Source organism: Dipodomys merriami, unplaced genomic scaffold, assembly GCF_024711535.1.
Source record: "Dipodomys merriami isolate MVZ:Mamm:240054 unplaced genomic scaffold, mDipMer1.0.p SCAF_72, whole genome shotgun sequence".
In the NCBI taxonomy this organism is placed as follows: Eukaryota; Metazoa; Chordata; class Mammalia; order Rodentia; family Heteromyidae; genus Dipodomys; species Dipodomys merriami.
The window spans coordinates 5,316,426-5,460,604 of record NW_027206313.1 but is presented as its reverse complement, the minus strand read 5'-3'; the positions used below and the strand labels follow the sequence as shown (position 1 = coordinate 5,460,604).

The 144,179-nt window shown below is 44.2% G+C and overlaps 1 protein-coding gene and 1 long non-coding RNA gene across 2 annotated transcripts; one reads left to right on the top strand and one right to left on the bottom strand.

Moving 5' to 3' along the window:
* Nucleotides 1–27,855: 27,855 nt before the first annotated feature.
* On the bottom strand, nt 27,856–28,962 carry LOC138818207 (uncharacterized). Its single transcript, XR_011369008.1, has 2 exons — nt 28,871–28,962; nt 27,856–28,243 (listed from the first exon to the last, which is right to left on the bottom strand). It is a non-coding gene; the product is annotated as an uncharacterized lncRNA (long non-coding RNA).
* Nucleotides 28,124–133,361, top strand: LOC138818206 (zinc finger protein 608-like). The gene is made up of 8 exons (XM_070009191.1): nt 28,124–29,053; nt 73,050–73,305; nt 123,726–123,813; nt 124,262–126,716; nt 128,547–128,964; nt 129,523–129,695; nt 130,783–130,936; nt 133,276–133,361. The coding sequence occupies exons 1-8, from the start codon at nt 28,124–28,126 to the stop codon at nt 133,359–133,361; spliced, it is 4,560 nt and encodes a 1,519-aa protein (XP_069865292.1).
* Nucleotides 133,362–144,179: the final 10,818 nt, after the last annotated feature.

Here is a 144,179-nt window from a genome sequence, read left to right as displayed (position 1 = left end):
TTTCTAAAGCAGATTCCAGTTGCATTTAATGTATTCACAAGGTTGCTCAACTACCATCTCTAATTGAAGAATGTTTGTATGACTCCAAAATAAAGCCTTACGTTTTCTCTTATATGTGGAGAATAGATATAACTGGACGCAATAACCTATACAGGACTATATACAGAACTTTAGGAACTCTAGGCAGTCAAATACAGTCAGACTAAAGGAGGATATCCTTAGGGGAGGAGTACAAAAGTAGAACTTCTCTGAACATTTAAAATACTAATTATCCAAACCATCTCCAGGAAATGGAAACATAGCTTTTGATTGTTGTTGTTGTTGGTGGTGGTGGTATTAGCTTTTGCTTTGGTTTTGTGTTGCTTCTTCCTTATAGGAGGGCTAGAAGGGCGTGCCAAAAGGAAGGGGGAAAGAATGAACAAATGCAATCCTGTACTCAGTATACCATACATAGAAAATGACCTACGCTACTTGGGGGCAGGGATGGTATAGAGAAGCCCAGGGAAAGTAAGGGAAGGGATAAGTACAAAAAAAGGTACTTGCTGCCTGACTTATGAAATAGTAACTCCTCTGTACAACACCTTAATAAGAACAATAAAATTATTTAAAAATGAATAAAAACAATAAAACCATATATCCATTAATTAGTCATGGCTATTCCCTCCTCTCCTCCCACCCCTCCCTAACCACGATGGTTCTGCTTTGTCTACCAATTTCCCTCTCCTAGATAGTTCACGTAAATGGAGGAGCTGGACTCTGACCTTTTGGGTCTGGCTTCTTCCATTTAGCACAACACTGTCAAGGTTCACTCACATCCCAGCAGGTATCAATCTTTAGTTCCTTATTATAGCTGAGCAATATTTCATTACAGGTGTATTCTGTAATTTGTTTAGCTATTCATGTGCTGATAGGCATTTGGGTCGATTCCAGCTTTGGAACTTAGTCACAGTCCCTTAGCTTTTTTACTCAAATCTAATACTCTACCACTTGAGCCAAACCTCCACTTTGGGTTTTTTGGTGGTTATGACATGGAGATAAGAAGCTCTAGGATTTGTCTGCCTTGGCTGGCTTTGAACCAGGATCCTCAGATCTGAGTCTTCTGCCTAGCTGGGATTACAGGTGTAAGCCCACAGCACCTGGCTAGGTTTCACTTTAACAGAGCACAAATTCTACCTTGGAATCTGGACTGTAGGCAGTGTGGAAAAGCTCATTCCCCTCTTGCCTCTTTCTGACTCTAGCATGGTTTCTCTGGCTCCAGATTGTTCATAGTGGCTGAGAAGAGATTTTCAAACGTATCTGCTTAATCACCCCAGAATTCTTCATTAAGTTGTTTACTCTGTGGATTCAAGCAGCAGGTTCTGAACTTAATAGGACTGGAGCCAGATCTGGGGGGTCGGTGAGAAGAGATGCAGATGAAAGATGGTGAGGAGAATTAAAATGATAACTTTTTAAAGATATACTCATTACAAAATAATCAATGGACTCATCCGGCGATGAACAGTTTTACTCAGAGGTGTGAGCAGCGTCCAGGGCTGAATGCATTAAGCATTTCCAGTCCCTTGGTGGTCTGTTCAGTGCTATCTTCAGTGTTAGAAAGTTTTAATCTGCAATTAGATATATATTAAGCCATTAAAATATCATTGCATTTTAATGATTTGAATCTATGAAAATATGTAAATTAGTAATGGCTTATTAAACTTTACAGTTTTGGGTTATTGTAAAAAAAATTGATCTGTACATATAAAATGTTCGAGGGGGGGAGGAAAAGCCTTTGTGTATTTTATTACGCCATTCTTCAATGAGGATAACAAGAATGAAAATGTTCCTGCAATTAATAATTTAAAAAAATAAGTATATTAGCTATTATGCACAGGGGCTATTTCTGTGAACACTGTGTGCAAACAGTTGTTAGGGTCTAAGCACTTTATCTCCATCTCTGGCACTCTATTTGGGCTCTGGAAAGCTCTATTCAATTCAGAACATAAATTTAGAAAAGGTTTCCTCCCTGAAACCCTCTGAAAGCCTGTAGTTATGGTGGTTACTTAAATATTATTTCCATAGCTACCCTGGCTTCCAGCCACAGCTGAAATGCATATCAACAAGCTTGGTGTGAAAATGGGAAGAGAGGAAAGGAGAGAGAGAAAAAAAAAACAGGAGACCAAGGACACTAATTTTCCCCCCTCCGAATAGGAGGTATAATGTCTTTATAAAGTAATAATTAAAAGAAAAACAATTACTGCCCCTTATCTGGGCCAAGCAGCTGCACCTCCCCCTTTTTGCATTAGCAGAGTTTCTAAGGTTATGACAAACCATGAAAATGGCATCTTTAGAGGAGTTTTATTCCTTTTCCTATGATTTGATTGAAATAGACAGCTACATTTTGTGTATATATAATTAGGCAGTAAAATAGGCTTTGAAGGCAGGTTTCCATTTAGTATGTGAGTCACACGTACAGCAGCTTTTCATTCAACAGCCAAAGACTGGTCTTTTTAGAGCCTCGCCTGGCTCTACATGTTTTCCAAATGCATGGGGGGGGGGGGGAGGGAAAGGGGGAAAAACAGCTTTTTAGCCCATAATTCTTTCTGGCTTTTTTTTCTTCCCTTTCTTCGCTCTCTCTCCCCCCCACCCCCGCCCCCTAGCTATTTCTTTCCAAAGGAAAAACAATCTGAAAGGCCAATATGGGAAGTCTTTGGTGATTTAACCCTACGACAAACTGATTTTTATCATCTTTTTTCCAGATTGTCGCTGGGGCACTGGTGAATGCTGGGCGGTTCTTGGCGTATCTAATCCTCCTCATAAAAGGCCATTGTGGCAGTAAAACTGAGACCAATGGCCTTTTCATTCTCCACCTCTCAGCGCTCCAGAGTAAAGGCACTGGGTCTCTTCATCGTGTTTTTCCTTTCAGATGCCTCGTTTCTCCCTTTAATGAGGTTTAAAAAAGAGGGAGAGGGACAGGGAGAGGTGGGGGAGGGGGTACAATCCTATTTTCTCATTGCTGTCTCCATATGTGGTACAAAGTGATCCCCCCCTCACCCCCAGCTTAAATTAGGAAGAGCTTCACCACGGTGCTGTTATTTGAGCTGCAATCTGTTTTCATGAAAGAGATTTTTGCTGAGATCGTGTGAGCACAAGGGAACGATTCTGGGTGTACTTTGTTATTGTAACAGAAGTCAGGCCTGTCCACTGAGCATCCTCATACCTTCCTTATCTGATTAAAAACCAGTCACCTATTAATCTCCATGCTTTCCGCCCACTGCAGCCCTCTCCGACAAGCCCAGAGATGGAGAGAAATAATATCAATCCACTTGGTGGATTTATGCAAACGATGGTTGATGTTTGTAGAATGCCTTTCAGCTAAAGACCTCAAAGGGCCTCAGGAACACTGCCACACTGGCAAGGCCCAACTCCAACGGGAAGGGTCCTGGAGAGCCAGAGGCATGTACATCTAAGTGTCTAGAGTGATTAGCACCCTGGTAACCAGGAAACGTGGGCTAGCTTCTCTAGTGGATGTGAAATTCGATGTTCATGCAAGAATTTCACTTTTCATTTCAGACCCATTCCTTGGGTAAACCACTCAGTATTCAATTTCCTTCCTGGGATGGTCCCCTGGGGAGCCTACACCCTGAGATGAGGGCTTTCATGACAGGCAGGTGTATATATTTCCTCAATTGGCCTAATCTAATAAAGCCGGACATGATTTATATGTGAAAAATGTTGCCATGCTAAATAATTCAGAATGCAACAGCTTCTCCTAGCTACACTACAAATAGATGTCAATCTACATTTGATGGGGCCTGTGTCCCGCAGGGACCTGGGATCAACCGAAAGAAAAACATACTCTTGCACTAGATCTAAGCCAGAGCACGAGGTGACAATTCACCTAACTGAAGCCTATGGATTGGGCTCAAACCACGAGACTTACAAAGCAGAACACCCTCCCTGTTTCCATTAGAAGAATAGGGTAGCCATCAGATTCTATTTAAATGATACAAAGACTTTCTCCTTGAGATAGGACTCTAGGTTCAGATAACTAGGTCGACCATCCAATAGTTCCATTGTTTTCCTGATATTCTCATTTATTTTCATTTCTCTACCTCTTCCTGTCTCCCCATATCTCTCCCCCGTCCCTATTCTTTGCTCCTAAATGACATATTTTTACGGACTTTGGTTCAAAAAAGTTCTATCTTTTCTCTTTTCTTTTTTGTGTTGGTACTAGGGCTTGAACTCAGACCTGAGCACTATTCCTTAGTTTTTTAAAGTAGGTCAGGATTGGTGCTCTACCACGTAAGCCACACCTGCAGCTTTGGCTTCTTGCTGGTTAGTTTTAGATAAGCATCTCACAGACTTTTCTTCCTGGGATGGTCTTGAACTGCCATCCTTCGATCTCAGCCTTTTGGGTAGCTAGTCGTACAGTCCTGAGTGACCAGCCACCAGCCCCTGCCTAACGGTCCTATCTTGAGCCAAACTTTTATCGTGGATTATCTCAAATACTGTCATAAGGTTTGTCTTCTACTTCCAAATGAAGAGTACAGAGTTATCTATCTCTGGAATCCACATTCTAAATCTGACTACCTACTGCCTGACTCATTGTCTTACTTTAGACTTGAAAAATGGTCCCAAAAGCCAGAATATTAAAATTATCTTGCCTCTGTCTTAGATGTATGGCCTTAGACAAAGTACATGCAAACTGAGTTTCCAAGTTTCCACTTACAAAATTAAAGGCGTTGGATCTGAATGTTCTCTAAAATAGAGGCTATGGGTATAGTATCTTCTGGCTAACTTTTCAAAGAACTTCTACTACAGTAATGCATTCAGCCCCCTTATTACTTTATTAAATGTGAGACTAAAGCTGAACCCTAGCGGTAACCTGTAACCCTAGCTACTCAAGAACAAGAAATCTGAAAATCATGGTTCAGAGCCAGCTCAAGCAGACAAGTCTGAGATTTTTATTTCCAGTTAACCAGCAAAAAGCTGGAAGTACAAATCTAATTCAAACAGTAGAGCACCAACCTTGAACAGCAAAAGCTAAAAGAGAGCATGAGGAACAGAGTTCAAGTCCCAGTACTGACACACATAAAACATTAGAATAATATGGATTATACTGAACATTTCTTATAAGTGTAAGTTTCTACTTTATTGCTTTCTAACATACAACTCAGCTCTTTACATACAACTATCTAACCCCTCCTATTTATGTAATTATAGTAAGTAAGATGTAATTTTGTCTACTGATAGGTTTATTACATAGTCTTACTAGATAACACAGCAAGTAAAAATAAGTTGAATTTGTGGATGGACTTGGGATTCAGAGAAAAATACCCTAACAAGAAACGTTTGGTAGTAAAATTTCTCTCTGATCAGATCCCACCCTCCAGTCTCTTGCCTTTCATTACCCCTGAAGGAAGCACATCACAGAGACTAGAACTTTTCTCTTCAAAACCAGCCATAAAACTTAGAAATAGGGTCTGGGTGCCTGCCTTGCATGCATGAGGCCCTGGGTTTGATTCCTCAGCACCACATAAACAAAAAAGCCGGAAGTGGCGCTGTGGCTCAAGTGGTAGAGCACTAGCCTTGAGCTGAAGAGCTGAGGGACAGCGCCCAGGCCCAGAGTTCAGGCCCCACAACTGACAAAAATAAAAAATAAATAAAATAAAATAAAAACTTAGAAAAACAATTCTAACCAGGTCTTGGTGATGAATGCCTGAAGTCCTAGCTACTCAGAGGGCTGAGATCTGAGGATTCTGACTCAAAGCCTACCCAGGCAGAAAAAAACCTTAGTCTCTCTAATTAACCAGTAAAAAGCCACAAGTAAAAGGAGGTGTGGCTCAAGGGGTAGAGTGCCCGCTTTGAGTGAAGAAGCCAGTCAGGAGCACTAGGTCCTAAGATCAAGCTCTAGTACCCGCACAAATTAATACATAAATAAATAACTCTGACCTGCTCCCACATTTCGGTGTCATAGGCCTTGCAGTTTCTTCACTCTATCTCTTACTAGTAAGCCATTCACTCACGATCCCATCACAGGTCCACATGTGGTTCACAAAACCTAAAAGCGTAATACAGATATCGCCATGTCTGGAAGCCCCATGTCCCATAAAACTATGAGTCAATAAATTGGTTGCCCATTCCTCTTGTCGACTTGTCTCTGTTTACAGGGATGTCAGCCATGACCTTTTGCATGAAAGATATCAGCTCTTTTTACCACAACAAGCTGTATGTATGAAAAGTACATTTGTACACCTTAACTCTTTTGACTCTCCAAACAAACTAATAAGGTAAGTAGGGCAGGCCTTATTGTCCTAATTTATACTGGAAGAACTAGGACACAGCAGAAACGTGAAGAGGCTTGTTGTGGGCACCAGAGGAGATTAGTGACAACTAGGCCAGAGAGCCAGGCTGCTAACGCAGAGACTCAGGTTGTTTCTAGGATGCCTGCCCCCTAATCTCAGGAGCAGACTCACCCCACTAGCTACCCACCACTGAATCTGTCAATGCGGTACGAGGTTCATTCATCTTTCTTACCCACTCACCACATGGCTTTCACTGGACACAAATGGTCAAAGAGCCAGTCTATAAAAGGAAAACTATGTATGCATGTGTATGCATGTTGCTGTGGATAGGTATTTGCAGTGGATGTTTGTGGATGTGATATGTTGCTGGAGATACACATCCTGGCCAGGCCTGGATTTGGTGCCCTGTTGCCTTTCTCCAACGTGTACCCTTGTAGCTAATTTGTAGAAATGACCCAATAACCAGCAAAAAGCAATAATAAGCTAGTGTAGAAAGAGTAGCATGTTTGTTTGGGGGAAGCGGTTAAAAATGGTCACCATTTGAACTGTGGAGTTCTTCCTGTTTATAACCCTGAATGAACCATTACATCAGATGTTTGCACTGGCTGCCTGGCACTCATCTTCCTGCTTTTATTTTTATATCATGAGCCTTGCTATCTATCTCCTTCAACAAGAACCCAGAGGAAGTGAAGATGTGGATCAAGTGGTAAAACACCAGACCTGAGTAAGACAGCACCCAGGCCTTGAATTCAAGTCTCACTGGTGCACACACACACACACACACACACACACACACACACACACACACACACACACACACACACACTTTTTTTTAAAAGCAAAATGCCTAGAGAATTTGAGCTTTTGTCCTTTCTTCAATATTGCCTCACAGATCTCTGTCTAGTGGATCTACATGTCATATGAGGTCTTTCCATTTTTTTATTTATATATTCTGGAATATCAGACAGAGTTCATCAGTGTATGACTCTGCTACATGTCTAAGCACAGCTTAAGACTGTGAAAGAAGCACAAATGAAATAGAAACAACCCTGTCTCCACAAGAAGTCTTGAAACACTGGGACATAGAAGAGAAGAAGGTGTATATTATGCATTAAATGTTTGTGTCCCTCTCCAAGAACAATCATACATTAAGGCTTCTAGTATACTTATATTTGGAAACATAGGCTCTTAGAGAGTAAATTAGGATGAAATGAGCCATAAGTTTGGAGTCCAATGACCAGAGATGTCTGTATGTCTATCTTCACTATATAAAAAGAGCCTTCTGATACCAATCATGCTAGGCCTTAATTTGGAGAGCTGTGAAAAAGTACACTTCTGTTGCTTGTACCAGCGAATCCATCGCAGGTTGTTACAGGAATCTGAGCTAATTGCTACAGAATTTAGAGAACAAATACATAACAGCTTATGGAAAACTAGATAGTGCAAAGTTACCCTAATGGGTTTAGGTTTACTTTTGAACCTTGAACGACTTGTGTGATTTGGATTATAGAAGCTAGCAAAAGGTATGTTGAATTGGCAGAGCCCTTGCTTCACATGCATAGGTCTTGAGTTCAATCCAGCACTAAAACGTGGAAAAGGATTGGTGAATTGGAGGAATAGCTACATGACGTTGGTTTTTTTTGGGGGGGGGAGGGACACAGAAATCACAAAGAAAAATAAGGAGATGGGTTCAAATCTGTTGTCTTTCTAGCCTACAGCAGTAGCTATCATTTAAATGCCTATTTTGTGCCAGATAATCTTATTAATAATTGGCATAATTTTGATCCTCCCAACACATTGTAGGAAACTCAAGAAATTGGTGTCAATTGATTGAGACTGTGACCACCTGAGAAAATGAAGTTAAGAGACAGTACATTGTGCATGACTAGTATCAAAAACTACAACTAAAATTTCAACAAAATCTATGCAATAAAAAGATTTAAATAAAGCTTTCTCAGAGTTCATGGACAGGTTAAGGTTTCACTACATTGTCTGGCACATAAAAAGTGCTTAAATAACGAAAGTATCTCACAAAGTATCTCAAAACAAAGTATCACACAGTGCAAGGTGACATGGGAGAATCGAAACAATGAGGAAAGTGATAGCATTTTTAGTTTTAGGTTTTCAATCACTTAAGGCAATGTGTTCAGAGTTGACAGAACTTCAAATGACCCCTGTAAAGCAAATATTTGATGTGATGTTTGCTTTCGTGTTCATCCATGGCCACTGTTAGTTAACTTTTACTGTCTCATAATTTTAATTCTAAACATGAGAGAAGTGCATACCTTTTCCCTGAATACTGTCCATTTTCCTTTTTCAATAGTGGTCTAATAATATTTTCTACTCTGATATAAGGTATGAGCTGATATTCTTGATTCATAGAATACCTTAATACCTCTCTGAGATGTTAATTGAATCTGAAGTCTTTTGGAGGCAACCTAAGTAGAACCTTGAACAGATATCTCTGAAATGAGAGTTTTTTTTTATAAGGAGACCATCAGAGACAGCACTCCTGTATTTATAAATGCTTGTAGAATTTGCCAGAATAGACAGTGATAAGTCTAGGGCATACCCCTAAGGGGAACACCCCCCAGTGGTAAGATGTCACTAATAATGAATAAATTAACACCATGAAAAACACTCAGAGTTCAAGAAGCTGAGCTAAACCCCAAGGGGAGAATTATAGATTTAAACCAAGAAAGCTTAATATTGTGAAAGGTTTGAGAAAGGATCATATATATTTTGACATGCCTGAGATGAGAAAGAAACAAGGGTTTCCAGAAGAAAAAAAATATGGTTCCTGAAATGAAAGCCCTCAGTAAATGGGAGAAGTAACATGACAGACATGCTTGTGATTCAATTAATGGACAGGAAATCCAGAGATCTGCTAGAATGCAGGGTAAAAGGTCAGTGTAGGGGGCTGAACTGTGCTCCACCCTAACCTCACCTCCATTCCTCAGAAGGTGAAGGGATCTGGAGATAGGTCAATAAAAAGGTAATTGGAGTTAAACAAGGCCACAAGAATGAGAATCTAATTGTATAGGCCAGATTGGCCCTAAACCAATCTGTCTAGTAGTCTTAAAACAAGAGGAAATTTAGACACACATGAAAGAAATACCTGGCTACTCCTATCTCTAATTAACCACCAAAAAGCCAGAGGTGGAGCTATGACTCAAGTGGTAGAGCACTAGCTTTGAGTAAAAATGCTCAGGGACAGCACCCACACCCCTGGGTTCAAGAGACAGACAGACAGACAAATAGACAAAAAGACCAGATGTGTATGCCCATAGAGGACCATCCATAGAAAAGCCAGAATGTGGCCATCCACAAACCATATTGAGAAGAGGAGGAGACCCACTAGAACGTAACCTTGATGAGGACTTCCAGACTCCAAAAAAGAAATACATTTCTGCTATTTAAGCCACCCAGCCTGCAGCATTTTATTATGACAGCCCTAGCAAAATAATGGAGACAAAAAAGCATGGGAAGTATGAGAAAATAGCTTAAGAAACAAAGAAGATAGGTTTAACAGAAATGCAGTAAGACTTCCAGAGATCATAAAAGAAAACATGTAAGCCAGGAAAGGAAAAGACAAAAGAATTTCCAAACTGGAAGATACACAAGGGTCTTCTGGGTCAGAGTTTCAGGTGTGCAAAGCAGAATGTATTTAAAACAACCTACCTTGGGTCAGGCCTGGAGCACACCAGTAGCAGGTTTCCCAGTGGACAGCAGCCCTGTATTCCATTCCAAGCACTGCAAACGCCATGTGGAATTGAATAAGGAATTCAGAATAGGAAATGTGAGGTTCTCTTTCAATATGATAATCTGGTGATATGATAGGAAAGCATTCAACCTACACATGCAGTGAACTTGTCACAGCCCAGGAATAGCTCTCAAGGCCTTTTTGGTCTCCCATTGACAGAATCAAAGTGTGAGAGCCGCATCAAAGTTTAGAAACTGATTACTACAGATCTCTCAAATAAAGAAATGGAGAGTCAGAGGAATTAGATGGTGTGTGTGTGTGTGTGTGTGTGTGTGTGTGTGTGTGTGTGTGTGTGTTAATCGCTTGGGTGTTCTTAAAAATATATATAGTTCCCAATTCTTTTGCACTCTTTCAAAGACCCACATCAAGATGGGGTCTAAGTTTGCCTCCCTTACCTCTGGGTGGGCCAATGCTTCAACTGACCCATACAACACTAGGGTGGCTGTCTGTCGGGGCTAGAAGGACGGGTCCCAGATTAGCACTACAAGTCTCCCATGAGTCCGCTTGGAAGTGGGCAACTCAGGATGGTAAGTCAGCAGAGAAGGGGCCTACCTGTGCCCCCCACACACACATTGGATTCCAAAGACCAGAGAGCTACTGCTTCCTCTATCGGTTGAGGCTCTCATCCTTGGGGCCTACTGACCCTTCAAAATACTAAATATGTAAAAAAAAAAAAAATCACCTGTTACTGTGATCTTCTAAGTGTGGCAGTTGCTTGCTCTCTAACCATAGAGAATTGGAACTGTGACTGGAATTAGCAAGATTCTCCAGTCCCCAGTTCTGGTTCCTTATTAATTTCTTTCTTTCTTTTTCAAAATTAATAGCTTCTGTGTGTGTGTGTGTGTGTGTGTGTGTGTGTGTGTGTGTGTGTGTGTGTGTGTGTGTGTGTGTGTGTGTGTGTGTGTACATATGTGCCAGTACTGGGGATTGAACTGGTTGACTTTTGAGTAGTTTATTGGAGATAAGAGTCTCATTGACTTTCCTGCCAGGGCTGGCTTCAAACTGTGGTCCTCAGATCTCAGCCTCCTGAGTAGCTAGGATTACAGGCGTGAGCCACCAGCACCTAGCAACATTTTTTCTTTTTTTGAATTAACTTTTTTCGAATTTAACTCAGGGTTTTGTGTTTGCTTCGCAAGTACCCTTGTACTTTAGCCACAGCCCCAGTCTTCTTGCTTTTCCGTTTTTGCTTTCCTTTTCCCGATAGTATAACCTGTTAGTATTGATTTGCTTGCACCACAATCCTCCTCCCGCTTCATCCCAAGTAGCTGGGTTTACAAACAATCAAAAGAAAATGAAAACGAAGTAGGATTTTGTTTTTTAATTTGGTTTTGTTTGGAAATACTGGGGTTTGAACTCAGGTTCCCTCACTTGGTACACAGGTGCTCTAATACTTGAGCTAAACCTAAACGCTTTTTAAAGGGGCTATGGCCTGGATGGCAAGGAACTCCTCATGGGCCCAGGTGAGGAGAATTTGAAAGAAATCTCTCCTGGCCCTGTGCTGATGGCTCTCACCTGCAATCCTAGCTACTCAGGAGGATGAGATAAGAGGACTTCAGTTCAAAGCCAGCCTGGGTGGACTTTGCAAGAATTGATCAATGTTTGTTTATGTCCACACTGGGGCTTAAACTCGGGGCCTTATATTCTCTCTCAATTGTTTTTCTCACAGCTGTGCTCTACCACTTGAGCCAGGCTTCCAGCCCCACACCCAAAGCCTTCCTTTGGATTGTCAACTCTCCCGTTTCTTGGAACAGAGTCAGTTTTCCATAAGTCCTGTATAAATGAATGAATAAAACAGTCCTACAAACTGTACTCTTGGATTTTCTTGGTGATATCTACTAATGTGGAACCACACTGTCCTGAGACAGTTTGACTCTGAAATCTAAGAAGGCCTCAAATTTGTGAACCTTTTACCTCAGCCTCCGATGTGCTGGGATTATAGACTGGACCACCCTCAGAGCGTTAGCTGCTCATTTTGTAAAGCATGCGCATATGTGGCTCAATGACAGAAATTAAATTTAAAATAGGCCCATGTGGGTGAGTCCCCACCTTGGTCTCTGGTGGCCGCCTGGGATGTTAGGTTGGAATGTGAGAAAAACAAAAGCTTCAAACACCCTACTTATTTTTGTCAAGTCTAGACCCTATTAAGAAACAGAAAAGCCAGGAACTGGTGCTCATACCTATAATTCTAGCTACTCAAGAAGCTGAGATCTGAGAATTGAGGTTAGGAGTTAGCCTGTCACTCTTATCTCTGATTAACCAGCAAAAAGCTTGAAATACTTCAAATGGTAGATCACCAACATGAACATAAAAGCCTAAGAAGATCATGAGGCCCTGAGTTCAAGCCTTAGTACTGGCAGACACACACACACACACACACACACACACACACACACACACACACACACACAATGTTTCTCAGTGTGAAACTGATGACTGATGCACATAGCATCTGTTCCCCTGGTGGTTTTCTTGTTTTTCATTTTTGATCCTATCTTCTGTTTGTTGACATTAATTTTGCTTTGCAAAACCGCTTTTAATCATAAGGAACTGCCAACAGGTTTTCATTCATGAAGTTCTCTGTTTTTCTGGTACTGGGCTTGAACTCAAATTGAGGTCTTGTTCTTTACTTTCTTGCTCACAGCTGCTATTCTACAACTTGAAGTATGACTCCAGTCCTGCTTTTTGCTAATTAATTGGAGATGGTGTCTCCATGACAATTCTGCTTGGATTGGCTCTGAACCGTGAGGTTTCATGACTCAGCCTCCAATATTCCCAATATACATTCTACCTACAACCCAGTGGTCATTCTATTCAAGACCCCCAGGGTCTTGCTTATCGTGTTAACAAGTTGTGCTAACACTACGGCTCTGTCATTTTTTTGCTGCCACATCCATGTTTATTTCCTCTGACCAAAGAGACCTTTTTCTATCCACATTCCAATGTGGCTCTCAATGTAATGTACTTCTTCCCTACAATCTACATTGATTGCTTAGAATTTAAACTTTTGATGAAAAGTTAGCTTTTCTTCTTCCACAGAGTTATACGTTTTGTAGTTATTGTCATTAATCAATTTCTTTTCACAGTTTGGCAAGTCCCTTATCTTACTAGGAAACTTGAATCCTCTCCAGCACTGAAACAATGTCTAATTCCTTGTTATGCCTTCTGTGAACTTTAAATAACAATAGAGGTTTGCTGAATTACTGAGTGAACATCTCAAACTAAATCACAGAAGATGAGTTAGTATTTAGAAAATATAGAAAGCATCTTGCTTTCTATAAACTAAGTGTTATTCAGGTGTTTGTTAAATAAAATGAAGGGTTGATAGGATATAACTTTGGATTTACGAGGCATATTGTTATTATAATTAATGAAAATGTGTCTATGATTTATTAATAAACTCAGATTCTTTTCTCTTTATCACTGGAGTTCTACTAATATGGAGCCATGAGTAGATACATTATTTTCTTCTTATAGTCTGTTCTTTTTTAATTACATATCATTTCTCTTGCAGTGAGAGTTAAATCTCATTATATTTAATGATTTATCCATTCTCTGCTATAACAGTTTTATCAGTGACTCCTTGTATTATAATCTCATTATTTCACAAAATTATATCCTATTTGTTAAGAATAGTAACTGTTACCATGATTTTATCTTTGGTACTCTTTTCAGTGGTAATGTCTTAGCCTGCTTTGTGAAAAGATTAAACATTTTTTTCGCTTCTCTTTAATTTAATTCTTTTCAGTATTGGTTATATAGATGTCTTTTACTGTATGTTATTATTTTATTTAAAGAAGTTAACTCTCTGTTTTATTTCCACAATTCTACTTCTTGGAATTAGACAGAAAATACATACTGAAGAAATTTAAATTACCAGATATTTTCCTTTATTCCAAAGTACAATATTCCTATAATGTAACACTGAATCTTTATTCCTTAATTTTTAGTGAATATACTTCCTTCTGGGCTTGACTTTTTATGGATTTTTTTAAAGTTTATTGAATTTTTTACTGAACTAAACAGGTTGTGCCAAGGGGTTACAGCTTTAATGTGTCCGTCTAAATGTTTAGTGTTTCCCATTCAGAATCATCCCTCCATCATTCTCCTCCATCTTTCTGTTCCCATCACACTCAATCTACATTTCCTACTTTCAATTTTTTTCTTTTTCGGGCGTGGGGCCTAAACTCTGGGCCTGGGCGCTGTCCCTCAGCTCTTCAGCTCAAGGCTAGCGCTCTACCATTTGAGCCACAACGCCACTCCTGGCTTTTTCTGCTTATATGGTGCTGAGGAATTGAACCTAGGGCCTCATACATGCAAGGCAAGCACTCAACCACTGAGCCACCTTCCCAGCCCTTTTGATTTTTCTTTCTTTTTTTTTAACTTGTTGATTGAAACACTTCATGCAACAAGTCACCAGTGTTTGAGTTTCCTAGGTGCCTGTTGGAAATATAGAAGTAGAACATGGCAGATGTTCATCTTAGAAGACCTTCCAAGTACGTTTGGCTTAAAACAACAACAACCAAGACAGACAGACCTATGTATACAACGGATTGACTACAGGTGTGATCTGCTGCTGGTGGTGCATCTCAGTGCATGTGACCATGTCATTTGAGTTGTTTTGCCCAACTGGGTTAATGTAAATAAAGGTTCCAAAGTCAAGGTTAAACGGTGTTTCTGAACATCTTTTCTTTCTCAAGACATGGTAGCTTTTCTTCCCTTCATTTTTCTTTTGTTTTGTGTGAGTACGCAAGTCCTAGGTCTTGAACGCTGGGCCTGGGCACTGTCCCTGGGCTCCTTTCACTCAAAGCTAGCACTCCACCACTGATCCACAGCTCCACTTTCAGCTTTTTCTGTGATTAATTGGAGATGGCTCTCACAGACTTTCCTGCCCAGGCTGACTTCAAACCTTGATCTTCAGATCTCAGCTTCCTGAGTAGCTGGGATAACACCTGCATCCAGTTTTCTTTTCTTTTTCTTTCTTTCTTTCTTCCTTCCTTTCTTCCTTTCTTCTTCCTCCCCCTCATCTTCCTCCTCCTCCACCTCATCCTTTTTGGGAGACAGGGATTGGAACTCTGTACCTGAAGCCTTGATCACTACGATCTGAGGCAAGCCTCTAACTCCTGACTTTTAATACAGAAATCTTCAAACAAAAACATATGTTACATAAATAATATAATCTCAACATACATATGACCAGCCCCAATAATGGCCAGACATGTGTTATCTTTTCCCTCACTCCAACACTAACTATAGTAATTTTTTACTTTTATCAGTTTCCTCAACTCATGTTAATGTGCTTAACTCATTAGGCTGCTGTGAAGATTGAACAAATTAATCCTCATGGAGAATTAAGAAGAATTTCTGCAACATGATAAATCATGTGTGTATTTCCTATTATCATTTACATGAGTTACAACCCTATTTCAAGCCCCCTTTCCCCTCAAAAAACTGTGTATCCTTAAGACACTTTTTGGAATAACTAAAATTTTAAATGATTATAAAAGTGTAGGTAAAATGCAAACTTTAGTTATGAAGAAAAAGACATCGCCTCCTGAGTTACCCCAATTGTTGTAGCCAAATACTGGTGTATACATGAGAACCCCATATGCCTTGTGCTGCCACCAAATACATGTCTCCAACCAATGTCACCTTTCTAGTTGATCACAGCAATATTAGGGAGTGATGGATGAAGTGTTTCTTTGAAAGAATGAACATGGTTTGATAAATTTACTATCCAGTATTAAATCCAAACATTTTTAACTTACTGTTTAAAAAAAAATCATGGAGAAGAATAAAAGAAGGGATGACATTGATTGAGATTCACTATCTTCATAAAGTGATATGTGGCATTGAACTACTTACATACAACTACGATAACAAAAATGATTACAAAATTTAAAAATTCAGTGAAGAAAAATTCTGTCAGAGTAGATCACGTTTTGAATTATAAAAAGTAAACTATAGTTTGAAATAATTTTTTTCATTAAATTTTGTGAGATTCCTCTAAACTGCAAAATATGAGATCCCAAATAAACAAACATTAAAACAGGTTTAGACAAAATTTACATTAAAATCTATTCTTAACGTTTCCCTAGTATGATCATTATCTTCTCAGGTTATCTTAACAATAACAAAATGTGCATTCGTGGCTGAAGAACAGGAAAGAGGAGAATGGAGGAGAAAATGTGATTAAAATTCTTGGAGAAAAAGGAAGTCCTTGGAACTGGTCGGCCTGCCTGTGTGTGCTGAGCAGTAGGAACCTGAACATCCAGGAACCAGCCAATCAGAAAGCTGAGAACTACATTTCCATAATGATGATTGGCTGGTGGGCTGGAGCTCCTCTGAGCTGTAAGAGCATGGAGAGAAAATACTCTGCTGAGAAAATGGCAAAACAACTTTCTGGCTTTCTGTTGTTTACTGCGTATTCTCCCAATGATTGTAGTGATTCATCCTTCAGAAAAGCTTGTTTTGAAAACAAAAGAGGCACAGTTTTTCACAACAAAAATGATACTCAAGAGCCAAAGAAGCTGAGTACAATAGAGCCCTTTTATTCTTCTCTTAAAGTTTAGCTTTCTGACTTCTTCTAGCCAAACCTATTAAGACTTCTTAGGAGATGCGTAAAGATTATAAATTATAAATCAGACAGGATTTACTGTTTCAGCTAAGCACTATTACTTTATTAATTTTCCATCTGCTTTATGATATGTGCAGAGTACAGTTCAGAAAGTGTGAAAAATCCTTAAGTTCTAGCACCAAAAATCTATCAGATACTTTCACAATTAAGGGAATTCTACCACCTTCCAAAGGAAGATATCACATTTGTATGACAGTTGGAGATTCAATGATCATTGTATTTGACATTATTCTCTTGGGGGGTAAGGAGTATGCCAATTCTGTTGTTGTTGTTGTTGTTTTGTGTGTTTGTTTTGTTTTGTTTTTCTTGCCAAGGCTACTGTTCTATCACTTGAGCCATAGCTCTACTTCTGGCTTTTATTTGGGGAGAGGGGGCAGTTTATTGGAGATAAGAGACTCATGGACTTTCTTGCAATCCTCAGATCTCACCCTTCTGAGTAGCTAGGATTACAAGCTCTGATAAAAATAATTCGAATTTAATTTTTTCTTATTGTTCATGATGGAAGAGGCAAAGAAAGCAAGGCAAAGAAGAAAGATGATGAGACTGGAGATGTGGTTTGGTAGTGCTGTAAGTTAGAGGCCCTGGGTTTCCAGAAGCACTAAAAAGAAAGGAAGAAAAAATGTAAGGGAGGGGAATGGGGAAGGAAAGGAGGGAGGGAAGGAGAAACAGAGGGATGGAAGAAGGGAGTGAGAAAGGAAGAAAGAAAGAAGGAAAGAAAGAAGGAAGGAGGAATTGATGGACAAAGAGAAGAGAGAGGAGGAAGTGAGGAAAACAAGGAGGGGGAAGAACAAAAATAAAGGGGGAGGATGGGAAGGGATGGGAAGGGGAAACAAGGAAGAGGCAACAATGCTTGATAAGAAATGTACTCATGGGGCTGGGAAGGTGGCTCAGTGGTAGAGCGCTTGCCTTGCATGCCTGAGGCCCTGGGTTCGATTCCTCAGCACCACATAAGCAAAAAGCCGGAAGTGGCGCTGTGGCTCAAGTGGTAGAGCACTCGCCTTGAGCTGAAGAGCTGAGGGACAGCGCCAGGCCCAGAGTTCAGGCCCCACGAACGGACCCCCCCCAAAAAAAATTAAAAGTAGCAGCATTTATGAATTACCATTAAAAAAAAAAGAAATGTACTCATTATCTTGCCCATGTAATTGTAATCCCTCTGTACAGTATTTTCACAATAAAAATTTTTTTAAAAATAAAAGGGAAAATGGAAGGGAGGAAAAAAGAGAGGGAGAGAGGGAGGGGGAAAAAGAGGGAAGAGGAAGGGGGAAGAGAGAGAGGAAGGGAGGGAGGGAGGAAAGGAGAGAGGAAGGAAGGAAGGAAGGAAGGAAGGAAGGAAGAAAGGAAGGAAGGAAAGGAGGGAAGGAGGGAAGGAGGGAGGGAAGGAGGGAGAGATGAGGAGAGGAGAGGAGATGAGGGGAAGGGAGGAGAAAGGCGGGAAGATAAAAGCAGGAGGGGAAGGGAAGGTCTGAAGAGAAAGGGAGGAATTAAGGGACAGAGAGACAGAGACAGAGAGACAGAGAGAGACAAAGACAGAAAGACAGACACTGAGATACAGAGAGAGAGAGAGAGAGAGAGAGAGAGAGAGAGAGAGAGAGGAAGAGAGGGAGGGAGAAGAGAAAGGGCAGGAGGGCCGTACACAAGAGGCACACAGTGTGTCCTGCTGTGTTTTGATCTTTTCCTAGTTAGTAATGTTATATTTTGTTACCATTGTTTTAAATTCAAAGAAAGCAGTAACAACATTCTCTCTGTAAGTTTTAAATTTGGCATTAGGAGCATTGCTTCCACAGGCCATCTTTCTGGAAATGAGAAGATGGCTGTAATGCAGATTAAGCAAAAGCATTTTGTCGTCTTTCCCAGTGACCAATTCCTTGGCTAGCTAACAGACCAGCCATTCAGAAGCAATTTTCTTCAGGCTGAAATTATGTGCTGACCGTAGCAGATCACTTCCCATAATAACCCTTCCCCCACCCAGCGCTAAATACAATCTGTCTCCTACTCACTGTAATAACGTGCAAATGACTGTAATTTTGCCGACAAGAAACAGCCCAAAGTGAAACGTGTCTAAACAGAGGTCGATTTGAAAAATCAGGGCTATTACCTAAATCTGTAAAATACATATTGTAATAAAACCAGCAACAGCAATCTCCAATAAGTACTTTTTAAAAAAAATGTAGCATGTGTTTTGATCTTCTTTATGCACCCAGTTTCCACAAGCATAAAAGAAAAATTCCTTTTCTAAAAATGATTTCATTACATGTGATGGACATTGCCTTCCTTTGCTCACTCATCTGCAGACCTTGTAGGGTACCCCTTCAGAGAGAGTAGTCGCCCTGTGCCTCAAGAGCCTGAGCCAAGCTAAGGAGTAATTTCAGACACTTAACAGTGACTTGTAGTGAAGTTCCCTCAATGGTATCTTGCAATATTTTGCTAGGTTCTTTAGAAGAGAAAGACAGAGTGGACAGTCAGCCTGCTTTTGCTTTTTTATTATTTTAAGGTGTAGGATTAGGAGAAGGAATTAGAAATTGTGTAACCATATGAGAGAAGTACTACTTTCTTCAGTTTTCCTCCTTCCTCCCTTCCTTCCTCCCTCCCTTCCCTCCCTCCCTCCCTTCCCTCCCTCCTTCCCTCCCTCCCTCCTTCCTTCCTTCTTTTCTTTATTTTTTGTTGTATAATGCTGGGCATCAAACCCATGCTAGATATTCATTCTACAGCTGAGCTGCATGCCCTCAGCCCTCTATTTCAGAACCATTAGATGAAAGCAGTGTTTGTGGTGTATCATTTCTCTTTGAGTTTTACGAATTTATTTCTGTGTTTGTTTATTTTTTGCCAGTGCTGGAGTTTGGACTCAGGGTATGGTGTTTCTTGGCTGCCTGGCTTACCTAGTTCTCTGACAATTGAGCCATGTCAGTCTTCCTAGTTAATTGGAGATGGGGTAGTGTAGATTTCTCTGCTCAGGCTGGCTATGAACTGGCTTCTCTGGATCTCACTCTCCAGAGTAGCTAGGATTACAAGCATGAACCTGTTTTTGTTTGTTTGTTTGTTTGTTTTAGGGTAGAAGATTGGGCTATGGAATTATGTGATTATATTAGGGAGAACTCTCATCTTTTTATTTCTTTCTTTTTAGATACTCATGTTCTTTCCCTCTCTCCACTTCCTTCCACCCTTTTTCTCTCTCTTTCAGTGGTGGTGATAGTGGTGAGCTCAACAGTGCTCATCTTTTTAAGAACATTGTTCAACTCTTTTCAATGATAATAATTCCAAAGTGGATAGGATTAAACTTGAATTCCATTGAGTACTCAATTTTATGGGGGCAGAGAGAGACTTTCCCTAGAAGCTCTTTAGTAAGTTAAAGTTAAGATACTACCTGTAAGGTCTAAAGAATGGAGACCTAGCATTGGTGTGGGTGTTTGATAGATCACCCAGTTTACATTCCCTAGAAACCCGCAGGTCACCTGGGGGAAGCCCTCAGGCAAAGCAACACCCAACAATCCCAGGCAGATAAGGATCTTTATCCTCTCGCTCGGCCTCCAGTAGTTTCTCCTTATCCCTAAAGTAAGTTCCTTTTGCTATAATTCAAGCCTATTTCCTCATAGGAGTTAATTTTCATAACCTTTACACAAGTGTTTTCCTTTGATCTTGAGCACGTCTCAAGAGTTGCTGCTGGCCTACATAGAAAAAGCCAGGCCCAGGTACAGACGTGCTTCCAAATACACACAACTTAAGAAATCATTTCTGCTCAGCATGGGACCCTCTAATGGCGGGAGGTGAGGATAGGGAGGGTCTTCATTTGAGGCCAGCCAGGAGTATACAGCAAGACCCTGTCTCAATCACCTCTCCCCCAAAGATTTTAATTGCTTATTAATATATTCCAAATCAGAAGAAACAGTCACAAAAGTTACTGCCTGGAATCATAAGTTGCTACTTGAAGTTCTTGTTTTGATCAACCTTGTATTCTGCTCTTAAAAAGGAAGGGAAAAAGCTAGGAATGTGGCTTAGTGGTAGCGTGCTTGTCTAGCATGCATGAAGCCCTACGTTCAATTCTTAAGTACCACATAAAAAGAAAAAGCTGGAAGTAGAGCTCTGGCTCAAGTGGTAGAATGCTAGCCTTGAGCAAAAGAAGCTCAGGGACAGTGTCTAGCCCCAGAGTTCAAACTCCAAGACTGGCAGGAAAAAAAAAAAAAAGAAAAGAAAAGAAAAGAAAAACCTTATTTTTTCTGGGTGTTTTTTTTTTTTTTCCCTGTCATGAATGAAGCTCTTGGGGGGAAACAAAGGAAAGAAATCTTTACTACCAGGATTTTTCTACTCACCTGTTAAAAATGTAGTATGTGCAGGGCAGAGATAATTTTAGGGCACGCAGAATGGGTAACAGTGGTCATTTGAGATAGGGTGACACTCCTGAAGCTCTTTACATGTCCTCTTCATGATATCTTCATATTTTTCCTACCCTACCCACCTCCACCGCACTACTGATTAAGACACTAAAATATTAGATGGTAAAGTACACATATTACCCAAACTTGGTAGTTCATGCTTGTAATCGTGGCTACTGGGGAGGTAGGAAGCTGAAGGCTCTTGAATTCCAGGCCAGAAAGGCAAAAATAGTGGGGCTCTAAATAAAAACAAAGACAAAACAAAACAAAAATCAAACATACCCCTTCAAAACTCAAAAGGACTGGAGGCGTGGTTCTAGTGCTAAAGCCCACACCAAGTGCCAGAAGTTGGGGTTCACTTGCCCATTTGGGGTGGGGGTAGGGAAGTAAACAGATTAAAATATAGTGTACCAGCATCATCAAATATATTCATATGCACTTGTATGGAGACAAGTATATTTCCCATTATGAAGAGCAAATTTTTGTTTCTATAAAAAGAGTTGAGCTTCCTAATTCTGTGAGGGAAGTAACCGATTTTCAAAGCTTTTAGTTAATTATCTTACTTTCAGTCACCAATTAGCTGAGAGTTCTGTGATACCTCTTGATTGGTCCCCTTGTCAAACAATAGAAAACAAACACAAGCAAAGCCAGCACAACAACACTACTGCATTCAAAAGTTTCCTGGAAGAATTTGGGAGTCAAGAGATGGGGGTGGGGTGTAAATGGAGTGTGGAAATGTTAGAATGGAAGGAAATGCTTTAATTTACCAACATGGTTCAGCTACAGAGTGGAATTGGGCGTCAATCTGTCAGTGATGTTTATCAAAAGGTTTAAAGTTTAAAATTAGTTGTTGAAGTGAGGCTAGCTTAGATAATTGGAATATTAGAAGCTTGAACTTTGGTTTGAGTGAGACTGAATAAATCTGTGCTGCAGATTCCGAGATTGTGCTTTTACTCAGGGCGTGTATCCAAGGGGCTGTACCCTTCCCCAGTGTAAACTAGTCTAAATTCTCTTTGAAGTCCTGTTGTCTTGAGAGCTAACCATTGATTTCCCCCCTCCCTCCCAATCTAATATAACATATGGAGTAAGAATGGCTGGCAGAGGTTGAAATGGAGATGACACCCCAGGGACACAGGAAGTACTCCAGGGTGCCCTGCTTTTTGAAGAAGTTCTCTTCTAAAAGAAGAGGAATTTAGAGAGAAAATCACCATATGGGGCTGTGCTACTACTACCTTCAACCATACACAACTGTAAAATCTGCACATTCAAAAATAGAAAACATCAAAGGGAAAAAAGGGGGGGGGACCAACTGGGTTTTAGGCATCTCCTTTGCCCCAGTTGAGTTATTAATGTACAGCTTCAATTTGAGCACAAATGGATTTAGGAAGATCTATCAAGGTCTATTACAGGTTGTATTCCTCTGGCTTATACAACCCAATAAAAGATTGAAACTACTATCTGTAACTATTTGCAACACAACATCATATCAATAACCAGTACTTAAAACAGGTGACGTCTTTTCATTGAACAATTACATCATATGCTATCTTCTGCTAGTTCTAATCTACTTTGTACACCCACAACTCAGTAAAGATACATTCTCCTATTGCAATGGTCCTAGGCAAATTATCATCACAGTAGCACTAGACCCTTAAAACCTGGTGTCACAATGACTTTAATCAAATTCATAGCCCCCCCCCCCCCCCGTTAGTTCTAAAATGGCCACATACGGTTCCTAAAAGTAATAGAAAGTAGCAATGAAAAACTAAAAAATCAAATGTGTCCTAAAGGTTTAATATGTAAATGTTTGGTTGAAATGCATTAGCAATTTACTTCCCATTAACCTTTTATAAAGGAATCCCATTAACTTGGTTTACATTCATCCTATAATACATTGTAAAATATGTTCTGTGTTGGTGGATTACAGATGTAGCATTTAGAGGATTTAGATGCCACTGGTTCGCCCCATAGGGTTAAAAGCGTGGGGGCAAAGGGGAATTCTGACAATCCAGACGGTTTAAAATTGAAGACTGGGGCTGTGTAAAAGGGTTAATCTTTCTAGTATATTTTATCTTTCCAGAAATCGATACTTTTTTTTTTTTTAATGAGGCTGGCCCGAGGTGTTAATATGGTTGGCTTGGCGGTGGCCTCTTTTTTTTGAGGGGGGGGGTGGATGGGGGCGAGGTGTAAAAGACCAGGTGAGAAGGTTTGTGGCTAGTTGAAGGGGGAGAACCATTTCAGCAGTGTTGGTTAAAATGTTGCCAGCGTTCATACTTGAGTCTGGAAACAAAAGGGTTACTTGTTTGTTTCCCCACTGCCGCCTTTACCCCCTGATCGATTTTTCTTATTTAATCAGAGAATAAAAAAAAAAAAAAAGATAAAAAGGAGAGAGAGAAGACAGACAGAGACAGAGACAGAGAGACAGACAGAGACAGACAGAGGGAAAACTGCAGTAAGGGCAAAGAGCTGGGGGCAGGGTGGAAAGCTGCAACCCCAAATCGTTCCTGGGCCCAGGGGAGGGGCTGGCCCGGGCTCGCCGCGGCCTCCCGCCCGCGCCCAGCGATCGCACACCGTCTTTCCCCTCGGATAACACAATCAAACTTGTCTTTACCGACAGCCTCTCTCCGCAGCCTGTTTGAGATTTGTTTGAATAAATACGTGTTTGATGGGAATGATGGAGTCATTGAAACCGACTCACCAAGTTTCCCCCTTTCCTTCCCTTTCCTTTTTTTTTTTTTTTTTTTTTTTTTTTTACTGCGGGAAGTTCCTCAATCTCCCCCCACCCCCACTCCCCCCAAACCTGGTTGGAAAATAAAACGCTTTGTCTCCACAACCACCCCCCACCGCACCCCTGCCCGCGCGCAGTGTGTGTTTTAGACGTGTGGAGATCTCAGCCCCCTCCAGTAGCCCAGAGAAAGCAGCCAGCCAATCAGAGAGCCCGGTTTCATAAAAGCTGCTCCCTGATTGGCCAACTGCGAAAGGGCATTGGGAACAAAGAAAAGTCCCTTTCAGGTACAGAGGCTGACAGCGCTTCTGCTACACTCCCCTGTGTGTGTGTGTGTGTGTGTGTGTGTTTCAGTTCTGATTTCAGTGTTGCAGAACAAGCTTGAGTGTGTGTATGTGTATGTGTGTGTGTGTGTGTGTGCACCAGGGGGATTTTCATTTCGTTTTTTCTTTTCATTTCGTAAAAAAGATACACAGGACGGTCTGTGGCATTTGATGGTCCATCTTCTTTAATAATAAACAAAAAATTGAAGAGATTAGAATTTCCAAAATAAAGCGGCTGCAACCACACACACCCAGTGCAGTTAGAAGGAAAAGGTCACCTCGATGCAATACAGACCGTAAGTACGGTTGCGTGGTGTGTCTCTCCAGCACGGAGCGGGGACTTCCTGCCGGGGAACGTGCGAATTTTATGCATTGAAATGAGGAACTCGTTATAGGGTTTGGCTCCCCCCCCCTTCTCTCTCTTCCTGTTAGAACAACCCAAGAAGGGTGAATTATTCAGTGGAGGGTGAAGCATTTGTAACTTCTTCACACCAATGAAGCTTGACTGGGCGCTTGGGGGTCACTTAGAGTAAATTACCTTCGGGGCTCTAACCTAAATGGGAAGTGGCACGGTTACCCCCCCTCCCCCGCTCTCCAGTGCACCTTAAGCCCCCGTCCTCTCCTAAACTAGCTGGGTAGACCGCCCCCTCCCCTTTTCCCAGCCTGGGAAATGGGACAAGGACACAAGCAGCCGATGTCTGCCTCCTGTCACATCCTAGTGCCTAATAATTTAATATTAGCCACCCCTTCCATGGCATGGCTATCATGATCATTTTCCACCTTCTTTTTAAAAAGAAAAAAATGAAATCCAGCAGCAAAGACACCATGAAGAAGGGGTTGGCGGGGGGGGGGGCCCGGGGAGCCCCACCAAACCCGCACACGGTAACCACGGTGCGTTGATGGCAGGACCTCGCTCGGGAGTTGGAGCACAAGGTTTTTCTTTGTTTAGTGGTCCCTAAAACCCCAGTGGTAACCTGGTGTCCGCCCCTCCTCCCCACCCGCCTCTTCTCCCCCCCTTTCCAGGCGGCCGATGGGGGTCCCTCTGGGGAAGACGCAACAAATTGCGGGGGGAAGTTGAGGAAAGGTTTATAAGGTGTTTCCTGCCAACATCTGCTCTGCCCTCGCGCTGCTTGCATTTCAGTCCTTCCCAACTTCCGAGACGCTGGGTCTCAGAGATATTTCACATTCATAACTTGTAGCTAGCTTCCCCTCAACCCGACTCTCCTGCGGGGGGGGGGGGTGGAGGGGGGAGGGGAGACCTTCAGCGTTTGGGTTTTTTTTTTTTTAAAGACCAGATCAGTATTTTCTTGATACGCCTGTCACCATTTTTGTTCTCACGACAACCAATTGAGCCCTTGATCCTCACGTGATGCGAAAGGGTGGCACTGTAACAAAATCGCTCCTTTCAGATGGTTGGTGGTTGCTAACTCGCCCATCCCCCTCCCCCCTCTCCTCCTCCCTCCCTCCCCCCACCCCACCCCACACCCCCCCTCCCCACCAGCCCCGACATTTCCAGCAAAGCGACTCTGCACTTCCAATCCATCAACAATTCATTACTGCTTTTAGCTTCCAAACGCCAGCTAATTAAAAATACTAAGCCAAGCTCTAGGGCCATCTGACTAAGGGGCGGGGGTGGGGGGGTGGACGGGGAGGGGAGGAGGAAGGTGGGGGGGGGATAAATAGAAAGGAGACGCACCGTGGGCTGCGTGAGTGGAGGGGGGAGATTTGTCCTGGAAAAGGTCGTTTTTGTTGGTTTTTTTTGTTGTTGTTTTTAATCTTTTTTTTTTTTAACTCTAATTATCGAATTACCACATGACGGATTGGCTTGCGCGACAGAGGATTTTTAACCCCCACCCCAGGGACTCTCCTAAGAACTCCAGTTCCTTTTTTCTTGAAACAACATAAAACAGGAAAACATCACATCCTCCGGGTCCCACCCCACCGCCCCCCGACCCGCGCCGACGCGGCTAGAACCGCTCAGCAGCCCGCAGCCCTCTCCCCTCGCCTCCACACCTTTCTCCTCCTCGCCTGGCCCAGCCTGGTACCCCATCTTTCCCCCCTCTCCCCGCCTGATTCTTCCTCCTCCTCCTCTTTTTTCTCCTCCTCTTCCTCCTCCTCCGCCCCCACCCCCACTTTCGTCCTCTCCCTCCTCGTCCTCTCTCCCTCCTCCTATTCTTCCTCCTCCTGGTCTCTCAAGTTAGTTGGAGAAATCAAATCTGTCAGGACGGGCGGAAAAATGCCACTTCCCGACTAACAGGCGGAATCCAGCCCAGATTTTCAATCCTTTCTTCTTCTTCTTTCTTCCCTTTCACTAATTTATCGCGGTGTTAGCACATTCTGTCTTGTTACTAGCGGACGCCTGTAGGTTTGCTACATGGGATCATTACTTACTGATCACGGTGACTGAAGTCTGGAACTGAAGGCGGAATGAGAAGTTGGGAAAACTTTTTTCTCTAAGCTCTCTCGCTCGCTTATTTTTTTTCCTTTTTTTTTTAAACACCCTATTATTCTCGATGCTTGTTAAGAAGGAAAAAAACCTTTGGGGCTTCAGTTGTGAACGTGAAACATTATCTTCCAGCTGTACAGTGACACATTTTTTTAAGGAGAAAAGGACTCCTGATCCGTGTGCCAAAAGAGGGGGTGGGGACGTGGAATAATGTTATCCAGGGATTACTCTGGCTGAGATGTGTTATTCGGTTTCTTCCTTCTTGATCATTTGGTGTTTAAGTAAAATGAGGCACAGGCTTGTTTGCTGAGTGGGAAATGCATTTTGATTTGCTGGCCTAATTAAAAATGATAAAGGATTAAAGGTAAGCAATGGCTCTGTGTGTGTGTATTTATATGTGTATATTTATTTTTTTTCTTGACAATCCACTGTTAAAAAGGGGCTGATCCCTTTAAAAACCATTTTAACTGCTCTTTGTCAAACACACAATCATTTGCGGTCAGGGAGGCCACGTTGGCTCAGATCACTTAAAGTGTATGTCTTAATCAGTTTCCCTGTAGTCAGTAGCGGCGTATTTAACAGACTGAGCAATTCTGGAACCTGGGGGTAGGGGAGAATTGTTTAGATGATTTTTTTTCCCTCAAAAGGCAGATATTTAATCTTTTATGCAACACTGTCTTTTTAGTAAATGATCTTAAAGGCATGTGTGTGTGTTTTTCAAAAATGTATAAAGCTATGGAGGGAAAGATAAGACAGGAGATATGAATGTATATGGGATTACTGGTGGCTGGTTTTTTTTTTTTTTTTTCTGTTCCTTACTGGGAACAAAAACCAGATTGCCCAATTTGTGTTTTTTTTTAAGGCACTAAAATTAGAATTTAGTAACATTCTGAAAACTAGACACAGAGAACTTCCAGGGTCTAGTCTTTTAAATCGCCGGAGCTAAGACATGCTTAGGGATATTTATTCTGTGTTCCTCTTGTCTGAGTTGTTCAGGTTGTATTCCTGAGGTTGAGCTAACCCATGTGTCAGACAGAAATTTTAAACTTAAAGACAACAGCTCCCCCCCCCCCCCAAGCCAACAAACAGAAACCTTTTGGACTGCAATCAGGTCCTTAAGGATGATATAATGCTTTTTTTTTTTTTTAATAAAGTGATTCTCCTTTTCCCCCCACCTAAGATTTTTAGTTATTTGTGAGGTGCTGTCTATCATATGCATCTTTTTTGGGGTGGTGGGGGTGGGGGTGATTTTCCTTTAAAACCTCACATTAGACTGTGGAGACAATAATACATCATTCACTCTACTCCCATGGACTCCCCAATATTATTAAGTGCTTTTTAATTGTTGATGTGGCAATACCCAGACAAGAAACATTCGACTTTTCCGCCCCCTTCACAGGAAAAAAGGTTGCACCTGGGCTGACGGGCGTCTTTGTGGAGCAGGAAAATAAAGAAGCTTGGAAGAATTCTGGTGATTACCCTTTTCTTTAAGAGCAGTCCCAGCGGAGCTAAACGAATGTCCCCTCATCTCCCAAGGAAAGTTCATCGGATTCTTATTCGAGAGAGTTCGTCTTCAGGATGTCAGTGAACATTTCTACGGCAGGTAAAGGTGTGGATCCAAATACCGTTGATACTTACGACAGTGGCGATGATTGGGAAATCGGGGTTGGCAATCTAATCATTGATTTGGACGCCGATCTGGAGAAAGACAGACAGAAATTTGAGATGAATAATTCCACCAACACCACTAGCAGCAGCAGCAGCAGCAGCAGCAGCAGCTCTAAGGATTGCGGAGGTCCGGCCTCCAGCGCCGAGGGCCTCAAGTTCGCTTCCGTGCACCCCTCGGCCGCGCAGGGGAGTTCCCACAAAGAGCCCAGCAAATCCAAAGTGAAAAGGAGTAAAACTTCCAAGGATGCTAATAAATCTCTCCCTTCGGCCGCCTTGTACGGGATTCCCGAGATCAGCAGCGCTGGCAAGAGGCAGGAAGTCCAAGGGCGCCCTGGAGAGGCGGCTGGCATGAATTCCGCCCTGGGTCAAAGTGTGAGCGGCGGCGGCGGCGGGGGCGGCGGCGGCGGGGGCGGGGGCGGCGGCGGCGGGAACCCCCACGGCCACGGCCCGGGCCCCGCCGCCGCCCCCGCCGCCGCCGCCCCCGCCGCCCCCGCCGCCGGCCCCTGCGGGAAGAGCAAGGACGAGAAGCCGGGCAAGGGCCCGAGCAGCCGGGGCGCCAAGCGCGACAAGGAGGCGGGCAAGTCCCGCAAGGACCGGCACGACCCCCTGCCGGCGCACGCGGGCGGCGGCGGCGCCCAGGCCGCCCCGGGGGCTCACCTGTACGGCTTCGGGGCCAAGGGCCACGGGGGCGGCGCGAGCCCCTTCCACGCCGGGGCCGCCGGGGAGGCGGTGGGCAAAGGCGCCCCGGACGCGGGCGTCGTGGGAAACTCTCTGTTGGTCAAGAAGGAAGAGGAGGAGGAGGAGGGCCACCGGCGCATCAAGAAGCTGAAGACCGAGAAGGTAGGAGCACCGTGCAGCCGCCAGGCTGGGATGCCCTCCCCACCCCCCACCCCCTCCTCCTCCCTCTTTCGGGGTGCACCTCGTGGGGGTGTCCCCCTGGGGGGGGCACTCGGTGCTTCTTGGCGCTCCGTGGGCGGGGATGGCCAGGCTGCTGCGCTCTCGCCCGCTCGCCGCTGCCCGGGGTGGAGGGGGGGGCTCCCGCTGCCCCCCGCCTGCGGGCCTGGGCTGCTCGGGTGGCTGCTGGTGCGCCGTGGGAGCCGAGCAGCCACCGCACCTTGGGGCCCTGCTGCAGGTGGTCTCCTGGCTTAGGCTGCCAGCTTTTTTCCTAGGAAAGCTGCTTACACCCCCCCCCCCCCCGCTGGACTCTTGTCCTGCTTCCTCTCCCCCCCTCCTCCCTCCCCCCCCCAGGAGAACGGTTTTCCGTGGTCATTTACTTGTAGGCATTATTGCTAGTAATTAACGTGTTCCTGGGAGGCAGCGTTCAGCTTCCTTCCCACTGTGGGGAGGAGGGTCCAGGGTTTTCATCACTTTTTTTGTGTCCTTACTTTCTCCAAAATTTGTTTCTCCAAAGGATTCCCCCTTGGATGGCTTCCTATTTATGAGAGGTGCTTGGTGTGCTGGATCGCTAGTTTCACCACTGTAGCAGAACCGGGATAGGTTTGGTGGCGGCTAGAACTTTGGGTTTCCTCAGCTACTTTTTAGCTGGAGATGCTAAGAATGTTATCACTTGGGTATTTAAGCCTTCACTGGGGACCCAGACAGCTTTGGTTGGATTGATGCTCCTGAAATGTGAAGCCACATCTAGAGCAGTGGGAACCGAGGGGAACTGTGTGCTGGATAGTTGTTTTAGGCCATTTGGATCCTTCTCGGTCTTGGATCCATCTTTGTCATTGTCTTGAAGTCTGCAGTTAAGGCATTGACTTGGAGAAACTGTCTTCAGTGTTGTGCGGATCAGGGTTGGCGGCCTGGGTCTTGCTGGTCTGGAATGGATTATTCTGTTATTGAATAAAATCTGAGAACAGAAGGTTTTGTATCTACCAGTGAAGTGGGGTTGTGAGTGATCTTTCTGTAAAAGTCTTTATAGATTAAGTCTACAGGTTGTGTCTTAGAAAAGCAGTAGTTTTTGTTTTTTTAAAATCATGTGTTTTGTGGTGTGGTTGTTTGGAAATATGCTTACACATTGATTTGGTTTTTGGTCTTTCTGACTTGATCAGAATTGGACACGTTGGTTAATTCATCTGGATGATGGTTTTTGGGTAAAGTGGTTCCATTCTCTATTCCAATCCTCTTAACTTTGTTCAGAATTTACATTGGAGTCTAATAATAAAGTTTTGATTATAAAAGTTAGTTGAGGGATGTAAAGATTAAAGATAAGCGTGCCAAACTTGTAGAACACCACCAAACACTTATAATCCATACTTCCTTAAGTATTTCACGTCACTGAATTTAAATGAACTTCTGAAAAATCGCAGTATTCGATTCTGAGTGTAAATATGTAGTTTCACATCATTTCTACTAAAAGGCATTTTGAAATCTTATTACTTAGTACAGTCGGGCATTTACCTCTGTTGCCAATAGTCTTCAAATTGCAGTTCTAATCTGCTTTAACTATCTCCATGAATTGCCGTAATCCAGTGCTCACAATGGCTGTGGTTAAGGAGTCAGAGAGATTTGATTGGATTCTCCGGCTGCTCGGAATGTGGGAGGTACTGCCCTTTTGCATTCCCTTTCGCCTTTTAATCTTCCAGCCAAATGTTCACATTCAACAATTTTGTTTAGCTGGCAATCGGAACATTGCAGGATCTCAAAGGCTGCTGTCATGGCAACTGAGACTAGAGCATGGTGTCGGCTCTCCAATGTGTGTGTGCGCGCGTGTGTGTGCGTGTGTGTGTGTGTTCTTTTTTGCTTTCCAGTCACAGGGAAAACTGGATGAAGAATGGGAGAATTAAATTATTTATGTAGGTGTGACTCCTCTTCAGCTGAAGCAGTAGACACCGGATAAGTGACCTAAAGGAAGGCAAACAAGTTATGCTTGGTCTTGGGCCGGGGAAAGGAGAGATCCCATTGCTTTTAGCTTTACTTCTGGCTCTGTGTGAGGAGGAGACTGCGTCTCTAACCTTAGCCACCCTGATGTCCCGAGGTCACCCCGGGATGGAGGCTAGGGGCCGGGATCTTGCTGTCTGGGCCATTTGTGTCAAGCTGGTGTTAGCTCGGAGATCTCAAAAGAGGATTTCTGAAGTCTTTCCTCCTCCCCCTCCCTCCACCCCAGGAGGACTAAAGAATGCTTCCATTCTTGGCACACTAAGATGGTACTCCTGGCACACTTACCAACCGGGGGAAGTAACTGGTAATTTTACCAATGGCTGTGTCCAATTAGGCTTCAATTTAGAAAATACTTTCTAAGGATATGAAGATACCTATTTAGAAAGTAAAGATTTAGCAGGCCAAGCTTCGCCTGATACAATGTTTCAAATCTGAAGCATCTTTGGGGCAGATTTTTTCTTTTTTACATTTTATGAAACATTGTAATTTCAGCTTTCCCTGACTATCTGAGCTTGCAAAGAGTAATGGCCTTCAGAGTAGAGATGATTAATTTTCAGCAATCAGATGTGTCTTTTAAGAGGCTCACGTGTGAAAACCAAAGGAGAGTATATACATATGCTTTATTTCTTTTCTGGTTGGAAGGCTCACAGGAGATTCATAAGACTGGCTGTCACCGGTTAATTTTCACAGCATGCTTAAATGTCTATTTTTGGTCTGTTTATTCTGTTTCCTCACTACACAAAGTCATGTAGAACATGATCCATTGGACCTTATGAAACCTAATTAAATCAATGAGTGTTCTACTCTTTTATGTGAAAACCACAACTATGCTGTAAAAGTCGCCACTCCCTTAATACGTGAACAAAATCAAAACATGCCATAATTCTAAGAGGGTTGAGCTATATTTCTATAGCTCATTTTGTGGTTAAGCCACAGTGACATGTCTGAATAAGTAGATTTGACGGGATGGCTTTGGGTTGTTAAAACCTGCCTCTTCACCTTCCCCTCCCCTCCTTTAAAAACAAAACAAAACATAATAGTAGTCTACTGAAGCTCCTCTTTAAGTCCCCTGTTAGCCATCTTACACTTTGGACTTATTAAGGGAACACTCAGCTGAGTTAGTTATACTGAATACCATACATGGGATCATTTGACCACTGGAAAATTCCAAAGTACATAGAAAAATGTTAAATACTTAAACAAAATGAACACAGGTCACATGGTTGTGTCCTTAGGGTTCCTTTCAGTACATATTCTGAGAAGAGGATTATTTCTGTAATATCCTGCAGTTTTCTTGTTAAGATGATCCTTGTCATTCCTAAAAGTGATATCTACAAATGGGTCTGGCTATAAAAGAGATCACTCATTTTGTTCTTGTAGAAACCATTCCTTTAGAAACCGTTTTACATGTCACTAGGGAATTCTAGTGCATTTTCTAAATGAGTGTGAGCAGTTTAAGAACATGTTTTGATTAATGAGTTTTGTGGGTGATATCTTTCCTTTTGTTGTTGTTCTTTTGGCAAATATAGGGCTCTTTAGGAGCTCTGCCTAGTGAGGACAGTTTGTCTACAGTGAAAAGAAAAGGCAGGAAGGCCACTTGCTATAATTAAAGAACAAAGTCCATTGTTGGATAGTACAGTGTTTTGAAAGCTACATAAGGGATTTAGCTGTTACAAACAACTGTGACTAAGAGTGGTTTTCAGTCAGCCTGGATGCATCTCCTTACATTGATCTCAGGTTTCCCAGAGGGTGACAGAGCTGTTTGAGGTGGGCTTGGGGAAGGGCTAGGCTGTCCCCTGGGAGAGCCCTTGTAGCTTGGAGGATTTGTATGGTGAGGTTTAGCATTTGAAAACTGTTAGCTTTACTAGAGGGATTTAAAAATATGCACAATTGCTCAAGATGGAGCTAGAAAAATGATTAGCAACTTTAATAACTTTGAAGTCTGGGCAACAAAATCAGGTTGGGGGGAGAAACGATTGTCTAAATGTCGTGAGGTTAAGAACTCTCTTCAAGTGAAATTGCTTAGCTCCAAGATGGTTTTAATTAGAGTGTTATAAAGACTTATTTTTTCCTAAGCAGCATTTTACAGTTAGTAAATGAAATGTATGCGAAAGTGCAAAGCAGAAATCTCCCTAACCACAGAGGTGTTCAATAACCAGACTCAAACAACATGGAAAGTACCATCTGTTCTTCGTTTCCAGCATGAAAACACAGGGATTGAATGGCTGAGATTTGCTCCAGTTTTGATGGTGTCTGTGGGCTTTTTTTTTTTTTAATTTAAAAAAGTTCACCTGGTACTTCACAGAAACTTGAAATTGCAGTAATATGAGCAACACTGTGAAAACACATGTTCCTACATTCATTTTAACCAGTTCCACTTTTACTTAAAAGACTTCCAGAAGCTCAGTTATTGACCACCTTATAACGGCTATCCAGTTCCCACAGGCATGGACCCAGAGAAGGTCAGTTTTTCAAAGATCTGACTATTTAGTCACCACCTGAATTATTCTGTCAATTTTCCTCCTGGAGGCAAGAAGGTAGTGTGTGTGTGTGTTGGGGGGAGGGGGGGGAGGAGGCCAGGGGAGGCTTCCCTGGTTAATCCAATAGTGATAGTGCTGTGGGCTGGTGTTTACGGTATAGAAAACAAGTTCTTGTTTGGAGATGTAATCTAGGATGGCTGATAAGAAGCATGGAGTTCTTTTCCGAATAACTTTTGAGTCCTGGACTTTCTAGATGCTTAAGATCCTTATGACTTTTAGAAATTCAGAGGCTTACTTCTAGATTTAGTACTTGGAACCTTGGGTAAAACACTATCTGGCCTTTGTTTGAGGTCTTTTATTGAAGCTAATGACTGGGCTTGTGCCTCCCTGAGATAAATGACATTATCTCTGAGTGGGCTGACAGGAAACAGACATGTTAATGGTGAAGCTGCGGGGAGGATCTACTCTGGCCCTGACAAAAGAGTGGAGAGGGGACCCCTGGTTGTGGTCATTAACACATAATGCATTCCTGTTCCTCCTAAGAGGCCCTTGATAATTGGAAAGCTATTTTAGCCACAAGCACTTAAATCATAAATCTACTAGTCCTACACAGTTCCTTTACATTCTTAAAAGTGGCAAAGTTCTATGTTTTTGTTAATAAGTGTGTGATCTGGCTCTTGGACTCAGTTAAACCTGGGAGGAGTTACAGATAAAACTATTTTTATCATTCAACATCTCTCAGCCATGCCCGCGCTTTAATAAGGTGGAAAAAGGTGTCTCCAATGCATGAGAAGTCTTTTTTTTTTAATATATTTGAAGATGTCTCATGGGAGACGGATAAAATCTTTATATATATATATATATGCTGAGAAAAAAAAATATTTTGCCAGTGATTTGAATGTGATGAAACCTGCCTTTTGAAGTATATGTTTAAAAAAGTCCCGGGTATAATTGAGTTTCAATGCAGTTTAAACTGCTTCTTGAACGAGGATAATTGCCATGTTGAACACACTCTAGAGGTGTAGGAGAGGTTGCAGGATCATGTTATTTTATTCTTTAATATTAAGCACTGGAAGTTTTCATAGTAATTATTGTAGCACAACATAATTTTGATTGCCAGCACTCTGAACTTGCCAGCGATCTGAACATCAAGGGTTTTGCTTGAATACTGAGCAGTTGATTTCTAAGTTACTTGTATCATGGTTGGGTGTAAGGATGGAAACTAGAACTAATGAAATATTGGGTTATCCTTGTTTGCAAGATCATAGTGGAAATAGCTTTTGTAACCTAGGTTTGTTGTCAATACCATGTAGTATTACATAGGAAGAGAAGAGGTGAAATCTTACCCTCAGTAATGAAGGAGATCATCATTAGGGAGTAATTATTAATACAGAGATCATACTGTGACCCATGACTGGTATTTCACCTATGTGTATATGCATGTTAAAATTGTATATTTTGGAGGAGATATTGGTTGGCCATATATATATAAATTATATATATATATATATATATATAAGTATATATATATTTTTAAGATCACCTCTGGAATCATTCCACTCTGTTAAAGCTTAAATGGGGTCTCCTCTCTGTGGCCAATTTGGTCTCCTTGCCGAAGTTTCACTAGTGACTACTTGCTTTCTGTGGCAAGTCCTTTTTAATTTAAGCTTAGGTTTTGGCAACTAGAACAAAGCCTTTCTAACTGAATGCAAGGTTGTTAAACTTCTCAGGGTTGGTTGACTAGCAGTTGGGCTGCTGTAATGTTATTTTTGAGAGCTCGGGCATATTTAGAAACCCAGTGCTTCATGTTTGCTAAATCTTGCTTAGAAACTCCTTTGGGAATGTACTGGAAGGCATGATGAGTTTGGCCCGGAGAGCCAAAGTGATCACAAAGCAAATACTTACATTTTTGATAGGTCAGTGGGCCTTGAGCTGCTGGGAGCTATCTCATCTGATATTCAGAAGGATTTTTTTTTTCTTTTTTCACTCTCAGGAAAGCAAAAAGAAACTCTGAAAGTATACAATATAGTTGTAATGGAAAACTCAAAAGAAGGATGTTCCAGATAGAACAAATGGGCTTGAAATAGTGAATAAATACGACTAGCTTTTCAAAGCCGCTCTTTGTCACCCCTCCAACCCCCTTTCAGTGTGATGATTATTCACTGTGACTAGTCTTGAGCCACACTGAGCTTTCTGCCTCCTGAGAATCCTCATTGTCAGCTAGCTTCTTACAAAAAAAAATGTACCAACAACAGGAACATTTAGGCATATGAATGAAGCTCTTACAGGTTCAGTATAAATAAAAAAATATCGATTTATATTTTGTGTTTTCCATAATGATTTTAGAGAGCAGATATTTAGGCAGTGGAAATGGGCTTATTATGTTAACGAGAGAGCAGATGGCACAGTGCCACAGACGTATAATTTTACTTAAAGGGACTTTTAAGGTTTTGATGTGTTTTCTTTTCCTCTTATTTCCCTGATGGCTTCTTTTTATTGAAGGGTAACTTAAGGAGACCTGGTAGCAATTTTACTGCCTTCCCTGACAGTTTGAAATAATAGCTTGGTCTTTGGTTGTACTGATCTTCTACCAGTCAGCTTGATTCTGGTTTTTGTCATGTGGCAGTAAATTAAAAAAAAAAAAAAAAAAGAAGTGTTTGTAGAATGTTTTAAGAAATAGACTCTTTTATATGCTTCAATTAGCCACAGACGACAGGGTTTCAGTTAGTCACACTTTCATAAACTCCTGTTCGTCCTTTTGATTAAAGAAAAACCCTGGTTTGATTCTTAGAAAAGCACATCTGGCTCTCTGGTTGCCTTCCCTACACCTTTTCTGCCTTAGTCACTGAGAGTTCAAAGGTCATGTCCAAGTTGTTCCTTGTTAGCTGAGCAACCTGTGTTGGAGGGATGTGTAGTGATTCCTCTTATCTCCCCTTTGCATTAAGCTGGCAGAAAAGCACCATCTGGGCTCACATAGCTGTTTACAGTTTAATTCATTCTTTACCTAAAACATCCTCCATGGGAACTGGATAGCAACCTCTAATATTTTCTTCTTTTCTCCCTTCCTCTGTTTCAAGTTGTGCATAGCCGAACCAGCTTGCTTTTGCACTTCTGTCACCTCTGTGGCTGATTTTTATGGATGGGCTTATGTTAAAAAAAAAAAAAAAACCACACAAAACAAAACTAATAGCCAGGTGGTTCACGCCTTGCTACTCAGGAGGCTGAGATCTATGGATTATAGTTCAAAGCCAGCCTGGGCAGTAAAGTCTGTGAGACTCTCATCTCCAACTGACTAACAAAAAGTCATGAACAACACTGAGACTCAAAGTTGTATAGGACTAGCCTTGAGCCCAAAAGCTCAGGGAAGATGCCCAGAACACCAGTTCAAGCCCCAGGACAACACAAGGAAAGAAAAGAAAAGGGAAACAAACAAGATCTGACTAGAAGAATAGAAAACTCCGTTTTCATTCTTTCTATAGAACTGTTTGTCAGTCTTACCACCGTACGTGGATAACAGTATCATATACATCATTATATGCTGAGATCTAGCACAACAGCAAGTAGTTATTTGTTCTTGGGCTTCATTTCATTGCCAATTCTTTTTCTTTTCTTTTCTTTTTTGTTGGTTGTGGAGTTTGAACGTGGGGCCTGGGCACTGTTCCTGAGCTCTTTTTGCGCAAGGCTCCACCACTTTGAGCCACAGTGCCACTTCCAGTTTTCTGGTTGTTAATTGGAGATTAGAGTCTTACAAACTTTCTTGCCAGAGGTGGCCTTGAATCATGGTCCTCAGATCTCAGCCTCCTGAGTAGCTAGCATCACAGGTGTGAAGTCTTTTCAGCAGTAAATGGGAACAAGAAATAGAGCCTGCGCCCTGACCTGTTCAGAGGTAAGCTGTGCTGATTAAAAAATAAAAAGGCCACATAAGTGAAAAGCAGAGAGTAAAGCATCCCTGCTTCCCATGTGACTGCTTTGACAAATGTGGGCTGTTCCAATATGCCCCTGATGTTTTAAATAACTGATCAGGAAGCCGTTCACACCCCAAATCCTCACACTGCTCGGAAGGTGGAATTTCAGTTAAATGACGGTGTGTGTTTGGAGTGTGTGTGTGCACACGCGTGTGCTCTGCTACTGGGGCCTGGCCGGTGGAGGCACAGCGCCACTTCCGGTTTTCTGGTGGTTCATTGGAGATCGGAGTCTCACTGACTTTCCTGCCCGGGCTGGCTTTGAACCGTGATCCTCAGATCTCAGCCTCCTGAGTAGCTAGGGTGACAGGTGTGAGCCGTCCATGGCCGACCTGGGTTTAAGGGGGAGGGGAGCACCTGAGCCTTCTTCCGCCTCTCAGCTCCATTCCAGTTCCTCGCCCCAGTCCTTCCCGCCTCTCCCTGGAAGCCGCAGCAGATGCAGCTGTCTCCATCGCGCCTTTCGGCCTCCTCCTCCCCTCGCCCCAAAGGAAAGCTGCTCTCCTCTCCCTGCAACGTAACGTGTGACACCCTCCAAGCTCACCAGCCTGCGGGGTGGGGGTGGGAGGGGCGCTGGGAGCAGACGGGGCGTGGCCTCCGGGCAGGGGCGTGGCCTCCGGGCAGGGGCGTGGCCTCCGGGCCGAGGGGGCACGGTTTCTGCGCTGGGGGCGTGGCCTCCGGGCCGAGGGGGCACGGTTTCTGCGCTGGGGGCGTGGCCTCCGGGCCGAGGGGCACGGTTTCTGCGCTGGGGGCGTGGCCTCTGCGCTGGGCGGGCCTGCGTCGCGCGTGCGCGCTCCCGGCAGGGCGGCGGGGGACGCGCGCCGTTTCCCGTCGGAGACCTGTTTATGGCCCTGGGCGTTGTAAATCTGTCACCTCTTCCCGCCGCCTTTCGCCTCTTTCTTCACTCGCTGCCGCTTCTAGTTTGACCACGTTCCCCGGAGGCGGAATTCTAACCTGCTTCCAATTAGTGGCCGAAGGTGGCTGAAAGGTCCCCACCGGGACTGCGGCTGTGCTGGCGCGCCCACCCCGGGACGCGGACCGGGGCTCGCGGGACGCGCCGCCTCGTCCGCGTTTGCAGGCCTGGGCTGGGCGGGACTTCCGCAGCTGCGCCCCTCCCCACGCCCGCCAACGGCGCGAGCTCCCGCCAGCGCCCCCCGCCCCGCCCCGCGCGCTCCCACGGTGCTCCCCCGCGCAGGTCCGTGCGGCAGCCGCCCCGGGATCGTGGGTGCCGCCGGGGCCCCAGGGCAGTGTTTCCATGGAAGCCAAGTGCACACCCATTGACTCCTAAATACAAAAGCGCAGACGCGCTTGTGTACCGTTGTTACTTCTCCTCTGATGTTGAAGAGCCAGGAAACCCATTGGGTGATTCCTTGGCTGGACAGACAGACAGACAGCATCAGCTCTGAGCGCTGCCTCCGCCCTCTGACTGCGTGGAAGTCTCTGGTCCTGAGGGCTTGGGGGTCAGCGGGGCCTGCACTCCCAAGCATCGCTTCCTGCTTTTCAGTGAACTTTTACAAAGATGTCAAGGCACCTGATTATAGGGAAACCATTTAACTCTTGGTTGCTGAGAAGTTAACGACTATTTTATTCCTTTCCCCTGACAAAGGAGTTTCTCAGGATCCATCCTGTGGGGCACGGGTCGTTCATACCTGTCATCCTCTACTCAAGAAAGTTGAAGTCGCGGTTGCAAGCGAGCCAGCCAGGGGATAAATGTTTGTGAGACTTACGTCTGATTCACCAGCAGAATGGCAGAAGTGGAAGGATGGCTAACGTGGTAGAGCACTAGCCTTGAGGTACAAAGCCCAGAGCTTGAGGCCTTCAATTTAAGCCTGAGAACTGGTACCCAAACAAAACAAAATAGCTGTTTTGACAGTGGGTCTCTGAGGGCTTAGTATCTTCAGAAAGATGTGACTCTTCACGAAGGTGGCTGATGAAATTTATTGGTGCATTTTATATAGAGTGTACTTCTCGTGCAGCTGGGCGTGGACATGCTAACAGTGATCATGGGCTTTAAAGAGGCGTCCTGGACTTTATAGCTGGCAAAGGGGTTATGTTGATCATGTCACTCTATTGGTTTCTAAGTGCCACTTTCACGTGTAAATGGATTCATTCATTGTTTCAACCTCATTGTCAAATATCATATATATGTGTCATTCATATATGTCACCTAAAAACAAAAACGAATTTTTTAAATTCATGTATGTGCTATTTTTACTGTCTAATCAAGAGGTGAAGCATTTATTTTAATGTGTAAACCACTTACTTTGCATCACTTATTACATAGACTAAAAATTACTTAAATAACTTTTGTTCAAATATTACTTCTAGCTATACCAGATCCATGGAAGAAGTGGGAAATGCTTTTTGCAATGCTTTTTTTTTTTTTTTTCTTCACACTCCATGACTGGTAATAGAAAGAAAAATAGCCAGATTGAAATCCTTAAAAATTTAAAACGTGGGCCTTTCAATTTGTAGAGACCTCCTGGGTTTAAAAAAAAAAAAAAGAAAGAAAAAGCCGCCAGAAAGAAAAGAGTAGGCCCAGAGTGAAGCTTTCACAATAGGCACGATTGTGGTCGCCCCTCTAGTCCTGGGGTTCACTAATTACCCTTTAATGAGGTCAGTCTGCCCAGCCTTTTCCTTACCTTGAGAGGAAAAGCACACAAGACAGTTGGAGTTCAAGTGGATCTTGCTGTATTTGCAACTTAGCATAACCATTCTGAAAGCCCCTGGGGTGGTTAATTGGGGCTGGGCATTTTTGCTGGGGGGGTCTGAGGAGGGGGGAGACTCCACACAGCTCCTCATTGTCCATGTGGAAGCCACTGTGCATCTTGGAAGCATTCCATGCTTTTGTTGATGGTGCATAGTTTTATAAACTCCAAATGAGCTTATTGCCTTTTAAACCATTGGGAGAACTAAATAATGGAAGAACCTAGAAGTTTCTGGGTTGGGCAGCTGCCAAGCAGTTAAAAAAAAAAAAAAAGACCTATGAATGGTTTAATTGTAGAGCAAACCATTTGTTTACAGATTAAGATTTATTCAGTTGGTCACGAAATCCTATAGGCTAGGAAGTTGGAAGAAGACTGGAAAGTACAGACATTGAATAGCCAGTGTTATGTTTTGTGATTATGCTCAGCTACTCTGCCTCCTCCCTTTGTCTCCCTCCCTCCCCCATCAGATGAGGCAAAAGAGGGATGAATGATTCAATGGCACAACCTGTTATCCTTAAGTAGTTTCAATTGGACATGCTAATTTATAAGTACATCTTAGTCCACAACACCCCACACACACACCTCTCCAGACCGCATCCATGCACTCAAGTTACCTGTTTACATTTGTCCATGTGTACATTGAATTAATATAATGACTATATTTATTCATCCACACTTCTCTCCTTTAGTCTTCCCTCCCCTTTACCCCCTCCCCCTCCCCACCCCACCCCACCCACAAATGCAGGTTATTTCTTCCCTGCCTGAGCCAGACATTAAAACCCACGTTCTTCTGAGAGAACAAGTAGAAGATGATAAATTTTCCCATTTGTTGGGGTGAAGGGGAATGGTAGGGAGATGAGTGAGGGAAGAAAGGCCGGAGCACCTTTGTGGCCCTGACCCTAGGCACTGCGCTATCATGAATACTTGGGCTGGACTGCAGAAATCCCCCATTTCATGAGGTACTGATACACATCTGAATAGAAAGGGGCTCCCCAGAAACACCAGTGAAATGGTGTCCCCACAGAGGGGAGAGGGGAGAGCCATTGCCTGGCAGCTAGACTTTCTCTCTCTCCCTCTCCTTCCCTCCCTCCCTCTCCCTCCTTCTCCCTCTCCCTTTCCCTCTCCCCCCCCCCCAAAGTATATTTTAAAGGTCTGGATTATATTTAGCAGTAGAAGACCAGAAATGATGATATTTCTTCCCACAAGAGTTTCAGTTTGTACTTCTGATCCTCTTATAAACACATAGGCGGGTGCCGCGCTCTAGTAGCATGTTTGCTAGCTGTGTCATTCTAACAGTCCTTGTTGGCTAGTTTTATTTTTACTTTAATCTCAGAAGTGAAACCCTTTGTCTTGTGTATACACTGTCATCCTTTCTGATAACTTAAGAGACAAGTGTTGCTTTTTAACCAAGTCTTTATTTTCTGTAACATTGAAAGCAGTTGTTCCTTACTAGATGATTATTTGAGAAATTGAAATTGTGGTATCTCAGTTGGCTCCAGGGGATCATCTTTGGTCATCTTTAAGTTCTGGCACTATTATTTTTGCATTCTTGTCTTTTTGAAATGGCACAAATTTTATTTTATTTATTTTGTGCATTGGTATTGGTATTGGCTGCTGTCTCCTAACATTTTCTGCTCAAGGTTGGCACTCTACCCCCTTGAGCCACAATGCCACTTCCATCTTTTTGGTGTTTAACTGGAGATAAACATCTCATAGACTTTGTTGGCTTCAAACTTTGTTCCTCAGATCTCAGCCTCCTGAGTAGCTAGGATTACACTTGTGAGTCAGTGGGTCCCTGCAAGATTACATGATTTTTTTTTTTTTTATTCCAAATAATGGCTGATAGGTTTATCTGTCTTCTCTGGGTTATAGGAGCAACTTGAATGGAGGAGATGGGGAGCAAAGGAGGTACAAAACATAAAGTGTAAGTGGTTTCAGTCTTGCCAAACTACCAGGGACTTTTTAATGTGCTTTGTTTATAGCCAGTGTTTTTCTATTTATATTTTCTGCATTGGCGAGGAAAGAGACCAAATTTTACTTCTGTGAGCATTCAATGTAATTTTAAAAGCTCCAGACTTCAAAATCTCATAAAAACAACACTTTTTATAGTCACTAAGTAGACTAAATTTGTGGGAACACATTTTCAAGAAAATCAAGCCAAAAAACAAAACAAAAAACCCTACCATGTTTTACCAGCTCTGCAAATGCTCACCTAAATTTGATCTCTTTCGGTGTATGTTTGAATGTTAACATGTGCTCAGTATAGGGTTACTTAGCAAACCAAAACATAAATGCAAAAAGTGAAAATATGGCTCTTGTAAGAGGCTGTGAATGCTTGAAATCTCTCTGTTTTAGTCTTTTCTGGAAAGAAAGCCTCTTACCAAATTGTCAGTGCTTTGCACTGTGCATGCCTTCGGAAATTAAAAAAAAAAATCACCTAAATATAAAAAAGTGGCAGAGTGCTTGCTTCACATGCATGAAGCCCTGGGTTCCATTCCTAAGTACCACATAAACAGAAAAAGCCAGAAGTGGTGCTGTGGCTCAAGTGGTGAGTGCTAGCCTTGAGCAAAAGAAGTTCAGGGACAGTGCCCAGGCCCTGAGTTCACAAGCCCCAGGACTTAATAAATAAAATTACTTAATAAATAAAAAATATATAAAATTTATTTAATAAATTTAGTTTGAGTGTGCATGGATTATGAAGAATGAGGAGTTAGCCAGTTTAGCCAGCTGCTGGTGGTTTAATACTTGTAATCCTAGCTACTCTGGGAGCTGAGATTTGAGGATCATGGTTCAAAGTCAGCTCCGGCAAGCAAGTCTGTGAGATTCTCATCTCCATTTAGACTCCAGAAAACCAGAAGTTGGTACTGTGGCTCAAAGAGGTGTAGAGTGCCCTAGCCTTTTGCAAAAAGAGTTCAGGGACAGTACCCAGGCCCTGAGTTCAAGCCCCCTCACTGACCAAAAAAAAAAAAAAAAAGAGGAGTCAGTGCAGATATTTCTTCCTTCCCTCATAACTTAGTGTTAACAAGCATTCCTTTTCCTGTGTCTTGCTTGGCTCTTTTATCTGTTCGTGCTTTTTATCGCTCATATAAAAGGAAAATTCAATGTGCCTAAATTTCAAAGGAAAAAAAGACGTCTAACCTAAGAAGTTCTGAAAATGATTTTTGTAAACCTGCTTACACCGTGTCTAATGCTTGCTAATAGTAAGAATACTAATGCTTGGGAAGACTGGCATGTGAACCCATAGATTGGCTGTAAATTAATACACATTATTTCCTTGCAGAAACCTGTGTTTTCCATTTATCTGGAGTTAGCACAGCTGTGGAGTCACTCCCAGCAGATTCATTTTAGATTGTAGTTCTATTTATTTATTTATGTATTTATGTATTTATTTATTTTCCAGTCCTCGGGCTTGAACTCAGGGCCTAGGTACTGTCCCTGAGCTTCTTTTGCTCAAGACTAGCACTCTACCATGGAGCCACAGTTCCACTTCCAGCCTTTTCTGCTTATTTGATACTGAGAAATCGAACCCAGGGCTTCATGTGTGCTAGGCAAGCACTCTACCATGAGCTACCTTCCCAGTCAATGGTAGTTTTTCCTATGTATAGTTAGGTACCAGAGATTGGATGACTACACAAGATCACTTGCCTTGTTGGATTTCAACAAAATATATTAAACATGTTGAAATTTCTTCTTCTGACACTTGTAGTAAACTCTGAGAAGACTGGAAGTCTTAAACATGTAGAAACTGGCTGGCCACAGTAGCTCCTGTCTGTAATCTTAGCTACCCAGGAGGCTGAGATCTGAGGGTCATGGTTCTAAGCCAGTTAGGACAGAGTCTTACCTCGAATCAACCACTAAGAAGGGAGGACATAATAAGTTGGGGAGGGGAGAGGAAGTTGGAAGTGGAGATGTGCCTCATTTGAGACAGCACCAACTTTGAGCCAGAAAACCAAGCAAGAATGGAAGGCTATGAGTTTAATACACACACACACACACACACACACACACACACACACACACACACACACACACACACACACACACACACACACACACACACACACACACACACTGTCTACTGTATTTAACTCACATTTTTACCAGTGTTCAACATAAAACTACAGATCTCCTCCAGTAACTTTTTATTGTGGCCAATAGCTTGCCAACCTACTAGTGGTAGGAAAAAATTAAATGGTTGGAATTAAAAAGGGAGGGGGGGAACTCTTTTGTCTTGTCTGTAAAGTAAATCCCGAAGAGTTTTTGAAGAATTCCATTTTGAATTTGTTGCAAGTCACTTTGAGATGTAAATAGCAAGACCAACTGGACACATAGTTGTTCCGTGTAGTTTACAGTGGGCTCTGTGTTATCTGAGCCTGAATGTGCGTGTATAATTGGAAAGATTATTGGAGAGAGGGTGTTTTGCTGTGGTGGATGCGGTTTAAATCCTAGCACAGAGCATAGCATTTAGTTTCTCAGCTTACCCACAAAATCTGTGACTAATTTAGTGAATGTGAAGATTTTTGTCCAGATGGTTAGGTTTAATTGTAAAAGCTGGAAAGATTTCAAAGCACCCTTTGGGGGTGCGGTGAAACACGTAAACAACAAAAAAAGAATTAAAAGTAAGCATGAATCTCTAAATATAGCATATTACATATTTTATATTTATAAACACAGTCATATATATTTAAACATACATACACACAGTCAAAGAAAAGCTTAAAGGATTGACTACAACAGCATAAAAGAAAGATCTAGAGGAGGAGTGATTGGCATGTTTTTACATTGGTTTTTGTTTAGTTTAATTTTTTTTTTTTGAGCTGGTACAGACGCTTGAATTCAGGGCCTCAGTGCTGTTGCTGAGCTTTTTTTGGTCAAGGCTAGTACTTTGCCACTTGAACCACACCTCTACTTCTAGCTTTTTAAAATTTATTTAATTTTTGGTGGTGAGAGGGAAGAGTCTCATAGACTTTCCGGCCTGGCTTCCTTTGAATTGCTGTGATTGCAATCACAGCCTCCTGCGTAGCTAGGATTACAGATGTTAACCATTGGCACCTCTCAGAAATGGGCATGTTTAAGGATTTATTCTGCTCTTTTCCGAAGTGGTTCCTGGGACATGTGTACTTGGCTTTTTCTGGTCTCAGAATATTTCTCCTAAAGTGTGTTAAGGAATCCCTTCTGGTGGTTCTTTGTAAAAGGCAAAAGTAATATTCTCACCAAACATTAGGGCCACGCCTCCTTTAGCCCGGTATTTGGTGGTCTGGTGTTTTCTTTCTGAACCAGCTTACTGTGAGGCTGGGAGCCCAAAGAGGGCGATTAGGGCCGAATCAGGGCAAGCTTCCTTCTGAGCTTCTAGATCTTCTTCCCATGTCTTATGTCTAAGGGCCAAGTCAGCTTAAAACCAATAATCTGAGCTGATGCTTTCAAATCTACTCAAGGCCTTCTTCTGGTTGCTTCCTTTGTAGATCATTGCTTAAAGGACAGACACTCTTGGCTTATTATTATTATTATTATTATTATTATTATTACTTTTTTTTTTTTTACCAGCACATATTCATTGTGTGACGGGGATTTCATAGCTATGTTTCACACCAGAATTTAATGTGTCCCAGACATGATCATTCCCTCTATCCCTCTCCCCTGTCCCAACTGTCCCTTCTGAAAGCAATTTCAATAGATTTTACTGATCGATTTCATCCATGTAAATATACTATCTTCATCCTCATTCACCTGCTTCATCAGCCCCTCCCCCTCCTGTGGGCCTCCCTCCCCTGCTCCCAGCCTGTTTTACTTGCTAGTCATTCATTTTATTTTGAGTGTGTAAGTCATTGAACCAAGGGTTTTCACTATGGTACTTTGGCTATGCATAAACTATTTTTTGCTTAGGACAACCCTTTTCGTTGACCTAAATCTTGAGCCCATAAGCTGTCTTAGAATCTAGTAAGCTAATTGCAGTGTTTTTCAATGAACTTTCTTTCTCTCCATTAGCAAACCAGCGAATGACCCTTAGGTGGTTTAAAGATGGAATACCATTTTCACTGAGAGTGACTGATAAAGACCAAAGTTGTTCAGCTCAAATTATAAAGCCTATCTGGGATTATAGGCATGAGCCCTGTCGCTCAGCTCAGTAAGACTTTTATTGATTACAGCTGCTAGGAAGGGGCGAAGCTGATGTGCAGGGCTGGTGTAGTTCTGGAGTTGAGCTGTGTACAGGGTAAGAGAGGAGTGTCACGTACAAACTTGAGGCTGGAGAGAAAGAGCAGATTCAGCGTAAAGAGCAGGGTCAGCAGATTCAGCATCTGCCTCTCGGCGGAGAGGGAACAGAGCTTGGACCCTGATTGATTGGACGTTTGCACTTTTTTCTGGATGCGCTTCCTAGTCTTTTTCTTGGCTGACTGCACATGCTGTTAAATCCACTCAGATAACACATATGGAATGTGTTTTGCACAGACCATATCCAGATTGGCTTGGGAGTTGGGCACAGACCTGCTCGCGCAGGGGTCTTTGTAGACCATCATAAGTTTGGATGCTAGTTTGATTATCATGAGGAATCTTTTCCAAAATCTGAGCAAAGGGAGAGCAGTTTTATTATTTAGTCTGTTAAAAACTTTTACTCTGTGTGTGTGTGTGTGTGTGTGTGTGTGTGTGTGTGTGTGTGTGTGTGTGTGCGCGTGTGCGCATGCGCGCACGCACGCGCTGGTACTAGGGCTTGATCTCACTTGGCTTTATCTCTCAAGGTTGACACTCTACCACTTGAGTCATACCACCCCAGCTTTTTGTTGGGTAACTGGAGATCAGAGTTTTCAAGATTTGTCTGTCTGCCTTGGCTTTGAACTGGGATCTTCAAATCTCAGCCTCCTGATTAACTAGGATAAGAGATGTGAGCCATCAGTGCTTGGCTTCAACTCTTACTGTTGATTGCTACTTGGTGAACATGTGCGTGCGTGCGTGCGTGTGTGTGTGTGTGTGTGTGTGTGTGTGTGTTGGAAAGGTGAGTCCTGGGGTTTAAACTCAGGGCCTGGTACTATCCTTGAGGTTTTTTTGCTCAAAGCGAACATGCTCTATCACTTGAGCCACACTTCCACTCCTGACTTTTTTTTTTTTTTTGATGGTGGAGTGGTGGCTGGGCGTACCGTGGAGATAAGGGTCTCACAAACTTTTCTGCCCGGAAAGTTTGTCTTAGCCTCTTGAGTAGCTAGGATTACAGGCCTGAGCCTTCTAAGTCCCATGAGGAAAGACAGGCTTCTCTGGTGGTTACGGAGGTGCTGGGAAGCAGGCATACGTCCTAAAGCAAAGTTAAGATAGGACTTAGCTATGGAGTACTGGCAGAATGAGAATTAGAGGTAATAGCTGGATCTTCAGGTTAGGTGGGGATCAAGGGTTTTAATATTACTTACATTTTAATTCAAATTGTTTAACTTACGTTGACTCAGTTTTAATGTCACTTATGGCCAAGTACCGTTCATGTGGATGGTTTGGGATGGAGAACAGATTAGGAGAAACTGGCACTTCTAGGTTGGCTTGGAGTCAGGGAAGTGAGGTATGGCTGATGTGGTGTACGATGGATGCATCTGGATCAGAATTACCCCTCTTCTCACCCATCTTCCCTGCCTTTCCCATCCCATCCCCATGAAAGTATTTATAGTTCTCATCTTCTGCAAACTGGAATACCATGGAGAAGCACTATACACCTTCCTCTTCTCAGCTGTGTGCTGTGCAATACCCTGACAGGATTGAAGTTGCCTCCAGTAGTTTCCAGTTGCAAACACTGTTCGAGTAAATATCATTGCCTACCTCGATTTCATAAAGGAACTGTTCTCTCGCTGATTACATTTGTGCGAGATGTTTGTATTTCTATCATTTAACACTGGATTATAATTTTCTGATTTTAACGTTAACCTGATAATTCATAATTTTACTTACTAAAATAATTTCTTAAAAATCGTGCTGATACTGAGGCTTGAGCTCAGGCCCTCAACCTCTTGCTTAGCTTGTTTCACTTAAGGCTGCTGCTCTACCACTTGAACCACACCTCCAGTCCAGCATTTTGCTAATTAATTGAAGATAAGACTATCTGGGATTTGTCTGCATACTGTCTGTGAGCCTCAATTTTCAGATCTCAGCCTCCTGAGAAGAGAGGATTACAAGTGTGAGCTACCAGCTGCCAGCAATCTGTTATTTTAATTTGTATTTGTCATGTGTACAAGAACCATACACATGAAAGCTTTATAATACCTAATGTATATAATTTTATAACGTTGGCTATTTTTATAGTGAGCTGCTAGCCATTTCTTGTTAACTTTAAAGTATTTCAATATTAGTTACACTATTTTTCATGTTTTACAAATATTTCCCATGTGCTTTGCAGGTATTTTCTCCATGTTCTCACTCTGCTCTTGATTCTGCTCATGCTAGCTCCTTTTCCCCATCCCTGGTGCATGCAAATATTTTGAATTGGATAATTCGTTTCATAATTTGTTTCTTTTTATGGCTCCTGGGTTTTATATTGATATAGGAAGACCTTTTTTCCTCCACGATTATTAAACATTTACTCATTTTATTGTTTCTAATGGTACTTGACTCATCTTTAAAGTTTTAACCAGAAGTTATAATACTCACGTTTCTGGTGCTCAGGGTCATATAATTAAGTAACCAATTTTGATCCAGTTTCTCAAATTCTTGAGCTTTTAATGTGAACATTATTTTTATTTATTTATTTATTTATTTATTGATGCTGGTCCTGGGGCTTGAACTCAGAGCCTGGACTCTTCCCTGAACTATTTTGTTCAAGACTGGTACTCTGCCACTTGAGCCACAGATCCATTTCTGGCTGTGTGTGTGTGTGTGTGTGTGTGTGTGTGTGTGTGTGTGTGTGTGTGTGTGTGTGTGTATACACTTAACTGGAAATAAGAGTCTTCCCGATTTTCCTGCCTGGCTCAAGCATAATTTCTTGATCAGAACTGTGTGTCTCAGTCCTCTGAAGTGTTCTTAATTTTGTTATTGTCTCCAAATATTCAGTACCAGGCTTCCTGCTCTAATTCTGATTATCTAGTTTCTTTGTGTGCATTTAGAAAAAACTTCAGGCAGCTAAATCTGAAGGTCTTTAAACTGGGTGCTGGTGGTTCACGCCTATAATCCAAACTACAGGAGGTTGAGATCTGAGGATTGAGGTTCAAAGCCAGCCCAGGCAAGAAAGGCCAGGAAACTCTTTTTTTTTTTTTTTTTTTTTTGTTGGCTGTGGGCTTGAACTCTGGGCCTGGGCACTGTCCCTCAGCTCTTCAGCTCAAGGCAAGCGCTCTACCACTTGAGCTACAGCGCCACTTCCGGTTTTCTGGTGGTTTATTGGAGATAGGAGTCTCACGGTCTCTCCTGCCCGGGCTGGCTTTGAACCGCGATCCTCAGATCTCAGCCTCCTGAGTAGCTAGGATTACAGGCGTGAGCCACCAGCGCCCGGCCAGGCCAGGAAACTCTTATCTCCAATTAATCACCAGAAAGCTGCAAGTGGAACTGTGGCTCAAGTGATAGAGCACTTAGCCTGAGCAAAAAGCTCAAGGATAGCGCCCAGATTCTGAGTTCACATCCCAGGACTGGTACACACACAAATAGCGTGGCACTGTTCAAAAAGAAATGTACTTGTTAACTGACCTATGTAATTGTAACACCTTGGTACATCACTGTACAATAGAAATAATTTTTTAAAAGGAAAAAAAACGGTATAATTTACCTTAAATATGACTTCATTAAGATGTTTTACAGGTGCTTAATTAGTTTACACAGTCAAATGAGAGAGAGCAGGAAGGACTGATGATTTACAGCTGAAGCCCCTAGAAATATTTAGAGCCAGAAAATCATTTCAGTGTCTCCTAGAATCCTGGAGCAGAAATGTTCCTGTAGAGATGAACTGCTTACGTCGCAGAGGTGAGCCAAGGCTTGCTTGGCTAGCCCTCTTGCTTCCATAGGTGCAGAAATTGCGTGGAGGTAGGAGGTGGGTTTGCAGTTTCTTCAGCGTGCTATTGAATTGCTGCTGGAGGTCTGATCTGTGGTCGCTTCTGATCAGCTGGGCCTTGACTTCCTTTCTGACCTTGGGCTAAAGCCACTGTGTACAAGCCTTAGTTTCTTCTTGAGGGTTCTCCCCGTTCTAAAGAGAGTTCTAATAATCTCTCCCACTCCTGCTTACTGCCCTGCAGACAAATGTGTTTTATCTATACTTTTCCCCTTTTGTTTTATTCTGTGATCAATGAATGCATGCCTTCCTGGCCAGTCTGCAACCCCTGAGAACCTTACTACTTGTTTTTTTTGTTTTTAGTATGTATTTATTGTGCTGGATTCTCTTGCGGTGGGGTACAGAGTCCAGGAGCGTCTTAGCACTGGCCCCATTGGCTCTTTTGTCTTTTTTCCAGGTAGATATCAGAGGCAAAAGCAGAGCTTGGAATGAGTGCTTTTCTTCTATCTCACATTTATGTGGCATTTTAATTTTTTATAAGTGCTTCTGTGTAATCAGTTACACGGCACCTGCTTTTTATTTTATTTTTTCCTGATAGAGCCCGTCTGTTGAATTTTAAAGAATAAAGATAAAGATGATTTACCCACAGGGGTTTTGCAGTGTCAGAATAACAGATTGCCATAGCAGCCTGTTTGCTGGCAGATTTTTGTCTGATGATTTCTTTGTTACCCACAAAACCCACAGGGCTAAAATGGAAAGCTACTCTTCAACCAAAAAAAAAAAAGGAAAAAAAAGTCATTAGTCAAATGAAAGAGGAAAGTCCCTATAGGAAAGTTCCACCAAGTCCAACAATTTAATTTGCAAATTGAAAAATAAAAAAGGACCTAGTTTTCAGTGTGATGAGTGCTTAGGAACTCAGGCATCAGTTTGCCTGTTTCTCACTGTTGGTATTTGTAGAAGAACTCAAAGCATGTGCAGGGTTGGTATTCTACCACTTGAGACATAATTCCACTTTGGTCCTTTTGATGGTTAGTTGGAGAGAAGCCTCTGATAGACTTTCTTGCCGATGCAGGCTTGCACCTTTGATTCTCAGCTCTCAGCTTCCTGAGTAACTAGGATTATAGGAGTGAGCCACCAGTGCACAGTGGTGTTTTGATTTTTATCTTGAAGTTGCCCATTAAATTCTGTATGTTGTTAAATGATACTTTTCAGAAAAATGTATTTAGCAACATGCATTCAGTCGATTGAAATTCTGCATGTTTACTGTGAGAGTTCTTTTACCTGAACGAATTTAGGTAAATGGTGACATTGTTATACCTGAATCTGATTCTTGTAGAGTTTTTTCCTAAGATCTTAACATTTTAGACAGCTTGCACTGGAGAAGTGGTCAGAGAAACCTCAGTTACATTATAAACGGGGTCATTAATTGGAGGTTAGAGTTGCAGGGACTTTGCCCGCTGGTTTTGAACCAAGTGTGGCCATCATCTCAGCCTCCTGAATAGCTAGGATTTCAGTGTCAGCCACACTTGGCTTCTTGTTGGTTTTTGTGACCATTTTTAATGGCTCTAAGTCATATAATTGCTCTAGATGAGCAAAGAAACTGCGGTTTGGAACAAATGTCAGTGCTTTGAGTTTTAAACATTTCTTGAATATGTACATGCATAGTGTCCTTGAATTTACTACTGGGCCAGTTCTCTCTGAAGGATTTTACTACACATCCATGGACTATCTCCCTAAGACTCAGGAGGTTAAGATTTGAGGGTCATAGTTCCAAGCCCATGAGATCCTTATTTCCAAAAACTTGGAAGTGGAGCTGTGGCTGAAGTTGTAGAAAGCCAGACTTGAGTGAAAAGGCCAAGGGACAGTGCCCAGGCTTTGAGTTCAAGCCCCAGTACTTGCACAAGAAAGAACAGAGAAAAGAAAGGGGGGAGGAGGGAAGGAAGAAAGGAAGGAAGGAAGGAAGGAAGGATATAGATCTTTGCTTTTATAATTACAGGCTCTCTCAGACCTCACAAAGTCTTTGAACTCCTGGTAAAGAATCTTTGATTTAAAATTGCTTGTCAACAAACCCTTGAATGATGTGCCTTGCTCAGGGGCTTAGCGACTGAGAAGCAAAAGGAACCACAGGCTTTCTTTCCTTCCCTTAATTTTTTCTCCACTACCCCAAGCTGGTTTTGAAATGCTGTACCATAGTAAATATGGAGTGTTTTACAGCTAGACATGCAAACAGGTCTGTGAGTGGCAGGGAAATCCAGGCCACGCATTTCATGGAGGCTTATGTGCATCTATTAGGGAGCCTGCTGGAACTCCACTAAATGCTTAGTTACCAGCTGTTTGCTTTAATCTGATCATTTACAAAAATAGGGTGATCCTCTCGTGTGTGTGTGTGTGTGTGTGTGTGTGTGTGTGTGTGTGTGTGTGTGTGTATGTATGTGTATGTGTATGTTAAGTCCTTGTAGAACCAAAATGAATGCTGTGCCTGTATCTTACATCTTTGCAAATGCTCTCTCTATGGGCTGGGTGAAATGAATTACTGTCTGTGCGATTTATATCTGTCTCCTTGAGGTAGTTGGAGAGAAGAAATTTAAGAACATAGAGAGCCCATATTGTGATTTTTTTTCTTCTGCACTGGAACTAATTAGGTTAATTGAAAGCAACTAATTAGTATGCAAGTTAGTACTAGTATTTTCTCCTTTTTAAAACTTAAATTTTTATAAGGAAGGGTTGCAGTTCCACCTGTCAGTTTATAAGGACGATTCATCTTGATTATATCACCCCTTTCATTATTCTCCCCCATTTCTTCTAACTCAAGCCATCCTCTCAACTTACCTAGTTCTACTTTTGCATATGTACATTACTATGACTATATTAATCCACGGTTGTCTCCATTTGTCTGTCCTAGTAGTGTGGTGAATGGCAGAAGAATTAGATTGTACAAAATTTCTAATTCTGAGAGTGGGAGGAGTTGTGTTTATTTCTACCATGCATGTTAATTTAAAAACAATTCACAAGCTAGAAACCAGTGGCTCATGCCCGTTATCCTAGCTACTCAGGAGGCTGAGATCTCAGTACTGCTGTTTCCATTAGCTGGGACTGGAAAGTCTGGGAGACACTTACCTTCCATTAAACAGCTAATAGCTGGACGTGGAAGTGTAACTCAAGGGGTAGAGCACCAGCCTTTAGAGAAAAAGCTAAGGAACAGCATCAAGGCCCTGAGTTCAAGCCATAGTATGAGCATATACACACGCGCACGCGCGCGCGCGCGCACACACACACACACACACACACACACTCAGTAATGACTGGGGGGGACATGGAGAAGGCTTGCCTGTCTTTATTCACCAAATCACAGTTTTGCAGACCTTTACAAGTTCCCATATGTTAGTGAAAAACATTTTTCAAGAAGTTGGCAGCGTCACACTTTGTAGCTGATGCCAGTTTTTTCCTTGGGCCAATTCACCAGAGAAGAGAGAAAGAGAAAATGCCTTGTTTTAGTGGCTGAATTACTCTGACAAGCTCTCACATTGCCACTCCTCTTATTAATATTCTTTTTGATGTGAGCTTGTAAAACAGAGGATTGGCTGTTAATCTCCAAGATCTCAAGGGCTTTTGGCAGTGGCCCATAATTGATGTGTTCACATGGCTGTTGTCTGACTACTAATGATTAGACAGCAGTGTTATCTACCAGCTAAATCAGTGTTGCTTATAAATCACACTTGATAAACTGCAGTTTCGTTTCTTCAAAGAGTCCATGCATGTCTCCATACTTTGATAGAAGTGCCAGAGGCATTTCATGCTTCTATGACAGCTTAGATTAGGTTTATTTTTCATTGCGGGTTGACAAAATATTAGACTGGAACGTGTGTGTGTGAAAGAGAATTTCTTTTGTCCCTTTAACAAGGCCCTGGGAGAAGGATAAACAGAAGAAGATTACTGGTTCTCAAGGGGAGGGATGGCAGGTTGTATTTTTGCCTTGGCTACTAATCTAAGGTGAGTGGAATGGGGCCATGACGTTCTGGGAGAAGAGCAGAGACCACCACTGGGGTAGTTGTCAGGATGGAGGCCTGTAGTCAGATTGTGACATGGCTAGGATCGGCCATGTAGAGCTTGTACAGTTGTGCCTACTGTTCAGTCATCGTAGAAGCGGAGCCTGGCATGACTTCCTTTTATAGACAGGCCAGAGAAAGCAAGAAGGTTTTCCAAGAAGAGGTAACAGCCATAGAAATAGGATGTGTTGGCTGTCTTCACTGCCCCCCTAGGGATTCCTAGCTGGTCAAAGATATACCCAGAATTCCCTAGTGCTCAGAACTCTGCACTGCATAGATGAAACTGGAATGACACACACACACACACACACACACACACACACACACACACACACACACACACACACACACACACACACACACACACACACACACACACACACACGGGCATGTACTCAGGGCCTGGGTGCTTTCCTCTTAGCTTTGTGATTCAAGACTGGCACTTTACCACTTGAGACATATATCTCCATTTTTTTTTTTTGGGTCCGGTTGTGGGGCCTGAACTCTGGGCCTGGGCGCTGTCCCTCAGCTCTTCAGCTCAAGGCTAGTGCTCTACCACTTGAGCCAGTGCCACTTCTGGATTTTTTGCATATGTGGTGCTGGTGAATCGAACCCAGGGCCTCTGGCATGCAAGGCAAGCGCTCTACCACTGAGCCACCTTCCCAGACCTATCTCTCCATTTTAATCTTTCTTTCTTTCTTTCTTTCTTTCTTTCTTTCTTTCTTTCTTTCTTTCTTTCTTTCTTTCTTTCTTTCTTTTCTTTCTTTCTTCCTCCTTCCCTCCATCCCTTCCTTCCTTTTCTTTCTTTCTCTTTCTTTGTCTCTCTCTTTCTTTCTTTCTCCCTCCCCCCCCTCCTTCTTTCTGTCTTTTTGATTGTTAGTGGCCAGTTGGAGATAAGGGTCTCAAGGACCTTCCTTATGGCTTTGAACCACAATCTTCAGCTCTCAGCCTCCAGAGTTACTAGGATTACAGGCGGAGCCATCCATGCCCTGCTGATTTTAACTAGGAGGAACTTTTTCAATGTCTCTTTGCCACAAACTTCTGTGGTCTAAGTTTCTAAGATCATTTGCTGCTTTTCTGTCAGTTTTCCTTGGGTTGAGCCTTTTTTTTTTCTTTCTTTTTTTCCTTTATTGCGAAAATACTGTACAAAGGGGTTATAATTACATGGGCAAGATAATGAGTACATTTCTTATAATGTAGTCTCCTTTGTTTCCCCTTCCCATCCCTTCCCATTCTCCCCCCTCCACCCCCCCACCCAATCTTCCCCCCCCCACCAAAGTTGTAAAGTTCGTTTTTGTTGCAATGGGTCCACCTGTATCCCTATTTAAACGATTTGTTTTTTTCCCTTCCCCTCCACAAATTATACTGACATCAAATACAGTGAAAGCAGGGGTTATACCGTGGGGGAGGGACATACAAAGCAACAAAGAAATCATCTTATAAATGTGTTAGAAATAATCGCATGAAAGAAAAAAAATATTTGAATACATATCTTAGAGTTCATTTCCCTAACATCAACTTATCTGACCTTTTCTGCTTGACTCAGACATATACTAGATATTGCAAATAAGGGAAACCATGGGACCTATGTTTCCTTGAGCCTGGCTTACTTCACTTAATATAATTTTTCCCAAGTCTTTCCATTTCCTAACAAATGGGGCAATGTCATTCTTTCTGATGGAGGCATAGAATTCCATTGTGTATATATACCACATTTTCTTGATCTGTTCATCTACTGAGGGCCATCTGGGTTGGTTCAATATCTTATGAGCCTTTTTATTATTAATCTTTCTTTGTGTTTTTATATTTTTAGATTTCAAAGAAATAGTCAACTCTGATTTGTGATTTTAAGAAAGATTATATAATTGGCTTATTAAAGACACAAATCAAACTTCTTTTAAGAGTTTATGTAGTCTTAACGTATATCAGAAGTTTTAGCAATATTCACAACTTATATTAAGAGTCAGATTGGGTTGGGGTAGAAGATTTTCTTGTAGTTATAAAGAATTATAAAGAGCTTTAGAATAAGTGCCCTTTATTTTTTCTGCTAGTACTGGGACTTGAATTTGGGGATAGGGTGCTCTCCCTTAGTTTTTTAATTTTAATTTTTTCCTCAAAGTTGGTGCTGTCCCACTTCTGGCTATTGGTGGTTAATTAGATATGAGTCTCAGACTTTTACTTCCTGGGCTGGCTTTGAACATTGTTCCTCAGAACGCAGCCTCCTCAGTAGCTAGGATTAAAGGAATGAGCAACCATTGGTTGGCCAGGAAACCATACCTAACACTAAAGCTACTGGGAAAAAATTTCAATCATCAAACAAAAAGAAAGCAAAAGCTAGTAAGATCTCAGAATGCTGAATTCTAGGATGCCTTAATTGTCTAAGAGTGGTTTGATATGAACATTGTTGTCATTAAAATTAGCACTAAAAATCAAGGAATGGATGTTTATTAATGAATACTAAGAATGAGTAACAAAAAGGACTTAGTTAAGTTGCTTATATCATGATGAAGTTGAAGATAATGCCATTTTTATTAAACTAATTTCAAGATAAGTTATTTTGGTTAAGGTCATTTGCTTTTGATGTACTATAAAAAATACCCATGATTAATTTAGAGAAGATGGTCACCCACTTAAAGAAATGGTCCATTTAGTTTTGACAGATAAAGCAATTACATCAGGGTCCCTAAATGTAGCTGTGAAATGGGGGGCGGGGAGGAAAAAGCATTAAGAGGTGTGGAGGATGGTTTTCATTGTATAAAATATAGATGATTATGTGAGGACCAGATGGTGACATTGAAAATAAAAATGAGTATGGTTTTGAACTTTTTTAATGCTGTCTTTAAAGGATGTTTTTGCTAGGAAAAAAAACAATGATTTGACCTAAAAATTGTATAAAAAGCATCACCATTATGGCAAAAATCAACATGCATTCTTTAATTTGAGAGGGTATCAGTTCTTCTTGGCTGATTATTTAAATCATGATTCAAATCAACTGGATTTAAATTTAGCTTGATATAAGCTAAAACTGTTTGCAGGTGTTTATCTACCTATTGGCAATAATGGAACTTTCGGGAAATGTATGTACATTTATATCTTAGATCTGGGAAGTGCTGTTGACTCCAGAGTGATAATAGATATTAATATCTAGAATATACCCCATCAGCTATTTTGCTTTTGTTTTTGTGTTTTTTTTTTTTTGTACCAGTACCCGGGCTTGAACTTAGGGCCTCCCTTAGCTTTTTCACTGAAGGCCGACTCTACCACATGAGCCACACCTCCACTTTCAGCTTTTTGTTGGTCAAATGGAAATAAGATCTTAACATCTTGAATACAGCTAGGAATATAGCCTCTTAGCCAGGAATATAAATGTGAGCCACTGGGGTTCACAATCACCTGTGTTTTAGGGACTACATTGTATAAAACGATTTAGTCATTGGTTAAGAGACCTTGGGCAGTTTATAGCATCCTCTATAAAAATTGTGTCCACATTTCATTTTGGAGCTCATCTCTTATGTAGTACTTGTGAGCGATGAAATTAGGTTAATCAGCTACCCAAATGAGTCTTAACAATTTATTATCTAGAAGATAGTTTGAAAACAAACGCATAGGAACAAATATGTCGTCTGAAAATCTGTGTGCTGAGTGTATCCTGCAAACAATCCCTTGTACTACAGCCTTTAAAGATTTTCTTTGTGGGGCTGGGAAGTTGGCTCAGTGGTAGAGCGCTTGCCTTGCATGCCTGAGGCCCTGGGTTCGATTCCTCAGCACCACATAAGCAAAAAGAAAAAAGCCGGAAGTGGCGCTGTGGCTCAAGTGGTAGAGCACTAGCCTTGAGCTGAAGAGCTGAGGGACAGTGCCCAGGCCCAGAGTTCAGGCCCCACAACCGGACCAAAAAAAAAAAAAAGATTTTCTTTGTGAATCTCAAAATAAAGTGAATTGATAGCTATGCAATTATAAATGGATATGTCATTTTAGTTGACATTTTTGCATTCTATTGAGTTTATTTTTATACAGTTCATTGCATTTTATGGAGGAAACCCCATAAAAGGGCTGGACAATTCTACTGAATGTCATTTCTAGATCTTGATACTGCAGGTTCTTGGTATCAGTCCTAGACTGGGATTCTTCCCAGTTTATCATCTTCTAGAAGAAAAGGAGGAGGAGGAAGATGAGGAGGAAAAAGACCAACATGTTTCCCCCAAATAAAACCAATTATATACTTGATACTAAATAACTGTGACGATTCAGTTAGGAGACTTATTTCAGTTTTCATCGCACTTACCATCCTTCGAGAATCATCCTGTTTTTCAGGGTGATAGTAGCATGGCTTTTAATATGTTAGTTTAGCGTTGTGAAAAGTTAAAAAGGGCATAAGTGTGCTATTGAGGTTCATCCTTGGGTATCACTGGAAGGAGAGGATCAAGTGGGAAAAGAAATCCAAAAGAGCTTTTTGAAGGTACTCATTGGCTTTTGGATTCAACCCTCATTTTCTTCTGGGCTGCTAATGGCACATTTGAAAAAAATGAGGAAGATGGCACTTAGATGTAGAGCCTGATTTCCTCAGTCACCTAGGCAAAAGAATGCTGGAGTCGAGTAGTGTGACTTTACCAAGATTGGGCCAGAAGATTCCCAGCTAGTCAGAGAGCCTTACACTAACTGCCAGTGACTACTGGGGTACATAAGGGGAATGTTAGCAACCAGCAGGCTTTTCAGTGTAACAGTGTTTCCCTTCTGGTAGATGGAGGGTAAAAGGAGACTGTAGCAGGTGTGTCTCCTCCTCCCTCCCTTCCTTTCTTCTTCCTTCCTTTCTTCCTACTCCCCCTCTCCTTCCTCCTCCTCTCCCTCCCCCTCCTCCCCCTCCTCCACCACTCCTCCCCCTTCTCTTCCCCCTCCTCTCCCTCCTCCCCCTCCTCCCTCCCCTCTCCTCCTCCTCCTCCTCCTTCTCCTCCCCTCTCCTCCTCCTCCTCCTCCTCCTCCTCCTCCTCCTCTTCCTTTGTGGGTGTGTATATGCACACACACACCTTCCTATATTGAGGCTTGGATTCAGGGCCTCTTACTTGGTTTGCTTGCTTATAGCAGGTACTCTACCTCTTGAACCATGTGTCTCTACTTTTGGGTGATTCATTGGAGATGAGTCCCGTAGATTTGATTGATTGGGCTGGCTTTGAATCTCAGTCCTCAGATCTCAGCCTCCTGAGTGGCTGGGATTACAGGCCCAAGTCAGCAGCCCCCCGCAGCTGTCACCTCTTCACTTCCCGAGGGTGGCGTTGGGCTTGACACCTCTCAGACTTCATCTTAGAGATGCGCTCCTTCAGTTCTGGTCAGTCCTCCGTCCATTCTCTGTGCTTCACGTGCTGAAAGGTCACCAGCCGGTCTTCCTCTGTGTCTTCCTCACCAGGGAGTCTACGGGTTCTGCTCCTTTCCCTTACTACTGGTTTTCTCCATGGCATCTCGCCCCTTCCACTGGCTTCACCCCTCTCTCTGTGTCACTGAGTCTAGTTGAAATCACGCCCTTGAATTCTATAGTTTTCTACCTCTGGTAGGCCCCGCCCCTCAGCCCGGCCCTCTGTCTCAGCTCCTCTTCCCAGAGAATGACCTGTTTCCAACTGAAACGGACATCTGGACTTGTCTTAGTCCATCCCCATCCCCCGCCTTCCTGAGTCCAGCCGGCGTTCCTCACTCTCCCAGTGACGGCCAGCTCTTCCTTGGAGTTCTGTTACAGCTTCCTAACTGCCTTTCTCCCTCTCTCGTCTCCTTTCCCATAGATTCTAATATGCCTTTTGCCAGATGAACGATCCTGTCTTTCAAAACCCCCAGGCTGTCTTTTAACCTGACACTCAGTCCATGTTCTTGGCCTGGCGGGGCCTCTCTGGGAACAGATTCATCAGCCTTCACCCTCCCTCCAGCTAGCCAGCTAGCCCCTAAACTGAATGTGAATCCAGACTGGCTCAGCGCTGCCCCGGCCTCCCCTCTGTCCAGCAGACCCAGGGCAGTACCCTTCTTATAATCCTCAGCCCACTCCCAGCCCCACCCCCTTGGTAGCTCCCATGATGCCCTGGGCTTAACTGACCATCTCAGCTCTGAGCACACACCCCTGCTCACTCCTCTCTCATGCTGCCTGGAGTTCCCAGAAGGTTCCTGAATCAAGGCTTGGCACTTGGTGGCACCTGGCCTAGAGGGACTGGATAAGAGAATGACTTCTCCAACTGTGAGGTTTTAAGGGGCTTTTCTTAAGAGAGGGGAGCAGCAGGTCCCCATGTTCTTCCCTGTCACACCAGCTAGCTTCCTTGCCCACCTCTGACTCCCTTTGGGATTTCAGTTCTCTGTGTTGGGAGTTGAGGTGGTAACCTTCCATTTTGAGCCCTCGTCCTTGGCGTCGGTTTGTTTACTTTCACACTAAAGTACGGTAGCTAAGCATCTTTGTGTTAAAAAGTTTTTAAAGGATGTAAGTAATACTTGTGCAAGTTACTCTTTGGGTCTGTCGATGAAAAGTGATTTATTTCCTCCCTCCTGTGTACGTTATGACGTGGATAAGATTTCTAAAACAATTCACCAGAAACCGTTAGAAGAGAGGTTCTGTCTGTCTGTTCAGATGTGCTGTGTTCTCAGGAAGGAAAACAGTTCTGGACCTGTGTGTGTGTGTGTGTGTGTGTGTGTGTGTGTGTGTGTGTGTGTGTGTGTGTGTGTGTGTGTGTGTGTGTGTGTGTGTGTGTGTGTGATTCTCCTCTCACTTTCCTTTTTCACCTAAGGCTGGTCACCTAAGACTGGTGTTCTGTCATGAGTTACTTTTGGCTTTTTGCTGACTAATTGGAAGTAAAGAGTTTCATGGACATTTCTGCTCAGGCTGGCTTTGAACTGCAATTCTATGTCAGCCTCCTGAATAGGTAGGATTATAAATGTCAAACCCAATTCTAGACCTCTGAGTATTCTCTCTCTCTCTCTCTCTCTCTCTCTCTCTCTCTCTCTCTCTCTCTCTCTCTCTCTCTCTCTCTCTCCTGCCCCCTCCCCCTCCCCTCTTTCTGTGTAGAAACTTGAAAAGTCTCTTTTCTATCCTGGTCTATAATTTGGTTGAGGGCATGACAGATGTTAACAACAGAGTTCCTGGCTTCTAGCATTTGCTCCTGACTCTGAGAGACTGCTTTCCTCTTAAGACTTCAGTTTCCTTAGTTCACAAAACCAGATGAGAAAACCTCCCCTGCCTTTCTACAGAGCTTTAGTAAGAGTGGTTGTGTCAGAATGTGTCCTTTGAAATAGATAGGGGGTAAGCATTATATATGTATGAAAGTTTTATGTTAGGGAGTAGGTTAATGGTAGTCCTGTCTGACATTATCTAGATTCACTCTACAGCATGGATGGAGATAGATAGATAGATAGACAGACAGACAGACTCATGTAGATAGTTGTGGAAGAGCATTATAATTTTATTTGACTTTCACTGTTCTATCCTGTGATAAACTATGGTGAGCTCACCAAGTTATATGCAATAATTAAAATTCTAAACTATTCCTTAATTTCTTGGGATGGGTCAGTATTTGCCATCAGCATTCAGAGGGAGGGAAGAAAAAAGGACCAGACCTATCCCCTAAACCTATTAGACTTGTTTTGAAGTTTGTGAACTATGTGAAGACTTTGCAGAGAGGAAGGTGAATGATTTCCAGCCAGGAGTGGTGCTGCACACTTGTAATCCTAGCACTTGGGATGCTGAGGCAGGAGGATTGCAGTTTTGAGGCTACTTAGGACTATGTAGTGAGTTCAAGGCCAGCCTGAACTCAGTAACATCCTGTGCCAAAAATCTAAAACAATTGCCAGGCCTGGTAGCTTAACTGTAATCCTCTCTACTCAAGAGGCTGAGATCTAAGGATCATGTTAGTTTAAAGCCAGCCAGGGCAGGAAAGTCTGTGAGACTCTTACCTCAAATTAAACAGCAAAAAGCCAGAAGTAAAAGTTTGGTTATGTGGTACAACAAGAGCCTTAAATGAAACATCTAAGCAAGAGTGTGAGTTCCTGAATTCAAGCCCTAGTACTGTCACAAACACAGAGACAGACAGACAGACACACACTCAAATAATAACAATAACAATAATTTGTCACTTTGGTGGTTTGTCTTTCCGCTCATCACCTTATGATGCTCGCTTCTCCCTCCCTCCCTCCCTCCCTCCCTCCCTCCCTCCCTTCTTCTCCTTTCCTCCTTCCTTCCTTCCTTCCCTCCCTCCCTCCCTCCCTCCCTCCCTTCCTTCCTTCCTTCCTTCCTTCCTTCCTTCCTTCCTTCCTTCCTTCCTTCCTTCCTTCCTTCCTTCCTTCCTTCCTTCCTTCCTTCCTTCCTTTTGTGCTGGTCCTGGGGCTTGAACTCAGGGCTGGGTGCTGTTTCTGAACTTTTCTGCTCAGGGCTAGTACTCTCCCACTTGAGCCACAGGCCCACTTCTGGCTTTTTGGTGGTTACTTGGAGATAAGAGTCTTAGGCTGGCTTTAGATGAGATGCTTTGATCTCGGCCTCTGGAGTAGCTAGGATTACAGGTGTGAGTCAACAGTGCCTCGATCATTTAATTTGTTATAAGCAGAGTGTATTTTGTCTGTAATTCAAAGGTTTAAAGTTTTACTTTAAAATACTCATTTTAGGTGATTGTAAATGAAATTCCCTAAGGACAACTTTATTCTGAGAGGAGAAAAGGGAAAGTGTGTGGTTTTTTACCCCTCCTTAAATAGATTCCATACTCCTGCACTTCCTGTTTTCTTAAAATTATGTCTGCCAACCTTTCTGAAGACTTCAAGTTGGCTTCAAGGAGAAATGGGAAGCTCCACAAAAAGACCCACCATTTCTGTCAGTGGCCAGGAACCCCCAGGACTGGCACTGCGCTCGGATGCGGGATGTATCCGGTGGCCTTGGGTGCAGTCCTGGCGAGCAGCCCTCCGAGTTTACCCCTGAGCTCTTTGTAAGTCTCACTCTTCAGGGTTGGGAACTAGATCCAAGCGATAGAAATGGACTTTGTGTGAAGCTTCTCAGGAACTGCGAAGGATTATTTCAAGAATGCAGGATTTCTAGTATTTTGCGACGAGGTCTTTTCCTTGTGGTTCATTTTTTTCTGTTTGTGTTTGGAGATGGGATGAGTGGAAGTCAGAGAATCCTTTTGCGCCGGAGATGAAGACGCGATCATTCATGGCAGCTATGATAGCGCACCCAGCTCTCTGAGTGGTAGGAGATGGCAGCCGCACTTTCAGAGCTGATTAAGTATCTGTGGCTCTGCGGTGACAAAAATACATCTTCAGAGGACAGCAGTGAGGCCGGGTATGACAGCTGCTGGGGCTGGCGGCCATCCTCCAGGCCCAGGTCCCTGACCTCTTTGCACTCTGCTGTGGGACTCTGTGTTTGGATGGGTGTGTGTGTGTGTGTGTGTGTGTGTGTGTGTGTGTGTGTGTGTGTGTGTGTGTGTGTGTGTGTGTGTGTGTGTGTGTGTGTGTGTGTGTGTGTGTGTGTGTATGTATCTGTGCCCATACTGGGGCTTAAACCAAGGGCCTGGGGGGCTTTTCCTTAGCTTCCTTTGCTCAAGGCTGGTGCTCTTCCATGTGAGCCGCAGCTCCTTGTCTAGCTTTTTGGTGGCGAATTGGAGATTGCAGTTTTATCGACTTATTTTTTTCTGGCTCCAAACCGTGATCCTCAGGTCTCAGCTTCTTGACTAGCTACAACTGCAGGTGTGAGCCACTGGTGCCTAGCTGTGGATGGCTTTTGAGAGGAGACTTAGTTTGGCTTCAGAACAGAAAGACATTAGGCACTGAGTTGAGTAATTTAGTTATATCCTGCCTGTACATGCTTATTGCCTTCTGCAGGGCTTTGAAAACTGTCAAGACTGGGGAATAATGTTAAACACTGTTGCTGTTCCTTAAATCATATTTCATAGACGTGGTCGGTTCTACTTGCCCCTGTGATGTGACCTGCACACAGGCCCACTTGTGGAGTGATTCATGGCAAGGATTCCTTTCCCCCAGTGGAACCTTGGAAGTTCTGGATCACTGGTGCTGTGTGATGCAGCACGGCCAGGGGCCTGGCTGGATGTAGAAGCAGCCATCTTATTGGTTTGGGACCAGAGGCTCCCCAGCTCCTTAGCGGCTAAGGTCTTCCCTGGATTTTGACTTAGGGGGTGCTGGTTTTTATACCTGCTCATGGGAGATAGCAAGACACAGCATGGTGGAGTCCACATAAATTGTTGTAGTGTTTAGAATGGATAATTTAAACATAATTGCAACAAAGAAACCGAACTGGAGCTTTGGTTTCAGAGCATTTTGTCCTTTTGGGGGTGCTGGAGGTAGAACCTGGGGCATCAGGTATGCTAGAAGAATTCTACAACCTGAGCCCTCGGTGTGGGCTGGTTTCAGTGCTATGTGAGACCTCAAGACCTTTGTATGGTAGCAGATGCTCTACAGCTCAGCCATGTCTACCGAGCTGGCTATTTTGAGATGGGGTCTTTTTTTGTTTTTCTTTTTTGCCAAGGTTACATCTTGACTTCAGTTCTCCTCTGCTTCCCACTGACCAGTATGCTTCACTACGTCTTGCCTCTTCTCTTGAGATGAAGTGTTAAACTTTTCCTTCCTTCCTTCCTTCCTTCCTTCCTTCCTTCCTTCCTTCCTTCCTTCCTTTCTCTCTTCCCTCCTTTCCTTCCCTCCCTCCCTTTCCTCCCCCTTCTTCTCTTCCTCCCTCCCTCCCTCCCTCCTCCCCTCCCTCTCTCTTTCTCTCTCTCTTTCTTTTTTCTTTCTTTCTTTCCTTCCTTCCTTCCTTCCTTCCTTCCTTCCTTCCTTCCTTCCTTCCTTCCTTTCTCTCTCTCTCTCTCTCTCTCTCTCTCTCTCTCTCTCTCTTTCTCTCTCTCTCTCTCTCTCTCTCTCTCTTTCTCTCTTTCCCAGGATGGTCTGAAACTGCATTCCTCTTGATCTCTGCCTCCTGTGTAGCGGGGACAGTAGGCTTGGCCAGCTTTGGGTTTAAAGGGAGGCTCTCACGAGTTCCTCCAGGCTGGCTTCAAACCTCAACATTCTAGCATTCGTGTCTGGGGTAGTTGAAATTACAAGTGTGAACCACTTCCCCAGTTCTTGGTGTGTGTGTGTGTGTGTGTGTGTGTGTTTGGGATCCGGTCATGGGGCCTGAACTCTGGGCCTGGGAACTGTCCCTCAGCTCTTCAGCTCAAGGCTAGCGCTCTACCACTTGTGCCACAGCGCCACTTCCGGCTTTTTTCTTATGGGTGCTGAGGAATCGAATCCAGGGCCTCATGCATGCAAGGCAAGCGCTCTACCACTGAGCCACCTTCCCAGCCCGTTGGTGGGGTTTTTAAGGGACATTTCTAAAGAGATTGCAGTATGTACATGGAGGACCTGAGACAGACCATCTTAAGCAATAGGCAGTAAAAAGGAGTCAGGTGTGGCATCAAAGCACACAAAGGTTAGTTTTGTTTGGAAGACGTGTTCTTTCCATCTCTCCTACATTATCATGTGGAGCAGGTTGCTTTCGACTGACTCAGGAAGATGCAAATTCTGTCAGAGCCACACCATCTTGAATGACCTTTCAGCCTGGTCTCCACAAGCTTGAGAAGCAGTTTACAGATCAGGGAACACACCGCGGGGAAGGAAGAGCCGCTTAAGAGGTCCACTCAGATCTTCTGTGCCGTGTGTCCCGTGGGCCTGGACGGAGGGCTGGGTGTGCGGGAGGGGGCCTGGTCTGGTGGTCTGAGGATCTGCCGTGTGCTTTGCCTGGCAAGCTGTAAAGCACATGTTGCTTTGATCGTGGTCCTGAAAAGTATCACATTCAAGAGCAGCGGGTTAGGAGTGATCAAAGTTCAAGCCGTGCCATTCCCTGTCAGAAACAGAGACTCAAACTTGATTAATTTTGGAGAAAGAATAGTACCTAGTTTTATTTTTTTTAAATTGGAACAATGCTTGATGCTTCCAGTCTTTACCTCCCAGCGAGCTACAACGGCAGGCGTCGGCCTCGGCGCCTGCACAGGGGAGCGCTTTCAGGCCTTGCCTACGTGGCTAATGAAGCAGTAATGTTGCCCAGATGACAAGGAGGGGTCTGTGGCCGTGGTCACCTCTCAAGGACTGAGACCTTTTTCTGTGGCAGCACAGTCTCCGTCTAATGCTTTTTAAATTAAAAGGTGGTTGAGGGCCGGCTCCTAAAGCAGCTGAATAACAGGATCTGGAGGAGACGTGAGCATTGAGTAGCCATGCCCCAGCAGGCCCATCCAATGTGAACGTGTTGAGTCTGAGCAAAATGAAGCCTCACTTCCCCCTCTGGTTGTTGGCAATTTTAGCCGCCTGGCATCGAGGGGTGAAGCACAGGACAGCTGTGGAGATTGGTGGCAACAAATGCGAGAAAGCACAGAGCAAGTGCTCCTTGTCAGGGCTCAGCCCGGAGCCAGGCCAAGGGGGGGGGGTCTCTGCACTGAGGCGGCCAGGGGGTCCCTTCCCCCACCCCGCCCCCGCTGCTCCTATCCCTTTGTTGTGGCTGGGTGGAGCGGGAGACCCCCAAGCCTCCACTGACAGCCTCTTGGTACTGAAAACCACGCTTGGCTGTCACAGGGAAATGCTCTAGGGATGAGAAGCCGCCACCAGCAACACTCCAGCTCTGGAGCGGCCCTTGCAGATCAGCACTTGGGAGGCCCTTGAAAGAAGGTGAACAGGAGAAAATATTGCCAGGACCTCTGCAGATTTTCCTCTTCCAGCCCTCTGATTACACACACTAAGTGCCGCTATCTGTGTAAATAACCTTCTCCTCCCCTCCCTCCACCCTCGCTGCTCCCTGTCCCCCCTCCCCTGCTCTTAGGCTCTGTGGCGTGATAAATCGCCTGGCTACTGCTCAGCGTGCACCAACACCTGGGAATAATCATGCAAAAATAACAGCGAGAGACTGCCGTGCGTCTGTTCTTGACATTAACTTTCCTCCGTTTGACAGTCTGCCACCACCAGCTGTTAGACTTATGGGTCTTTTTTTCTTCCTTTCTTTTCTTTTCTTTTCTTTTTTCTTTTTTTTTCTTTTCCACTGAAGATGTCTGCTTTCCTGCTTTCCTCTTTGGCTCTCTAATAGGTTACATCGGCGTCCCATCCAGATGACAGAAAAGAGCTTTGACAAAAGAACCCTTGCTAAAATGGGCCAGTTCTTTATTCTGATTTCTTAAATTCTAGTTATTAGTACTATTGGATCAATATTCCCCCACTGATTTTTATTATCCCATTAGACTATACTAGGGTTACTCCTTCAGAATGGTATTCATAATTTGCTTGCTTTTGTGTTCCTTCCTTCCTTCTTTCCTCCTTCCTTCCTTCTTTCCTCTCTCTCTCTCTCTCTCTCTCTCTCTCTCTCTCTCTCTCTCTCTCTCTCTCTCTCTCTCTCTCTCTCTCTCTTCCCCCCCATTTGTACAGGTGTTTGAACTCAGGTCCTCTAGCTTACTTAGCTAGCTTGCTTGCTCACTTGCTTGGCTGGTACTCTACCATTTGACCCATGCCTTCAGTCTGCTTTTTGTCGATTAGAGCTGTAGTCTCTCAGACTCCTCTGCCTAAGCTGGTGTGAACATCCGACTTCTAGAGCTCAGCTTTCTGAGTAGCTCACATGACAGGCATGAGCACTTGGTATCTGACCTTGAATCACTTTTGCATGTAGCCAATCCTAACATTTGGTGCTATGTAAACAGATCACCTATTGATTTCTTTTTAGTTTGGATCTCAGATATCTTTGTAATGATGAGAGTCATACCGACTTCCGCAGTGGCCCCTATTTATTGAGTGCTCTCCTGTACTTGGCTTTCTGTCTTTGGAGTAGTCACATGAAGTAGTGGCACAGAGAGCCATTAGCCTGCTTAGCTTGCCTTGGCCAATGCCAGACCGAGGACCAACTCCAAAGACTGACGTGTGCCCCGCTCCTATTGACTTACACAAGGCCCCACGTCTTGTACTCAGGCCACCAAAGACAGTCCCTTGGAAGGGGCTGTTCAATTACAGGTGTGGTTTCACTGCGTTTATGAGTGCCCCGTTGTGCTGGCTAAGCGTGCAGCGCACTAGGGTTGTGAGCAGACTGTGCACTGATGGTGTTGCACACTGATGGTGTGTAGGGTGACTGTGATGGAGTTTAGGTGAGCTTCAGTAGACGTTTGGCCCAGCAGCAGATGCAGAGGTTAGATGATGTTGTACTAGTTTCGGGCTCATCAGTAGCTCCCCACAGCACTGCCGTCTTTGGTAAACAGTGGTGGGTTTGGCCCATTGGCTGTTGCCAGATGCCAGTGTGTGAAAGGCCGAGTTTCCCCAGGCTGAGCTGCTCGGGTAAGCCCCTTTCTCTTTCCACTTTTAACACACTTTAACCACACTTAGCCATGCATTTTGGGGGGATTATAGATTTATGTTAAATATAGTAGGATATAAAAAGGAGCTTTGTGGGGCTGGGCGGGGTTACAGAACTAACTGTAATATCAAATGTAGCAGACCAGGGGCTGCCTGGCTGTCTTTTTCTTTTTCTCTTCTCCTTCCTCTTTTCTTTTCTTCTCTTTTCCTTCCTTTTCTCTTCTTTCCTTTCTCCCTTCTTTTGTTTCTCTCTCTGCCTCTCTCACTGTCACTCTCTCTCTCTCTGTTTCTCTCTCTCTCTCCGGGGTTCACTGAGCTGTGCACACGCGGAGCACTCCCATCGGGTGAGCTGAGCACACGCTGAGTCTCCAGCAGCCTGTTGGGGTGATTCTTTCCTCAGTTCCAAACACAGAGCCTTTGAATAGCCCAGAGCCTTGCTTGGGGTCCCACACAGCAAGGGCTGACAGGGCCAGGACTTGATCCCAGGTTTACTAGTTGGTATGCTGCTCCCTCACAAGAGGAAGGGCTACAAAACTAATGCCACCAATTGTCTTCTGTGTGTGCACATGTGTGTGTGTGTGAGTACGCACGAGTGTGCATGTGTGCACATTTTAGTGCCAGAACAGGGGCTTGAACTCGGGGCCTGGGTGCTGTCCCTTACTTAGCTTTTTGGCTCAAAGCTAGCACTCTACCACTTGAGGTATGTCTCCTCTTCTGATTTATTTTTTTTGGGGGGGGTACTTCATTGGAGATAAGAATCTCCTGGGCTTTTGTGTCTGGGCTGACTCCAAACTGTGATGGATCCTCAGATCTCAAACTTCTGAATAGCTAGGATTAGAGGCATACACCAAAAGTGCCCAGATACCCACAGTCTTGATGAGCTTTGTTGACCCAAAAAGTTATGGCTCAGTATGTAGATCAGTGACACGAGAAATCAGGAGGCCATAGACTTGATCTTTTCTACAAGACAAAAATAACTACTGAGGCCAGGCTCAGTGATAACACACCTGTAATCCCAACCCTTGGGAGGCTGAAGCAGGTTGGTCAGGAGTCTGAGGCTACATGGAGCGACCCTGTCTCAAAATAAATTTAACAAATGAGTTAGTGTTCTTTAAAATCCCGTTTTACGTATGAGCCACGTGGCTTTGTGCAGGATACCTTGAGATACCCAAGAGAACGGAAACTTCTGGAGGGGTAACCTCCCAGGCGGGAAGAATCGACCACGTTGTTTGGATTATTTCCTTCCTGCCTCCTTTTGGTGGGTACAGGTTCAGTTCTTGTACCTTTCCCTCCCTTCCTGTGTCCAGTCAGCTGCTCTTCTGACTTGAGCTGCTGCGAGCCACAGTTTATTTATTACCATTGCACGAATACCGTTGCCAGTATTTTCTGTAGAATGAGAGAGCTGGGCAGGGAGTCTTCCCTGTGGAACATTCTCAGGAAAAGACTAAAGCACACACTCACGTGGCTGGGCAGGGCAGCTGGAAGGCTGAAGTCACCTTCCGCTCTGAGGGGGACTCTGTGTGGGATGCGCTGAGCCCCGCCCACAGCGCTGTCTGATCGGTATCTTCAGAGTCGATGGAAATGCAGCCTGGAATCTCCCAAGCATTGACAAATAATTGGAATGTTTTTAAAGGTAGTTGAGTAAAACCCTCACCCCAACCCCACTTTTCATTTAGTGGCCTCTAGGGAAGAGAGGCCTGCCAGAGACCCTAGGGGTGGTCTCTGTGCTCGCCTCTCCTCCTCTCTCCACGGGGAGCATGGATCTGGTACTATAGACACATTTTGAGCCAATATCAGGAAAGTGGCACAACAGGAAAACTAAGAACCTAAACTTGGGTTTAAATCAAATGTATAAGCCTATTGCCTACCAGATTTGAAGGGTTAGAGTATCATCACACTGGAGTGCTATCTATATACCTTCCTATTTATAGTCAAGCTGAACTATAGCTTTCTCATTTAGCGCTTGTTGGATACCGGTCTCACCTCCTTTCTAGAATATCAGCAACTGTGACACTTTCTTTAGCTGGTACTGGGGGCTGAGCTCGGGGCCTGGGTGCTGCCCCTCAACTTTTTCTCTCAAGGCTGGTTACCACTCAAGCCACAACTCTCGTTTCTCATAGTTTGGGGGTTAATTGGAGATGGAGTCTGATGGATTTTCCTTCTCGGCCTGGCTTTGAGTCTCAGTACTGAGACCTCAGCTTCCTCAGTAGAATGACCGGCACGAGGCACCAGAGCCTGGCTTCTATTCAGACTTTCATCATTGTCTTTTCCTTATGTTGATGGAAGAAGGCTCATTTAATCCACTATCTAGATCACCCAATGGAAGTTGTATTTCTTCTTTTAGTATTAACTTAGGCCATTAATCCGGCCATATTTTCAGAATATTGTTTGATTCAGTTCCGTTGGTTGATATGTATAGCATCGGTTTATAGCCAGTGTATAACTAGCTCTACAAATCAAGAAGACGTTAGAAAACCTGCAAAAAAAAAAAGACAGTAACGGATTTCTAATTTTCTTCTTTTTAAATTTTAGAAAGTGGTTTTAATCTTTTCAGCTTTTCAGCTGTGATGAGGAATACAGGGTTGTCTTGGATAGTTTTTCGGTTTAAGTTTCCTTCCTCAGAACCTCTCTCCTCATTTGTCAGCCCAATTTTAAAATAGGAACTATCAATGGGAATGTTGATCCATTTTAAGCTGCATGTACACAACAGCATAAATCATTATGACCTATAGGTTGGGACTGCTTAATGCTTTTCTTTTCTTGGATTCTGTGATGAAGAATGCCAAACAATAAAAAGCATGGAGCAAAAGAAGTTTTATAGCAGCTTTGAGAGCCGGAAATTTGCTTTCTGTAGCATGCATCTGGGTAAAGGGCTGCTGTGAATCTTGGATCACTCAGGCAAATGAAATACAGTTTATCATTTTAGTGGAATGCAAACTGTAGTAGACAGAGTCCTTATGGTCACCTAAACAAGGAACCACCCAGGCAACTGCTTCAACAGTTAACTTAGGAGCTTACATTCTCAGCTGACACTCTGGAAGTACACTCTTTGTCTGTTTATCGGTTAGTCTAATTTTTAATTTTTAACTTTTTTTTGTGTATTGGTACTGGGGAGTTAAACGTAAGGCCTAGACACCGTACTTTAACTTTTTTGCTCAAAGCTGGTACTCTACCATTTGATTCAGAGCTCCACTACTGCTTTTTGTTTTTTTTTTGGGGGGGAGGATTAATTAGAGATGAGATTCTCTCCAGCTTGTCTGCCTTGTGAGTCTCATGACCAGCTAGGATTATAGGTGTTAAGTCGCTACCACCGGCTTTACTACTCTTTTAACGTAACCAAAATGATATAATATTACAACGGAATCCAAATGCCTACAAAGGGTATCTCATAATATATGAACATCAGATAAGATAGCATTTTCCCAGAATGACCTCTGCTCCATTATTTTCAACATTCACAGTTTGTTAGCCCAGCTGATAAAATATGCAAGTATCATCATCCATTAGTCCCAGACCCTAGCCATGTGTGGCGAGAGCATGCAGGAAATGGACAGAGAGGCTTTGTGAGGCTTTTCCACATACACAAAAAACAACTATGAAGCTGTTCTGTAGTAGTCCTACCAGGTGCCAAATGGACTGAGGTTATCTGGTGACCCACCTGTTGTCTAAGTGTGTAGATTTTGGTTGCATTTTTATGGCTAGACGTTTAAATTTGTGAGGAACTCCTTTGCTTACCTCCTGGTGATCAAGGTCCAAGGGAGGTATCTGTCCACCCAATTTGTCTTACACTTGCCTATCATTTCAATTTCTTGCATTCTGAGAGAAGGTTCCCGGGCCTTGGTCAAACCGACCCATGACCCTGAAATGTTTAATCATCAGACATGTACATTGGTGAAAACTCCTGGTCTGTTGATGTTGGCATGCACATTTCTTTTTTCCTCTGTATGACTTCTGCTAAACTTTGCAATAGAACACTTAATTAAGAGTTGCTGCTGAGTATATGCTAATAATATCCACCTTGTGTTTCAGTATATGCAATCAAGTTTATATATGTTGTATATTCCGTAGAGTAAGTTAATATATTTTCATAGTGATTTAATTCATTATGGTTTATAAAGTACTTGGAAAACAAATTTAATCCATTTCCTTTGCTTTAAATGCCCAATAATGCAGACGTTATTGTTTATTTATTGGCGTTTCTTCTTTGAAAAACGTTATAATTTGAAAATAAGATTTCAGTATGAGTGGGAGATAGTCTTAATTTTGCTCAGTAATTTTCATCCACCTATTCAAGAAGCTTGCACTCTTAAGCTTACCTTGTTTGACGTGAAAAATGAAAATTGCCTATTTCTGTTCCACTTTGTATTTTTGGCACTGAGAGAGCCATCGGTGCCTATGGTAATTGTAAATGGAGTTTGGAATGATGCTCTCTGTTCTAGAGGATGTAAAGAGATTGCATAGCAGAGCCCCGGCCACCTGCAGCCCCACTGCAATAAGCCTGTCTGTCTTTCAGGTTGACTCCCTGTTTACAGTGCCAGCACCGCCGCCGCCCATCGCCAGCAGTCTCACGCCTCAGCTTCTGCCCTCCTACTTTCCCCCATCCTCATCCAGTATCGCAGCACCGGTGGAGCAGCTCTTGGTCCGGACTCGGTCCGTGGGTGTCAATACGTGCGAAGTGGGAGTAGTGACGGAGCCGGAGTGCCTTGGGCCCTGTGAACCTGGGACCAGCGTGAACTTGGAGGGGATTGTGTGGCACGAGACAGAAGAAGGTAAATACGGCCGATTTTGTTTTTATCTCCCTGCGCCCTCCTCTCCCTCCTCGCCGTCCCTCTGGGAGGGGGAAGGGCTCCGCTGCTATATGCTGCTATATTCGGAGAGGACAGGAAAATGGTGGTTTGGGCTCGCTGGGTTCTGGTTGAGGTAAGCGCCACGCTGCTCTTGGTGTGTGGCTGCTTTGACCTTCACGAGCTGGAACCACGTGCTTCTGGAAGGATTCTGAGAAACGCAGGGGCAGGAGGCGCGTTCTGCACTGCCGGGGTGAATTGTGAGAACGGGGGTCTCTTGGTGTGTGTGCCGGCCGCTCTGTCTTAGTGTGGCTGATTGAGATTGCAGAGGTGTATGGTTAAGCCTCCGAACCCCGCAAGCATTCTTGCTCATAGGAAGGACCCTTGTCATGAGGTGGCTGTCGCAGCCAGGGCCCAGGGCTTGAACCCTAGTGGAGCCAGTCATCTCTTCTATTGCCAGAGACAGAAGCTTTTCTGCTCCTTAACTCAGGCAGCCATTTGGCAAGTGCCACCTGTGAGTCACACGGAAACAAGGTGTAAGGGAAACGGATCCATGTATCATTGCTATCGGAAGTATGAATGGGAGCATGCGCCTGGCCAATAGTGGATTCAAATCAGGGTCAGCCACATCTCGCTGCACACGGTCACCAGATACCATGTTTCAGATGGCCTCTCATTAACAGGCTAACAGATACTGAGAACTAAGGGCCAGGAATCTAGACTTGCTCTGCTCTGCACAGATGAGTAGGACAAAGGAGTTTCAGGGAGAGGTGTGTTCTGCCCTCCACCTTCCTGAGGTACAAAGAGGAAACTTTCTTCTCTGCCTTTGAACTCCATTGGTCAAAGATAAAGAAGAGAGCTGGTACTGGATGCCTCCAGCCTGTAATTCAAGCTGCTCAGGAGGCTGAGATCTGAGGATCATGATTCAGAGCCAGCCTAGGCAGAAAAGTCCCTGAGACTCTTATTTCCAATTAACCACCAAAAAGACAGAAGAGGAGGTGTGGCTTGAGCAGAAAAAGCCAACCAAGAATTTGAGGCCCTGAATTCAAGCCTCCAGTACTAGAAGGGCTGTGCGGGCAGGTACGTGCACACGCGCACACCCATATACACACAAGGAAGAGTGGAGCCTCAACTATCAATTAGGTTCCTCTAAATCAAGAAAAATGAATGGAGGGCCAAGAGGGAGGAAGGAAGAAAGAGGAGGAGGAGGAGGAGGAAGGAGAAGAGGAAGAAGAAGAGGGAGGAAGAGGAGGAGGAAGAAGGAGGGGGAGGAGGCAAACTATATACAAAAGAGTGTGAGGGGGTGGGATAGGGGAAAATCTGGGGTAGGCGCAATTGCTGAACAATAAATAGTCCCAACTGGTTGAAGGAAGACAGAGATTCTTAGGGACGTCTTGGATCGCAGCGTATTACATTATAGTGTATGCTTGTGTGATAGGTCACAAACCGACAAAACATTTTGCAGAGAGAGCCTCTAAGGAAGAGAAAGAATTATATAAGTGAAAGTGACTGAAAATACTGGCTATGGTGTACTCTCTTGTACCTCCATGTGACAAGAAACAAACCTTTATTTAGTAAGTCACATTTAATTCTTTCACGTATACATCTTTTTTTTTTTTTTTTTTTTTTCCTGAACAGCACAAAAGACTTGGGAAGAATAGAGTCTAACTTTCATAAACTTGACAGTCAGATTTTTTTTTCCACTCAGAACATTTACTCATGGGGACAAACTAGCATCTGTCAGTTTACTGCTTGTCAAGATTTTACTTAATGTAAATGTGGGATAAGATAGTGGGTGATATATGTTATAAAACGAGCCACATGTTTTTGTGTCAGCTTGGGTTATTTTTCCCACTTGCTGATTTAGTTTTGGCTTTTAACCTTAGCCTCTAGTAAAAGATGGGATTATTTAGGATACAGAAATCTGAGCCATGCACTGGTGGCTCACGCCTGTAATCCTACCTACTCAGGAGGCTGAGATCTGAGGATCATGGTTTGAAGCCAGCCTGGACAGAAAAGTCTGTAAAACTCCTATCTCCAGTAACCACCCAGAAAAAGCTGGAAGTGGCGCTCTGTCTCAAGTGGTAGAGCACTAGCTTTGAGCACAAAGGGACTCAGGGACAGTATCCAGGCCTTAGGACCAGCAAAAAAGAAAAGAAAAAAGCAAAGAGGAAGAAAAAAGAAAATATTAGTTTCAAAAATACATGTTTGTGATATAATGAATGAAATGTGTAAAAGGAGAATAATGATACTTGGTTTGTAAGCTTCAAGAGCTTTGGTGCATATGTGTAGAGTCTCTGAGAAGTTGGTGCACCCCGAAGCACCTGCGCTTCTGTGCTGTTGCCCGTTCATCTCTAGGTTTGTGTTCCATTCAAATACTGATCCCCGCCTTCGGAAGGCAGGTTTTAGGTACTTAGTCCAGGACCTTGGGCAGTTCCAGGGTTTCTTCCCCAGCTCACATTTTGTAGGATTTGGAATGTGGGGGATATTTTCCTGTAGAAATAAGGAGTTAGACTGCTAATACAAGTTATTTTTTTTTGCTGAATAAACCACTGTTGAATTTAAGAACCTGTCTTGGTAAGGCCCTAGATCACAAAATATATTTACTGTGCAACCATTTTCAATAGCATTTCACTTGCATTTTTTTCATGGTACAATGTGTTGAAAGCCTTTGCACGAATTTAAAAAGTTAAACTCACTTGATCATTAATGTTTTTCACTTTCAGGAAAGAGACAGACACATAGACACAGACACAGACACAGACACAGACACACACACACACACACACACACACACACACACAGTAGTTTGTCTTTTGAAAACGGTTTTACTAAACAAAGAACTGCCAATGGAATGCATATAAAACTGTAGGTGTCTTTGACTCAGGTCCCATTGGTTGAGTTGAGTAAAATCCCTGATGCGCTGATTTTGACAGTATTATATAACTGGTTGTGTTTTTCACCAACCTCCTGTGTGATTTGCTTTCACACGTGTGTGAAGATTGTGCGTGCCTGGGTTTTGAGATGCTAGAATGTTAAGAATTTTTATTTGTGCTCTTTGGGGGATGTTGATGGGGCTCAGCCAGATTGGAATGTGAAATCCCGATTTAATACTTCATTGTTCCTGGTGCTTGAAATTCATTACTCAATGAAAGCTCGCCCAGTCAGTCCTTGTCCCAATGCTGTTGCTAGTACGTGAATTTTCCTAGTTGTCTAAGAAGCAAGCTGTGCTCAGGAAGAGTTCTATGAGTGAGGTTCCCTCTGGAAAAAATTAGTGGGTTTCAGATCCTGTGTAATAAGAGAGAAAAACTATAATACGCTTGAATGTTTGCTCATTTGACTCTGATCTTTCTCCTTTAAGGTGAATGCATAGAAGTGATGATGTATAGTTCAAAATTGCTCTCAGATGTTGGAAAGTATTTCCTTAGCATTTTGTTCCTAACATTTGGGACACACATGCCTATGTATAGTTATTTGTTTGAAAATTTGCTCTATTTTTAGGAGGGGGAACTAATGAAAAAACCATAATGTATCTAGCAGTATGTGTAAATACGCGTGCTGACTTGGCTTCTTAGCTCTTTTGAATGTCCTTTCCTTTTGTATCTTATTGAATCCTATTTTTTTTATTGTGCTGTTTTTCCTCTTTTTTGATCACACTGGAGAACAGACTTGGTTCAAAGACACTCGGTCACCTCTCATTCTGCCTTCATTCACCACTGCTCTAAAACCTGCACTGTCCTTCTCTAATGGTTGAGCAAAGACATTAAAGCAGCAAGAAAAACAATGGTGGCATTTGCTAACTATGGTCTTTTAAGCATGCATGGTGTGTTTCTGTGCTGTGCCTTTGAATAATCTGAAGAACTTTCAAAACATGCAGATGCTAAGCACCCTCTGGGCGCTGAGCTGTGCTGGGTTGGCAGCTGGGTCTCTCTGGTGAGCAGACATTGGTGTTTTATCAGATTTCCAGACGTGATTGGAATGGGCAGGCAAGGCTGATGATGAGAGGGAGAGAGTGTTGCCTACGACCTTCTCAAGTTCCTTCACCTTCTCTCTTTAAGGGAGCTGTATGTATTGTATTGCTTCGTGTTCCCTAGCAGAGCACGGAGACATCTACTCTTTTACTTCACAGAGACAAAGAAGCTGAAGTGTGGCAGGTGAGCATAGTTGTTTATCCACTAAGGAGAGAGAGGGTCTAACCTTGGACCTCAAGGTGAACTCCAGGGGATTTGAGGACCTTCATGAACAACTGATTTATGCTAACTTGGTGGGGCTGGACCTTACTGTTGATAACTCAAATGAGCCTGGCACAATCATTTCATCCTATGGTCTCTGCTGATTCTGTGTGTGTGTGTGTGTGTGTGTGTGTGTGCGTGTGTGTGTGTGTGTGTGTGTGTGTGTGTGTGTGTGTGTGTGTGTGTGTGTCTTTCTGTCTGTCTTTCTGTCTCTGTGCCTGTGTCCATGTTTAAATTAAGGACTTGTGCTCTCATGGTTGGTGCTCTACCACTTGAGCCAGCCTTTTGCTGGTAAATTGGAGATGGAGTCTTGTGGACTTACTTCCCAAGGCTGGCTTGAACTCAACATAATCCTTCAGGTCTCAGCCTTCTGAGTACGTAGGAATACAGGCGTGAGCCACTGGTTTCTGTAGAATTAATGTTTTAAAGGTAATTAGCTAGAGAAATAAGTGCATTCTCTTCAAATAACTCCAGATGCTCTTAGGCTCTTCCGCTTCTCGTGTATCTCCAGACTCATAAAGGTGATAAAGGGCGGCGTTCTGCGGCACATCCTTGCCAGTCATCTCATTTCAAGTAGAACATTGCTCTTGAAATTCTGATAAATTTGAGAAGAGATTAAATGTTAATCCAGGATTAGTTTGTATCTTCAGTAACTGAATTTGAAAGTCCTAAGAAAGATATTTAACCGAGTGAGGCATTGTTGAGGTGTATCTCTGTGTTTTTGTGCATTCAACGGGCTTCTTAGGAGGGAAGCCAATCTTCTGACGCGCATGCTTCCTCACCCCTCCGCCTGGGGTGGGTTTCTCTGAGCAGTCTCCAGTGGCATTCGGATGGCTAATTGGCACTACTCCCAGCTGTTCTGATTGGGGTAACCCGACCCACCCAGCGCGTGTGTCTGGCAAATAAACAGTGCCACCGTAGACTGTGAACGCGAACTTGCCCCTTCCTGGCCATTTTGCCGTGGGGGCATCTTGTGAGAGTGTCGATGGATTTTCAGGTCACGTTTCCTCGTGTTTCAGCCCCGGACTGGCCTGGGATGGTGATACCAGGCTCCTGTGTGGCTGAGATCACAGACCCACCTCGCCTCACCCTGTGTATTTGTTGAGATGACATTTCACTGCCCTTTGGCCTTGAACCGTGAACCTCCCATCTGTAACTCCCAAGTAACTAGGATTACAGCATGAGCCAATGGTGGACTTGGTTTTCTATCCTTGAGATGGGGGTTGGGTGGTTTATAGTATGTTGTCCAGGATGACTTTGAACTTTGGAGCTTAAGGAATTCTCCTGGTTCAATCTCATAAGTACTTGGCATTCTGGACACATACCATTTTGTTAAAAAAAAAAAAAAAAAAAGAGGCAATGAACAACAAAACTCAGCAGAAAATTTTCTTTTTCTTTCTTTTTCTTTTCTTTTTTGTCAGTCTTGGGGCTTGAGCTTTGGCCCTAGGCACCGTCCCTGAGCTGTTGGGCCCCAAAGCTCTCCTTCCAAGAGCCACAGCTTCATTTCCAGCTTTGTTTGTGGTTTGGTGGAAATAAAAGTCTCATGGACTTGCATGCCTAGGCTGGCTTCAAACCATGATCCTTAGAACTCAGTCTCCTGAGTAGCTAGGATGTCAGACATGAGTCACTGGCTCCTGGCAAAAGACTTTTCTTTTTAAGATGGAGAAAACGGATGTTACCAGCTTCGCAGAAAGACCTCTCAGGAGATGAGGTCCTCACCTGGGCAGGAAAGTCCATGAGACTCTTATCTCCAATAAACCACCAGAAAACCAGAAGTGGTGCTGTGGCTCAAGAGGTAGAGCACTCGCCTTGAGCTGAAGAGCTGAGGGACAGCGCCCAGGCCCAGAGTTCAAGCCTCATGACCAACACCCCCACCCCCCAAAAAAATCACCAAAACAAACAAAAAAATCTCCTTTCTTCTCTCTTCCTCCCCTCCCTTCCTGTCTGCCTGCCTGCCTTTCCTTCCTTCCTTCCTTCCTTCCTTCCTTCCTTCCTTCCTTCCTTCCTTCCCTCCCTCCCTCTCTCCCTTCCTTTCTTTTCTTTTTGTGGCTTTGCTTTACTCTACTCTGCTTGCTTATTTGGCTGTCACTCTACCATTTGAGACATACCTTCAGTCCTTCTTTTTGCTGATTATTGTAGAGACAGATTCTCAAGCAGTTTTATGCCTGGGTTTTCTTCAAACCATGACCCTCCAGATTTGGGCCTCCATAGTAGCTAGGGTTTGTAGACATGAACCACTGATCAATCTCCAGCTAAAAAATAAGATTTTTCTAAGACACATTTTTCTTTGGTATGAAATATTCCATGCAATGAATATATAGCACCAAGGCTTAATTAAATTTAAATTCTTTTACTATTGGGGATTTACACTGATTTTAACTCCTTAAGATAAATAGAACTAGGAAAAAGGGATTATGTAGATTATCTTTGCATATGAAGGGTTTATGTTGTTTGTGTTGTGTGTGTGTGTGTGTGTGTGTGTGTGTGTGTGTGTGTGTGTGTGTGTGTGTGTGTGTGTGTGTTTGGAATTATGTTGCTCATATCAGTTTTCCAGAAATTGAGTTTCTGAGTCCGTGGGAATGCTTTCCTAGGGACTGAGCAGTTTACCCTTCCTGGATGGGAATGCTTACACCAGTCACCACACCCAGTTCTCAGCTGGGAGCGCTCGCTTGCGCTTGAGCTTGCTTGCCATGTCTGCCACCAGCTCGAACCCTTCCTAGAAAGGAAAGGAGACTGTCCCTTTGGAGTAATTGTCACAGTGATTGAGCAAGATAAATCACCTGTGCAAGCAGCCCTGCTGGGGCCGCGCCTCAACCCAGGACTTGGCTCTGAGTGGCAGAAAGGTTTTAGATACCACTTCTGCCTCTGTCTTGAGTGTAGTCCTGTGTCACCTGCCCCCATCCCCATCCCCCCCCCCCCAGACACAAGTAAGCCAAGAACAAGACGTAAATATGAGGAAGCAAAACTCCCGGTGGAGAAGATTAGTATGTCAACCGTCTATTAGGAATCGGGGAAATAGGAGCCTCTTGTGTTTGTGTCACTGCACGTGTGTTGCATGCCTGTGCACACACGCGCGTATGAGCACACACCTGCCTGCTGGTAGTGGGGCTTGAACCCAGGGCCTAGGTGTTGTCCCTTGGCTTTTTGGCTCAAGGCTTGCATTCTACCACTGCCCAACCACTCCACTTCTGGCTATTTGGTGGTTAATTGGACGTAAGAGTTTCACAGACTCCACTGGCTGGACTGGTTTTGAACTGTGGTCTTCAGATCTCAGCCTCCTAAATAGCTAGAATTTGCAGGGTAAGCCACCGGCGTCCAGTAAAGTATTTCCTGACATACGAGAGCAGTGTGCAGAGTTCCTGGTGGCACACCAGCCCTGCCCTGCCCTGCCCTGCCCTGCACAGTGTCGCTCCCGTCGCGTCTCCTCTCACCGGCTCTCTTCCCCTGGCAGAACTAGGCAGGCCGTTTTTCACAGTACTACTCCCCAAGCATCCCCGCACGCCCCGCTCCACACGGCCTTTCTGGTCTCAAATCAGTTTGGCTTGTATTTCTCTAGAAAATGGAAAATAAGCTATACTATGATAGAATGCAGATCATAGGTTTCCAAAAGCTTGTTCTCAGCACAGAAAGTTGGCTCCTGGGCGTGATTCCGGGGTAGCTGGCAGGGTCTGACATCACCCAGTTAGGAGACCCAAATGGGGCAGAGAGAAAGTGCTGTGAGTTTAGGAGAAACCTTGATGGATCATTTCATCATTTCTCATAGCGGAATAGTAAATCTACCCAGGATAGCCTGATAGACTTCTTTCGTATTTCGGCTTCCAATTGAACGTGCAGCCACAGTTCTTGCCTAGTGATTCAGACTTCTCAGCTGACATGTGGCACTGGTGTGTCTGAACTAGTAAAACACTTTTGTCTGGGGACATGGCAAGCCTAGTACTCTTCTGGAAAGAAACAACGACAACAAAATCGGGGTGCAGTCTAGACCAAATGGGTAGAGAAAGAGTGCATTTCTAGTTTCTATCTACAGTGACTAGCCTTCCTTAGTTGAGTCTGTGTACGTGTGGATGAATATAAGTAGCTATTTTTAAAATATGCTACAAAGCAAACATTTGCCTGCCAGTTTGAGGTTTTGACTGAAATGTGGGAATTCAATTCAGCTTATAGAGTGAAATGTTTTTCTTTGAATTTAATATTCACCAAATATTTTTACAAAAAATAACCCGAACAGAGTTTTCAGCTATGTCTTTCCTAGCAGGAAGAAAATAACCAATCAGTCCCCCCACCCCCCCACCCCCATCTCCCGGCCCCAGGGGCAGCTTGGATGTGGCCAGCTGGAGTCCCTGGGGACTCCCATGTACAGCTGCAGGGCTGTAGGTTGTCATGCAGATGTCTTCTTGAAAACCATGCTGACAGACAACATCTGAAGTAACTCAAGTCAAAAGAGCCACTGAGATGGTTGCTGTGTCTTCCTTTGCTTGAACAGCTTGTTTAGAAATCCAGCAAAGGCCACCACCCTGAGTACTAGTCACTTTGCAGGTGAGGAATAACCAACCCATGCATGTGTGCGCTGCTTCTAACTGACATCTGTTAAACTGCTGCTGCTGCTGCTGTTGTTATCATGATGATGATGATGATGATGATGATGATGATGATGATGATGATGATGATGATGATGATGATGATGGTAGTAGGACTTGAATTCAGGGCCTGGGCCCTGAATCCTTAGCTTTTTGCTCAAGGCTAGCACTCTACCACTTGAACCACAGCTCCACTTCTAGGTTTTTACTGGCTTTTTCTGCCCGGGCTGCCTTTGAACATCTATCCTCAGAGCTCATCCTCTTGAATAGCTAGGATTATAGACACAAGCCACAGGCACCCATCATAAAACTGTTTCTTACCTAAACAAAGAGGGTGGATGGCAAAACCAGGCAGAGCCATAAGAGGGGTTGAAGGCTTTGGCTTGCTGCTCTCTGATCCCACAACCAAGACAGCTGCAGAAAGGCCCGGGCTGAGAGACACTGTGGAGAAAACACATGCATCTGGGTACTGAAACACAAAGGAGGTCGGAGGCTGTAGGGTGGGGACTGTGAGCCTCTTGGAAAACACTAGAGCCATGTTGAATTGTCTCTTGAGAAGAGAAAAACCACCAGGGATTTTTTTTTTTTTAAAGTTCTGAGATGACAGTGGACAGATGCCCTACTGGGATGCAAGGCAGAAAGAGCTGGTTTTCAAAGAAGCAGAATGTGTGAGCAGCTCTTCAAATTACCTGGGGCTCCACATGAACTTTCAGTGAATCAGGTGGCCTGTGTTCCCCAAATCCCAGTGAATTACTACAGAAGACCAGAAATGTATACCTTTCAAGAGTTCACTTTATACCTGGCTCTTGAATAGAATGTCTTTTTGTGTATGAGCCTTACCTCCACTTCCAGCTTTTTGCTGGTCAATTGGAGATAAGAGTCTCATGGACTTCCTTGCCCAGGCTTTGAACCGGGATCCTAGGTAGGATTACAGTAATGGCTTTTTAAAAGGAACATGGTTAGCTGAGCTCGCAATTTCTTGTGAGTAGCATATTTCTAAGTATAGGATTTCAACAGAACACATCATATGTTGAATGTAACTGTGAAGTATTTGAGACTGTGATTTAACATCACCATCTTTATTTTCTCATACTGAGCAAAATAAGGTATGGGTAATTTAGGAATTGCGGGGGAGTCAAGATGGAAAACTGAAAAGCACAAACTTCTTAAGCTTTAGTGGTGCCATTAGGAGGGGTCCAGGGACCTTGTCCACAGGCTGAGGTGTCCCTTTAAGGGATTCACCCTGGCACACAGTTATGACTCATAAAGCGTTGGTTAGTTGGGAGCCAGACATGGTAGGGAATGCCTCTAATCCCAGCACTCAAGAGGTGAAGGCAGGAGAATTGAAAAATGAAAAACTCTGAGGTCAGGTTACACACATAGCAAGACCCTGTGTCAAAAAAGAAACATAAATAAATTGGGGTCAGGTAGAATTAGTCCTGATAGCTAAGCCAGTTCGTGGGAGTTTAGATTTTGGTTTGTTGAGCTGGTTTTTTTTTTTTTTTTTTTTTTTTTTTCCCCCTGTGGGTTTTATTTTATTTTGTGTCTGCACTAGGGCTTGATCTCAGGACCTGTCCCTGGGCCCTGAGCTTTCTTGCACAAGGCTGGCAGTCTACCAGTTGAGCCACAGTTCCACTTCTGTGTGTGTGTGTGTGTGTGTGTGTGTGTGTGTGTGTGTGGTTAATTGGAAATAGAATCTGACAGACATTCTTGCTCAGGCTGGTTTTGAACGGGATTACTGGGATCTCAGCCTCAGGAGTAGTAGGATTACAGGCATGAGGCACTAGTGCCCTTTTTCCCTCCTCTAGATTTGACTTGTATCCTGACCCTGCTGATGGGTAGCGTCAGGCTTGACACTGAACTTCACTTAAGGAAGGTGGGATGTGGCAGATAAGTTCCCAAGGGGCATGCTTGGGCTAACTTGGGCTTCGCTCGTAGGTCTACCTTTGTATTCCTTTGCTCTGCGAATTCTGGCAATCTGAAGTGTTAGCATGTGCACTTGGTGCCACCCTGGCGTTTGTTTCCTTCTGCTCATTAATGAAAAGTGACAAAGGACAGCAGGTGTGCCAAGCCAGTTGGGAAGCATATTAAGATTGATTGCAATCCAAAATGGAAATATTAACATCGTGGGAAGGTAGCTGAAGCCATCTATTGCACGCGAATGTTTTGTTTTTCTGGAGGTGACTGGGTCCACAGTACCCAGTTTAAAAAAGAGCATTACAAGTGGTGTGTCTCTCTAAGCCCTCCAGAGAACTAAGCAAAAGGAGCACTCTATATTTCATACTGAATGCTCTGCTTGTGACCCCCCCCCCTTTGGAAAGTGTGCAATTCCATAAACTGGCAAAAAAAATGCTGTCATATTTTGCTTAAAACTACTTGTGTTTTTTCAGCACTGTTCTGATCTCTTTGTTTTAGCAGTGGTTTAGAAATAAAATGTATTGTTGCAGAATCATCAAGCGTTCTTGTGCACTTCAGTCACAACTACCCCTATCTAAACTGTTGAGAAGTGAACTGTAGCAAAACAATCAGAAAAACCAAATTAGAACAGTGGCACACTTGCCATACCTCAGAGGTAACTTTTTTGGTGTGGGTATTTCAGCACTGGGGCTCGAACTCAGGACCCTAGATGCTATCCTACAGTGTTTTCAGTCAAAGCTGGGGCTCTACCACTCGATCCACAGCTCCACTTCTAGCTTTTTGCTGGTTAACTGGAGATAAGACTCCCACAGACTTTCCTGCTCAGGCTGGTTTTGAATCGTGATCCTCAGCTCTTGGTCTCATGAATACTTAGGATTACAGGTTGTGAGCCATTAGTGTCTGGCTGAGGTAACTTTTATAAGAAACGGAGACTGGCTACAGGGAAAGGAAAACCCTGCAACCACTGAAGTTCTGTTGGGATTCTCATTTCCCACTGTCCCCACTTACTGTACCAGTGGATGGGTGTTGACCTGGTGAAATTCTTTTCCTCTGCTTTGGTAAACACGATCCCATTCCCTGTGTAAAGGAATGCATTGGACATAACTTGAATAATATGGTGTAGATCAAAAACGCCTTGGGATTTGTGTGGAGGCTTGATCTGATACAAGGGGAAAGAACTCTGGAACACAGGACTGGATGAGACAACCAGGCTCCTGCTGGTCACGGTAGCACATGCCCGAAATCCCAGCATGCGTGGAGGGCCATGCGTTCAAGGTCAGCCTTAGTATCTTGCTGTGTACCAGAACCCTGTCTCAAAAAAAGGGGGGGAAGAAACAGAGGGGGGAGAGGGAGAAAGAAGAAGAGAGAACAACTGTGTATTCTGACTTCTCCCCATCTGGCTCGTGGCCAGACTTCCCTCTTCCTCATGAAAGCTGGCAGAGGGCGGAGGGCGGAGGGCGGAGGGCGGAGGGCGGAGGGCGGAGGGCGGAGGGCGGAGGGCAAGGCGCGTTTGGGTAGCAGAGGCGTGTACCATTCTTCCGCTGTTGTGAATAGCAGACTCATTTCTGACGTAAAAGATTCCGAAGACAGTTCTTGGGAGATAGTCACCCATGCTGCGGTGGCTCTTCCGTACCTGGGGAGGGCCAGGCCGTGCAGTGGGCATGCGCGGCTCGCGGCTCCCCAGAATGCACCGGCGTGCGGCGCGCTGCTGGTCTGGATGCGCTCACTTCCGGCTAGGAAGCACGTGCCTCGGCAAGGCCCTCGGGAGGAGGGAGGTTCTAGGCTGTAGGTGGTCACGGCCTCGGGTCCAGGTCTAGGAAGAGACATTCCCCCCCCCCCCACCCCGCCCCAGTGTACTGCGCATGCCCCACCCCGCCCCCGTGTACCGCGCATGCCCAGCGCCCTGTTCCTGGACACACCTGCTCTGATGCAGAGATGCGATCGCATGCGCAGAGTCACCGCAGAAATGCAGCTCTGCGTCCGCTTTAGCTTGGGTTCGAGTGACACATGCGACTCGTTTGAAAGGCCTTTGAATTCTGAAAGACCTTCACAAAAAGCTAGTTTGCTATGCCTCCTTTCCCGCTTGGCGTCCTTTGGACCCCCCCAGAGACAGCTAACTACCTTGAACTTGCATTTTTCGCTCTCTTTCAACACATGTTCATAAGACTAGTTCTGGATGTGCTTTTCTCTAGTTTGGTTATTTGGGAAGATGATTTAGTCCTCATATCTTCCCCAAGACAACGATTTTCCCACCATCTCTCCTCCCAGGGTAGTGTGGATTATGAAATGTCTATTGCAGTGTGACAAATGATTCCAGAGCACAGAACCTCAAAGCCAGCAGCCCGGGCTCTCTGGGTTGGGACTCTGAGGCACTTGGCCATGCTTCTAGGTCAAGTTGTCTTGGGAGTTTTCACTGAATAGAGCTGAGGACAATTGGAGCCGACTTCCTCGCTCACTTACACGCTTGCTGGCAGTCTTTAGTCCCCCTGGGCTTTGGGGCTGAGGGCCTTAACTCATTGCTAGACCACATGGGCCACTCCATAAGAGAGGAGCTGCCCTTAGCATGGTAGCTTGTTTCTCCATGAGACGAGAGGAGAGAGACCAAAATAGCATCGGTCTTTTCTGTTGTTCTGTTGTTTTTAATAATTTAATGTTAGTAATGACCAACCCATGACAGCTGGGTACTGGTGGCTCACACCTGTCATCCTAGCTACTCGGGATGCTGAGATCTGGAGGATCATAGTTCATGGCCAGTCTAGGAAGAAACGTTTTCTAGACGACATTTCAGCAAAAAGCAGAAATGCAGAGGTGTGGCTCAAGTGGTAGAGTGTCAGCCCTCTGAGCACGTGGAAGGCTCTGAATTCAAACCCAGGTTTGAATTCACAGAAAGGCCTTCTCCCTGGAGTTAATACTGGATGTTTTTTTCCTAACTATTTTCTCACTAGTTTATCATCAGCTGTCTTGTTCTCTGTGTGGAAATTCATCAGGTTCCCTATGCATTCACTTTTTTTTTTTTTTTTTTTGCATCCAGTCGTGGGGCCTGAACTCTGGGCCTGAGCGCTGTCCCTCAGTTCTTCAGCTCAAGGCTAGCGCTCTACCTCTTGAGCCACAGCGCCACTTCTGGCTTTTTTCTTTTTGCTTATGTGGTGCTGAGGAATCGAACCCAGGGCCTCATGCATGTAAGGCAAGCGCTCTACCACTGAGCCACCTTCCCAGCCCCTGCATTCACTTTTGAGACTCGTTTCTTCCAGTCTTCTGACCTGCTCCTGTCTCCACTGGCTACACAGGCTTGATTCTCACTGCAAGATCTCTCCTTGAGGGCTGCAGTGAAGGTGGCTTCCCTCTCTGCCTCTTTCGCTTCATTGCTGTGGATTCTGTCTTTTGATAGCTTCCTCGTGGGAAGAAACAATTGTGAAATCCCGAACACCTAAAAACATTTTTCTTCTCTGTTCCTGCTTGGTTAATAATGTGGTGAGAAGAAGAACCAGCAGGCAGACATCTTTCCCCAGGCCTCTGGACCTGGTGCTGGCTCCCCAGGGTGGTCTTGGAGAACTCCAGGGTCATTCCCATCTGAGATAGTTTGACCCCGGTTGCCTGTGCATAGGTCTTCAGCTTTGTCTCAGCCTTGACGTGACTCTGTGACCATCTTTGTCATGCATCTTGTAAGAAATCTCTTGTGTTGAGCTTCATCTTCTCATTGGACAGGGAAGCTGTAGAGTGACAGAGATGTGATAGACAGTTTCTGTGGACAGAATATAACCTCCACTCATGTTCTATCCTTTAGAACTCCTTTATTTAGAACTTTCTGTGTCAGTCTTCTGATCCTTCCTCTCCTTCTTCAGAGTTCTGACTTAAAGGTATTTCCTGGTTTCCAGGGTTCTCTCCCCCACACTTATCACTGGTTGTTTTTTTTTTTTTTTCACAGACAAATCTAGTCTAATATTTTCCATTTCTGAAAGCTATTTTTTAAAGCATCAGACTTGTTCCTTTTAAGAAGATGCTTCTTCTTGTTTGGTGAATCCAGTTTCATTTTTCTGAAACCTTTCTAATGACCTTTTTCTCTTCTTTTTTCCCTCTCAGAACAATTTTTCATTCCTCTTATTTGACCTTCCTATTTCATGCTGGTGACCTTCCCGATCCTTAGCTGGCTTTCTAATACCGCTGTGTGAAGAAGCTGATTTGAGATTTCGCATGCTTGGTTGGAACTTGTTGGTATAAACATGGTTTGCATGGATCATTTCCCTACAGAGTCCTTGAGCTGTGCCTTTTGGAACTTGAACTCAGAGCCTTGCATTTACTAGCAGGCACTGTACCAGTTATACCACACCTCTAGCTCTTTTTTCCCCCTGTAACTATTTTTTCTTATAGAAGTTTCCATTTTTCCCTGGGGATGGCCTCCACTGATTCTCCTACCTTCCTTCCCCTCCCAGCCAGCACACCTAGCTGGGTGACAGGTGCACTTACCTACCTTCCCCTCCCTGCCCGCACACCTAGCGGGCGACTGGTGCATTCCACCACCCCAGCTTTTATTTGTTGAGCTAGGATCTTGCTTTGTGCTCAAGCTGGCCTTGAATTAGACTCCTTCCAAACACTGTCCCTGCAGTAGCTTAGATTACCAGCATGCTCCACCATGTCTAGTTGTGCATTATGTAAGTCTCCTCAGAAACAGTTCCTCTGTTTTGCTGACTCCTGTCATTCTTGGTATGGACTTTAGGAGGAACAAAGGAAAAAGATTTTACTCCTTATTCTATAAACTTTAACTTAATCTTTCTGTGCTTTTTATTTATTTATTTATTTATTTATTTATTTATTTATTTTTGGGTCCGGTCATGGGGCCTGAACTCTGGGCCTGGGCGCTGTCCCTCAGCTCTTCAGCTCGAGGCTAGCGCTCTACCACTTGAGCCACAGCACCACTTCCGGCTTTTTTCTTTTTGCTTATGTGGTGCTGAGGAATCGAACCCAGGGCCTCGGGCATGCAAGGCAAGCGCTCTACCACTGAGCCACCTTCCCAGTCCCTTTCTGTGCTTTTTAAAAATGATCATAATATCCTTGTTTTATAGATTAGAAAATGCTTAGATAGCCCAGTTCCTTTTTGAAATGTCTCGATAGTTGCCATTTATTCCATGGTCTGAGACTGAGGTCATTTTAATCTATGTAATCATAATGATCATTCCACATCTGGAGAGATCATATAATTAAATTTATTGTTATAGCTTTCTTCGTCCTTTTTTTGTTGTTCTTCCAAGTGTGGCTTTAGTTACACTTGGTTTCCAAACAGACGATAAGTTTCAGAATTTAAAATCTGACAACAGCAGTAGACAGATGAAAATGAAACTTTTTTTTTCTTTTGTCCTTGGGTGGGGAGGAGGCCTTGCACCCTGTCTTTCTTTCCCAACGCTGGCTCTCTGTCACGTGAATCACACCTCCATTTCTGACTTTTTGCTGGTTAATTGGAGATGAGAGTCTTGTAGCCTTTTCTGCCCAGGCTCCCTTCAGTGATCCTCTGATCTCAGCCGCTGAGTAGCTAGGATTGCAGGCGTGACCCACGGGAGCTGGCGCACATGCAACTTTCTTTAAAAAAAAAAATTATCTTTGAGTAGTTGTGCGAAGGAGTTTCAATTCACTATCAGTTCTCTGAGTACAATGCATCTTGATATGAGTCTTTCAGTGTAGCCAAGTGGCTTGTTTGTTTGTTTGAATCCTGTTTATCTCAATAAAATGAGCTTGGTAGACTTTAGAAATCAATAGATCCCTCAAACCTGACCCTACCTATCTTGCTGGGTCATTATTCCGGGCTTGAACTCCGTGCCCTTGATTGTGCTAATTGAGTTGTTCACGCAGCTGATTTTTCTTCCTAATGTATATAGTAAAACTCTCACTTCCTTCTTCATTGAGCAAAACCCTTGCGTATCTGCACTCGTAAAAAGCTAAGTCTCAGGCATTTTCCTTCTCTAAGGCAGAGGCCCTGAAGCCTCTGCCGCTGCAATCTGTGGCAAGCTGGGGCCTGGGCTGCGGCGTGCGCTGGGGCCTGGGCAGGATGTGGTGCACAAGAGATCGGAGCTCTGCTCAGGGAACCCCTGCACGTGCAATTCCTTGTGCTTTCCAACTGAGTTCTCAGCCCAGAAAAGTGCTGTGTCCCTGTGTCCTCTTCTACCTGCCTTCCTCCGTTAGCACAAAGGCCATAAAAGATGATGGTGAATGTCACAAGGATATCTTCTAGGGCACGATTTCTGTCTGGCTTCTTCATGAATGTAACCCCCCCCCTCCCCCCCCCCCCGTGTGGAGCATGTGGGCAGACCACCAATCACCACTGTTGTCTGAGTGGATAAAGGAAGAAAAGGAGGTCAAGGAAATCCACAGCCATGTCCCTCCACCTGGAGCTTGGTGATTCAGGGCCCTCTGGGCTTGTTCAAGGACAAGCTGACAGGCGCGGGCCCCAGAGGTGCTTGTGTGGGGCTCACAGCGCTCTGCCAGGGGAGCCAGGGAGGTGACAGGCGTAAGCTGGAGGAAATGATTTCATATCCTTCAAAGTGTTATCTTGGAGGAGCACAGTCTGTAATGCTGGCGGGAAAAGAAGCCAACTTGCAGAGGGCCAGCTTGTTGCAGGCAAAGCTGCTAATTTGTTCTCAGCTTCCAGGAGATTTAGAGCCTTGGCCTCTAAGGCAGTAGCAGTAGCTTAGGGTGGAAGTGTTTTCTTGCTTCTACTGCTAAGCGGGCTACCCAGCAATGGGAGAAGCTGAGATGTTTACCAAACAGGCAGGACTAATTTCCTCCTTTGTAGACAGGGCTGGAGATTTATTGCTTGAGTGCCCTCCCTCCCTCCCTCCCTTTCTTTCTTCCTCTCTCTCTCTCTCCCTCCCTCCCCCCTCTCTCTTCCTCTCTCTCTCCCTCCTTCTCTCCCCCTTCTCCCCCTCCTTTTCAATACTAAGATTATAGATGGGAGCCCTCAGTACCGGGCTATCCTCAGGACTTTTCTGACTTGATTGGTAGTCTTGGTGAAACACCCCCCCCTTTTTGTCTCTGAGGACAACCACAGTCCACGAAAGGACGGAGATCTAGAAGCCAGTCACCTTGCTGCCCGGAAGGGACCCACAGAGACACAAGAGAGAAGAAGCTCCTAGTCTTCTGGCCTTGGGCAGAGCTGATATAACTCAGCCAGAAGCAGCCAGCAAACAGAAAATACACGCATTGCTAAGGAGAACCCTCAGAAAATGCTCGTTGTACTTAGCTCTTTGGCAAGTCCTTAGCTGGACTCAGTAACGGCCTAGCTCTGCACGTGAGAGCTTCGGTGCCGGCGGTCTTGGCATAAAGATGCTGGCTGGCTCAAGCTGTTCTCTCCTGGCCACCACTTAAGCCCTAAGTAGGATGTTTATTCTGTGCTTGCTTATCAATGGCACTTCAAAAGAAAGTGTAAACTGCATGCAATACTACTAGCTACTCAGGAGGCTGAGATCTGAAGACCAAGGTCTTGGAGCCTGGACAGAAAAGGCTTGGGAGACTCTTTTCTCCAATTAACCATCATCACTACCACCACCTCCACCACCACCACCACCAATAGAAATGAAGGTACTGCTCAAGTGGCAGAGCACTAGCCTTAAGCAAAATAGCTAAGGAACAATGCCAAGAACTCTAGCACTAGTCCTGGTACTTAAACTTGTGCACATGTATGTGCACACACACCCTGGTACATGAGCAAGCGAGTGCATGCAGATGCATGCGTGTGCACACATACACACACACACACACACACACACACGGAAACACATAAGTGCTCTGTTGGTCAGAACTTCCATGATTATGTACATTATACAGATTATATGACTCTCCTTGTTAATTAGACTAATTTTAGTCCATTATAATTCACTGAGATCCCCGCCTCCACCCTCCCCAAAAAAACCACGGGGCTTTGGATACTGAGAGCTGACGTTTTAAAATTTCTTGATAATGCCTGGATCAACATTCTAGGAACTGCTTTGTTGCCAGCCTTTTTCTTTTGGCAATGAAAAAAAAAAAGCACATATAATGCCTTCCTTGAAGGTTTAAGGCACACAGTAAGCTAAGACCGCTCTAATTGAACTTTACAAGCTAAAGGAGCTGTTGGAGAGACTTGGAACCGCTTCCAGTCCCCATAATTTAGTAAGGGTTGGCAGCCAAAAGCCATGGCCAGCTTTATTTGATCCATTTATGAATTAAGAGCCTGCCGTAAATTAATTACCACATATTGGGGCTAATAAAATGGAGCAGGAAGGGACCGCCTTCGGGTTCATCTGCAGAGAGGGTCGGGATGGCTCCACTTGGTGGCACGGAGCGTTGTGGCCCCTTCTGGCTCAGGTCTTTCCACAGCTCTTGACAGGGATGGGTTTGCTTGCTGTCCACCCGAGAGGCATTGCTGGCTCCGAAACTGCTGGAAGGCTTGGCTTTATTGATCATAAGAAGCTGTTCTGTCTTATTAAAGTTGCATCATGGAGTCTGGTTTTTAGGAGCCCTATTGAGAATTAGTTGCAGAAGAAGTGATTTGCTTGTATTTTCCGACAGTTAGCAGGCAAGCAGATGGAGTAGCAGACCTGAAATCGTTGGGTTGGCTACCTGCCACTGTTCTATGAATTTTGATTTGCACAGATATGTAATAGTTTTATTTTTCCCTGTCTATACACACACAAATATATATCTATGTATATAAATATAATTTTTATTTATTTATTTTTTGGAAGTAGTTGCTTATGAGCTGGGGAAAATGAATCCTCGTAGAGCCTGGGCTGTGTCATGTGTCAATTAGCTCTGGACACTAGAAAAGATTCTCCCACCAAAGACAGAAGTGGGCACTTCAGTTTCTCAGGGCCTTTCAAGGGAAAACTGTCTTCATTCACAATTTGCTTTGAACTTTCGGGTGTTTTGCCTCTCATGGGATTGGATTCTTTTCCTTTCCTTCAGGTTGCCTTCACTAAAATATTGAATAAATAGGAGAAGGATGTCAAACAAGTTTTAAGAAGAAAATTGTGTACAAATGCCAAGTGAGCAAGGGTGACATTTAAGCGGAAGAAGATCTGAACTGATTTACAAAGTAAAACAGTTAAAAATCATTTTTTTTTTGTTTGCCAGTACCAAGATTTTTGAATTCATGGCCTCAAGCTTTCGAACAATTGGTGCTCTACCATTTGAGTCATGCCGCCAGCCCAGCGTTTTGCTGATTAATTGGGGGAATTCTTGTGGACATTTCTACCAGGGCCAACTTCTGAACCTCTATGCTTGGTTCTCAGCCTTCTGACTGGCTAGGATTCCATGTTTGAACCACCAGTACCCAGCTAAAAACACTAGTTATTTCTAAATTGTGAACATAAGTAAAATGATATTTTTAAATCTATGTATAAAATATAAAAAGAGGAGAACAAAAATACATTTTGTAGCACTTACAGTAAAATGTAGAAACGCTCTCAATGACCTTAGTCCTGCCCTGCCTTGGTGTCTGTCTGACTGCTACTCTGAATTTTGTATTTCTATTCTTGTGTTTTATCACAAATCTCTAAATTCTTCAATAATACAATACTTAGTCTAGCATAAATGGAATCATATCCAGTACTTGGCATTAAACTCAATGGAGTTTATTGTCTTTACCTTATCAGATCTTTCAGTACACTATTAGTTCTTCATTCTGATACCCAGCACCTTGGGGCTGGGGCCAGTTCTTTGCTAATTTGAGCCTTGTCCTTCATCCAGTTTCCAAACCAAGTTTTTTTGTTTTGTTTGTTTGTTTTTGCCAGTGCTGGGGCTTGAACTCAGGGCCTGGGCACTGTCCTTGAGCCGCTTTTGCTCAAGGCTAGCACTGTACCACCTGAGCCACAGTGCTTCTTGTGGCTTTTTCTGTGTATGTGGTGCTGAGGAATCAAACCCAGGGCTTCATGCATGCTAGGCAAGCACTCTACCACTGAGCCACATTCCCAGCCCCTAAACCAAGTTTTAAACAAACCAATCTACTTTAAACAGTACGCTGGCATTTTTTTTTTTTTTTAGTATTTGCTTTGCTAAGAACGTGCGTCACAAAATATTTCAGATATTAAGAGATTTTTAACCGACTGCTTCTTATACACTTCAAAAGAAAGGCCTGCATTTACATAGCAGTACCTTTGTGTTTCCCTCTCAACAGCGGTCCTGATAAAAGTCATTGTGTCTGTGAAATGCATTGCATTAATATTTGTTAACACTACATACAGCGTGAGGAGTGAAGTGGAATTTCGAGATCAAAAAGATGTAAACATAAGGAGAAGAAAACCTCCATCAGGAAAAGCTTGTTTCCATGTGCTGATTTTCCTTCTCAATCTTTGTTTCACAGAATATCGGTCTGTATGTTTGAGTTGGTACCTGACCTTGAACTCAGGATCTCATGCTTGGTTGGATCGTTTGCATATAGCTGGTACTCTGCTACCTGAGCCACGCCCCCAGTGCAGCACTTTTGCTCATTAGATGTAGTCTTGCGGACTTTTCTTCCGGGGCTGATTTGGAACCTCAGTTCTCCCGATCTGTCTCCTGAATATTTAGAATACAGCTCAGGGAACCATTATTGCTTTCAGTGGCCTCAAAGACCAAACGCTGTGGATGACATCCCTTTGGTTTTGTGTCAATGAATATTTACTACTCTTCAAGCCTGTCTCTCAAGACCAGCTGTGGTAAGCAGAGCACTACACCTGCTTCTGCGGCCTCTCCCATGCTGCCCTGGGGCCTTTGCCAGCTGCTTCCTCCCTCCCAGCCCTCAGCCCAGGCGTTTCCTCACACGCATTCCTGCACTCTCGCAGCTCCAGAGCCTTCTTCTGCTTATTTTCTTCCAGGATGTAGTGCCTGGCATCTCAGCTGTGCCTCTGGCGCTGAAGTCTTGTCCCCTGGGGCCTGGCTCCATCGTGACTGAGGAGCTGGGCATGGGACAAAACGTGGTTAGGAAATTCATTTTACTTAAGCAGCAGAAGATACTTCTAAATAAGTGATGGTTGTAGTTCCATTCTGTGAATGTGTGTGTGTGTGTGTGCCTGGTTTGATCTCAGGGCCTCACACTTGTTAGGCAGGTGCTCTACTACTTGAGTCAAACCCCCACCCTTCTGACGTCAATTATTTTTTAGCTAGTACTTGGCACGTTTTGCCAGGGCTGGGTCTAGACTGTAATTCTTATGCCTCTTGTGTAACGGGATCACAAGCATGATCCCGTTACCCTGATTACATATAACTAACTCTTCACCTAAGATTCTCCTCCCTCTGTCTCCCAAATCCCCGGTGTCACAGGCAAAATGATAAACATGTGGTACAGAATTTCCCCAATGTAAAAACCACAGCCTTCAAAGATCGGGGATCAGATCGGAAAGCTCCCAAGAACACATTCTTTTTCTCAGACATTTAACTCCAGGTCAGCATCAAGGATTTTCATCAAGCGTCCACACAGCTGGGGATGGTTTGGAGTCGACTAACATGACCTAGAAACCTGAGAACACTTCCAATTTCTTCCCACTGAAGGTGATGAGTTTCATACGCATTAGCCTTGCCAGCTTGGTGCTTTGTCATTATAATGAGCTCTGTTCCTTTCACCCACATGTGTTATCTACCTGGCCAGATGAATCTTCTTCAAAGGATGATAGAATCTTAGGGACTGTTCTGCCAGAGCTAGCCTCGAACCTGCATCCTCAGTTCTCAGCCTCCTGAGTAGCTAAGTGTACAGGTGTGAGCCACAGGTGCTTGGCTGATTTTGCTTTTTAATCTGATGTATTTGCAATTAAATTTCATGCTCTGCAAAGAAAAGGTGTTTCTGTAAAAAGCTTCTTGTTTACTGGGTACTTACTAGTGGCTCACGCCTGTAATCCTAGCTACTCAGGAGACTAGGATCTGAAAACCATGGTACAAATCCAGCCTGGGCAGGAAAGTCCGTGAGATTCTGATCTCTAGTTAACCACCAAAAACCCGGAGCTGTGGCTCGAATGGTAGATGCTAGCCTTGAGCACAAAAGCTCAGGGACTGCGCCCAGACCCTGAGTTCAAGTCCCTTGACCACCACCACCAAAACAAAAAATCTTATCGTTTAAATACATTTTGGTACTGCATGGACCCATTCTCAATCCATTCTAGGGGCTTACGTTTCAGGGCCAAATACTCTGGTTCATCAGATTTAAGGTGGAGTTTTAAGTAGTGACAAAAGTTATGTCTGTGACTACCCCGTGTTGCTGGGCAGGAGACTCATGAAGGTAGAATAGCTCATAAGCACGCTGACCACCAGAAAGTTAGAAATACAGAGGGTCCCACTCCTCAGACTCCCACTCAAGTTAAGATATTCATTTTAGTGCTACTGGGTTTTGAACCCAGGGCCTCATACTTGTCAGGTGGGTTCCCTGCTGCTGAGCCATGCCTCTGTCCCCTTTTTGAGTTAGCTATTTGGAGATGGGATCTTGAAGTTTGGCCCTGATCGGGCTGGACTGTGATTTTGCTGTTTATGTTTTCTGCGTACCTGGGACTGCAGGCCTCCATCAGCATACCCAGCGATGGCTTGAGATGAGGTCTGGAGAAGGTTTCCCGGGGTGGCTCATACCTCCGCCCTCCCTGTTCCCACTTCCTGGGCAGCGAGGCTGACAGGGGGAGCCGCTGCGTCCTAGATGCCCCTCGTATGGTATGGGGCGGCTTCTGAACCATTGCATTTCCTTGAAATTAGTTCCTGAACTGGGTGTCAGAGAAGCAGATGAATCCTCCCCTGGCTTGGCCTGTAATGCTGACAAAACCGCGGATTCCCGGTCACCCTGCTTGGAATCTACAAAGACAACACAGTGCAGGCCACGCGCCCGCCCGGCCTTCTGTAGTGTAGGTTGGAGGAAGGGGGAGCAGGGAACACTCATTTCCTTAAAATGCTTGGTTTGCCTCTGAGCCTACAAACAGGCTTTGTGGGCGCATTCTGTATTTTGAATAATTAAGACAAGAGTCTTTGATATTAACAGAAAACATATAAAAGCAGCAAAAGGTGTCAATTATGCCCTTTCAGAGAACAATTATAATGGCGTTCTTTCTGTAGTTAAATCGTTGTAAACTACATGCTGCGTGAATCCTTGAAATAAACAGCCAGCTTAGAAATGGCGTTTGATCAGAGGAAGATGGTGTATGTTTCTCCTGCGTTATAAAGGAGAAAGACATCACAGGTAATTAAAAGCCAGAACTGAGGAAAAGACTCATTAAGTGCCAGGGCTCTCCCTCCTCCTCATGTTTCTTTGCTTGTATATGTTTGTTGTTGTTTTTGTTGTTGTTGACTTGAACTTACCTGGTTTGTGTTTGCCCTATGTTGTTTCGTGGAGATACTCATGGCTGGATGAGCGTGGCTTAGGTCTATAATCCTAGGTTCTCAGGAGGCTGAGGTCTAGAGGGTCATGGTTTGAGGCCAGCTGGTGCAGACAAGGCTGAGCAGGAGAGCACCAGCTGTGAGCAATGAGCTGAGTACCCAGGAGGATCTGAGTTCAAACCCTGGCACTTGCAAAACAAAACACCCTGAAAGGTGGCATGTTATTTACAAATGAAAGAGAAAGGAACAAAAAAACACACACAAACAAACCAACCAACCCACTGACTAAGAACCAAGCCCAGTTTGTAGAATTCATTAGGGTCACTTGATGCCAGGCATTGTATGAACTCCTGGAATAGCACATGGAAAATACCAGACCATCCCATGTGGTGAGCATGTCTGAATCCTGCTCGGTTGTGCAGATGCTTTAATGTTGCAAATTATTTAATGATAAGCAAGTTGGCGTGGAATCTGAAGGAACGTGCGAACTCTGTGCAGTGCTGGGAAAAGAGTTGGTGTGTTGGGCATTGGAGCCCTTTACTGCAGGTGGGGGCTCCAGGAAGTTACCACCTTCACCCCCCTCCCTCCACCCTTAACCCCACAGTTTGAAAAGAGCTTTTGGAAACTGGGCGCTGGTGCCTCACACCTGTACTCCTAGCTACTCAGGAGGATCAAGGTTCAAAGCCAGCAAGGGCAGCAAAGTTCCTGAGACTCTCACCCCCAATGAATACCAAGAAGATGGAAGTAGGGATGTGGCTCAAGTGGTAGAGCACTAACTAGCCTTGAGCAGAAACTAAGACAGTGCCCAGGCCCTGAATTTGAGTCCCAGTACTGGCACACACACACACACACACACACACAAAAATAAAATTAAAGAAAAGAAATAGCTTGTTGGTTGCTTCTTATTTTTTTCCTTAGAGAGTCAACTTTGTTTAGTAGTACCTTATTACCACCCTGTATGGGCTATGGGCCTGTGATAAATGACTTGGGCTCATTGTTCCCGATGAAACAATTTCTAGGAGACATAGTTGTTTTACTCTACACTTTCTAACATTGTTAGGTGTTTTTTTTTTTTTTTTTTTCCTTTTAACATTTGAGACCTAACATCAAAAGGCTGTTCCTTCAAAGAACTTCTTGTTGCTATTTAAATGGTAATTACTTTCCCCACTGATTTAGCTCTGAGCTTAATAAATTTAATAGGCTCAGTAGTTTTTTATTTTATATTGTTGGTACTGTGAGATGAGTGTTTGAATCAAATCACCTGCATTTGGATAAGAGAAGCTGGGTGGTTAGATGGAATAGCTCAGCCTGTGTTCTTGAGGAAGCATCCTAGATGTTTATATTCCAGGGAAAGTAAGGGAGCAGGGGTTCTTTTGCTTTTGGTAATTATTCACTACTGCACACATTTTTCAGTTAGTGTCTGGGGACAGTGTTCCCAGTCAAGGTAGCCCGCAGCCACTGAGGACCGACGTGGAGTCGTTGGCTAGTGATTTAGCGTAGTTTGCTTGTTCTTTAGTGCCTCACTTTTCAGTTATGTTGTTGGGAAAGAAGCTAGGCCATGGTTTTCAACTCAGGCTGCACTTTAGAATCATCGTGTGTGTGTGTGTGTGTGTGTGTGTGTGTGTGTGTGTGTGTGTGTGTGTGTGCGCGCATGCGTGTGTGTGTGTGTGTGTGTGTGTGTGTAGGGAAGGGGGTGGTTCTGGTAGCAGGTCTTGAACTGGCTTTTTCCTCCAAGCTGACACTCTACCACTTTGAGCCACAACTTCATTCCACTTTTTGGAGGTTAATTTGTGATCAGAGTTTCACAGAGTTTTCAGCCTGGGCTGGCTTCAATCCTTGATCCTCAGATCTCAGCCTCCCAAGTAGCTATGGTTACAGGTGGGAAGTACTGGCACCCAGCTCGAAGGTTGTCTTTTAAGAGCTAGCCTGGAACCCAGATCGACTAATTTACAATATTTACGGGTCAGCGCATAACGCGGCTCATTAAACAAAGTAAAGTTCCTCTGATTGTAATATACAGCAATTTTAGGAACCAGAGACTCAGACAAAGCAAGTGTGTGTTTTATTTAGCTAAGAGAGAGTTAAACTGAATTTATTTAATTAAGTGCCTATGAGTATTTTATGTTTGTATTTCTTAGTAGTGTTTTTAGGGAAAGAATGAACCTGTTTTTGCTTTTTATTGATTATACTGGTTAATTTCTTTTAATTACATGATCCTTTCTATGTAAAATTGGGTTTCTGAGATGCATTTACTCTTCTGTACACTTCAATGATAAAAAAAAAAGATATAAGAACACTATATGATGCTTGTATTTCTGGCTCCATAGATTATTTTTTAGCTTTCCAATTATTTTATTACGATTTATTAAGGTTGCAAAAATATGATGTGCAACCAATCAGGATATAAGTCATTGTATTCCTAACAAGTCAAAGGAAGATACAACTCTTTAGCAAATCATGAGCAGCCCAAATATTTCTTAGAGAGATGAAATGAATATCTTGTCCACACATCAGGAATGAATTACTGCAGTCATGGTCTGGGCTCTTGAACTCAAGGCCTGGGCTGTGTCTTTCAGCTTTTTCACTTAGGCTGGGCTTCTACCACTTGAACCACAGCTCCACTTCCAGATTTCTGGTAGTTAATTAGAGCCAAGAGTCTTACGGACTTTTCTGCCTGGGCTGGCTTCAAATTTTGATCCTCGGATCCCAGCCTCCTGAGTAGCTAAGATTACAGGCATGAGCCACTGGACACCTAGCAAAAAGAGAAAGCACTTGTGGTTAAGACATATTTTGGTTTGCCTTTTGAAGCAAGTGTGGGTGGAGGTCTTTAGAAGAAAGGATGGGAGTGGAATCCGTTGTAATTACTGTGTACTGTAATAGTTATTAGAACTTAATGCCAATGAGACTTGGATAGTTTCAGCTGGTCTTTGGATATGGAGTAGCAAAGTAAGTCTTGGCACTTTACTGATCTAGGAATTAGGCTGGCTAGACACAGACAGAAAAAGACCTCCCCCCCCCCCCCCATCCCGTGGGCTTTTCTCTACATTGTGTATCTGTTTTCTGACCATTTTTGCTAGACCTTCCTTTGAATATTTTATTATCTACTTGGTTCATAATCAAGACCACCCACCTGATTTTAGCCTGCTGACTTTTTTCCCTGCCTTTTTATTCCATCAAGCCCACGGTGCATGTGTATTCATGTTTTTGCTTTCCATTCACGGAGATCTCCAGCTGGGAAAATATAGTGTGTACAATACTCTGTGCCTTCAGCTGACATTGCTCATAAATTGCAGCAGAAACCCTGCGATCAGCAGCTTAATAGCAGGTAAGATCCGGCTCTCCATATCACACCCCAGCAGGACACAGAAACTATGCTTACCAAATTTCCAAAGGAGATGGGGGGCAGGAGGGGGGGAGAAAGTTTTCTCTCTAAGAATAACTGAAACAACATTGAAAATTGATTCACTGGAAGCAGCTATTTGAAAAGGACTTGTGAGGGCTTTCTCCGCGGTGGCCCTGCCGTCACTTTTTGCCGAATTGTTATTTTTGAAGACCTCACAAGAGGTTTTTGTGGTGGAATGGTGTAGAAAAGGCCGGCCTGTTTGCCATTCCACCCCCCACCCCCCGCCCCAACCCTCTTTCTGTCCTTTAAAAGGAAAAGAAAAGGCAGGGCTCCAGGGAAACTTAATGAAGAGGCTGCTGGTAAACAGAGTCACAGGGAGGGTATGGGATTCGAAGTACACTCACCTCCAAATGCAGACACCCAGAACAGCGGTCTCGCTTAGGACAAGGAGTGGGCGTTGCTGCTCATTTTGTTTCTGAGCTACCACCATTTATTTTCTCCTGTACCATGACCTGTTCAGTTATTTGACTTAGGGAACTAAAGCGAGCAATTGCATGGCATAAAGATGTTAATATTTCAGGCTATAATAGAGATCCTTTTTAAAGTGGGTTTTTTTGGGGGGAAGAAAAGAATAGATAGCTACTGCAGTGTGAGAATTTCCAGTGCTTTTAGCACATCGTTTTATCTTAATGATGAGATTATTATTAACATTATGAAGGGTTCCAAATTCCCCTCCCAGAAGAAAGGATTGCGGGGCTCCGTCGTCTTCCGTGAGTGGCCACAGCACTGCTCTGCTCTTGCCAGGAAAGATTAGCGTGGAGGGGGTCATAATTCTTTCCCTAAACCAAGCAAAGCTGTGCTATTAATACTCCTGCGCAAGGGCTCCGGCAGATAAAAACAACCTCACTGCAGGATCCTTTGTGACATTTTCACCCACAGTCCTGCCCAGGCCCCCGGCCCACAGTGCTCGCAGATAATTCACCAAAGCCATGACACAGCTCATTTCTTTCCTGAAAAGCTCAGCATAGTTCATCCATGTCTTCTTTTATATGACATACATTTTTTTCCCACAAAGTTTGTTCGCCTTGTGTGTATGATGAGAATCACCTTAGAACTTGAAGGTAGACTTAGCAACTGGTGTATTAGTAATATTGAGGCTTGAACCGCAGGCCTTGAGCATGCTGCTCAGGCTCTCTCCCACACCCCCACATCACAGTTAAGATTTTTAATGAGTATTCCAAGATTTTTATACTATGCATTAGAATTTGATAGGCCTGGATTTGAAACTTGCTATCCCCTGCCACTGGATGTGTGTGTGTGTGTGTGGTGTGTGTGTGTGGGGTGTGTGTGTGTGTGTGTGTGTGTGTGTGTGTGTGTGTGTGTGTGTGTGTGGTGTGTGTTTGAGAGGAGAGATTTACATCTATATAGTATATAGTAGTATAGCCAGGGACTTGTGCTTAGAAGCATACTTCCTATAAACAAGGAGCCTAAGCCAAGTACTGGTGGCTCATGTCTACAACCTTAGCCACTCAGGAGACTAAGACCTGAAGAATTGTGGTTCGCAGCCAGCCCCGGCAGCAAAGTCCATGAGACTCTTCTTTATAATTAACAGTAAAGCTGTGGCTCAAGTGGTAGAGTGCTAGCCTTGAACAACGCCCAGGTCTCGAGTTCGTACCATTGCTAAAACTAAAATAAGATGAGAAAAGGAGCCCTGATTCTTCCAGAACCTTGACTCTTAATAATGCCAAAAACCAAAAAGCCAGCAGCTCACAGCCCATAGAGCTGGCTTGCCTGACCAGATCCCCGCCTGGCGTGGGAACGGGTCTCCTCTGGGGCCTGCCAGCCCCTGGGCCCTGTAGGTGGGCACATGTGGATGCCTGAGGGTGCGAATGCACCTTCCCCCCCATCAGAGGCCCAGATGCTTAGGGCTCCTGGCTTACCCACTACAGCCCTTGGGCCACTGCCCACGGGACTTCATAGCCCAGCCCTCAGGAAGCCTTTTGGGGTGGTCCCTCCTCTCCCAGTCCCTGAGCACCATCCCTGCAGGGCCCGGCTGCGGTCAGCCGTGGGGTGGGCTTTATGGCAGCCATATGCTCCCTGAGGGCCAGAAGAACGTTGGAGACCCAGATCCTGCTGGCCCTGATTAGGGCTCCATTCTTTTTATTTTATTATGAATTATAGTTTATTGATTTTTAGAATTCTTTTGTGTGCATGCTGGTTCTGGGACTTGAACTCTTCTCCGCCTGGTTTTGTTCACCACGGGCACTGTCACTTAAGCCACACCTCCGGTTCCAGCCCCTTGCAGGTGAATTGCAGGCGGATTTGTGTGCCCTGCCTGGCTTTGCCCTGTGCCGTCCTCAGCCGCAGTCTCCCTCCTGGCTGGGGTTATTTGTGTGCGCTACCAGTACCCAGCTGAGCTCTGTTCGCATTAATCTTGGGGTCTAGAACCAACCATTTAACCTCACTCGATCGTCTTGATAAAGAGAATAAGTTTGATTCCAAGTCTTTCTGTGTGTGCTTGGGAGTGACATGGTGTTACTTGCTGGGGATCTGCATGCTCTGATGCAGCTTACAGTGTGGCCGCACACAAGCAGCGCCCTCATACGTGGGCATTGAGGGCCAGGATGGCTACTACCTCCACCAGGCTCTTAGCACCCATGTCTTTCTTCTACCTAGAAATATCAAGCGCTTGGCACAGACAGGAGCCAGTTCTACAGCTTACTTTTCCAGTGACCTTGGGCCCTTGCTTGGTGATGCTTTTCCCTGAGGTGCTCCATGGAGTTACCACACTTCCTCTCTTTCTCTTCAAGTGGTCAGATGATTTTCTATTTGCAAGTGCCTGCCTCGTGACCAAAGGTGTCTCCTCCCTCTCCGCCGCTCCCCCCTCCTTCCCCCCCCCCCCTGCCCCCAGGATGTTCTAAGTTGGGATTTCAACAGACAAGCTCATGGTGCCTGCCATGACTAGCCGCAGCTAGTTCAACTTCCAATGAAGCTGAACATGAGGAAAAGGGGAAGCTGTGGTCAGGAACCACAACTGCAGGAAGGCAGGAGCAGTCACATGCAGCTCTCCACACACACACACACACACACACACACACACACACACACACACACACACACACACACACACACACACACACACACACACACACACACACACACACACACACACACACACACACACACACACACACACACACGGTCACCATGCTTCCCGTTATCCCAAATTCCAAAGCCATGTCAATACATTTTTCCTTTCTCTTTTACTTCTTTCATGTAATGACTGGAGTAATAAATGCAGGCTAAGTAGATGTTATCTTGAATGCTTGATCCTAAATCCATCTTGCGCTGAGGGACTGGGCAGTTTATTCATGTGTAATGAACGGGATCTGCATTTCCATAATTCCCTGCTCCAAAGAGGATGCTGATCTTATTCAATTCATGGATTGTTTACTGGGTTCACATTGTGGCTGCTTTTATGGCCATGTTTGTTTAATAGACTGACTGAAACCTTTTTTTAAGCATTTTTAATACATTTTCATTGTAAAAATGCTGTGCAGAGGGGTTACAGTTACATGAGCAAGGTAATGAATACATTTCCTATTGAGCATTGTTACCTCCTCCTTTGTTTTTAGCTTTTTTTTTCTGTTCCATTTTGAATAATACTTATGCTTGCATATTAGGATTTCTCCCTTTTTACCAAGGTGCTATTTCAAAACATGCCTCAACATAAATTTAGGCTAATTTAATTAACTAGGATTAAATATTAAAGGGCATAATTTGTTAAATAGATTAAACACACACACACAGCAAACCTCATTTGTATTTTGATCATTTGCGTGGTGAAGAGATTAGTCAGTATGAGTTACCAATCTTTTGTGGGGAGGGGGGTGTGCCTTTCTTGTACATCATAAAGGCCAGACTATGAAGTCATTCCCTTTCTACGTCCTCCCTTTATGTGAGGGCCAGGTACAGGATTCCTAACATTTAAAAAGAAGTTCCTATGTGTGCCTTTGGGGAGTCTGAGATAGGTGGGAGCACATTGGGAAATCCTCCCTGGGTATTTCAACTGGCTCCAAGAAAGCTCCTGTTAGAGGCTTGCACCGTGCGTTTAGGACAAGCCAGGCACACGCCCACTTGTAGTCAGTCACATCATGTTCATCCAAGGCAAGTGAGCAAGCCCACTGTGTGACGGTCACAGCAGCCAGCGTCCTCTGAATGGAGAGCTTCATTGATAAGCAATGTGGCAAATGATTGTGTTTAAATTTCCTCCGATATCCATGTCTGGTGATCACACATGCAGAGTGAAAGCCATGACTTTAAGATTTACATCTGGCAAATAAAATTTACGGTCCTTGGAAGGCAAGGAGGCTGAGGTTTCATGCTTCCTGACCTTCATTGTCTGTTTTCCTTTGGTACACACAAGCAGCTTAATATGCACAAATATGCACACCTATTATGGAGAGATCGCTTTCTGCTCTGTCACCTTTGTTTTATAAAAGCTCTGTTTTCTTTATTGCTTTTATCTATTACATCTGTAAAATTTATTTAAGCAATGACAGATCTCTCTTTAGGGCCCAGAGTCTGGGTGCATAAGAGCTGGCAGGCTATTGGGAGGAGATTTGTAGGATATGACTGTTCATTAAATTGCAAGTCGTGGGAGAGGCCAATGGTCTGCATCAGCTGCGGCTGGCCAGGTTATGGGCTGTGTTTAGGCTTCTGTGTCAGGTGAGCGACAAATGTACCTCATCAATTGCTTTTGCAACCCTTCCATAAAAGTGGATGGCTTCTGGAATCCCAGAGGAAGGGTGGACGCTTTCACCTGGAAGACCACTTATTCCACTCAGCTTTTCTATTCAAGAAGGAGGAGAGGAAGGGGAGAGATACCAAGGCCACTTGTGCATACCTTTAGTTCTCTCCTGTTGTTTTAGAAGTGGAGATGGCTCCTTCACTCGGAGTGACCACAGCCAGCTGATGAATAATTTCAGCATTGCAGCTTTCACTTTTATATTTTGACCTGGGTATATAATTACATGACAGAAACTCTTGGATACTTTCCTACATCTTAACGTGTGTGTGTGTGCGCGTGCGTGCGTGCGTGTGTGCGTGTGTGTGCGCATGCGCATGCACTGCTTCTGAGCTTTTTCCCTCAAAGGCTGGTGCTCTACCATTTGAGCCATGGTTCCACTTCTGCCTTTTTGATGGTTAATTGGAAGCAAGAGTGTCCTGGACTTCCCTGCCCAGGCTGGCTTTGACCCAGAATCCTCAGATCTTAGCTTCTTGAGTGACTAGGATCACAGACATGAGCCAGCTATGCTTGGTTTCCCCTTATTTTCCTTTTTAAATTGTTGAGTACCTACTCTTTGCCAGACATTTGAAAAGACAGAATGCTTAGCCAGCAGGAGAGGATGGCAGATAATACTCAGGCATTCTGACTCTTAAGGTAAGTGCACTGGTAGAAATAAATGTCCATAGGGACAGGCAGAAGCTCTCTGAGGCTTGGGGAAAGGCTTTCTGAATAGAGCTTAGTGTACCCGAACTTGGACTCCAGGAAGGAAGCCAGGAAAGGCAGACCACTATTTCCCATGCACAAGATGAAGGTATGGAAGAGTGTGTACTCATGGGAGATTCCCAGCATGTTAACTCATCAGAGATAGGCATAGAAATACACATGGTAACTGTTGGGGTTTAACCAGAGCCTGACTTGGAACCTGGTATAGAGCAAGAGGAGAAACTGGTGTCAGGAGATAGGAAGAGGTCAAAGGAGGCCTGGCTGGATGACTCACCAGATGCCATGTGAGCCTTTAGGGAGAGCCTGGGACTGCGAGCTGTGAGTCCTTTGACACAGCAACCCAGGTCATAAGACATTAGAACGTGAGTCCATGGTGAGCGTGAGAATCAGATCCCTCAGTCTCCTGTTAAGCATCTAAGCAGTTACACATAAATAAGGCAGGATTTTTCGCACTCCACACTTTGCCCCAGATACAGTTCTGTATGACAGGGTACGTTGTGTGAGGGAAGAAGGGCATCTGAAGAAATCACCGTCCCCACGGTTGACGGCAAAGCCCCGGCCTGTGGGGCTGGCTGCCTCCTGCAGTTTTAGTTACCAGTGCAAAGGCTGCCCAACGTGGACTTGGGTGGGGTGTGGTCTCCAGCGCTCATCTCTGGTGCAGAGAGGCTTGTTCACCCCAGTGGGCTCCCACCCAGTGTATGTGTGGTTCCTTCATGAACTTGTGTTTTTATAAGCTTAGGTTCGTATAACCTTACTCAATGCATGTAGAAACAGGGAGGAAAGACAGACCACCTGTGTTCACAGTTCTGACCTTCTAACCTGGGACCACGTAGTAAGCACTTTGAGGTCATTTGTTCTTGGGTAACATCGTGATCACTACCTATGTAACTCATAGTCATGGAGGAATAAATGAGATAACCTGTGTCAAAGCACTAATTGTAGTGATCTACACATAGCAAAGTTCCCCATTAGTTCCTTCTATCCTCTAGGGACAGTAACACAAATGTTAACTACGTAGTGTATAAAATATTGTCGTTTTATTAGATTCGAATTGCCTTGAAACTTCAGAGGAGACCACAAATTACACCCCCGCCAGATTCAGTTTGCAGGTGGTGAATTTAGATTGTTCATAGGTTTCAACATTTCAGAAGTCTCCATTTTGTCTCCGTTGGGTTATTTAGCGTTGCTGTAACTGACTACCTGAGACTGGATAATTTATAGTGAACAGATCTATTTTCTCACAGTGAGGGATGTCTAAGATCAAAGGGTCTGGCATCTGGAAAAGGGTCTTGCTGTTTCCTCCCATGGTGGAGGGTGGGATGACAAACAAGGGAATGAGTTCCCTTTGTCCAGCCCTGTTACAAGGGTACACAATCTCATTTATGAAGACAGTGAGCTCTCAAGCCCTCATTTCCTAACATCACATTCACGACACTCTTATTTTGGAGAGGTTACATCCAAATTATACTGTTCACCTCGCAGCTTTAAGTCTGATTGACCCAAGACTTACATAATTCATAGTTGGCCCTTCATATTGCGAGTTCTGTATCCTTAGATTCAACCAGCTAAGGATCAATAATGTTGAAAAAAGTCATCTGTGTGAACATGCCTAGAACATTTTCCCTTGTCATTGTTCTCTGAATAATACCATGGCTATATTTATAGAGCATTTATGTAGTATTAAATATTTTAAGAGAATGAGAGGATGTACGTAGGTGTTTTGCAAATACTGTGCCCTTTACATAATCTACTTGAACACCCAAGAGTTTCGGGTGTCTGTGTTTAGGGTGGGGAAGGTTTTTCCTGGAACCAGTCTCCCGTGGAAACCCGGGGATGACTGTTCGATATGGCAGCTACTTGAGTATTTCAGTTGATTTTTTTTTTCTGACTCATTTCTGATCATACTTCTGGGCCTCAAAAAAAAAAAAATAGAGGATCTCAAGAAAGTTTTTACATGAGAACAGGCTACAAATTAAATTTCATTTTGAATATTAAAAAACCACTTTTTTTAGTGTATTGTCTTTGTGCATTTACTTTGGCTATGACTATGGTGGTTTGCAAATGAAGGCATTCTACAAATTTAAGCGACAGATACAACTATGATGTATATATTGGGTCTTGTGAGAGTTTTTTTTACTTTTTGATTAGTAATTTAATTAGTGATAGTAACTGTACAGAGGAGTCATATCAACTTACAAGTACAGTACACCTTGATCAGCGCCACCCCTTCCCTCCTCTCCCCTTCTTTCGCCGCCCCACCCATCCCCACATCACTAGGATTTTAGAGAAAAATTCCATTTTAATTTTTCTTGATCTCATTCTCTGTAAAGTTGTTGATTGGACTCAGTAGTACTGTGAAATGTCATGTCCCACACCAAGAAGCGATCAGAACAGACCACACTGTTCTCCTCGGCAGACCTTTCCAGAAGCCTTATCAAATTTAGGATTACTTTCACTCATCCTTGCACTATCCGCATGCACATGGATTTGAATTTTAAAGTGGTCAAGGGAAAAATGGCTGTTCTCACTTGTTTGGGAAAAGTGTGCATTAATGTAGAGATGGTAATTCTTGCACAAAGCAACACAATCACCTGGCAAAATGTGCAAAGGTTTTCCTGGGCCAAATTTCTTCATCAAAAGCTCTGTATTCAAAAATATTGATTTCCAAGATGTCCACCTGTGACTTCCGCCCCACAATTCCAGTGTGACTGTTGCCAGTTTTGGACAACAAAGATTTTTTTTTAAGCTTATGCAGGTTTCATACAAGGGAGAGTTTGTTGGGAAATTTCCACACAGGCGTACTTGGTACACGGTCAGCCGACACCTACCCCTCTCCCCTATCCCCTTTCTACTTTTCTTAAAAATGGTTTTGTTTTCCTTTTTAATTTTGGAGGGTTTTTCCCTGTGTTTTCATAGATTGGGAAGTGAGGGCGTGGGGAGGGTTATGATGAAGGTTCAAAGTCCTTTGGAAGCAGAGCGTGCTGGACATGATAGGTTCCTGTTGGGATGACAGAGCCTCTTAAAAAAATCCTTGGTATGCATTACTTACATTTCCACTCGTGGATACAATGTGTCCCATTTAATTTTACCCCCTGCATTCCTCTCCCTTCCCGCCCCCCACCGCCTTCCTGAAACTACTTCAGCAAATTTCATTGTACTATTTTTTTTCAACATGGAAAAACAATCTACTTCAGCCATGTTCACCTTCATTCACCCTGCTTGGAAAACAAGAGGCATGGAGGGCTTCTGTGCAGTAGGCTTGCCTGGTTGGGCCTTGGTACAGTGGCAAACAGACCCAAGCTGGGCCCTGGGTGCTAACCTCCCACCTGCTTCTCTGTTCCCACACTCTCCATGGAGATGTTGGCTCAGGAAAGGAGCAGGTACAGACAGCCCGTTTGTCAATCTCAAAGGGAGCCAGGAGGCTTTGGACTAGTAATTCACAACCCTTGAAAGTGTGGGATTGTTGGAAGAGGCCTGGATGGACTCTTGGACTCTTCACCCTGAGGCCATCCAGTCTGTCCCTGCTGCTCACAAGTTCGGCCAACCAGTTTCTCCTGAAAATCACCTGCAGTTATTTTAAGCAAAGGAAACAATAGATTTATACACCATTCCCCATCAGGCATTTTTCTATCCAGTGTACTAATCCCTGCAGCCATTTGCTGTGGGGGAACAAACTTGGTTATTGCTCTGTGTTCAAGTCAACTCCCAAATGTCAGCTATTGTCCAGCCAGACATTCCATGTTTGTGTTTTCATATTGGCATTCGATTCAGTAATTTGGGAACTGTTGTGGATACAAATTGTGTGTGTGTGTATGTGTGTGTGTGTGTGTGAGAGAGAGAGAGAGAGAGAGAGAGAGAGAGAGAGAGAGAGAGAGAGAGAGAGAGAGAGAGAGAGGTTGAAATGTTTAGTCAGTGAGCAGAGGTGTGTAAAACCCAGCCTGATGATAAGCGGCAATTAACAGAGCATTACTTTCTGGAAAAGACTTGAAGTCCGTGCCCTGCAGGTCAGAGTCAATAAAGACTGAGTTACTAACAATAGCCTTTCTTTCTTCACTGAAGACTTGGACTTAACCCTAACTTCATCAGACCAGAGAAGAAGAGAATAAGGGGAACAATAGGAGTCTTGGAGGTTGGCTTGTGCCTAATTCTCAGAAGTTGGAACAGCTGTCGGAGCGTTGGATTGATTGGCTCCCACGCCCTGGGCCCGGCGCTCTGCACTAATGCTTCTGCCTCTTCTGAGAGAGCTGTGTGCGTACCTGGGGTCAGAACTTATCAGCCAGTCGGGCTAATGTTTCAGATGAGGCCAAAGTGCAGTCAATAATTTATTCAGAAACTTGTGCTTACACTCACAAGGAAAGCAGGTTTGGGCCAGAATGCCTCTCTATCTCTTCATGAAAGAAGGCGGAGTGAACTTCAGATGTTCCTGTGAACAGGTGTCATTGTCGAGTATGTAGATAATGTTTCTTTGAAGAAGGGAATTGGAGTCACTGTGGATTATTCATTCAGCAGTTAACATATTGATTGTGAAATGGGTTAAGGAAATACCAGTAATTTTTAATTTACTAAAAAAAAAAAAAAAAGCCAGTATCACCTCAGTGTGACCAGCCCAGTCAGGTGAAATCCGAGAGATTTTGGAAACCATCACCAAGTTTCCCGGGGCCTGTGTGCTCCCAGGCTCTGACATTGAGGTTCAAGGTACTGACAACAATGGAGAGCAATGTTAGGTCCTATCAAGGACTGGGAGAGAGAAATTAGATGTGCAGTCCATGGCTGGAATACCCCATCCTATTTGCTGAGAAACAGAACCAAAAGTTAACTCAGTGGCTGTGTGTGATGGTGTGTGAGCAGAACACTTCGGTAGCCATGAAAAAGCAGGAATATTTGTGGAAATAGTACAGCCGTCCCCTGAGCAGGGCTGGTCAATCAATAACCAGCGAAGTTTTGTTCTCATCTGGCTCACTGATGACTTTGCACCAGTAAGTGCTAACAAAGGCCCTTTACCTTCCTCCTCTAGGAGATCACTATTAGTCACACTTCATTAGTCTTGTTTACAGAAAAGAGCTGCTTGCTAAGCACGTTATTGAAATACTTGTTACTCTGTGGGGCTTTTTTTTTCCTCCTTCCTGAAAGATAAGAACTTTGGAATGTGGAAAAGGGGGAAGGTGGGAAGCAGTTTCTAACCATTGTTCAGAAACTGGGTTTGCTCTGATGGGGAGTTGGGGAAGATAACTCGATGTTCAGAACCTTGCTGACAGGTCTCCTCTCTGTTAGTTTGAAGTGGGAAGCTTCAGTTTTGCCTTTTGTCATATAGGAAAACAACAACAACAACCAAAAAAGAAAAAGGAAAAAACTGCTAGCCTGTTCGATTGACTGTTTCCAAAAACCTGCAATGAGGTGGGCTTACCCTTAAGAAAAGTTCAAAGGTCAGGCTGCAGATGATTTGGTTTGCTCTTTTTGTCTTTGTCTTTGTGTGAATCCGCATTTATTGTAGTTAGATGCTTGCATGGTTGACTCTATTTTTAATTATTATCTTTAAGTAGTTGTACAAAAGACTTGTAAGTCCACATATCAATTTATATCTTGCTCAGTATCACCCCTTCCATCATTCTCTATGGGTGATTTTGAACTGCATTTCTTAATTCACTTAATGGTTGAGTAGTGAGATGAGGAAATATTGGCTTTAAACAATGAATGTGTTAGGAAAGGTACGTTCACATTGATAGAAATTACTGGTGTGCCGAGAGACCATCAAAGAATGGCAAGGTTGAAATGTGCCCCTCAGCCTGCTCACCAGGCAGTGAGAGGTTACCGAGGGCAGAGATCCCCAGCGAAAGGTGCTTCTGAGGGTGGACTTTGCACCCCTCACTGGGGCCCTGGCTTACAGCAGCTGGAAGGCCGTGTGAGCCAGAGTGGATCTGTTCAAGGAATAGTTGATGTCCGTGTTAAATGCTTTCCATACGTGACGGGGTACTTCAGCATGGCGCTGATGATGCTGGCCCTGAGTACAAGATGATGGAACTGGAGCCCAGAGAACATTCCACCATCTTGAGAGGAAGTAGCTGCAAAATGGGACCAGGAGGTGGTTTCTACATTCAAATGTGCTCCGTTTGAGAGTCTCCCCCTCCCGCCCTCTGTGCCCGTAGTTTGGCTTGAATTCATGGTCTGGGCTCTGTCCCTTTGCTTTTTAGCTCAAGGCTAGTACTCTATCACATGAGCCACAGCTCTGGCTTTTTGGTGGTGAATTGGAGATGAGAGACTTATGGACGTTCCTGCCCAGGCTGGCCAGGGAACCATGATGCTCTGATCTCAGCCTTTTGAGTAACTAGGATTACAGGCCCGAGCCACCGTGCCTAGCTTGGTAAGCACTCTTAACCAGTCTTCTCAGTGTTCACAGTGGAGTGGAGACTAACTGGGACCAGCGTCTGTTTCTCCGCCTTTCCCCCACCCCCACCTCCAGCCCTGTCTAAATTGTGAGGGTAGGCTCTGGCTGCTTCTAGCGTGACCAGCCCAGGTGAGAGCTGGGAGCGGTGAACCTTGCCCCACCCTCCTTCACCCCGCCCTCCCTGACTGGGAGAGTGCCCGGCACGGTTGGTCTGAAAGCCTCCTTCCTTGTTTCCTTTCTCGTTGGGCCCAGATGCTAGCTTTTGGTGACATACAAATGTCCCTCTTTGTGTGCTTTGTGCCTGCCCCCTCTCTTTTCTTTCCCTCCCTCCCTTTTCTCTCTCACACACAGTTAAGAGAAGCAGTTCCCTGTTTTAGCGGCGGTTGTAAATTGCTATTTTAAATTTCAGTGAGTAGAATAATAGCAGAGTGATCATCTCCAGTAAATGTTGTTGGCCTTTGTAAAGAACGGCTCCTTGCGAGGTTTTATGATTTACCGGGGACGCAGCTGGTGGCCAGCCGAGCTGCCGGAATGTGTGCTCTCCAGCCTGGTGAGCTGGAGATGAAAAGAGCCCAGTGCTGGCACAAAAGCAAGTAAGCGCTCTGACTTTAAATAAAGCATCATAATTTATAGGAAGCCTGGCTCTTCAATCCCAGGGAGATACACGGATCAGTAGCAGCTTTTTGATGTGCAGAATAATTGTCAATTGGCTCCCACTGTCTCCTTATAACTCAAGGACTGGGAAAGGAAAAAAAAAAAATATATATATATATATATATATATATATATATATATTACTAGAAAACACAGTTCTTGTAATCTACAATTGTGCTACAACTCTCTTGACAAGCAATTCAATAGTATTTAAACCTGAAACTCTTCTCCACACCTATGATCTCCATCCGCTCCTGAGCCAGGAGGGGGGAGGGGGTTGAGAAAGACCTCCTCATCCCCCCTCTCCCCCAAGTCTGTGCTTGCAGTTTATTTCCTTGCATCTTTTGGTTTCATTCATCTCCAGAATTACTTTGTCTTCCCAGGAGCCGCCCGCTTCTGGAGCCAGAGCTTGCGCCAGGGCCTGATCCCAGAAAGCAGGAAGCCACGAGGAAGTCCAGCCTGGCCCCTAGCATGCTCCTTGGGGGCAGAAGGGCCTGGAGGGGGGCTTTCTGCACCCCCCCTCCCATCCCCACCCAAGACAACCGATTTCTGTCCTGTTTTGCTGTTCTCTTTTTGACTCCAGGGCTGGTGGTTTGGTAGGGGAGGCTTAGCTGTGCTGTTGAGTAATTACTGTGAAGTACGGGAAAGGACAGGGCGGGTGGAGGAGCTGAAAGGCTGCATTCTTTCAGTTTCTTATCTCCCATGGCGGGTGAGTTTTAACAGTGAGAGTGGGGAGAGGTTGCGTTCCTTACTCTGGAAGCACCAGACACGTGCTGTGTGCCTAGGGCCACCGATGCTTGTACTTAGAGACGCACTTAGCCAGTCCTAAATAACACTCTTCAGAAAGGAGTGAATCACTGCAGTGGCTCAGTTAATCAAGTTCCACAAATATTTATAAAATAACCTTCCCCCAGCTTTTGAATGCTTTTATATAAAGAAAGAAAAATGTCTCCTGTGGAGCTTAGGAGATGGGAGGAGGGGGACTGTGGGGTGGTCTGGGGGGGAGGGAGGGGGAGGAGAAAGGTACTATCCTGTGGAAATAAGGCTTGGAGAGGATCTAGCTGCAGGGATCTATCTGCCTGAGGCTTTAGAAGTAATGGACTAAATCCTTCAGATACCTGATAAACCTGGTTGTGCCTGGGAAATTCAAATTAGAGGGGTACTGGGGCTGGGTGGGAGGGCTCTCGCGTGTAATCTTGGCTGCTCCAAGGTGCAGATCGTAGATCCGAAGGGTCAAGGTTCACTGCTAGTCTGGGCCTAAAGTGAGCAGGACCTCTATTCAACCAAAAGCCTTTGGTCCCAGTGAGAGAGAGAGAGAGAGAGAGAGAGAGAGAGAGAGAGAGAGAGAGAGAGAGAGAGAGAGAGAGAGAGAGAGAGAGAGAGAGAGAGAGAGAGAGAGAGAGGAGAGAGAGAGAGAGAGAGAGAGAGTCAGTCCCAGGCAAAAGTAAGAGACCCTATCTGAAAAACTGCCCAAAAGGACTGGGAGTATGACTCCCGTGACTAGGCATAGGCCAGAAAAGTGCAAGGCCCCCTGTTCAATCCCCAACATTGACCCCTGCCCTCAAAAACACAAAACCAGCATGGTGCCACTGCTATTTCCACGGCACCCGCCCTCCAAGGGGGCGGCACTTAGGGAAGTGAAGCCAAGAGGTACAAAGATGTACCAGGTCCTGCAGACACTGTGTATAGATCGCATGTACCTGCTTAGTTCATTAAGTTAACAAATGCATTTCAGCTACCAGCTAGTCTCAGAAGATTGCTCCCCTCGCCCCCCCCCCCCCCATTGCTCTTTGTCCTTTATCCTGCTTTGTGCTTTCTGAGCCTCAGGACCCACACACCTTGGGGGCATGTCTGTCTGCCCAACTTCAATGCTAATGTTTTTATTTCTGATCATGCTTAAAACTACTTTCACACAATCCCTGTGTTCTCTTCCTGCCCCTCCCTCCCCCCCATGCTCTTGTAACATAAAATGTCTTGAAGGACACCTAGGACATTGTGTAACTAGGAAACCTGTTTGCTGTAACACGAGCTCTGAGTATTTAAAAGAAGGAATGAATGCATCTCTGCAGCTAGCATTAATTGATCTCTAATGATCCCTTTTGATCTGATAGTTTCTCAAAAGCTCTGTCTTCGGTTATCTCAGTTCCCATTAGTGCTTAGGCTTGCATAATATTTGGCTGGAGAAAATATTGCCTCCCTCCCCCCTCCCCCCATGATGGCATGGGGCGCAGGCTCCCATGCAAATCCAAGGGACAGCATTTTAGTGTTCCTGGTGATGGCTGACAAAAGCCTTTTCTGCTCGGGGCATTTGCCCGCTGGCCCTCATAACAGGCCCCATTGTACGGTGCAGAAGAGGGAAAGGATAACATTACTTGGGAAGCAAGAGAAAGAAAAGCAGCCAGGGCTTCTTTGAGCCGGCCAGTCAACTGGATATTGACCACCTGTCTTCATGGGAAAGAAATAGATGGCAGTGCATAGGCGAGAGTCTAGTTTTCCAAGACGCTCAATGATTTTGCCAAATCAATACAGCTCATCAGGCCTCAGAACAAAGGCTGCTGGGAGGTGGCGGTGATGGGGGTGGCTCGGTGTTCTTTTGTGTATTAAACCAGAAGGCCCAGGGGAAACAAGATTTCTTTAGCAGTGTGTTTTTTAAGGGCTTATTCAGCGTATGGGGGAAGGGAACCCTTTCAAATTTCTCTCTTTATTCTCTGTAGATTGCATACTGACGCCCAAATGTCCTCTTTTAAAGAGGTTAAGCGCAATTGAGTAAGAATGTATGCCATCCCTTTAATGGAGATTAAAAGCATAGTTTGCCATTGCTCTTTGGTATTGGTAAAGGTTTCTTTTTTTTTTTTTTTATTGTCATTTGTGGATAGTGTTTAGATGACCCAAACATCTCAATGTACAGATTAACTCCTGGCAAATAAAGCGGTGGAACTCTGTGCCTATACATGAATCCTGTCCTGATGGCCTCAAAATAGCACCAACCCCTGGGTGGCATGGTACTCTGTGAAGGAGAGCTTATAATGAATGTCGCCGGAGCAGGCATGTTGTAGCTGCAGAGGGAGGCCGAGCCTCTCTAAACCAGCAGTTTCCAGTCCCCATTCTTTCATCTCTAAGCTCAGTGTGCTTTCGCAAGGCAGTGCATTAACACCAGGCAGTGTGTCTCTGGAGTGTGCGGCTGGGGTGGCAGCACACTGGGGCACAAAGTGCTTCATTACACTTCCTTTTGTTAGGCTGCCCTATCTCGCAAGCCCCGCTGCCATACACTATTTGTTCAGATAAAGCCCCGTGTTCAGGGTGACTAATCGCAGCCCTGAGTTCCAGATGGCTTGATTACAGGATGTGGTTAAAGTGACTCTTCAAACATTCAGCTCAGCAGTAGGGCCCTTAAAAAAAAAAAAAGACCGCATTTTATGGTCATGTGACATCACTTACGTTTCTTGTGCTGGTGTTCCATATGCTTTCCGCCTTAAGTAAGAGGGAAGTCCCTTTGCTCTTCTCTTCACCTGGCAGGTATTTTATAGGCAAACTGGTGGTACATCTCAAAATGTCCCGAACAATGATGAACTCAGCTTGGGCTTTGGAAGGTGGATCTGTCTGAATGCGACCAGGGTTGAGGCCAGAAAAAGAAGTAAACGTGCTTATTCATTTTAGAGCAGGACAGCAGCATTGCTGGAAGGACCCCTTACATCCACCCCAGGGGACAGGCAGAGGCAGGCAGCACAGGAGAAAGATGATTACAAGGTTTATTAGAGGAGCTCTATTTCCCCCAGAGAGGGAGCACATGGCAGCCTCCACTCTCCAGGTAGCAGCAGGGTCTGGGGGTAGGAAGTGAGGTAGATGGGAGCTCAGGTGGGTCTGGGCGGAGGGAGGGGCCAGCTGTGTGATGGAACTCCAGGCAGGGAGGGGCTCAGGTCTGGGTGGAGCCGAGGACCACAGATGGGCAGGATGCTTATGATTGCTTTTTCATATTTTTTAAAATTATTTTTAAATTTCCTTTGCCAGTACGGGGGGCTGGAACACAGGGACTTGTGCTCAGGCGTGGCTTTTCCCTCTCAAGGCTGATGTTCTACCATTTGAACCACACTTCCACTCAGCTTTTTGCTGGTTAATTGAAGACAAGAGTCTCACAGACTTTCTGGGGCAGGCTTCCAACCTCCATCTCCAGATCTCAGACTCCTGAGTAGCTAGGATTCCAGACAGGTACCTGGCCGGTATCACTTTAGAATACAATCAAACAAAAACAATGCTGTTTCAGCAAAAGGAATGCCAAACGAAGGAAACCTGTGCAGCAATGCCCTTGAGTGACAATGTGGGTCTGAAATAGAACTGTTCTTGTCTTCAGGGAAGCGGCATACTCTTCATTCTCATGAATGTTTCACTGGAACAGATTCCAAAAAGGAAAGAAATGTGTCAACTTAGAGAAATAAGGTCTATGGTGTAAATGAGGTTGGGTGTTGTTAGAATGAGGTTTTTCTGTTCTCCTTGAGTGCACACCAACTTGCTCCAGATGTGATAGTCTGAATAAGTCTAAAAAAAAAAAAAGGAAAAAAAAAACTCTGTCTGATTCCAAATTCAGCATTTGCAATGCTTGGCAAAGAACTCTGTCCTAGAGATGAAGGACTTGAAAGACTCCGAGACAGTCTTTAAACTGTAATATAAACAGAGTTATGCTGATCTACTGGGAAATCAATATTTGCCCAGTTCTTGAGGAAACAGTTTCCCAAATACCAGAAATGATCATTCATAAGCCACATTTATAACCTCTTTAGAAGGAAATCTCCACAGACTTGGCTTCCTATCATCTACCAGCTAATGAGAGATTAGGCTTATTGAAACAGTATAGTAATAATGTAAAGTTTTAGTAATAGTGAAATAGCAAGCGTTGGCTGAGATTCCAGTCAGCTCTCAGTGTTCAGTGAACTCACAGTTTTCCAGACACTGCATTCCCAGGGGTGGGGGGGGGGGCATTTTCTAGTTAGAAGAGACAGGCTCACCTTGTCTACCACTGGATTGGAGAAGGACACACAGCCTCACCCGGGTTTAAACAAGGTGACAGTTTATTTGCTGCTTGTCTCATAGATTTTCAGTTGGTTATTTCTGATGGTCCAAGGAGGTTCTCCTTGGAAGTTGGAAGGATAAGAATGTGTTTTACCTCCGAAACTAGATTTTTAAGATACTCTTTTAAGTCAAAAAATTAATTTTAAAGTTCTTTTTGAGGTGGGTACCAGTGGCACATGACTGTAATGCCTCCCAGGATGCTGAGATCTGAGAATCACAGTTCCAAGCCAGCCTAGGCAGAAAAATCTAGGAGACCACCAAAAAGCTGGGTGTGAAGCTGTGGCTGAAGAGGTAGAGCGCTAGCCTTGAGGGCAAAAGCTAAGGGATAGTGTGCCCTGAGTTGAAGCCCCAGTCCCAGCATACACACACACACACACACACACACACACACACACACACACACACACACACACACACACACACACACACACACAGAGGTAGAGAGCAGGGTGTCCTTGTCATTTAGGGCCTCAACAGAAGAAGACTCTGACTCCTTCAAAACTCGTGACCTTCCAGGAGGTCATTGTGCCATTTCCATCTCAGCCAACTCGGGGGAGGGGGGGGGAGAGGAGGCAGAATGTGCTGGGTGGAGTTTGGGGGCAGGCCTGGGAATGGTCTGCCTTCCTTCACTTCATTTCCTTCGGTACATGGCCACTGGTGGGAAGGCTGAGGAAGAGTCCAGCTGAGATGGGGAAAGGAAGGCACACTGGATTCTATGGAGGAAGCATTAGGGAGAGGCCTGTAGAAGGAGTCTAGTTTGGGATCCAGGTGAGAATGACCACTTATCAGAGGAGGAGGATACACACAGATTGTGTGTGACTGGAGAGAAAACTCACATGTGTGCTAGGATTTGTCTCCATTTGGCCCTAGTAAATTAGGACCTTCAACTTTCCTTGGGATTTGAAACAAAGACATTTTGTTGAAGATTTTATCCCAAGAGATTAAAAAAAAAATGTGACAAAAGAACAGCTGAAGAAACTTAGATCCATGTTTGCAGGACAAAAAAAGAGAGGGTGCCCACGGGTGTGAAGTGGGGAGCAGGGGGGGGGAGGGGTGGCCTCCAGCAGGGCCCGCCAGGATCCACGTTCTCAGCCAGACGCTCTGCCATGAGGCCCGAGGGAAAGGGGACACGCCCCTTCCACAGAGAAACATTGAGAGCTTTGCTCTAACACTGGCTTCTTGGACTCATTCATACCTACTGCGTTCTTGGGGCTCTGGCCCATTGTGCTCCTCTCAGCTTCTCTTTCTACCAACCTCCCAGAACTTACTTCCAGTTTTCTAATGTTGATTTCCAGCCTGGGATCCAGGTGTCCATCACAGGTCTTGTCTGATTCACAGGGGTGGGACTTCTGGTCAACCTCGGAGTAGGACCCAAGGCTAGGATAGGCAGCAGGACAAAGGGCCGGCTATGTAAATGCAAGTCTGTACTTCAGCTTCTGGGCTCTGGTGTATGCCTCTGTTGGTTTTAAGACTGTAGAGTCTTGAAGTGGAGAATTTCAACAAGAGTTCAGAACTGATTTATGAGCTCCAAACAAGTACCTGATGTACACCCCCACTGGACACAGCAGCTGCCTGACTAGGGAACACAACACTGGACTAATTCTAAGGTCCCAGGGCCTTAGATGAGGGACTCGGGTTCTATAATAAATACTGTGATTGTTTAAAAGTCTCATAGGTTACATTTCTCTCTGGACTGACATCTTAGATTCTGCATCAGTATCTGAGACCCAGTGTTCACAATACACAGAACTCCAAGTGTGGTTAAGCATACTCTCAGACTGTCCACTTTGCTATATTCTTGCTTTATTAGAAATAAGCCTCTGGTATTTTAAAAATATTAAATGTAGACAGGACAGGCTTTAGCTTCTTGAAAGAGACTATACCCCACTCAGGAGGGAAAAGGAAAGGTGATAATCTGGGAGATTCTTGAGAATATTTATAAAGCATTTCATTCAAGACCCCAGCGCCCAGTACTGAGGCTAGACATTTGAAAGAATGTGTGTGCTTTGAAGGGAAACATTCTGTCTTTTGACGATGAATATGTTTGTTTCTAATTTATGTAAATGAAGAATGTAACTTTAGGTGCAGATTTATTAAATTCAGATTTGTAATTTTAGGTGATTAATGTTCTTCTTCAGCATTGATGCCTACAAGTCGGAGTAATCCACTTTAAAATGGATGTGTGTGTGTTCCAAAACATCCAAGATGTGAGATAAAGCAGAAAGATAAAACGTTTGGACGTTTTAGCACCGCAGTCCTACCTTAGGAGCTGGCCATTCATTCCTAATGGGATGTTGGGATGTCGTCTAAGACCTTACAGAGAAGCTGGGCTGTGCACTTCCGACGAGGGGGGTTCCCGGGACCTCGTTCCAAGCCGCAGGCTGTGTGAGCACGTGCCTGCCTACATGGGTACACGGGTCTATCCAGACTTACGTACGGGGTGCTGTGTACAGACAGACAGACCCACGATCCTAATGAGCTCCGCTTGGTGGAGAAAGTCCCTGGGCCTGGAGCGTTTTGTTGTGGTGGTGGTGGTGGCGGTGCTGGCCTCGTTGTCGTTTTTAATACACAGTGTGTCCACAAAAACAAGGTCTTCCAGAGTTGAAAACGGGCTTTCCTTGTTCTGTCCCCGCCGAGGCGAACAAAGGCCGGGCTGCGTGCAGAGGGGGAGCTGCGGGCCGGGCTGCGGCGGGGCCTCCGCGGCCCAGACCTGGGGCGGAGGGAGGGGGGAGGGGGGAGGGGGGCACCTCCCATCCCCCCGGCATCCTTCCCACCGCCCAGCCTCTTTCTCCCAGGCCGCTGCCCGGCCGCCCGGCCGCCCTCGGCCCAGCCAATCAGACGTCAGCATTGGCAGCAGGCGCCGGCCAATCGGCTGCCGGCATTCGCTGGAAACGCCAAGCCCTGAGGGGAAAAGCAATAACAAAAGCCTTTCACTGCAGACAAATGTTAAGTGTCTGCGCAGACTTTTCCTGTTTTTAATTTTATTACTGCAAGAATGGGGGGTTTGTTGTTTCTTTCATGTTTCCTTTCAAGCAATTTTAATTATACATTTGTGCTACATCAGGGGACTCTGGAGCGCAGTGATTTCAGCCTATTGCATCTAAAGCTAAAATGCAGTAACCTTCTGGCAATACAGATATATTCCTGCACTGTAAATATAGCTGACATGCTAACGAATTTTAAGCAGCTGTGAAGGTCTTTGACACCACACACAGTGCCCCAGAGAGCAGATGATGAGAAAACCAGCCCAGCCCTTCCCTCCCCTTTCCTGAAGGATATGCTCATAAAGAATCCTTTCCTCCAATTGTTCTGTGACTTTGACCAAACGCCTAATTACCATTGATTCTCATCGCAATATGAATTTCTATACTAAATGTTTTTTTTTTTAATGAAAACTTCCTGAGGGAATTACAAACGACTCAGCCAGGATGTAAGGAAATGCTTGCCTTGCTCTCTCCAAGTTTTTCTTCCTGTACTAGACCATTGCTGAAGGTTGAATTTACTCCCCACAAATTCAACTGTCACATAAGCAGTAACAACACAGACCATATGGGAAACAATTTTAAAATCTCCATTTAATACTTTTAAAAGAAAATCTTTCCCCACTGCTTGTGTCCCAATCATTGAAATGTTTTACTTGCTGTTCAAAGATTCTCAGGGAAATGGGTCTTACACTGTGAGATTTCCCTTTCAATGAGTGAGTTTAGGTCAGGTGTTCTCTAACATTTAAATAGACATGAAACATGATTCTAATTATGAAAGATGAGAGGAAGGGAGAGGGGAAAGATGGAGAGCGAATAATTTCAAAATACAGTTCCAACTATTTTTGAAGACCGAGTAAGGAACCTCAATGAAAGCTGTAGATTAGTAAGAGCTTGGCGATGGGGGAGGGCAGGGAAAATGAAAGAAATAGAGGATTATTATGAGGAAAAAATATGAACACTAGAGTAATATAAAACACTAGATTAAAATCCCTTGGTGTAGTTAATGCGCTCGAGCACACACACACACACACACACAAGATAGGCTCTGATGGGGGCAGAGAGGGGCACCAACAAACAGGGTGGTCTAACAAAGAGGGTGAACATCAGATGTGGTTGAAGTAGTTTATTTGCATATATGAAAATAGAACAATGAAACCTGGTGAAATTGTTTTAGAAGGACAGAGTGGGTTGGGAGAGGGCCACAGAGGTGGTGAGATTGATCAGAATACACCGTATACATGTGTGGAAATGTCATGATGTAACCTCCTTTTGTACAACTAGAGTATTAAAAAGAAAAAAACAACAACTCGAAATGGCAGTGGTAGTAGCGCAAGTGAGCAGGTTAGCCAAGAGCAGCCTGTGAAGTGTGTGTGGAGGGATGGGCTGAGGAGAGCACAGCAGGAAAGCGAAGGTACCTGATTGTGTGTTACATATGTCTCAGAATCAAGGTTCTTTAAAAATATGCTTTAAAGGAAGTTGGTTTTTTTTTTTTTCTAAGTGGCTCTTGTCCTCAAGAGAAATAAAGAGGATGCCATATTTTGTTTCTCTGTGGCATTTGGTATACTAAGTGCACTTAAGTTTAGTAATTCACAGATGCAGTGCTAAATTAAATTGTCTGTCTGTAAAGCAGTGGGGAAAAGCAGAATGGCTTGCAGGAAGCAAGTGTGTTGGTTTTGAGATTTCTTTTCTAATCCTCTGTGGCAAATGCTTACCCAAGTTGATTCTAAAGATAACCCCAAGAGCAAAGCTATTGTGCACATTTATTTTCTTAAGAGGGCTATTTTGGGAATCCTTAATATGAAACAAGTCCAAGCAGTGAAGCAGAGACTGTACCATGGCTGATCATTGTCTCACAGAGTGGAGGAGGGAAAGATTAGAAAGGAGAAATGATAGCCGTGTGTCTGCTCTCTGGATTCTGCATTTCCACATTTCCCCTCTGCACCACTTTTTATGCACATGCATAATTTTTTTTCTTAACAAAAAAATCAACATTATTTTATGTTGTTGAATTGAAAACAAAACCAATTCCTTTCCGTCTTGTTCTGGTTTAAGCACTGGTAACTGGCGCTTAGTTTATGTTGGCTGCCTGCCAAACGAAAGCAATTATGTGTAATAATAGAAAAATTAAGAGGTGAGTGTTGCTGTTTTACAGCAGGACATGGCAAAAACCATTTCCTTCTGTCAGCAGTATCTTGATTACACTCTCACACACAGTCTCGCCCTTTTGTGCCGCATGCGCATGCGCATGAATACACACACACACATAATTTCCTGTGGGTTTTGACTTGAGGTCACTGAAACCAGAAAGGGGAAGAATGAAAACCACAGCGTTTGAAAGCAAATGAGAACAGATCTTTGCTGGTAAAAATAATAATAACCATACATGAAGTGGAAATAAAATAATCTGTGTTAAATGCGGTCCCTTTTCATTCCCCACCCCCACCCCGCAGGTGTCCTCGTGGTCAACGTCACATGGAGGAACAAAACTTACGTGGGGACCCTGCTGGACTGCACCAAGCATGACTGGGCCCCTCCCAGGTACGCATCTTGTATTCCTGGCGTCCCCCACCCACTCTTTGGCAAGGAAACTATAGAAAGAGATTAATAATACATAAACGTCTGGCTGTAATTGAAACCAGGCAACAGAGAAACCCGCGGTTCAGTACTGAACCCAGTACAATGCAGATGCTGGCTTTCTTTTCTGTCAGGAGAGCTCCACTCGCCAGCCCTTCTCTCTCTCCCTTTGTTTTCTTCTTTGTCAAAATGGGAGTTGGAGCTGATTGGAAGCTAGCGAGCTACCTGAACTGTTTGTCTTTGATTTTTTTCCTGAGGACAAATAGAAGCTCGAATAGAGCCGCCTTCCTTGGCCCGACACGGGCCCCCAGTTCAAAGGTGTTGGCTCCTCTTTGTTGGACTGTTTACCTTGTGATTTCACCTGGCTCTTTGGGGACAGGATCATTGTAACATCTGTTACTTGCTTCTCTAGGTTTTGTGAATCACCAACAAGCGACCTGGAGATGAGAGGAGGCCGGGGCAGAGGGAAGAGAGCCAGGTCGGCCGCGGCGGCCCCCGGCTCTGAGGCTAGCTTCACGGAGTCCAGGGGGCTGCAGAGCAAGAACAGAGGGGGCGCCAACGGCAAGGGGAGGCGCGGCAGCCTCAACGCCAGTGGGCGAAGGACACCCCCAAACTGCGCTGCAGAGGACATCAAAGCCAGCCCCTCCTCCACCAACAAGAGGAAAAACAAGCCTCCCATGGAGCTGGACTTAAACTCCAGCTCCGAGGACAGCAAGCCTGGGAAACGCGTCCGCACCAACTCCAGGAGCACGCCCACCACCCCACAAGGAAAACCTGAGACTGCTTTTTTGGACCAAGGCTGCTCTTCCCCAGTGTTAATTGACTGCCCCCACCCAAACTGCAACAAGAAGTACAAGCACATTAATGGCCTGAGGTACCACCAGGCGCATGCACATTTAGATCCCGAAAACAAGCTGGAGTTCGAGCCCGACAGTGAGGACAAGATCTCAGACTGCGAGGAGGCCTTGAGTCATGTGGCTCTTGAATGCGGTGAGCCGAGCACCAGCGTGTCAGCCTATGACCACGTGAAGGCACCCGTGTCCCCTGGGTCTGGGAACCCTCCTGGGACCCCCAAGGGAAAGAGGGAGTTAATGAGCAACGGCCCAGGTTCTCTAATTGGCTCGAAAACTGGGAAAAACTCTGGGAAAAAGAAGGGTCTTAACAGTGAGCTGAACAACCTTCCAGTCATCTCCAACATGACAGCCCCGTTAGACACCTGCCCGGTCCCCGATGGCAGCCTGGCTGCGGAAATGCCCAAGCTGGAAGCAGAAGGCCTGATTGACAAGAAAACCCTGGGAGACAAAGAAAAGGGTAAAAAAGCTAACAATTGCAAAATGGATAAAAACCTCTCCAAACTGAAAAGCGCCCGGCCCATTGCCCCGGCCCCAGCCCCCACGCCCCCCCAACTCATCGCCATACCCACCGCAGCCTTTACAACCACCACCACGGGCACCATCCCGGGACTGCCCTCCCTCACCACCACCGTCGTCCAGGCTACACCAAAGAGCCCTCCGCTGAAACCCATCCAACCAAAGCCCACCATTATGGGAGAGCCCATTACTGTGAACCCCGCTCTAGTGTCCCTCAAAGACAAAAAGAAAAAGGAGAAACGAAAGCTTAAGGACAAAGAAGGGAAAGAGACAGGAAGCCCGAAAATGGACGCTAAACTGGGGAAACTAGAGGACTCGAAGGTGGCTGGCAAAGACTTGCCTGGGCATTTTTTAAAGGATCATCTCAGTAAGAACGAAGGGCTGGCCAATGGGCTGTCGGAGTCTCAGGAGAGCCGGATGGCCAGCATCAAAGCTGAAGCCGACAAGGTGTACACGTTCACCGACAACGCCCCCAGCCCCTCCATCGGGAGCGCCTCGAGGATGGAGTGCAGTGCGCTGGTGAACGGGCAGGCGCCCATGGCACCCCTGCACGTGTTGACCCAAAACGGGGCTGACGCTTCAGCCGCCAAGACCAGCAGCCCCGCCTATTCCGACATATCTGATGCTGCGGAGGATGGCGGCTCCGACAGCAGGTCAGAGGGCATGAGGTCAAAGGCCAGCTCCCCATCAGATCCCATTTCTGGGAAGGACGGTATCGTCAAAGGGCATTCCTCCACGACAGCGCAGTCGTCGCAACTGAAGGAGTCCCACTCTCCCTATTACCATGGCTACGATCCGTACTATTCTCCAAGTTACATGCACCCAGGCCAGATGAGCGCCCCCACGGCTGGGAGCAACGGGAGCAACCAGGGAATGAAGATCAAGAAGGAGTCGGAGGAAGATTCAGAGAAGAAAGACAAGACGGAGCAATTAGAGGCTAAGAAAGTGGACCATCCCTCTGCCTCCCTGCAGCCCCAGCACCAGTCGGTGATCACGCAGAGACACCCAGCTCTGGCCCAGTCGCTGTATTATGGCCAGTATGCCTATGGACTTTACATGGACCAGAAGTCTCTCATGGCTACCAGCCCCGCCTATAGACAGCAATATGAGAAGTACTATGAGGATCAGAGGCTGGCAGAACAGAAAATGGCCCAGACTGGGAGGGTCGACTGTGAAAGGAAGTCTGAGCTCCCCTTGAAAGAGCTGAGCAAGGAAGACAGTAAGCAGAAAAACATGCCATCAGCCACCATCTCAAAAGCCCCCTCTACTCCAGAGCCTAACAAAAACCATGCTAAACTAGGGCCGCCAGGGCCCAGTAAGAGTGAGGAGACAGGTAAATCGCCGCTCCTCTGCAATCACCAGCAGCAGCTTCAGGCCGACAGCTTCAAAGCTAAGCAGATGGAAAACCACCAGCTAATTAAGGAGGCTGTAGAAATGAAATCTGTCATGGATTCTATGAAGCAGACAGGTGTAGACCCAACCTCAAGATTTAAACAAGTAAGATTGTGGAATGTGGCCCCAACAGGGAGAGCGCAGGCTGACACGTGTGCTCATGTCTGGGCTTGATCTGGTTAGACTTCTTCTATAGGAGGAAACCCATAGCGGGGTTTCTTCCCTCTTTCTCTTGAAATGTATCCTAGCGGATTCTTGGGAGTTACTGTGTCACTCTAAAATGTACGCGTCTTGTCATGGTGTCCAGTGAAGGGTCCTGAGAATGCACTCTGCATCTAACCCTGAGTCCGGGATGAAAGCATGCCTTCTCAGAACTGCTGACTTCTCCCAAACTCTGGAATTCGACATTAATTGTTCTGTATTTCTGAGTATTTACATCTGCTGAGAATTTTAAAACCGAATTCCTGAAGGCACATTTTCAGTGTATCATTTTAATAAAACCTGGGGCTCCTGTGTCTTTCACATAGGGTCCGAAGGTGTCTGACAGCTCTTGCACGTTCAGCATTAAGTACCCAGAGCAGAGCTGAGTGACATCATTTTATGAGGAAGGTCAGATGTTGGGTGATGTTGGGTGATGGGCCTTAACCGTTGTCCCAGAGCCCCTTGGTCAGCCAGGTTGAGAACACCTGAATTCAGATCAGTCACCATGAGACCGCACATGTGCCAGCACTTTGTGTCATGGTCCAGATGTCCTGATTTGCTGCTCTCTGGCGAGCATGCACTCTGGTTATTTCCCAGCACCCCCTGCCCCCAAACCACCTGTGCTCTCTGTGTTCAGACCCTGGGTGAATCAGAAGATTCCCCCTCTGCATTTCTTCCCTAGAGGGCGGGATTCAGGCCTGCATCTTGAACGCTCGCCTGGACTCTAAATGCCCTGTGGGTCTGAACCGGGCGTGGGGTGGGCGGTCTCAAGGAACACTTGGTGTTTTCAGTTCTGCTTCTGCTGAGGCCTGAATGAGGCTGCTCTTTCCCAGGGGTGCATCAGTACAATTTGGGGAGCTTGTAGTTGGCTTTGCTTTCTGATAGAGAAGCCATAATGTGGGCTATTACTTTGAAATTTTGTTTGGATTAAGTTGTTAGAACATAATGAGAAGTGAGCCAATATATTAAGCCTCAACTGTAGTACATGAAGAAAATGTATTAGGAAACCAAGAGTTTTCCCTTCTAAGTGACATTAATAGCTGTAGTAATTACTTAAATTTACTACTGTTAGCTTGAGCTAGAGTTTTTAAAAAATCCTTTCTACCTGTGTGAGACATTAAAAGGGAAAATGAGGATTGGATTAAATATGTCTGAGGGTGTTATTAAATGTGAAAAATGACATTCAGAGCTCTGATTTGAATTCCAACAATCCTGAGTTTGAAAGCCCTGATGTTGCTGGAACTTTAAAAGCACTGGTTTTGTCAGGCATTGGCGGCACACACCGATAACCCTAGCTACTCATGAGGTTCAGACCTGAGGTTCGAGGTTCAAAGGCAGCCCAAACAGACAAACCCAAGAAACTCTTACCATCGATTAACCAACAAAAAGTTAAGACAGAAAGTGTGGCTGCAGTGGTAGAGCTCGGTCTTTGAACAAAAAAAGCCAAGGGTCCTGATTTCAAGCACTCGGTACCAGCACACATGTGTACACACACACACACACACACACACACACACACACACACACACACACACACACGCAGCTTTGGTTTTCATCTTTTGTGTAATGACTTCATTATTTTATGAGAGGAAGAGTAACCCAGTGCCCAGCACAAAAACAAATGTTGTCTTAGTATGAGAAGTAATTGTAGCAGTAGCAGTATTGTCATAATGATTAAGGGGATTGCATTAAAAAGTGAAATTTTAAGACACATTTTTTTTTTTTAACCTCCAGGATCCAGATTCGAGGACATGGCATCATTATGTGTACCAACCCAAATACCTGGATCAGCAAAAGTCAGAAGAACTTGACAGAGAGAAGAAATTAAAAGAAGATAGTCCAAGGAAAACCCCGAATAAAGAGAGTGGCGTGCCCAGCCTTCCCGTGTCACTAACAAACATAAAGGAGGAGCCCAAAGAGGCCAAGCGTCTTGATTCTCAGTCCGTGGAGGAAAACAAGTTGAAAAATGATGATCGAAAGACTCCTGTGAACTGGAAGGACTCTCGGGGAACCAGAGTGGCTGTGTCCTCCCCCATGAGCCCACACCAGTCGTACATCCAGTACCTGCATGCGTACCCTTACCCACAGATGTACGACCCCAGCCACCCCGCGTACCGGGCCGTGTCTCCTGTCCTAATGCACAGTTATCCTGGTATGTGCCGAGTTCAAATGACATTGGTGGGGGAAACGCTATGTTCAAATAGTCGCTTTTAGAAACTCAAGATAAATTAGAAGCTTCATGTTTGCTTTGCTTGTTTTTATGCTGCTCATGTTCCAAAGATGAAACTGATTTAACGTTTGTTTTTGTTTTTGTTTTTTTAATGAAATGTCAGGAATCTACAGCTTTCTTAGGCTTTGATGGTCTGCTGCAGACATTAGGCTGACAGATACTTTATTGCCTAGGAGAATATCCTAAGTACTGACTGTCATAATCATTATAGTTGCTATTTCTTTCCCTCAAGGGGACACATAAAATGTACAAAGTGGCTATAAGCTCAATTCTGTTTGTAACCTTTGTTCATCGGGATGAATTAACTGGAGAAGAAAATCAGGACCTAGATACAGTTAACAACGATGTAGCCCATTCTTCATACAACCCTCTTTCTAAAAAGATGTCTGGTCCTTATCCCAAATTCATAGAACCCAAATGGCTTTTTCTTTTTAAAGATATAGCCTGTAACTTGATGTGGCATTTGTTGTTTATCTGCAGGGGCCTACCTCTCTCCAGGATTTCATTATCCTGTTTATGGGAAGATGTCAGGAAGAGAGGAGACAGAGAAAGTCAATACCAGCCCCAGCATCAACACGAAAACAACCACTGAATCCAAAGCGCTGGACTTGCTCCAGCAGCACGCCAACCAGTACCGCAGCAAGTCTCCTGCCGTAAGCCTCCTTTTATTGCTCCTTGAAAGGCCTGGCTTGTGGGAGGGGGCAGACAAGGGCAATCCAGACTACACAGTCTTGAAATACAAATGGTTTGGGAACCCAGCTGTGATTTCAGGATGCTGTTTTATTCTAATGCATGAAGAATAAAACGTAAGATGATCTCTCACAGAACAAAATATTGTTGAAGCATGCATGACGGCAGTCAGCTTTTCTCTTTCAAAATACAGCACACGTTGCCCATCCACAAGGGAGCTTGTTAGGTGGAAACTTCCACGACAGGAAATGACTTTGGGTGAAAATTATCATGGACAAAGGATTGAGAAATAAGCACCAGAGATTATAATACCCTTGTAACTAAGTAGTTAAGAGGCTACAAACCAAATGTTGAACTATTGGGTAAATGGATCTTTTGGGGGGAAAAAGTGTGTGTGTGTGTGTGTGTGTGTGTGTGTGTGTGCATGCGTGCTGGTCCTAGGGCTTGAACTCTGGGTCTGTGCACTGTCCATGTGTATAGTGTATGTGTGTGTGTGGGGGGGTGTATATACTTAAGATTAATGTTCTACCACTTGAGCCACAGCTCTACTTCTGGCTTTAATGATGCTTAATTGAAGAGTCTCACAGACTTTCCTGCCTGGGCTGGCTTTGAACCATGATTCTCAGGTCACAGCCGCCTGAGTAGCTAGAGCCACTGGTGCCTGGCAAGAATTGCTTTTTGATCACTTGAGGAACACACGGATGCCACTTAGCTTACTTTAGAAGGGACTGTTCTTTATTGTAGGTTTAATTGCAATGGAAAAATCATGCATGTCTTTTGAAATTATCCTCAATTAATATAGTATTTTAAGGAGAGTACTCTATTACATGAGCCACAGCTCCACTTCTGGTTTTGGATTATTCATTAGAGATAAGGGTCTCGAGTACTTTCCTGTCTTGGCTGGCTTTGAACCAAGATCCTCAGATCTCAGCCTCCTGGGTAGCTAGGAGTACAAGGTGAACCTCCAAGTCCCCAACTTCTTCTCCCTGTCCTTTTGATGAATGGATACAGGATTGCTGCGGCGTTAACAACGGTTTCATTCTCTTGCAGCCTGTGGAAAAGACTTCGGCGGAGCGGGAGCGGGAAGCAGAGAGGGAGAGGGACCGCCACTCCCCCTTCGGCCAGCGGCACCTGCACACGCACCACCACACCCACGTTGGCATGGGCTACCCTCTGATCCCTGGTCAATATGACCCTTTTCAAGGTCAGCAGCTCTCTTGTTCTTCTATCTCCTTCAATGAGGCTTTACTAAAACTGCCGGCCCCAGTGTTAAAACAAAGGTAACATTAGCTCCTGAGGGAGAGGGGCAGGAGACTCGTGCCTGCACACACACACACACACACACACACACACACACACACACGCACACACACACACACATGCACACACGCACGCACGCACACACACACATGCTGAGTTTTGAACTCGGGGCTTTTCCATTGCTGGGCCGGTCCTTCACCAGTTGAGCCACACCACCCCTGGAAGCCCAAGGTAGTTCTTGCAGCCCTTATGGGCTCCCGAGACTGGGGAGCATTTTGAACTTATTTCCTGGCATTTCCTAGTGACACAGATAAGTCCATTCCCACATGTAGAAATGGCGGCCACTTAATAACTGTCACTGGTTGATGTTATCAGAGGCTTACTGTTATCTCCAAGACTGAGGGTGGCGGCCAGTGTCTGGGGCATTGACTATAACAATCAGAAGATCAGATATCTACTTCTGGGAAATTGTAGAGCAGAGGAAGGGAGAGGGAGAGGCTTGGGTGAAATTATTTGTCCTGATTTCTGTAGGCTTTTGAAGTTGCTATTTTCCCATGCAAATAATGGTAGGAGTTTAGCAGGTGATAACACTTGGTAGCCAAATTTAGGAGCTGCTCCAGCCCTTCACTGCTGTGGCTCTTACTAAACACGAAGGTCTAGGAAGAGAACTCTTCTGTGAAGAAGCTCTGACGTGAAGTCACATGCGGGCATCCGTTGGTGGTGCACTAGTTGAGCATGCGTTACTTGGCCCACTCTGCCCCCTTGTAAGGGCAGGCAGTGACGATCGTTACCAACTGAGCAGTCTGCCCGAGGTCTTGTCTTTCTCAGCTCAGGCAGTTATAATGAAGCACCGCAGAGTTCAACAGTAGATACTTGTCTTACAGTTCTGGAGGCGGGAAGTTGGAGATTGGGGCGCCAACTATGCTGGGTTTTTTTTTATTATTATTATTGAGTTGTTGAGGTACTGGGGTTTTAACTCGGGGCCTGCCCCTTGCAAGACCACACTTCCAGCTCTTTCATGCACTGACTATTTTTGAAATAAAGTCTCCCTTCCTCCCCAAGCCTAATCCATCGATTAGCCTTCTCTTTGTGCCTGAGATGGACTGTGTCCAGCCCCTTCCATTGAGATGGAGTCTCTTTGTCTTTTCTGATTGGGCAGGTCTGCCATCCTCCTGAACTTGGCCTTTTAGGTAGCTAGCTAGGGTGACAGGTACAGCTCAGCTATCCCTTGGAAACGGATCTTTTGAATTTTCCTGCCCAGACTGGCCTCAACCTCAATCAGTCCTCCTGTTCTCAGCCGCCCAAGTATCTGGGACTCTAGGTGTGAGCCACTGTGACTGGTTTTCTGACTGCTTTTGGTGAGGACTCTCACTAGTAGGTGAGGTCACACACATGGTACTCCTATGTGCGAATGTGGCCTTTAGTTTTGTTTATTCTCGTTACGTGATATTAAATGAGAGTCTCCCTTTTTCCTAAGTGAAAGAGAAAGGGACTTTATTTCTAATCCATTACAGCTATGTGTATATGAGAACATGAGCATATCTTCTCATTTTCATATGTTATCGTATATGCTGTTACTGCTATAGTGTCTTAAATTATCTCTGGGGGAAAAAAAGAAAATACGTCCAAGTAAAGAACATAGAAGAACATAATTTTCTCTCTGATTTTAATTACTCTATTTTCCCCAGAACTATTTCCTGTAGAAGATTTAAAAATTCTCTCTTACACAGCTTAATGCAATTTGGAACTGTTGCATTTTATCTTTACTAATGGAGACTATTTTGAAGTTTGATTTAGAGCTAGAAAGCTTGTTAAATTTGATTTGCTGATTCCACATATGTTATGAGATATGTGTGTTTAAATCATCGAGGGAAAAAATGTCAGTATGATAAGAATTATTATAAAAGCATTCTAAGTAAATAGCAGGTTGCTTCTATAATTCTCGGTGACTTTCGCTTCCTATTGTTAGCTGGTATCTTTTTTCTCTCTCCTGAGCTTTCTATTCAGGAATGCATGCAAACCATTTAGCACCATGAGAGCCAGCGAGATGGAATGCTATATCCCCTTTGAATAGCGATTGAAGAGACCACAGAGTGTTCCTTAAATGGATATTGGGTGGAACAAGTGGTTTCCCGTCTGCCCTTGCTGCATAGAACACGTTGTATGCCCAGAAACAGACACAGGTTGCTGGACAGGCTTTGCCCCCCTACCTCTGGCAATGTACATACTCTTCTCTTTCTAAATGTCATGGAAACCCTATGATTTTTTCCCCCACCATTATAGGCTTGACCTCGGCTGCCCTGGTTGCCTCTCAGCAGGTGGCTGCCCAGGCCTCGGCATCGGGAATGTTCCCTGCACAAAGAAGGTAAATATCCACAGGGAATTTGAAATTCCCTTTGTAGACAGAGACATCTTAAGGATTCCCAGGAAGCAAGTACACCCTTGGTAGATGAAAAATATAGTTCCTTTTGGTTTGTTTTTGGGTTTTGGTACCAGTACTAGGGCTTGACCTCGGGACCTGTCCTTTAGCTTTTTCACTCAAGGCTGGGGGCCTACCACTTGAGCCACAGCTCCACTTCTGATTTTACAGGGTTAATTGAAGGTTAAAGTCTCATGGGTTTTTCTGCCCTGGCTGGCACCGAACCATGATCCTCAGTACTCACCCTCCTAAGTAGCTAGAATAACAGGTGTGTGAACTACTGGTGCCCAACTTATTTTAGTATGTTTAAATAGAAGCAGAAAATGGATCCACCCATTTATTATAACACTAAAGGCAATGTTGGTTCTATGATATCTTAAAATCCTAACTGCACGGGAAACTAAGATCAAAAGGATTGCAATCTTAGGCCAGCCCAGGCAGAAAGAAATGCGCAAGATTCCATCTTGGAAGAAGCTAAGAGTGGTGGCAGGTACCTGTCATCCAAGCTATGCTGGGAAGCAAAGAATAGCATCCCAGGCATGGACCCCAGGCAGGAGGGTACAGTGAGACGCTATCAGAAAAATAATCAGTACAAAAAGGGACAGGAGGCATGGTTCAGCAGCAAAGCACCCCCAAACACCCAAAAACCAAAGAGGAGGATAATTTAAACGAATTAACCTATTGATATAAAATTAGCATTTTCTCCAAAATGTATACTATTACTTTCTCTGGAACGGCATTCGATGAATTGAATAAAACTAAATAAACCTTTCAGTCTCACTGTTCTGAGAATTTTATGATAGACACTGATGGAACCCTGGGCTAAGATGTGCTTTTCTTTTGCAGAGAATAACAAGATTGGCAGTGTACGTTGTCATGTGACTGGATCACATGGAGAAGCGCTTTATACAGACATCAGTTCCATGGTGTTAATTTGAAATGCCTTAATGGCAGGCAAAAACCAGTCATTTCATTTTTGTAAATTACAGATTTTATCACAGAGTAACAAATGTTGCTGTAATTAACTTCTGTTTTATATATATATACGTATACATATCTGTATATATACATATATATATATATAAATATAAATATAAATATATTCTTTACTTTTTGTATCAGTAACCAGGCTCGCACCACACAGGGTCTGTTGCCAAACCACTCAGTAAAGGAGAATTTAAAAAAAAAATGTATTTGTCACATTGCGAAGTGTTAGCCACAAAAGGCTGCTTACTTTTCTTTTTCCTTTTCCTTTTACATTGTAAATAAATAATGTTATATATCAGTGTGCCTGAACCCAGCATACCCTCCATCTATTTCCCATCAGCCCCTCAGCAAGGCGAACTGTGATGATGACACTTGGTGCAATTGACGATGCCCCGGATGTAAACGTTTTCGTAGTCACTGTTTGTACTTGTGTATTGTGGAAAGAAGTACTTTGGAAGGCACGGGGTTGCCAGTACCACAAAAACTGTGTTGTATATAATGTAAAGATTAAAACGGGGAAATGATGAGCATCTGTGAATAATGAAGTGTCATTGTTTTGATAATCCTGAATGGCGGATAACCCAATAGCCTGCACACCAGAGACATCTGTGATTGTTCTATTACTTGAATAGTCCTGCAGTCTTTTTTTTTTTTTTCCTTAATGTTTACAATTATCCAGTTTTAGAAGAGAGAGACTTTAACGCCATTGCCTGGTTACTTGTTTTATGCTGTAATCTAGTTTATTTTATGTAAAATGTATATTGAATGCTTTCCTTTTTTATACCTGCCTTAAATAATTTGGCAATCAGAATTAAAAAGGTTTTTTTTTTTTAATAATGCCTTTCTGTCTGTCTCATGTTCTTTCTACTTGACTGATTGTGATTATAACTTTCAAAGAAGGGTTTTTTGTTGTTTAGTTTTAGTTACGTGTGTGTGTGTGCGTGCGTGCGTGTACACGCATGTGTGCACTCATCCTACAGATTCAACTTGCGGCCTGGGTTCTTTCCTTGAGCTTGTGTACTTGAAGCTTGTGCTCTACCAGTTGAGCCACTGTTGTACTTCCAGCTTTTTAGTGGTTGATTGGGAATAGGAGTCTCATGGACTTCCCTGGTTTGGGTGTAGACTGTGATCCTCAGATCTCAGCCTCCTGAGTAACAAGGATTTTACAGGCATGAGCCACCAGTGCTTGACCTAAACTCTTAAGATATAGTACCCCTTCCTCACGTGACACAACTGCTGTACTTAATTTTGTGAATGTATATTGACAAGATATTTACTTCAGGGGCTGGGAAGGTGGTTCAGTGGTAGAGCGCTTGCCTTACATGCATGAGGCCCTGGATTTGATTCCTCAGCACCACATAAGCAGAAAAAGCCACAAGTGGTGCTGTGGCTCAAATGGTAGAGCACTTGCCTTGAGCTGAAGAGCTGAGGGACAGTGCCCAGAGTAGAGTTCAAGCCCCACGACCGACAAAAAAAGATATTTACTTCAAACATGGAAGCACAACACTGCGTTCTGTGGTATGGAATCATGTTCCAAAGATGCTATTCTTATGACATGTGGACAGTAGATACAAACACACAGAAATTCAGTCAGTTGGATGATCACTACAATGATGTACTAGACTATTTTATGCCAAATTTTAACTCCTTGACTTTTTCTTTCTTATCTTTTTTCCTTCCATCTAACAAATACCTGTGCCAGGAGCTCCTAGCTCACATCTATAATGCTAGCTATTCAAGAGGACATCTGAGGTTCATGGTTCAAAGCCAGCTCCAAGCAAAAGAGTCCATGAGACTCTTATTCATTTATTTATTTATTTATTGGTTGGTTGTGGGACTTGAACTCTGGGCTTGGGTGCTATCCCTCAGCTCTTCAGCTCAAGGCAAGCACTCTACCATTTGAGCCACAGCACCACTTCCAGTTTTCTAGTGGTTTATTGGAGATAAGAGTCTCATGGACTTTCCTTCCCCAGGCTGGCTTTGAACCGTGATCCTCAGATCTCAGCCTCCTCAGTAGCTAGGATTACAAGGTGTGAGCCACCGGCACCTGGCTCCATGAGACTCTTATCTCCAATTAACTACCAAAATGCCATGTGGCATCTCTCACATGGTAGAGAACCAGGTTTGAGAATAAAAGCAAAAAAAAAAAAAAAAAGGAAGAGTACAAAGCCCTGAGTTCAAGCCCTAGTACCAGCATTCACATGGCATGCACATGCACACACATACACACAAACACACTATTGAGGACCTACCCTAGTTTAGGAGGACCGTTCAGGGTCCTGGGATATCATTACAATAAACAAAAGCAGACAAAAATTCCTATCCTCATATACCTTGTATTTTCTAGTAGGTGGGACAAACGTATAAAGTATATAAGGAATATACAAAATATGTTAGATGGTTCATGAATGCTTTAACAACAAATAAAAAGCGGAAGCGTAAGGGCCTTGTGGTACACACGAGTAAATAGAGCTTTCTAGGACATTGGCTAAATTCTTATCAATTTACTAAATTGATGAAGAAGGAGGTCCAGGCCTACTTCAGCGGGAAAAGCATGCTGGGAGATGGGAAAGTAGGCCAGCAGTCCTCAGGTGAGAGTATGCTTGATTTTTTTGTGCAATTAAAGGGATGCTAGTGATAACCCCCAAACCCAAAGCCCCCTGCGTCCTAACCCCAAGCCCCACCTCATCCAGCTAGATTGATTTCATTGATTGCTTTCAACTCACAGTTTTTATGACTTTACCATAATTGCTAATGACAGTTCTTCCACATGGTTCACTAAAGAGTGCTTTAAGTGACAAAAGTGCTCTTAAGTAACAAATTTATCTAGGTATTCTTGGCTAGTTCTACTTAGACCCCTTGGCTTCACAGTTGATTTTTGCAATCGCAAAGACATGACTACTTCAGATAGGCCACCTTAGACGTAGCCTTCTGCCTCACAAATTGAATTCCTGTAGAAAGAGGAGAGTGTCTTTCAATTCTTTCTCCTCTTCCTCCTCCTCCTCTTTTTGCACTAGTACTGGGCTTGAACGTAGAACCTGGGTACTGTTCCTTTTTTAGTGAAAGTTGGTGCTCTATCACTTGAGCCAAAGCTTTTGGTGGTTAATTGGAGAGAAGAGTTTCACCGATTTCTGTCCAGGCCGGCTTTGATCCTCAGATGTCAGCCTCCTGAATGGCTAGGATTAAATAAATTATCCATTGGCAAATTTCATCCACATATTCATATAGAAACACATGTTTGTGATTTATTCCTATTTATTTTTGCAGTTTATCTTATGTGTTTATTCCTACACATGAGAATATCTCACTTATTTTAACCATTTTTTAAGACACTTTTTTCCAGTTCTTAAGCCACATCTCTATACTTCCTGCAGACTTGACTCTCGACGAGTATATGTTTATGTGTTGAGAATATCATGTCTACTCTGTCTGCTCCAGCCCTTCATGCTACTCCAGTTCCTGAAAAACCCCCTCATCACCAGAATAAATACAGGATCAGGGTTGAGGTCAGCTTTCAGTAGTTCACTAATCATATACCTGTTATTTGCTGGGCCCCTTCTGTGGATTCCTGAGCATTTCCTAGTTCTCCATACTAGCATTTATATCATGCACGTGGAAGCTAGTCTTGCATCTCTGCAAAATGAATGGGGGTATGTTTGTTATCTACCAGGCTTTTCATGTGAATGTGTGTGTGTGTGTGTGTGTGTGTGTGTGTGCATGTGCATGTATGCTTGCATACCCATGCCAGTACTATGGCTTGAACTCAAGGCCTGCGTGCTGTCATTTAGCTTTTTTGCCCAAGGCTGGCACTCTACCATTTGAGCCACAGCTTCACTTCCAGCTTTTGTTTAATTATAGATAAGAATTTCATGGACTTTCCTGCCTGGGTGATCTTCAAACTGTGAACCTCCCATCTCAGCCCTCTGAGTAGTTAGAATCACAGGTGTGAACCTCCAATGATCCAGCTCCTATTAGGCTTTTTGATCACTTCAACTCAGATAGTGAAATCAGCTGCATTATAAATAGGTGCATTATACCATGCTCAACTCTGCTACTATAAGAGAGAGCAATGCTGTTAAATAGAGACACATGATTAAAAGTACAATGTGATTTTAGTAGTTTTCCCCAATAGGCTTTACTGGAACACTATTTGTGAGTGGTTTACATTAACTACTAAAGGAAATTTTGTTTTCTTTTTTCTGGTTAGTATTGTCTTTGGTAAAGAATACAAATCTCAAGTCTGGGGCTTTTTTGTATTATGTGTGCCATTTTTTTTCTGGCCGAGGATCTATTCAGTACTGAATGGTGAATTAAAGATTCCCAAAAGACAAGCCTACTTGGCACCATTATATTACTATGATGAATCTGCCATTAATATGCTTCTAATTGTTTTACTTTTATAGACATAAAATCAGTCCCCTTAGTGACTAATAATAGGGTTTATTGATTTTACTAAACATTATTCATTCCAGGCCTGCTCCGATCAGGCTATCCTGAACATATGCAGAAAAGCCTGCAATGCTGACCCAGTGCAAATTAACTTGGAGAAATGAGAATGGAGAGTTGTTTACAGCTGTGGCCCCATTGAATACAGAATATTAAAAACAGAGGAATCGGCTCTATATAGAACCATTTATTCCTAGATGAGGGTCTCAGATGGCTTTTTCATGAAAAGTTGCCAATGATGTTCAACCCAGGTTATTAACACACACACAGTGAAAGGCTGGCTTTAACCGTTCACACAGGCAGTGACCCTGATTTAGTGTGGTTTTAGCCCCAGGGTCTGTGAGTAACCACTATGAATAGCTCTGATACAGGATAAAACAGCAGTTTAAGTGATAATTACTGGTCAGTTTTTCCCTCTTTGACTCTGAAAAAGAGATCAGACTGGCAAAGCCATTTATGATTTTTTTTTTCTGTCATTCACCACAGTCCTCCAGTCTCTGCTTGCGGCAGGAGTCCCATTATAAATGCTATTTATGTTGTTAACTTAGGAGAAAAAACAAAGTCAAGACCCACAGTTCAACTGCCAGCAGGGCCTCAGCCTTAGATTCTTTTCTTCCTTTTTTTTTTTTTTTTAATTTAAATCATCTTTTAAAGACAGGAATGAATAATTCTCAGACTGACCGCCACTGACATTTCGAGCAGTTAATTGTTGGGGACTAGCCTATGTATTGTAAAATGTTTTAGTGGTATCCCCTGGCTTCTCCCCAAAGGCAGCAGCTGCACCCTCCCTACAAAGGTTTTTGTTGTTTGTTTCTGTTATTTTTGTTGTTTTGTGTGTGTGTTTGTGTGTGTGTGTGTGTGTGTGTGTGTGTGTGTGTGTGTACGCACGCACGCACATGCGCGTCAGTACTGAGGTTTGAATCTACAGCCTGAGTTCTGTCCTTTATCATTATCACTCTACCACTCTAAGCCATAACTGCACTTTTGGCTCTTTTGCTGGTTAATTGGAGATATGAATGTCACAAACTTCCTCAATGGCTCTAAACCTTGATCCTCAGATCTCAGCCTCCTGAGTAGCTAGGATTACAGGTGTGATCCATTGCTTTCCAGTTCCTCCCTACAAGTGTTAAGAGGTCATACAAGGTTTAGAATTCCCTGCCTGGTCCCTGCCTCATAAGTAAACCCTGAGTCCTCTCTTTCTCCCTTCTCTTTGTCTTTCTCTTCTGGTGATACTAGGAAGTTGAACTTAACAGCCTTGCACTTGCTATACTGATGTTCTACCACTTGAGCCTTTGTTGCTTTAAGAACTATGAGATCCATTAGTGCTACTTGTAGCTTCACAAAAATACAATGGGTACTGTCATTTTTCCAACATGGATAGAACTGGAGCAAGAATATTTCTAGGATCCTCAAGCAAATTGGATTAATACAGATTTTAACACAATAATTAGTACTTTTTTTCCTCCCATCCTGGGGCTTGAACCTCGGGCCTAGATGCTGAGCTTTTTGTGCTTAAGACTACACTCGGCCACTAGAGCCACAGCTCTGCTTCTAGCTTTTTGTGGTTAATTGGAGATAAGAGGAGCTGGGAAGGTGGCTCAGTGGTAGAGTGCTTGCCTAGCAGGCATGAAACCCTGGGGTTGATTCTTCAGTACCACATACACAGGAAAAGCCAGAAGGAGAACTGTGGCTCAAGTGGTAGAGCTAGCCTTGAGCAAAAGAAGCTCAGAGACAGTGCCCAGACCCTGAATTCAAGCCCCAGGACTGTGAAGTGCAGGGGATGGGGGAGAAAGAAAGAAAAATAAAAATAGATAAGAATCTCACAAACTTTCCTGTCTAAGCTGGCTTTGAACTGAAATCCTCAGGTCTCAGCTACCTGAGTAGCTAGGATTACAGGCCTAAGCTGCTAGCACCTGGCTCACACTGATTTTGCAGGTTGAAAATTAGTTCAATTCTGAAACTATATCTTAGAGTTAAATTTAGTTCAGTCTTATCAATTTACAATATTATTAGCCCTTTGAGATATTATTTTCTCCTAGAGTAAAGGCTGTTAATTAGTTAATTTGGAAAACCTAGAAAATCAGGTAAATGTTTTTTTAAAATTATTTCTTATTTAACTTGATATATCCAAACAGAACCTTTCAACTTATAAAATGGTTCAATGAGGTGCTTTCATTCTTTATTATAAAATTATCTTTAAGTAGTTGCACAAAGGTGTTTTAATTCAATATATCTATTTATGAATACAATGTGAGTTGCTACGATTGAACTCAAATTTCCTTCTCTTAAGGAAAGTCATTTATTTTGTGTTAAGGAATAAACTTTAAAATATCAGAAATATTAGAGTTTCTGTGGGTTTTTTTTAAACCTTAGATCATTGAAAAATTGGACAGGAACATACTAAATTTGAGATATGGAGAAAATGCCTCCAGGGCTCAAGGCCCTCACGGTAATGCCCCTGACCTGTGCAGGGTCACGTTACAGTCCCAAGTCTTCTGGGCCTGTGGCTGCTGCCCCTTCTGTTGTCATGAGCCTCTCATACAGATCTGCAACCTGAATTCCCCTACATATAACCTAATATATTCATGGATTCTGTAGATCAGAATATGAACACCCTTGAAGGGTCATTATTCTCTCTACCAGTACACCCAGCACCATTTCCTTTTTGCCTAATTATAATAGCAAAATGGTGGGACACTATGGCCATAGTATATAAAATACCATAGCTAGTAGAAGATCAGCATGTCTGCAGTACTTACTGTATACTGTGCTTCTCTATGCATTTCATATGTGACTACCCTCTTGTTATCATCACCAGCCTGTGTGCCAATTTAGAGTTGACAGCATTAAAGCACTGTCTTGGTCTGGGCCTGTGGTTCTAAACATGGGAGGCTTATTTGGCTTATAGTTCTGGAGGCTGAAAAGTCCATAATTGAGGAGCTGTTTCTAGTCCTCGCCTTCTTGTTACATCACAGTGGCGTGGGTAAGAGAGAGGGCGTGCACTAGGCTTCTCCTGAGACAGCTCACTCCCATCCCATGACAACAGCACTGCAGAGAGGATAGCTCAGGAGTCATGCCGTGACCAGATCACCCCGGTCAACACTATTATACTATACACCCTCTCAACACTATTATACTATTATACTATTATACTTTCAACACGTGAACTTGAGGAGACATATTCCAACCACAGTCCTGGTAGTTGGCCCAAATTCACACAGGCACAGGATTTACTAATTTAATGATGCTATGCTGCCTTTGAGAAAAGATCCTGAACTCTCTAAGCTATGAGCAAGACCTATTCGGCATTCCTCTGTTGTAGTGCTACTTTCAGAGAGCGGACTCAAGGAAATGCTAACTTCTGTGGGACAAAGGCCCCATCTGTATAAACCAAGCCTCAGTCCTGGCCCTGAGGACTGGAGAATCTGTAGTGCCTGCCTGCGGTTACTGCTGGAAGCTTGACCGTCTTTTCTCTTTATCACCGTGGCCTTCGCTTTCTTTAAGTACCCTATTATACCATCTAATCTTTGGATGCTCAGGGTACCAGAGCTGGGCTGGGTAGAAATATGCGTGAGTACCAGACGCAGATGGAGCATAGAGAGGCGATTTTGACAGAGACTCGTGGCTTACAGCTAAAGGCTGTCCCCATCCTCTGACAAAGGGTCTCAAATAGGCACTTTTAATTACTTCCCAATGAGACCACACTTCCTGTTCCAGAGGACTTCTAAACAGATTAGAAGAGAAAGGTAGCCAGGTACGGGGGAGTGGGTTACATTTGTAATACTAGCCACGTAGGAATCTGAGCTCTATAGATGGCAGTTTGAAGCTAACTGGGGTAAGCAAGTCTGTGAGGCTCTTCCCTCCAAGTAATCAGAAGAAAGCCACGAGCTGAGCTGTGGTGCAAGCAGAGGAACATCAGCCTTGAGAGAAAATGCCAAGGGACAGAGCCTAGCCCTCGATTCAAGTAGGGCAGTGGTACAAAGAAGAAGAAAGAAGAAGAAAGAAAGAAAGAAGAAGAGGAGGAGGAGGAGGAGGAGGAGGAGGAGGAGGAGGAGGAGGAGGAGGAGGAGGAGGAGGAGGAGGAGGAGGAGGAGGAGGAGGAGGAGGAGGAGGAGGAGGAGGAGGAGGAGGAGGAGGAGGAGGAGGAGGAGGAGGAGGAGGAGGAGGAGGAGGAGGAGGAGGAGGAGGAGGAGCTCAAACCAGGCTTTGAACTCATTTTCTAGCACCAGAACCTGCACTGCTGCATTTTGTATATATGGAGAGGAAAAGGTCATTTGCAACACATAAACATTCAAACTCTAGTTTCTGTAATTTTTATTCGTATGGCTTTATTCTCATATGACAGTAGCCTCAAAACATAAATGGCCTAGATTTTTCTTGGCTTCTGAGAGTGGTTTGTTTCAACTAGTATTTGCTAGGGGGTATACTATGCTAATTGATTTTTTTTAAGTTTTTCTTAATAAGAGTGGCAGGGGGCAGTGGCCCAAGGCGTCTTGTCCCCATTCAGTCACTAAAGAACAATAGGTCAAGCTGGGAGCCCATGACTCATGCCTGTCCACTGAGCTATCAGGAGGTTGAGATGTGAGGATCATGGTTTGAAGCCAGTCCAGACAGCCAAATCGAAGTGTCTCTTACCTCCAATTAACCACCAAAAAGCCAGAAGTGGAGCTGTGGCTCATGTGGCAGAGCTGTAAATTAGAACACGGTATCTCCCCATAACTCTCCAGTTCCACTACCACCTGTCATTGTAGATCAGATCAGAATGTTCCACTTCCAGAGTGCTGTTTGGAAGTGAGTAGGTGGGGTGGGATGTGCAGGCTGGCCTGGGGGTGATCCTTCAACACAATGACCATGTAGAGACACCCCGCATGTCGAGCGAGGTGGATATACAGTTGGATGCTTCGGCGGCATGACACAGACACTGATTGAACCTCTCTTCACCCATGAGGAAATGTCTTCTTCCCTGAAACATGAAGCCAGGTGAACTCCAGACACATTATCTTTCTTGAGGCTGGGTCTGCGTCTCTGAAATACTACGCTTGATCTTTCTCAGCTTCCCTGCTGTGTTTATGGCCATAGCACTTCCAGAAAACAGACTCTGTCTGAGACATTAATGTTCAGAATTTAGGGGAAAGATCTTTCTCTTTCTCCATCTCTCTCCCTCCCTCCCCCTCTCCCTTTCCCTATTCCTGCCCCCCCCCCTCATTTTTCTTTTCTTTTTTTAGTGTCTGTACTGGGGCTTGAATGTAGGGCCTGGGCATTATCTTTTTCACTTATGGCTGGTACTCTACCACTTAAACTTCAGCTCCACTTCTAGCTTTTTGATTAATCAGAG

Bases quoted from the DNA above. Each gene is read 5' to 3' on its own strand.
- LOC138818206 (XM_070009191.1), top strand. From the start codon at position 28,124: ATGTCAGTGAACATTTCTACGGCAGGTAAAGGTGTGGATCCAAATACC. The intron at 128,965-129,522 runs GTATGTGCCGAG...GTTTATCTGCAG, and splicing joins CCTAATGCACAGTTATCCTG to GGGCCTACCTCTCTCCAGGA. The intron at 130,937-133,275 runs GTCAGCAGCTCT...CCACCATTATAG, and splicing joins TCAATATGACCCTTTTCAAG to GCTTGACCTCGGCTGCCCTG.